Source organism: Cyrtonyx montezumae, unplaced genomic scaffold (genome assembly GCF_038088225.1).
Source record: "Cyrtonyx montezumae isolate F1298 unplaced genomic scaffold, pur_monq_1.0 scaffold_23, whole genome shotgun sequence".
NCBI lineage: Eukaryota > Metazoa > Chordata > Aves > Galliformes > Odontophoridae > Cyrtonyx > Cyrtonyx montezumae.
The window spans coordinates 8,983,246-9,127,424 of NW_027071970.1; the positions used below are offsets into that span (position 1 = coordinate 8,983,246).

Sequence of the window (144,179 nt, forward strand, 5' to 3'; positions counted from 1 at the left end):
TTACAAACCCCATTTTCCCTCAGTTATGCTGCACATCCTACTCTTCACTAAAGTTAATGCATGTTACCACCATGAACAGAGACGAGCTCTCATCAAAGGACAATGGCCAGACTGGCCCCAGAGTGATCTGTACTTCAGCCTGTGAATGCCTCTTCCCATCCTGGAAGACTGTAATGGTGTACAAGACATGCATTCCTGCTTTCTTCACTTTCATGCTCCTCCTGCACCCCCCTGAACATATTTGATAATGAAGTGCAGCAGTTTAACTAAAGCAAACAAAACACAAAGATTAGAACCTGATCTGGAACATCACTTAAGATGATTTTAACCATGATGAAATAATTCACTCAGCTCTGTGCACATCCATTCACCTTCACAGTCAGTGCTCAGCTCTAACAAAGGCTGGGTCATTCGCAACCCAGGTTCCTTTGAATTAGTCACCTATGAGCTGACTGCTCTAATGCCCTTGAACCATCCGCTCCTTTTCTGAAAGGTCTGATCAGCAAATGGAGGACCATTGCTTAATATCAGTTCCTTTCAGCAGGTCTTTAATAAAAGCTGTTGCAAATGTAATCCCTTTGCAAAACTGTAGAAAACGTAGTAAATAAAGAAGAATGCAAACTACTCTAGGCAAAACAAAGTCTTAATTTTTCATTTGCAATATTGCCTGAGCTTTCATCCCTAAACCATTAAAACTAGCAGAGGAGAAAGAAAAGGATGATCTGTTTTGGGTATTAACAGACAGGGAGGACAGTATTTCATGGAAAACTGCCACATTAAAAGTATGGTGAAGCTCTTCAAAGGAAAATATCTGAAGTCTAACTTAGCAAACTCTTGAGCAATGAAACAAAACATACATGCAAATATTTAAACAGATGATAAAAAGCTGGACTTGATTTCTTCATACAGTCCAGATAAGAGCTGGATTAGTTAATAAGGTTTCTTAGCTTTCTTGTCATAAACTGTGACATGAAACAGCTTTTTGATTAAGGGATTGGTCTGAAACGGGAAATCTCATTTCATTTCCCAGTTCTTCCTCAGGATTCTTTAATGACCTCAGGCAAGACACAAAGATACAGATCCTTAAAGCCAAAATAAAATCAATAGGAATTAGGCCTCACAGAGCTTTAAAGAAAAAAAAAGGTGCCTGTCTGCACTTCAGGTACCTAAGTATAATGCCTTTATAACTTTGATACTGAGCCCCATGATCTCAGCTCAGTTCAAGCCCTCACCATGTAGGACAGAAGCAGAAGACCACTTGTGAGTTTCAATTGCTGCACTATGCTGAGAGCTCTGCATAACAGTGAAATTCCTAGCTGCTGAAACACGGCTAAGTCATGTTGTTAATCAGAGAACAGAGAGGAAGAAATTCCCCTCTCCTGGCCAAGCAGAAAGCTGAATGAGACAGTCCCGGGAGAATGAAGACCTGACCTGATCACAGTAACTCACCAATTTCTTCCTTCTAAGCAGAGCATTTTTTTAGAGTCACTAATCACTAATATATACTGCCATCAAGACTGCAGTCTCATTAGTCTTCTCTCATACTACATCACATCCAGTCACAAAGTACATGAGATTGATTTTCCCTTTCCCCAAAGGGGTGTGACCCTCCACCTACGGCTTCTGCCATCATATAACGGCTACATGCAAATATCCCAGGACTAAAATATCATCTCCCGCTTCTATTTCACTTTCTGTTTTATTTCCACAAGGTATTAGTCTGCTAATGTCTCCATTGTAATTTTGGAAAACAAAATATGTAGGCAGATTGCTCAAGAAATAAGCTTTGTCCGTGATGCACCATCTCTTCCTGCCTTCAAAAAGGACGTTTCCTATATAGTATTTACTCAGCTCTGAAATCTCTTCGGAACTCCCGTAAGCAAACAGGATTTTCCTCTTTTAGAGATGGCAGTGTTAAAGTGCTGAAATTCTTCCAGAGGACATCAATGGAAAGGAGACCCTGAACATAAATTTTCAGAGAGATTCACTGCAAACCCAGTACCTTCAAATGGAAGTCAGAATCCTTCTGATCATCAGCATTACGTTACATGGCTCTTTCAGCCTTCTAAAAGCATCAGGATGAGATCAAATACACAAAAGCACATTTTACCATTGAATTCTAATTGCTTAGTTTAGTAGTTTGGGAACAGCCAGAGTAAAGGATTTTCTTCTAACAAATGGCTTGTGTGTATGTGTTTTAATCCATTTATATGGGACAGTGCTGATGCAATTGATATAGAACAGGATACTCCAATACTAAATCCATGTATGAGTTAGATGGACTCTGCCCCCTCCTTTCAGTCCCTGCTTTTGTCCATCACTCATGCTAAGCCCTATTAGCAGACACCTCAATGCAGAATGACTCAGAAACAGAGCACCAGCTTCTTGGGTACGGACTTCTAAATGCTAAAGACTCTGGAGGGAGTTAAAAAAAATCAAAGTACCCACAACTAGAGAGGAATTTTTGAAAATCTGATCCAAATGGCAAAGAGATGTAGAGGGATCTGGATACTGGAGTAGCCCCTAAAAGGCTATCCTGTCCAATGAAGTTGTGCCAGTTGTTGACATTAGCAGTTGCTTTCTTTATCAACTAGTTACTAATGCTGAACCATGAGGAAGACGTGTGGTCTGTAATGCCCTCAAATGACACCTTAATCAAAGAAAGCAGTGTAGCTGAAATGCTGATTGCTGTGCAAAATAAATATGCCTCCAGGTACTGCTTGTGTAGATGTAAGCGTATTAGGCATTTACATCTGCTTTATAGATGTAAGTGCACTATGAATCAGGTTGCAACACAAATCACATTTATTTATAAGTAACAGCAAAGGTAAATCAGATGTTTGATTTGCACATCTAACTTAGAAGTCAGATGTTTGCAGATACCAGTCCTGTGGGATTTTTGTTCTGCTCTGTTAGCATACCTGCTGTTGGGCTATGCTTGAAACACAAAAAATATTTGGGCATACAGATCCCCATTCCTTTTCAACTACACATCGGCACATGCCTCTTGGTAAAAAAACACCAAGTTAACAGTCCATCAGACAGGTAAAGTTGATAAAAATATATACATTTTTTTAGATGTAAAGGGTGTAAAGAGATGTAAAGTAAGCAAGCATTTAATGGCATAATAAGAAGGAAAACAATAAATAATTGTCAAATATCATGGTAAAACAATGAAGAAAATACCCAGAAGGTAAACTAAATTAATTTCCAAACTTGACAGGCACAGGGGGCAATGAAAAGCCCCAGGTTTGCAAGTGATTGCTACATGTTCCTTCCCTGCACTCTATTTGGGCATGACTGCAGCTTTTCTAATTCAAGTGCATGAAAAAGGTAAGGGATTTTTCAGCTCAGAAGCAATGATCAACAACTGTTTGGTGGCAGCTATTCAGAGAGACCTCCAATTTAGCTGAAGAGCTTTTCCAGGTGCCTGTGAAGCTGCCTGAACAGAGTAAAAGATCTTGAAATGAACCACATCCTCTGAGAAATAAGCTCAACAGATGCAATTTCATCACAGAGCAAACTCAGTTTGTGTAGAGTCCCTCAGACTAGAAGCTGCAGGGAATTGAATAACACTGTGTACAATCTACAGCTAGAGAATATCACCTGGATAGGTGGAGAAGTAGTTTTATTTCTTGAAAGTCAATATATTTTTGTAAGCTTCACTAAGGAGGAGTCTGCAGGAGAAATATACTCCTTTTCCTCAGTCTTAGGTCATATCTCATGTGTCAGAGCATATTGTTCCCCTTATTAGTATTTGTAGAATATACAGTGAGCTATTTCAATCCTACTTTTATGTTGTAAATCCTCTTCAGTGTTGTATGCTGTTCATGCATTCTCTATCGTGCTAAGGTAAAATAAAATTACCAGAAATCCAAACTAGTCTAAGAAAAAGCCTGAACACTGATAGGAAGATAAATATTGAACTAAGCTATAATAGCATTTATCAGGTGAAGCACCACATACATTGAAGGAATGACATAGGTGAAAACTGACAGAGTGGGAGAGCCAGGCAGTGTGGCCTAATTCAGTCCTATTAATTATTTGTAGGCATGCTTACCATTGAGAGCACTGCCCTGGGTAACAGCAAAGACTGGTCCACTCTGTGTCTGAAAGTTATCAAGATGAGTAATAGTATGATGCTCTCTTACAGACTGTGTAGATTGCAGTTATGCAGTATGACCTTGCAAGGTCAAACTTGCAAAGAAACATTTATACCATCTCTTGGAATAGCTATGTTGCAGTGCATTGAGAGTTTATAGTAGAAAACTGCGACAAGGAGTGTAAAACCAAGAGTGTGCATGGGAAAGTGTGAAGGACAAGAGGGCAGTTTTGAAAGTGTTGTACACATTAAGCCTCCAAACCCCAATTCATGATGTTGGCATCATCAAGCTGGTCTGTGCATGGTGATTATTTTTAAAACTTCAGAAATCAAGGCAGAATATGTGCTTAATACCCCTCAACGCACATTATGAGTGCAATTACCCAAACTTGTCCTGACACTAGTAAAGATCCCATGGAAACTGGACAGAAATTTGATCAATTTATAGTTATAAATCAGCTCTTATTCAGATTTACAACAGTCACGGACCCTAGCTAGGGCTTCCAGCACCTGTGGCTCTGGAAATCTGATGGACAAACCTTTATTTTACAGTTCATAAAGCAAAGCTCAACAATGCCTTCCTAACCATCCACAGCTCTGATTCACTGTAAATGTAAAAGGAAGCTTATTAAAAGCTAAACCAACATCAATATTGGAGGTAGATCCATTAGATTTCATGATACTGTTATTTGGTGGCTAACTATAGTAGTTCATTTCTCTTGTTCAAGGATAATAAAAAGAAAAATGTCCCCATGACATTCAGTGGCAAAAATGTCATTGCTTTAATGTCTGTGATGTGCAATTAACATTTTTAAGGAGTCATTTCAAAGGATACTGTCAGGGCTGATAGATTTGAGATTACACTAACTAGCTATGTTTGGATATCTGCATTACTCAGCATCACCCCAGCAAGTTCATCCTTTAACTTCTGGATATTAATGTTTCTTTCTCCTCATGTCCACACTACTGAGGGTACTAAATATATTCATCATTGACTTATCCCCCACCACAACATTATAATGTCACACTAAAACAGTGATCATCAGTTTCTATCAAAAAAGCATTGCTTTGTTTTTTGTTTTTTTAATATTCTACTTTCCACAAAGAAGTTGAAATTTTCTTCACAGAACATGAGAAGAAAATTGTTTTGTAGAAAGAAAACTAAGTCTAGGGCAAAAGTAGCTTGATGTCAGTGTGAAGTTCAAATTAAATAAGCAAAGTTAAGTCATTCTTTACTACTAACAAAGATGTCACCAGAAGGATGGAGTCTTCAGGTCTCGGCTCAGCATGTTTGCATGGAGAAAAAAGTCCTGGATCTTTGATTTTTGGCAGTCCCATCTGATACTTCCGCTTAATAGAATGCAAAGGAAGGAAAATACAGAAAATATTTGCTATTGTAGCAGAACTGTCTTTAAGCAAAATGTTCTCTGAAGTTTCTTGAGGATGCCAGCTAGCTTTTAATTTTTTCATTGGACAACTGAATATTTGTATTTGTAGCTAAAAGAGCTGATAGGGGACATCAGTTTTCAGGCAGAGTGCAGACATTCCTGTCTGACTGTCAGGCACATGAAGAGCAATGTGTCCTCAATATTTCAAGAAGACAAATGAAGGAGACACAATCCTAATGTTAAATGGCCTGTGAGAAAAGCAAGTGCCTACTCGATTGACAAAACACTTACAGATAAACTCCAAGAGCAACTTTGAAGTGATGACTGTGACATCTCTGGTTCTTTTCAAATCTGTTTTTTCCCTACTGAACCTCAATTAGAAAACAGCTATGTCCAATTTGTTGGGAAGTCTCAGTTTCAAATTTTCTAAATTAGGCTCTGATTAAAAGCAAAATACCACTTCTTTTCCTCAGTGGATTTGGATACGGCCTTTGAGAAATGTTGTGCTTTATAAAGGTGACTTTCCATTGCTAGGAAAAAAAATTCATTTTAACTTGGTCCTTATGAAGGGTGCGGGAGTTCTTGGAGGAACTGTGTGCAGCATGGTACCAGAACACTCCCATCAACAGTGAGTTTTTCATAATGGAAAGTAATAAACAAGAGTCTAGCACAGAACCTCTCTATGCACCATATAGTTATGTATTTGTCTCACAGCCTAAGGTGAAGATTTTTAAATCTACCGTGAGTTTTTCTAAGCAACAATTACTGCTTTTAATACATTCTTTTTTCCACGCCTTGCTGCACCAGGTGAATCAAAATAGCTTTATCTGTAATTATACAAACAAGATTCAGAGGACACTGTCAAGAAGGAAAAAAAATTCTAAAGAACAAACCTTCCCTTTGTTATTGAAATCTGCAGCAACATTAGTCACCACTCCTGTTCTTTGCTGACTTTTGACACTTCCCTTGATCAGTGAGGTAGAATTAGACTGAAAAAGACCAGTTTCCAAGGCTCTGATGTAATGCAAAGCCAACAGCAGAAGCTGAACACATAGTGCATGCATGGGGGATTAGTGTGCAAAACCCACATGAGATGAGGAGCACAAAGAAGCACGAGTTCACAAGAAACATTTCTGCTTAAGGTAATGTCACTGTGACAACACAGAATCAAAACCTGTTTTCAAAGGACTGATGGCAACACAGGTCTGAAATAGGACTTTTTGGGATGCATGGGAAGAAGCAGTGGTTATTAATTATTTGCAGTCATGTGGGATGAAATACACCACTGTGTGACTTTGTCCTACTGAAATCTAAATACCAGAGTTGAATGCAAACAGTCAGACTGGAAAGTGGAGAACTGACTCATCTCTGAATCACGGATAGGCTTCCTTCTGCTGCTGCATCTCACCAGTAGATAAGTCCAACCAGCTTCATTTTATAACTATATTTAAGAGTTCTTTCTAAGTGAAAAAGAAACAGGAGAAGAGTAGAAGTTTAGTCCTACAGGGAAATCCTCACAAGGACTTCCATTATCAGATGTTCACAATGTTCTCCTGAAAAGTATTTGCTGGAGGAGATTAAACCTGATGAGATTTGCAGGAATAAGAGTGCCACATGCTCAGGCTGTTCGACAGTTTCTAAGGGCAAAGTTTGTTAGCAAAGAAGTACCCACATCCCACTATGTGCATTACACTACTGATAGTCTGAGTCAGTGTTAATTTCATGTCTAAAAACTTGTTTCATTCTATAAACAGGTTGGAATTTGGATCAGTAATAACTACTAGCTAACAGTGTTTCAACAAAATCTCTAGATCTCAAATCCTACTAGTTTGTCAGCAATAAATCTTGTCCCCATTTGCTCCCTTATAACTCTGCCTCAAACAATTTTGCAGGAAGCAAATGCTTGATGCCAGCAGACACTTAGAGAATCACAGATGTCATTAACAATTCCTGCCATAACCTCATGTCAGAGGGCACGAAGAGCCTTGGTGCAAAAGTACAGCTTCCCAGCTGAGCCGCAGCATTTCATGTTAAATTGTGATAATTCAATTGCATTTACGCCTTTGTATGCATGCTAGGGGAAACCTTCTTATGCTTGTTAATTGTTCCTCTATAAGAACACCAGCAGAACTGACTCCACAACTGCATGAGTGTCAAATAAGAGACATCACTTCAAGACAAGCATTAGGCTTCTGTCAGCCCAATCCATGCCACGCTCTAATCTGAACTGTCAATGGGAAAACACAGTTATGGTCATATGTAAATAAAATCCAAGAACATTGGCATGAAGCATTACTTTGTACGGCAGGCCTGCAGGAGCAATGCTGAAACTGTTAAAAACTGGGAAGGATGACAGCCAACTAGATGGAGTGGCCTTGGAAATTACCAGCACAAATATAAAAGACTTTGCACCTTCCAGCCTCTTCCCAGCTACAGATCCTTAATCTAGTTTGATTTTCCTGTGGTAGCAATCTGTCAGTTGCATCCTCTTCAGTACAAGATTATAAAAGGAGTGAATCATGGACACATTATTATTCCCCTCAGCATGCAGTACTTTTTCTTTAAGTACAGAAACCACAGTGTGCAGGAAATGATCCATCCTTTAAAACTTGTGTCAACATCTCCGAAAACTCACGGAGCTGTACAGTGACTACTGGTAACCATTCTCCTGTGTCTGAAAAATCAGAATGATGGCAACACCGAAATATGTTACATGCAACACTTTGGTCCTGACCTTCCTTTCAGTCAAGTCGATTGACGTTCTGCTTCTGATTTTGATGGCAGTAGGACTGCTGTTTCATTGTCACCTTTCTCATACCCTCAGGCATGCTCTCTAGCAGCAGTGTCAGCTTAGAGAAGCCAGAGCAAGTTCAAAGTATTTTCTGATGCCCAAGGCAAACCAAGTGATGACCTTTTCCACCAGCAGAGAGCTATTATTGAATATTCCACCAACTGTAATGCTCTGATCCTGGAGCTGACCTGGCTGCACTGCATATGAGATGGGTTTTACTTTTGTTCCCCCCGTCCTCCCCCTAATTCAATAACTTATGGTCATGGTCTGATTCTTCTCTGCTCCACACATTTGTCTGTACATTCATTTGTGACAAGGCATGTGCTTAGAAGTGTCACTTGACCAAGTATTCAATGTCAGACTGCAAAGGACTGGACAATAATATTCCTTGCTTTGCATTGGGATTATCTCAACAGAGTTTTCAAGAAGGTGTATGGCTGAATAATTGGTCATAGTCAGCCGCAGAAAGTAAAAATGTTTGTGTCCAAATTTTTTGGTCACAAGACAATAAAAGAGCTGTAGCTTCCTCCAGGTCACCTACAGCGCCGTGCTCAACATGGTGCCTCGTTATCACAGACAAAATACTGGGGCTGCTGTTAAACTTACTGAATAAAATCTTTGAATTTTAGATATAAGAAATTCAGGCTAATGCAGAGACAAAATCTCTGTAGAGTAATTTGACATTAAGAGTGGAATTTCCAGGGGTGTTCAGCTGTGCTGCTCTGGTGAGGGAGCAGCACTTAGTCCATATGGTGCATACAGAACTGTCAAGTGTGGGTTATAAATTGCTGCAAATATTTTACTGTTGTTGACTGTAGAATACACAGTTTGTACCAAAAGAAAGAGGTTAGCATATTCCAGATGGGATGGCCTGAGTCTGTTACACCATTCACTTTAAATGACTTTTGAAAATAGACAAATATTTTCTTAAAAACTTTCAGCAGCGTTGCCAGCTCTTCCAAAAATCACATTTTGTTGGAAAGTTAGTTTGTAATTATATAGATAGGCTGCTTCTATTATATCTATAAAGAGAATTGGCCTTTATGGATAATTTAAAGTGTTTCCTAAAGCAGATGGAGCTTTTTGAATAGAGAAAAAGGGAGTTACAGGAATACTGAGCTTCGGATATACAAAAATGAAGACAAAATCTTGTCTAAGGCAATACTGGGAAGAGGTGCTCCTGTCTATCAGAGGTCATCTCTTCATTGTCGGCAAATGTCACACAGGGCAAATTGACATTGTTTTCTTACATCAATGGATTCTGATTCAATTCTTCTTGCTGATGGTCTGATGCACAAAATGAGAATGTCTTGATGAAATAAAGAACGCGAAGAGGCAAAGCAGAATATTTTAGCTGTCTATATTAAATTGACATACACTACTTCCATGTTCTTGCTATGCCAACAGAATTATTGATGCAATTTACTGGCAAGCACAAACGCATCTGTGACATGCCAAAGAAATAAGAATATTGAACTTGTGGATGAAATGCTGTGTGTGTCTATGGTATACCTACAGTGGGAAATAATAGAGATGCAAAAAACCAGTTGGTCAGGCTGAGTTTGTCAAGCTCAAATTACATTTGCTTCCTTTCCTCATGCATTAGACTTATGTTATCCTCAGCTAGCCAAGATCTACCATCAAACTGCTATGAATATTAAGCACACAGTATTGGCCCTTTTCATGCAGGAGAATATTGCTGGAGGGGATTCAGATCAGATGGTCTATTTACAGATAATTTCACTTTGCTTACCTGCTGTTCCCTTCTCTCTCCCTCCTTCAAGGCCCTGGGTTAAACACCAAGTGTGCTAGCTAGCTGTGCTGCTTCCTTACATTAGCACCATGTGCTCTAATGTTAAGATTCTGTGTCAAAGCCCTTTCCGGGGCCATGGGCTAACTGTATGATCTCACACCAATCATTTGTCTTGCCTGTCCTATTAAACCTCTTAAGAGAAATGGTTCAACAGAAGAAAAACAGGAGCTCCTTGAAGGCACACTGGACACCTGAGATGAACATTTTTGGGTGAAGAAGCTATAAAAAAGACTCTGCAGTGAACTTTGAAATATCAACTTGTTAAAAAGGCTGCTCTTCCCAAGCAATGCTTTTTGTGGTGTGAAGCCTTGCAAAGGGAAAATGGTATATTTAGAAACATTCTGAAAAAGTATTTAGGAAGGATTGCATGATGAGAAATGTTTCAAAATTCATTAAGGCTACAGAAATATGTGTTGTTTAACAAGTCAAAGTTACGGTTTTAAATCCCAGCAATATATTTATCAAATTTTTCATTTCCAGTTGCATTTCCTGACATTTATGCCAAAACAAAATCCTGTAGAAGGTCATAACAGGATTCAAGTATTATTAAGTGTATGATCGAACAAAACAAAACAAATGACCTTTGTTCATGCCTGCCTGATCATCCTGTGAACTCACAAACAATATATCCTGTCCACTATCTCAGACTCAAAGAAATATCTATCCATCTTGGGTGAAATCAGCCATACGCAGAGAGTCAGCAGAAACTTTAAATGCCTTTAAAGTACTTCAAAGCAGGACTGAATTATGGCTTCAATTCTTTGAAACTATTCTGCTCACTTTCCTTCCACAGTATTCCATGGAATACTGGCACACTGTTGTGCTAAGTGGTGCATTGGGTAGCAAAGGATGGCTCCACACACAGGAGGCCTCGTGGCCTCACACAGACAAAACAAATAAAAAAAATAAGGAAATGAGGTTTATTAGTTTTATTTAGAAATGGAAAAATAAGGTGCAGAGAAAATGGAATGATTTTTACCATATCTCACTGAGTATCCATAGGCAGTTAGAAACCAGACCTAGTTCTCACTTCAGAGCCCAGACCTCAAGGAGAACCCTTTCCTTCCATGCTCTCAAACAACATTTGCAAAGGTAAGAGGGCAAATCTATGAGCTGAACTGAAACTTTATCTTCTAAATTCATCTTCAGTGGTTTTGTTTCAAGACTGTCTTTCTGTTTCCTTCGCCATGCATTCATTTCATCTCATTTCTCCCACATGACTACTCAGACTTCTGGGGACTTTCATAATATCACACCAAAAGCTCCCAGTAGCAGCCAGAATTGCTTTTACTGCTATTTAACACAGTACTGAATTTAAATGTCGAATGTATATGCCTTTCTCACAAACTGCTACATAGGAAAACTTTAATTTATCAAATTAAAATGCACTATAGCACAGATTTATTGTATCACTGCTCATGAATGTTTTTATGTGTTTGATTGTGGGTGATTTTTTTTTTTTTTTTGTCTTTTATGGTTTTGATGGTAGCTGGAAAGCAATCAAGGTTCCATCTGAAGCAGCCGTGTAAGCAATTCTCATTTAACAGAAGACAATGAAAAATTAATCTAAACTGAGTGTAACTAAGTTTTCATAGAAACAACAAAACCACTCAGACATTATCATCTCCAACATCTGTTTACTGTCTTCATTTACAAAATTACCCATCAAATTTTACTGTGTCTTCCGGGGAAAAAAAAAATAAAGCCAACTCCAACTGTCTTTCTGAGTTAATAAAATGCTGCACATGTAACAGGGATATTAAGGATTCCTTTCCTGTAATCATAATACTTTGCACAGATGATTGAGGTGAAGCAATGTTCAACACTCTCTCCCGCAGATTTCAATTCTACACCTTTAACTTCAGAGGAGTTCAAACATAGCTGACTGGTGGAAGCCTGGCTATTTTCTTCTCTCCCTCCCTCTCTGGTACATTTGTCTCCTCTGTTGGATGGGCAAAGTAACACTTACCATTCCTGGGAGGTTGCTTACTGTGAAACAAACAAAACTTCCTTTAATATGAAATGAAAACATTTGAGAAACTGCAAAAAGGAATCATAGAATATTTTCCATTGGAAAATTATCATCTGGGAATGAGTCTCCTAGTATCAGTTTGTTTCAGAACTTGGGCTGTGTAATTTATTAGTTAGAGGAAGATATACAGGTGATTAGTGCTACACAATGTGCATGGAATCAGAGAATCACAGACTCAGTTGAGTTGGAAAGGACCCTTAGTGATCATCTAGTCCAGCTGCCCTGCAATAAATAGGGACATCTACAGCTAGATCAGCACAATGAGAAGGATAGACACCAGAATGAAACAGAAGGATTCAGGAAACACGTGATTAGCACTCTGATCCCCTGGCACAGAACTGCCGACCTTCTGATAACAGCAGGAGTGGTTCCTTACCCAGCAACAGCCAAGTCAGCAGCTTAGTACCTCAGGAATGAGAGGAAGATGAGAATAAGCACAAAACAACTCATTAATTGTCCCTCATGTACATATTCCCACAATGAACACTCTAGAAGTTTATCATAAATATTGTTGCTGTGCCTGACCCTAGATTTAGGAAATGGGAAGGAGTTAATTACTGAAGGGCAACTACAGTGAGTGAAATGCACAGTTCCCATCGACTTCTTTAGTGGTGGTAAAATGGGCAAATCCTGTGCACTCGTAGCTGAATTTAAATTACAATGATTACAAAATGTAAAGCCTAAAAAAGAGGATTTATACATGAGCAGATTTAGCTGAGACAGACTCCCTTGAGACCTACACTGTGTTTACATGCAAAGTAGACTATGTTTCCTGAATGATCTTAAATCCTGATGACAATTATTTATATATTTATTCCCTCACACACGCCCAGTGTAGCTCTGGACCATAGTTCCTGCTGTTAGATGCCTTGGGGAATATCTACTACTTATAGGCTCATCCCTGTTCCCTGGACATTGTCCAGAAAAGCACTTTCATTGTGTTAACAGTCCCACTATCCTCAGTGGGTCTACTCATAGGATGCATAAGACCATAAGAACATATTGCTTAAATAAATACATGACGACAACAATAGCAATACTAATATCTCCCTCTTACTGCTTCTGGACAGATATTTATATCCATGGCTCTTGGGAGTAAAGTACCATTATCCTATTTTATGATATGCAAGCTGGGGAACAGAAAAATGAAGTGACTTGCCCCAGGTCATACAGGAGGTCCATCAGAGAAATGAGGACACACACTGTAAGTGCATGGTTAAATTACGTTCTGAAGATTCAACAGAGCTCTGCCTACTGTGCAAGTAAGGCTTTGAGTATTCTGACATTCCTTAAAAGGCAAACAGTGAGCTTACGTAATGGGAATGAAGCCTTTCAAAAAAGATTTACACATTGCATCGCGTAGGCCAACCTAGCTCCACATTCTCCAGGAAGAATAACTAACATTTAACTCACATTATGCATCAGAAATCCCAAAATGGAGGGGTTTGTACACTTCTGATCCAGCTACAGTATTAAGCACATTCCACTGTTCTAAATTCCTTAACAATCAATACTCCATTAACTATAAGAGATTAAAAAAACCCACACAGTATCAGCCTTAGACAAAAACCATTATCTTCATAGGTTTGAAATTCTGAAAAAGGGAAGTACTTATAGAGGAACAGAGACACATCCAAATGAGCCCTCACAGCCTCCCTCAAACAATTTTCTACCACAGCCATATCCATATGGATTTTACATTCTCTAACAATGCATATCTACCAAAAACTTTCTGTGGGCAGGCTGACTGGTGTGGAGAATGAGGAAAAACTGCTACAATCTGTATGCAGTAAAACGACCTGGTGGCAGGCTCAGGTTATCATTCTGTCTGGCTTACTGGCACGGTACTGTAATAAACCTTGGCAACTGGTATCCATGTCATCTGGATCCAGGGGTGTGACAGAGCTAGTGCTGGCTGAAATCTGCCAACTGTATTTTATTTTATTTCTTTTGGTCATCAAAACATTACATCTAGCATTATGAGATCAGGAAAATAATATAATGCTCAAAATTATATGGACTTCTCCTAGCTTTTATTGTCCTTTTGGTCAAGGAGGGGAGGACCTGCTGCTGTTTGTTCATCTTTGAGTGATGAACTCTCTGCAGTTTCTGAAGCTGTCAAAACAGCCACTCAGCAGCATCAAATTCGCTGTCAATCTGAAAAGGAAGAAAGGTGACATAATCCTGGAATGTTCTGGAGATTCTGACTATCCCAAATTAAATTGGGTTTTGAAGCATTATCATGATGTGTTAGCACACTGTGAGCTCTCATTCTGAGCCTCCCCTGATGTTAAATGGCCCAGAGTCTGAAGGAAGACACCTTCAAACTGTGTTCTGCGCTGTTTCCCTAGACTAGCTATTTCCTTCAAGGTACAAAATTAAAGCAGTGATAGATGAACTGCTCTGCTGTTTATTGGGCTCAGTTTAACAATGTGGCAGCAAGGAACTGTTGTACTCCAGCTGAAACAAAGGAGGTGGAGTAAAAAGCTTCTACAAACATCCCTATCGAGCCTAAAGGAAAAGTTTATTATTGTGAGGTCACACAGCATGGAATGAAAGGTGGGAATGAGGAGAGCGTCATCTGCTTACAGTACTAAGGAACAAGAACAAACATGATTACTGATTTAACGTAACTGCTATTTTCAGCTGTCCCCCTGGTTGCTGTTTCCCCTCCTGCCTCGGCCAAGTGCAGACAGCAGGCAGGGCCCTGTGGGCAGTCAGCACGGGATGCCCACTGCTCCTGGCACACATTTGGCACAGCCCCACCTCTGCCTGCAGCCCCACATCATGCTACCATGTGTCCTCTTGAGAGGGACTGCAAAGTGCTTCCCAGATCATGCTTCTTATCCCTCCAATGCCAGGGCCCTGCTCAAAAGCTGGTGTTCTTTCTATGATGGGCTCCAGCAACACATGCCCCTCCTTGTCCATGTTCAGTCTGAGCTGCTAACAGAAGTAGTTTCCCCAAATGCCCAAGTTTTCACTCTCAACCATGTCCTGCACGCATTGTTCTCAGAATCTATAGACCAATTTGCAACAAGAGGTTTCTATTACATATGCTACATTTTTCCACCTCACTTTTCTACCCTATTTTGAGAAATAATCTCCATTGCCAGGTTCTATTGTCAGACAACTGGTTGGGCTGGGAGGTGAAATTTCTGGATGTACCTTAGTTCCATTTTCAAAACGGATGGGGTAGCTCTGGGGTTTTCAAAAGCACAAGATCCTTTCAAATCAGAGCTACTTTCAAACACATCGGTATTCTCGCAGGCAGTGGGAATTCCGAGGGCTCAGAGCTTCTGAATACTCCAATAGGTGTCAAACTGTTAAAATAACTGCTTTTTAAAACTTAGGTACTACAAACTACAGTCATCAAAGTATTTATGCATTGCCTCACTTGGCACTGCAGAGCCTAAGTGAAACAGATGGCCAACTCAGGTTTCCAAAAGTGACTCAGATACTCAGGAGCACAGCTCACACAGGAAGTCAATACCAGTTAATCTTCTAAATGTCAAATGGCACTTTGAAAATAGAACATTCCATTACCAATAAGGACCTAAAACTTTGTGCTTTTTAAATGCTTGCTTTGTACTAAGTCATACCCCAGGCCTCACCTGTCTGTCATTTCATGTTCAAAGGACATGTGAATACTTGGGTAATGCAGTCCTCACGGGCAGGTCATGAGCAAATCAGCCAGCTCTGCAGCACTGCAGATTTCTTTATTGTTAAGAGCATTTTCAGGCAACAAGCTGAAGGCTTTGTGAGGGAGAGAAAGCTAAAGAACATAGATACTTCAAGTTAGCAGCACAGTCTTCCCTTGCTTGCAATGATTTTAGCAGTAAAGTAGCAGAGACTGTGACCACTCTATATTTGAACAAAGTCCCCATGGTTTTACCAGTGTTTAAAAGAAATTTGACTGAATGAAGGAGAGCTGTGTTTGACAAGCTTGGGCAGCCTTAAAGACAATGGGAGATTAATACATGGGTAATGCTGAGGTCTCTTCTGGATCCCCCTGATGTGCAGCCAAACTCTTCAACTGAGTGACACTCTCAGAGCAGGGATGGATTTCTGGCCATGGCCATATGTCATCAGAGGACATGACTCAGACAGAAGGCGTTGAAATGTAATATAAGAAATTACTGAATCCTAACCCCAAATGCCACTCTTACGAGAAAGGGCACTGGTTCTAAAGTGAATGTTGGGGATACAAACTAGCAGCCATTTCACCCTCCTGACACCATGGCCTCTGGGACTGGCACAGGCCAAAGCCCCATTTGTGGCACAGAGTTCCTACGTGTCATCCATTAGGTGCTGTAGAGGTCATCCAAGCAACTTCCAGTATATTTGTACTCAAACGGGTAATTAATCAAATCAATGCTCTGCTCAGAAATCGACTGAAGCAGGAGGGACGACTGAGTTGAGTGCATTTGGTATTTTTAACCCGAACATCCAGCAGATGAATAATGGTCATTATCTCCAGTACATATGTTAGAAGAGGGAGAAGTTATAAAGGTGATTTCTATCCACATCAGGAAGTCTAATATAGAGTAAAAAGAAAAATGAATGTGGAAACTGCTCTACAGGAGAGACTAGAGGGAAGTCAGACCTACAAAGAGTCTTAAGGTTAATTCTACAGACTTTACGACACTCTGAAAAGGACAGAATTTTAGGACACTGAAAAGTCTGCAGATTCAGTACTTGCAAAACTAAGTTTTCCAGTACCATTGCAATTTACTTCAATTTAAGTGGGAACAGATTTGGGTTTTCATATATATATATCCATTGTACAAGTGTCAATATGTTGTCACTAACTGATAGCAACATGGAAATGCTCAGGTTGTTTTTCATGGCCTAGTAGGTAGTAATGCACAAAAGGGAGCCAACATAAATGGTGTACAGCAAACTATACAGTTATACGTTCAAACTATATATTTCCCTCCAGCAACTTAGCTCCCTACTTACTCTTTACTTAGCACTATTCCATTTTTGCCACAAAGGACTTTACCATATTAGCTCCAGGGAGAAGGGTGGCTTCCTTTACAAAAAAACAGCTATTACAGTTTTGGATTATCTTCCAAGTGTAGAAATTTCAATACCCACTTTTAAAATTTAAATTACATCTAGTTAGTGAAGTGAGAACGACTTCTGGCATATTTTTCCCCGCATCTAATAATCACTTAAACTCTCTTTTTCCCTATAGAGCATTATTGTCATTAAGCTACTCAGAGTGACAGTAATAGAAAGATTTTGGCTATTGGAGTCAGAAACATCAAGATCTGAGAAAGAGTAATACAGAGACAAGGAATACAGAAGTTGAAATGCTCACATAATCTGTACTTGATGTCAATTAGAGACAGAAAACTTGTAGAGCCTCAGGAGTGATCTGGTCTGGACAAGCACCTCCTTGTTTCTGTCCTGCTCACACATCGTGCTTCTGCTCCCCACACTCCTACCAGCCTGCCCACTTGGTGACCCAGCTCATTAGCCCCTCTGAATCCTTTTCTTCAAAGCCACACTGCAGGGATCAGGTACACAAGGTCAGGTGACGTAGTGCACAGGTCAGTGCTAATCTGTAGAGCATCTGAGGCTTCTGAACTGTGGAGAAACCTTGGGAGAGCCCATCTTTTCCTTGCTGAAGATGAAAAAGGAACTACAAAATTAAAGGGTCCATGTACTTCACTGAGTCTGTCTGCAGGAACATCTGGAATAGTTCTAATAGGCTAAAGGGGGAATTAGATCTCAACAACTACATTACTGCCTGCTTATAAGTATCAGGGTTTAAACAGAAGCATTTCTAAATCTTGTGGGGTGCATAATGTAAAATCTTCATATAAAGAATTTGCCTAGAAAAGAGCCTCCAAAAACCTCTATCACATTTTCATTGGAACAGAGGATCTTTCTGTACATTTTTGACATTACTCAGGAATTAGCAAATTATCAAATTCAATTGTAAGATAGCACACAGAAATTTAATAAATAGATGCCTATGTGAGAAGATTTATCATACGATAAAATATTAAATATAGAGTAAAATAAGAAACAGAGGAAATTAAATATAAGAATACATAAGAAAAAAAGAAATTAAGATGAAAAAGAAAAGATATTCCTAAATAAGAAAAATTTCTTATGCAGAGCTGAGCTATTCAGTATCGATTAACATTACAAAGGGATGAAGTCTCCAGAAATCTAAGCAATCTGTGCAGTACATCACCCACCACAGCCCACCAACACACAGCCTCAGAGTAGTCAGGATTAATGGTCTTTCTTCCTGGCAAAATGAACTCATGCTTATATATACAGGAATAATTTTGCAGAATGCAGGAACAGCTATAACAGTGCCTGACAAATGCTCTAGTCAACTGTTTAGTCCAAATAAAATAGCACTATTTATTTTTTTTTATCTTGAGAGAGTGTCACTGAAACTAAATCTTCTCTCTCTGTCTAAGATACATGGGGAATTTAGAATGGGAAGCAGAGAAAATATGATATCTCTGAATTACAAATGATTTGCTACGCTTCAGTATTTAAAGCACTTATCCAACCAACACATGGGTCACGGCCAAGCTGCAGGATCTGGACGCACTCCTGTGCTCATGTGCTTGCACTTTTCCAGGCTGCATCCTTGCTTTGTGTCAGCATGTGACTCAAGTGCAAACATACCCTTCCTCTTCCAAGTTTTATGTGGAGAGAGTCGAGCCACAGGTCATAATGTGCTCCAGACAGACACCTTATTGCTCATGAGACCCTGACAAGAGATGAATGTGCTTTCTTAAAAGGAGAATTATGTGGGTGCAGGTGATATCAAGAAGAATGAAATAGACCTGGTCGGTAACAAACTGAGTCCCAAGCCTTCACTTCGTAAGGAGGGCAAAACCAGAGTATCATGAAGTGGTAAAGGTACTTATAAAAGCAGACAGAAGGAATAGGGATGTTTGAGCCTTTGATTGAACAGATTGAAAAGAAGGATGCTAAAATGATTTAGGAAAACGTGAAGAAAACAACTGAGAGTTGTTAAAAGGGAAGCATTTTTTTTTTGCATCCTCTGTTTTCTAAGCAGCGATTAATTTCTGCTCAGCACTGTGCATACTTAGCAGTTGTGCTCTTAAATGGATTGAGATGTACAAGCTATACTGAAGCTGTTTATCAATAGCTAATGGACAATCTTCTCCAGCCTTCACCGAAAACTGAATAAGGCTCCAAATTCAAAACCTGATTAGTTTTATTTTTTAATAGTTAGATATTAGTTTGCATTAAAAAAGCATAACGATTTCTATTGCCAACTGCAGATATATCATTTCAAAAGCAGCTGTTGAGGTGTAGCACTTCAGCCAGTGAAATCAGCATTCCTCTGAGAGCACATAGTGGTGAAGAGAGTTTACACTTCTTAAACATTTATAATTTCAGAGCCTACTTATTTATGTTTAACGTGGCTGGTCAGGTCTGTGGAAACCACTGTCCTTGAACGCCCTAAGTTCTACCCTAAATGAAAGTCTGTTTTGTGTCTCTGGATATCTCCTTAGGTGTTTTTGTTTGATTGTTTGATTGATTGATTGTTTGATAGTGCATTGTTTGGTGGCTTTGTGTGTGTGTGTGTATGCATGTTTATCTATTTATTTACCATAATATGTATGAAGTAACAGAGTGGTTCAGAGCCAGAATAAATCTGTACTGATTTGCATCACTGAAGGATGTGGCAATTCTGTGTGGTGACCATGTGTTTCATCTCACCTCACCAATGCCATGAGCCCCAGGAATAGTGAAAAGAACAGGACGGGCTGTCTGTCAAAATAATTTGTACAGCTTTAATTAACAGAACATGGCAACAATCTCCTTCTTGAATGGCTCTGGGAGAAAGGGTAGTAGAAGCTGAGTTAACAGATGTGATCAAGTCCCCTGCAGTTACCATTACACTTCTAGGTTAACTTTTCTAAATAAGAATGCTGTTAGAAACTGCTTATATTTACTACTGTTTATCTTTAAATACTGTTGATCTCAATGAATAAGAGCTTACTGGTTCACCATGATCACAGCAGGTAGAAGCAAAGTGTGGAACTAAAAAAGTACAGGTAGACAAACAATAAGAGGTAATGAATAAGATCAACCTGTAAATGTCCCTTCCCAGTCAGTCTCATTCAATTTCTGTGCATTTCTCAAAACAAAAATTGAGAAACAGCATCTCCAAGTGGAAAGCCTTTGCCATCCTACCACAGTTTTACACAGATAATAAAAATGCCATAAGAAATGATAATCAGATACAATTAAAGCCTCTAAATCTAGCTGAACAATTGCTAAACTAACCAGAGAGTATATTCCTTTGGGAATTGTAAGTAGCACTTGCTGAGCTCTGATTTGGCTGAAATCTAATAGTTAGAGCAGAATATTTCTTGCAAATTGTATACATCAGGAATGTCCTTTGCTTTGGGTATTACAATGAACATTGCCACGTAGAAGCTGTAAACCACTTAGAGTAAGAGCACAGATACAGACATTTAAACTCTTGTTTGTTGCTAAATATTGCTAAATATGCCAGTCTCATTAACAGTAGTTGAAATCAGAATGAATTCAGTGGTTGAGGTCACTCAAATACTCTGGCTGAGCCATTATTGAATTTCTACTAGTGTGATTACAAAGAGTGCATGCTCAGTCCATTAATTTACAGCATGGAAACCAAAAATCAATGAGGTGCTACTTAAAACTGCTTTTGTAATAATTATGATCATGTATGAGGGTATACGTGTGTCAGGGGAGTGTGTAAGCTGTTGTTCACAGTCTTGAACAGGAAAGAGATTATCTAGTTGCCCAAGCTGTATGTCAGAGTCAAGGAGAGACAAAACAATAAAATTTTTACCTGAACTTTGGGGGACATTCAAACTGCAAAGGAAATGTTGCTATTTGCTTCAGTGAAACTAAGATTTCTTCCCTGGAAATTTAACTGGAACTGAAATTCCCAGCAAGCAATCTGGAATTCAGTATTGATCTATACAAAAGCAGTGGTAGAACAAGCATCTCAGTTTTTCCTAGATCAAATTGCCTTCCAGTGAAATTGCTGTTGTGTTAATAAAGTAATAACGGGAACGTTCTCTGTGAATGACAGTGGAATAAACTGATACACATCCTTTCAGTGGACTACACTGATTTGTTCCAGCTGGGCACACTCTACACTTGGACCTTTCAAAGTAACAAGGAAGCACCATGGATTTTCTCAGGAAAACATACTGAATTTCTTCACCTAAGAAAAAGGCGTATTCAAAGAAAATTGGCAATTTTGTATGATGCTGTTAGTCCAATTTCATTTTGCATTCTATATTTTGAAAGTGTTATGAAGGAATATGCTTGCTCATCTTAATTATCCACTATCATTTACTGAAAGAAACAGAACCCAGAGGTCTTACTTAGTCAGAATTTGACTGATCACAACTCAGTTTTTGAGATCTTACAGCCATCTAAAACACACAGCTTTCTAAAATAGCAGCCTACTTCTCCATTGCTCAATTGCCAGGAAATGTGCAGTGCCCCCTCAATGCTTCTTATGTCCCTTCCACTCAAAGCAGGTGATTTGTATGAATTTAGTGAATTTAGCACAGCAAGATAAATTCTATACTGATCTACACTTAAGAGACTGTGGCTAAACAGATCAGGGAAAAAAAAGCTGCCATTTAAAATGTCAGTGTTTGCTGATGATCACCATGAAGTGATAGTGAAGAAAAAAAAGATCTTCCTTCATATATAGATTATGAAATATCAGAGGTCTCCCTGCAGCTTGAATTGCAGCCAAATTATGATGTGCCTATGATGACCTCTAGAAGCCAACAGAGCAAGCACACTCCTCGTGCAAGACACTTATCCATGGAGAACTGCTGCAATTTCTGACACAAACTTTCTTCAAACAGCAAGCGTAGTTTTGTTTGTAACAGGAAAAGAACTTTGCTTTCTAAGCCTGTCAAAGCGTGTGTTATCTCTACCTACTATGTAAAAAGTGCAGGGAGGATTAAATGAAATCCATCATAATAGAATGTAAGAAATCCTTCATTTTGCTGAGTTGTGCTAGTCTAGTTTGAAAGACACAACATGTTATGTTCGCTAGCAGAGCTCATGAACAGTAAAGGGTTTGCAGAACAATAACAGTACTGCATTTGGTCTGAAGCACTGATGTTGCGGTTGGTTACTAGTTACAATATTGCCCCCAAATCACCCTGAAAAAGTTTAAAATATGATTTACACCAGAAAATGGATCCATTCAACTATTTTTAGGCAGAGACAAAGAATTAATTAATGAGAATATTTATTACTCTAGTAAGATTCTTGGATGTTGCTGTGCTGTATATGAACAAATAGCACAGCATCTGCTTCAGAAAGCCTACTAGTAGAAACAGAAAAATAAGAGACAGCAGGTGGCTAGAGATAGGCCAGAGTGCATGGAAATACTGAAGAAATAATAGACAGCTGTAGGAAGAGCACTGCACTCACTGGGAACCTAGCTATTGCTATAACTTTTCAAAGAGAACTGCAGGAGAGTAAGATTTTCCAAGCACTGATGTAACGTTGCTGATGCACTGCGCATGGGAACAGCATGAGGGAAAGTCCAACTGAAAGTTGGAGTGTGGATTTGAACTGATGCTTCTGTTGAGGGCAGTAAGGAAGGTAGGCTGAGGCTGGAACCAAACACGTGTGGACCGATGCACTAATCACAGGTGTCAGATGAGGTCTTCAGACTTTTCCAGTCCAGGACCACAAGATGGTCTGGTATTCAAACTGATTCATTTGCAATCACAGAACTGGATACTGCAAATGAATTTAAACAAACATCTTATGACTGCGTAGGTATTGATCCTGTTTCAAATTACAGAAGTGGGAATCAGTAGCTTAATTCCATTCAACTCAGTGGAGCTAAACTAATATAAAATTGGCGTTAATGAGACAACAGTCAGGTCTGCCAAGTGTTTATGAAGACTAAACATCCTCTATAAGCCCCATATCAATCATACAAGTGATTTTAAGTGATAATTTTAATGTGCTTAAAATCATTTTTTCATTACAACTATCTCCAATTGGAAGATGTGCAATGGCTGTAATAGCAGAGCCTAATAAAATATAGTTTAATTCATTCTGAATTTATACATGGGGGGAGGGGAGGGGGATGCAGTGTGGAGCAAGCTATAGAAATTCTTTCTTTAGGCCTTGTGAGAGGTACGATAATGAAAAACAGATGATGAACAAAGAGGGAGTAGAGCAGGAGTAGTGTTTGACCACTCCTTGCAGCAGGTACTCAAGTAACATCACTTACTTAATTACACACTCTGGCAGCTGGGAGCAGAGGTCAGTGATCAGAACCAAAGTGACAGCCAGGAGTGGTGCCTGGGGGGCCAGCACCACACAGCACCAATACACACTAAAATCCTCCCAGTCAGCAGATACCATCGTCTCCTGGTTTCCTACCAACATTGCTTAACTCATAAGACTCACAACTAAGACATCTATATGAAAATTCTCTGTCTCAGACAGCAGTCTCCATTATTACATAACAGCAAAGTAAGGAAGCAGAAAATAAATTTCTGTGTTTTAAATAGTTGATAGCTCACAGAATTGAAGAGTCCTTGTGCAGAAAAGTAAATTTCAGACAGCCTGTGCAGAAGTAAGTAGCTCACCTGTCTAACATAGCGCTCTTTGTCCCAAAGAAATGGAAAGGTCTCAGGTAATCAGTGACACTTGACCCCTGCCAGTGGGTTAGCTGCTACGGATCTGACAGAGGCACAAGATAGGGAAAACATTCAAAATCATCCAGTTCTCTTCTATGTGATTATATCATATTTTCCAGAGGCCTTTATTCATCAGTTTTAAGCATCTTGAAAACAAGATGCCCATCAACTTCTTGGGCAAGATGAACACAGTGCTTGCGTGCTTAGGATCACTGCATACTGTCCCTACAATAAAACTGGAATCAGTTCAGAGGAGTTTCATTTTCACAAAATTCCTCAAGAAGCAATGGCATAGAGGGCATACATGTGTATGAAATATTTCAATTTGCTCAGCTGAATACTAACAAAGATCTTATTCACTATATTCTAGAAAGGTTTGGCTTTTGGCGCATTTTCCTAAATTTTCTTCATTCTTTTTTGCCTGACTGATTTATTTCCTCTGCTGTGAAAGTTACAGAGAAAAGCAGAGTTGCTTGGCAGCATGATGTGGGATTGCTGAACTCAGCTGTTTATGGCTTTCAGCAGATGTTTCTGCTTCAAAGAGAGTGTGAGAAAAAATACACATGCACAAATTCCTCCCCCTCCCAGTTCTGCATCTTTTGTCTCTTATCTTCCTCTGTCTCCAGATCACAAGGACGGCTGTGTTACAATAGCAGCTAAAACATCCTAGGCATGGCAGCTCTCACAGACAAATAAGAGCTGACCTCGCTGAAAATTAAAGCTCGTGATTTAAAATGCAAAGTGAAAAAATTAAGAGAAGTGTCAGTCCATGAACACGCTGCACCAGAAAGGCTTTCACAGCCAACCTAGCCATGAATTGCATCTCATTAAAATGAAAAGCAATGAGGATTGCTGTGTGTGAGAGGCAAGAATACAGCAGCTTTCTGCAGAGGATGCGAGTGGGACAGGCTGTCTTCCCTACCACATATTGCAAGTGCTCTGCAGAACACATGCGCAGACATAACCCAGAGGCTGAAAAGTAGAAAGTATGTTCTCCAGTCAATCTCTGAGAAACGATTATTTTGTCAGAAATCAAAAAATAATCTCACCCTGGATATCAGAAATGATAGTTATTATTGAATCTGTCTATCAGTTTGGAATGGATATAAAACTGTCCCATTACTCCATGACCGCACACCCTGTTCAATTTAATATGTGTGGGGCTCTGCTCTATTTACATAATAATGAAATAAAACAATACTTCCAACCTGACTGTCAGAGAGGGAAGGAATTGGCAGCCTATGAGACAGTTTTCTCAGCAAGGCTGGGTTATTGCAACGCACTGGCTAAACGGCCAGAATTTGGTTTTGATAAGTATTGTGAAAAGCTTTTCCAAACTATCCAGATTTGCTGAGCAAACAAGCTTGATGCTTTCATTTGTGCAAGAAAAATGTGAAGAATGACCTTCCTCTTTGTGCTTCAATCCTTCTGCTTCCCAGCAGACCCAGAAACTCCAAAGCAGACAAAATTTAAGAATTAAAAACTAAAATTATTGGAATCAGGCTGGAATGTCTGTGGAGATCAGGGATGGACCTAATTTCGTGCATCTCATTGTCTCATCTCTATTAACCAATTCCTAAGATGTACATAAATTTAAATGGTATGTAACAACAGGCTTTCAAACAACTCAAATTATAGTGCCTTTCTTTTTCAAGCAGATGAGAGTATCATGACCTCTGTTGAGACAGAAAATACTTTCTGTTTAGCATCTCCCATAGCACTTGTGCAGATCCTGTAGGTTTTCTGGCTTGGCCTTTTTCTATCATAAAAGCAGGAATTTATGCTGATATAGGTTAAGCAGAGATTTCATAGCAAAACTATTGACCAATAGCAGTGTTGCTGTTCATTTTGACTGTGGCAGGGCCAAAACACACCAGGTATGGAGCTGGGCCTTGCATGGAGGTGCTAGATGAACACTGAACAGACACACTGCTGCCTTGTAATCTTTCTAAGCTCACACTACTGAACAGGTTGAATCAAAAGGATGCATCAGCCTCTCAGTAAGGGTGCTTGCTCCTGTATGCTCTCAGGAAATTTACTTTCCCTTAATGCAGCTGAGGGCAGCCAGTTAAGTTAAAACCACTCAGGATTCATATGGTTCAACAAGTTGCTCTGCTCCCCACAAGTACCTGCTAAAACAGTGAGGCATAAGAAAAAAATATCCCCCCCTGAAGACAGCTCATGCAGACACTGCAGCAGACAGACGGAGTGAGGCAACGGAAACGGACTGTCTGCCTGCTTCCTGCAGACAGCTCACTCTTGAAAGAGATCCGAAAGGCATTCTTCATCCTTCCTCCGTCCCCAGCTCAGTGCTTTGATAAACACTCCTGACTTTCAAAGCAGCAAAAGAGGAGCCGTATGAAGGGCTCCTTTGGGAAACAACCTTCTAACCCCACTCTTCTGCGCCCTAGAAAAGATACTATTACGAAGCACAGCTGGCTGATCCTCTGCCATATGTGCAGATGTCCAGTGAATCTTTGGCACCTACGTTGTATGCTGGAGACATCTGTGCCCTAATTTGACCTGAAGCAGGCATCCTAACATAAAGAGAAATCTTAAAATGCAAAGACAGCCAGTAAAGATAAATCACTGGGTAAATCAGATGAGAAAGCATGGAAGGAAAGGACTTTTAAAGTTGTAGGTAAAAGCTTAGCTGTATTATTCCTGAAATTGTTATTGAAAGCTGTATGCATAAATTCCTGTGTGCCATCTTAAGCAGACAGATGCACGTCACATCGTGACTGGCATTGGAAGCTCTGAGGGTTGCACTGGTAACCTGCCAGCAGCCTAAGAGACTGCATCAAAATATGCAAAATGTTTAAAATGCAGTACTCAGAAGGCCATAACGCTTGCTCACGTGTGGCTTTCATATAAACGAATGGAAATTGATTCTCTCCTGGGCTTCAATAGTAAAAGATATACACTGAAGATGTCTTCCTCATAAAGCATCTCTCTGGCTTGTACATACCAGCTTCCCAAGCATCTACTACAACAATAGCAGCGATATAAGCAATGTCAGCTCCAATCCTGCCCCAATCTACAGACAGAAGGACAAACAACTGTAATGAAAAATCCCAATTCATGAGCACCAAACCTTTGAGTTCTTGTGAAAAGTGGTGTCCTCTGCTCAGACAGCAGGGTGTTGCCATCAGCAGGCACTGCTGTCTGTCTGCTGAGCTTTGCTAATCACACTGACCCCAAACTGTGCCAAGGGAAGGTGACCCACATTCCAAATAATTAAAATTTCCACCCTCTGTGTAAGGTCTGGATGGTCTTCTGTGTATCCACACATTGGGCATAGACTGTTTGTCTTCAGGTATAGCCAGCCACACACACTGCATGGCTTGCAGTTTTCCAGGTTTCAGGAGTGCTGTACACATATGCTTTACTTTTATTTTTTCCATCACAAGATAATTTCACTTTGCTGAAATCCCCACATGGTGCTTCCAGACAGAGGAAGGGCCTGCACACAACTGTGAAGGCTTTGTTGCTTTCCTCCATGCCCTGACGATATGAAACATGAACTGGTAACATCATTAGCTTTTTCCATGTGATACTCAGCTAGTGTTAAAAAAAAAAAAAAAATGTGTGTGCTTATGGCAAGGGAAGTAAGTGATTGTGACACAGTCTGAAACATAAACATAACATCTGGAAGCACTCTTCCTGAGTCTGCCTCTTTATCAGACAGATGGCTGGAGAGCTGTAAGCCCACAGGCCTCTCAAAAGGTTCAAGGCCAAGAGGATAAAGTGCTACATCACAGCAGTTTTCCATTATGTCAGTTTTTCTAAATGTCTCTCCATTCTCCCACACTCTGTTTCTCTACCCAGTTAAGGAGACAGGCACTGCTGCGCTGGCAGAAAGCACTGGGTGACTCCACTCCTGTGCAAAGTAACAGAGTACAACATCCACAGGCAGGGGCACCGTCCCAAGAACAGATTTAACCAGCTTGTATCAGTCCAGTTCTATGTTTGAAGGAGTAGGAAGAAGAGTCAGGTCTAGATCAGGCCCTGCTGCTGCTACGTAGTGCTTGACAGCGCAGGTGTAGGATGCTCTGGTTTTGGCAGAGAAGCCAGCTTAAGAAATTCCCCAACCTTTCATGATCCTACCCTTAATCCACTGTTTTCATCCCCACATCTGACAGCACACCAGCTGCTGGAGGCAACACTACAAAAACAAACCTATAAACATAACTGAGGTTAAAAACAACCTTTGGTCTATCTCAGAACAGCTCTTATATGCTGTGATGGCAACCCAGAATGAGCTACACAGCAATTCTATGAGATCTTTCACTGTGCCTGCTCTCAGGGTATATGTGGCACACCATAAACCAACCACACTTGCCCTAGACTGGAACCAAACGGATGCAAGGCTAAGACATGCAACTGGTAGTAATAGCAAACAGAAATCTCTCCTCATCTGTCCTGAGGACACATTTTAAACCCATCAGCTGTCCTCCAGATGCAAGAAACAACAAGGGAAAACAACTGACCAATCAACACACTATTGCTATCTTCATCAATAGTTACTTGAATCTCAGCACAAATTGCATTACGAGGCAAACAAACATTGCTGATTTGGGGCTCTTTTCTGCTACTTGCTGTAGTGGCAAAGTCTTTCTGAATAAATCAAATTTAAGCTATGGCTATTGGCTCAGTGGGACAAATTTAAAGGTAACAAATATTTATTAAAAAACTAAAAACTCATGTCCTACATATCCTCAAAATCTAGTCATAAGTCATAAACAATTACTGATATGATTTATCTGAAAGATGTCCCTTGATTTTTATTACTTACATAATGTGAAAGCTGTTAGTTGCTGAGTGGTGCTGCATCAGGATACAAACTGCTTGCTTCACAATGCTTACATCGTACTTATATCCATACATGAACAATACCAGACTGATGCAAGGAAAGGGAAGCAACATGGCAAGAAAAATAAGTAGCTTTATGGAGTTCAGGTATTTGTTTCTGTGGATATGAAGGGGAAAGAGTGTGATGGCTCTCCACAGTGTCCAAGGAGAGTCCCCAGCAAAAGACAGCACGCAGAGAAATGCCAGAAGTTCCAGTATATGCACTTAACTACATCACACTCCTCATTATGATCAGAATAAATCCCAGGACAGAGATTTATCTAGTTTCCACAAGTTTGTAGAAGGAAGCATGCCAAGGCACTAAGAATTCACTATGTATTTAAGAAATATTCTGACTGACATCTCAACCAGCATGACATATGCAAAAATACAAGGGGAGAACCAAATTACACCTGTTGGTTGCAACTGCAGAAGACCCTTCGTTCTTCTTTTCTGCTAGCTCAGTTCTCTGAGCTGTGACTGAAACAGCTGGTCATGCCAAGAAAAAAAACGTGCTGTTATCCTCATGACAAACTGTGTGGATGTTCATGAGGCACTCAAGAAGTGCAAATGTTTATTTACTTGCTTTTCAGAAAATCTTTGGCAAATGCTATGGAAAATACCTTTCTCTGGTTAAATTAACCACAATTTATAAATTTGCTGCAGGAAAAGATTACTCTGTGTTGATGCTGGAGCTCCAGAATGGTATCTCATATCTACGCTGACCATGACACAGAATGTTGCCTTAACTCAGCCGGAAAAAGCTGGTGGCAGCACAGAAAGAGCCCAGAAAGGGCTTGCAGTTCTCAACCACGTTTGATCACCTAACTAGAATACTTGTACTCTGCACAGTAGGCTTCAAGTGACAATGCAACATCCTATGCTATGCCTTTGGGATCCCAGCACACACACTAGGTTTCTCCATCCAGCTCTTCCTCATGCACTGACATTTCATTCACAGCTAGGCTTGTCATGCTTTCAGAAGACAGGGACTATTTACATACACAAATATAGAGAGGAATTAATTAAAACATTGACTTTTATTTGCATAATGAACACAAAAAATATTTTTATAGGTTAATTAGACTTCATGCAAATTATATTAAGAAGATTTAATTTGGGATTTGATAACCCAACTGTTATAGTTCTGCAGTTGTAAACACATGCAGAATTACATGCTGCTCTAAAGCCACGTTTTCCCTTTCAAGACTTTTTCTTATTTCTGGCAAAATGTAGTGATTTATTTTTCCTTTTCATTTTCCTTCCCATCCAAATTCTCCACTGGAAGCCTCACTAACTGCAATGATACCAAGAGTAAGCGCACTGAATCAGTGAGCTGCTCATGACAAAAGAAATTTCCACACTTTATGGAAATCTAATGCTTCCCATGCACTCTGACCGGGCACAGAATGAAAATGTTCAGACCTGCTCAGTTTTCTGTCCCTGAAGATGGTACAAACCCACTGCGTGGGAAATCAGTGACTAACCTAACATCCAGTGAAGATTTTATGCAGCACTTCAATGAACCCAGGCTTGAGGTAAGTAGTATGTGCAGAGCTAGGGAAACATAGTTCAAATCTGTACAGAAAAAAAATGCTCTGCGTCGACTAACTACAGCAGTTGTGTGAGAATTCATTAAAATGATACCCAGCAATTGCCAAATGATTTCCACTGAAACCAGCAGTAAGTGACTACACTGTGTGTCATGAAAAACAGCCAAACTGACTGAAAAAGCACCACTTTTATGCCTATGGAACAGCTAGACCGTGTCTCAGCACAAACCCATCATGTAAGAAAGCAAACACTGGCAATCCAGTTCATACCAGTGCTCACTGGAATGCATGGCTCTGTCTCAGAGTTATCACACCAAATGCTGAGTACCAGCACCATTGTTACTGGTGGATGGCCTACCAGTTCTAGAAGAAGTAATGCTTTGCAAAAGGGGATTTGCCATATTACATACAAGACACAATATACTGAAATCTTTAAATTATCTTGTACAATGCCTGAAAGTTACAGAGGCTCATAGTGGAAGAATTAATTGTTTGCTTGCTGAACCATCTACAGAGGCTGTGAAACGTTCAGAGAAACAAGCCCAAAAATTATGTTCAGTAAAAACCTTTGAAATTAAGGAATTTATATTCATGTCAAAATGATCCCATCTCCCAAGCCCAAGGCCTAATCTATTCTTCATCTTTTTTTTTTTTTTTTAATTTAATTTAATTTAAACTGATTAATTTTATTACCAGGAAATTGAGATGCCCCGTTATAGATCAGCAGATGGTACTGTAGTTAACATAAGTGTCTCCAGATTTCCAGGCTACAGTTTTAATAGATATGAATAGTGGTAATATGAGACCTATGTCTTCCAACCAGTGAATGGCATTATGGATACAAATGAGCTTAATATGCCAAGAATATGAGGTTTCATACCTGTTCCTTGAACTTGGTGCTATCCTCTGACAAATAACTGATGTGGTCGAATGCTTTCCACCATTCCCCACCTCCTGTTTCACGTCCCATTGCTGGGGGTCACTTGTCTTTGCATTGAGAATATTTACACCTTTCTTCACTTTTGCCCTGTTCAAAACAGAAATTGTAATAAAGTTTATAAGGCAGTCATTCAGGACAGTGATTTTCCTACTGTAGCCGAGGCACAGAAATCCCAAAATATCAACAGTAAATTGAAAAGTACACATGTTTCTAATCCATCAGTAAATTATCAAAGTGATATCATGATCTAAGGGAACCTATTGCTTTTTTCAGACAGAACCAACTAACTCTGTGCCTTGCGATGTTCTGTCAACAGTAGGCTGGAGATATGACAAAAGCTCAACTTGCAGGAAAACCTGCCCTTGAGGTTCATTTCTCCATTCCAGTAACAATTTCTTTCAAAGATAAATGTGTCCCAGCATAACAGACTTGGTAAGGCTCCATTTATCAGTATCAGTACAAGTTTGTAGGTCATCGTTGCACAGATGAACATTGCACGAGAGATTTTTTAAACCACCCATTGATATTTTGTATGGCATTCTTGTAGATACTAGTGGACAGACTGTTGCTCTTCTGCCTGACAATCCCATCTCTGTGACAGATTTCCAAAGGAATTTCTGTTTCTGTTCGAAATCTCCAGCCCAGAGAGACTATTGGTTAATACGAGACTTTAATTTAGTGACATTCTTCTAGGATACAAATTTCTGACACTGTTAGTTGTTATGGCCTCTGAAAAGTTAACTGTATTTATGCAGTGAAGCTAGTGTCATCAGCAGTAACTGCACAGAGGGTTAATTAAAGGGCATTTGCTTAATTAAGGAACATTTGTATGAACACCCAGTAAAGATGCTATTTGTGTGCAGAACACTTAATTGCTGACCTTCAGTTCTGTTACAAAGCACCAAGAATAAGCAACATAGATACTTAGCAGCCTTTCCTTTAAGAGACGGAAGGACAAAATTCCATCAGACCAGAGGACTGAGGTAAGACAACGTGAATGCGTCTTTTAGACACTAAACACTTCAAAAACACAGTCATGAATAATTTGAGACAGAGTACTTGTCTTCCTGCAGGCTTTTTTTAACACTGAGACAAGACATAATTTAAGGCATTGAAAAAGAAAACATTATTTTTCCTCAGTATAAAAGCAGAGTGATTTTCTCTCATTTGCAACATGGAACAGGATGGACCATCACAAATTACTGTGTTGTTCTAGCAAAACTAGTACAAGCCTGATGCGACTCTAGTGACTTCTATTGAACTACTCAGAAACAGAGCCAGAAAAAGTAAGGAGATAATCAATTCGGTTACTGAAAGTTCATTAAAGCATTAAGCCCCATTAAGCTTTTCAGCGTGTAGTTCAAATAAATGAACAATATACAAATAAACATTTCATGAGTAAGAAAACATTACCACCAGTCTTGACATCTGTGCAAATTCATCCAAATGCTTTGGAAAGTGTGTGTTTAAGGAGACATTTGGACATATTTTAGGAGACTACTGTTATTCAGCAAATGAAGAGAAGTAAAAACTGATCATTTAAAGACTTGGTTCAGCTGCTCCTCGAGGTGGGCTTTGAAATGGCATAATGTCAGTTAAAATGAAGTTCTTCATGTTTGGATTTTCAACAGAATTACAACTTTCTCAGCAGCTGTAAATTGCTCTTTCCACCATGTAGCTTGACATAGTCAATACCTGGGCTCCTATTAATTAGGATGGTCAAGGTTAGCAGTAAAATACACTGCCAGAGGACAAAAGACCACAGCTACAACGCCATTTTGTTAATTAACTACAATATGGGGCATTAAGTTGAGTGGTTTTCACATATGCCATTATATAAAGCCCATTAAAAAAAAAAAATTCCATAGCCGAGTAAAGTAGGTTATGTTTAGTGAGAAAAATCAATGTTGTGATTGCACTTAGCACTGGAATTAGGGTATGAACACCCAGAAGATTGAACATCCCAAATAAATATGCAGAAGCGCAATTTGCAACTCTCCCTCTAAAAAGGACATTAAGTTTTATGTAACAAGGTCAGTGGATGAATCAGAATTAAGTCAGACAGTACTGAGCCCCATGCATTTTTAAATGCAATCCGCACCCATATGCTACAAATGTTTTCACTTAATTTTTTATTTACTTAGGGTTTGAGTGCTAGCAAGGAAAAGTCTATTTAATTCCTTAACAAAAATCCATTGACCTTGTTGTATGCTTGTGATTAAATATTAATTTTTTAAAATCAATAGTGCCAACTTTGTATATAAAAATTTATAAGTTATGGTACCTCAATAAACCCCGAGACCGAGGATCTGAAGGCCAAACTGTTTGACAGACTCCTGTATTTACCCACCTAATCTATGCAGTATATATACTCCAACTCTTAAGTGAAGCAGGCACAGCGACAATAAACGGAGACGACAAACAACTGAAGTACTCCAGGTTCCCTTAGGGTTCCCCACTCCAACTGGAAAATCTCCCCTTTGCCATGTCTGCTTATATCCCCAGAGAAGCATTTGTGCAGCTCTACAATCCACATGCCGGCACAGCCAGAGGCTGTCACTGGGACTTCCATCCAAGTAGAGTTAGAATCTCCCACTCCAACTTTATTCTTGATAAACACTCTATTTTCTGTGGGTGTTGCAAAGTTCTTCTCTACAGCAGAAGTACTGACTAACACAAGGTGCAAAGTCTGCTGACCAGTAACCAAAGTCCCCCTGTCCTTCCTCTGGATCCAAACCCAGAAGCTGCTAAGCAAGCCACCTACACATGCACAAAACTTCAAGGGCAGCAGCTCACTTATTTGGATTTGATGAAAAGTTAAGCACAGTTTTTGATCTCCTGATGAAATCGGACCTTGCAATAGAAAGATAAAAGAAAGACCATCATTAAGAACAGAACAGAACAGAGCACCAGAGGTCAGCTTCAATCCCACACTGTAGAGGGCTCCATATGAATGGGATTTTGAAGCTTTATGAACACATGGTAGCCAGAGCGGTAAAAGACTTTCTTGCTTCAACTTCTAAGGTTGTTAATTCACAGCACAGGAAACCTCTTCTTCAACTTTGTCTCAAAATAACTGGGTAACTTAAATTTCTCCCTTTACTTCTCTTAAAGGGAAATTGATAACATTCCACTAGTGTGCAGAACAAGCTGGATCTTAAAGACATCGGAAGAAGAGTCTCCAGCAGCTCACTTAGATAGCATTACATAGTTTTTATCAAGAGCAAATAAAAATACTTATATAATCTCACAACAAACACATTTGTGTAAATTTGCAATTTCCAAGCAAATATTTAGTTTCCAATTCAAAGCTTTTAGTTGTATACAAAAACTTTCATTTAGCACCTTATCTTCCTAAAGTGTCAAACCTTGAAGCAACGCTTCTAATTAATGCATGCTGATCAGCTGCAGATGAAAACCTTACCGTTCCATTTCACTGTCCTCAAATTACAAGATATCTCAGCAGTCTTTGGACATAATAGTACATAACTGATAAAAACAGTAACAGAAAAGCAATTGAATCAGCAACAGCCAGAGCTGAAGATGTGACTTGCAATTGCAAGAGCTCAAATTACAGTTCCCTATTTAAATTTAAATTTCAATCTTGCATAAGTGCTTGTGGCCATGGAAGGGTTCTACCACCTGCAGCTAGTGCTATAGACAGGGCAGATTGCTGAGCACGGCACACATTTCTTCTCGTGCTGTATGATTTCGCTGACATTTGCTAATTCTGATGAGCATCCCAGTCCTGGTGGATGAAAAACTGAACATGATCCAGCAGTGTGCTCTTGAAGCTTGGAAGGCCAATGGTATCCTGGCTCCATCAGAAGAGGGGCAGTCAGCAGGGACAGGGAGGTGATTGTCCCTCTCTACTCTGCCCTCGTGAGTACTGTATCCAGGTCTGGGGCCTCCCAGAACAGGAAAGATGTGGAGCTGTTGGAGAGGGTACAGAAGAGGGCCACAAAGATGATCACAAAGATGATCAGAGAGCTGGAGCATCTGCCCTATGAAGACATGCTGAAGGAGCTGAGCTTGTTCAGCCTGGAGAAGAGAAGGCTGCAAGGAGACCTCATTGCAGCCTTCCAGTATTTAAAAGAGGATTATATATAAACATATAAACAGAAGGGGAATAAACTTTTTAGAAGGGTAGACAGTGACAAGGGGAATGGTTTTAAGCTCCAGGAGGAGGGTTTAGTCTGGATGTCAGAGGGTTTCTTTACAGAGTGGTGAGGCACTGCAACAGGCTGCCCAGAGAGGCTGTGGATGCTCTGTCCATGGAGGCTTTTCAAGACCAGGTGGGTTGGGGCCGTAAGCAACCTGGGCTAGTACCAGATCTGGGAGTTTGGTGGCCCTGCCTGTGGCAGGGGGAGTGGAACCTGATGATCCTCAGGGTCCCTTCCAGCGCAAGCCATTCCACGCTTCTGTGATCACCTCTTATTGCAAAGGAAGCCTTCCTCAAAGCACAGATGTGAGTAAGGCTGTGCTGTCTGGGTGTACTGTGATATAGATAAGAGATCTATCAGCAAAATAGAGTCTCTTCTTCATGCTTCTGCACTTCCCTGGCACAGCCATTGCTGCTTATCTGATCTCGCAGTGAGCCAAGCAGGGAGCTAAATCTTCTGCAGGTTGATGCTAGCACCTTAGTCAGGCAAAGGGGGAGCAGGCCTGTACCCTCAGCAGCAGCAGCAGCAGGATCCTACACTGGGTTAGCAGCACTGGCAAACCGTACTCCAAGAGAAAGTTTACAGAGCAGCCTGAGCAGATGAGGCTGCCCTAGAGAATAAAAAGCAAAATCAACACGAAATTCCTAAGATCAGTAAGATCCATAGTATCTGGAGTAGTTTTCCAGAAACTAAACCTTCTGGTCCTGTTAGACTGTTTCTTTTCAGAGGGTTTCTTAGGTCTACATCTCCTCATAAATGCCACACTATTCTCAGCATGCTGTACTTTGATCTGAGCGCAGCCTCAGTTTTAGATCAGTGGCCACTACATTGCACAGGCAGTCTCTTCAGTCACATCTGCTGTCCAAGCTGCTGCGCCGGAAGACTTTTCTTTAGGAAGCATTCACAATGTAAATACTGAAGACAGATGCAGGTTTGGGTCTAACTGGGTGCTGGGGGATAAGGTCATCTGTGAGGCAGTCCTGGGGTTATGAGAGCTGAGCACGGGCATGCCACTCTACACCATGCTGGACAAGGGGGAGAAAGGATGCTAGTGCAAAATCCTCTGCATTTCCACATGAAAATCCCCATCTATTTATATTTTTCAGATTGGTGTTTCAACTTAACAAATACTGACCCCTTTTGGTCAGTCTGCTCTGGAGCCTCAATGTTTCTTGCAATTCTGTCCTTTGCTGCCCAGGCAGGGAGAAGCCCTTGACACTGGTGGTTGCATTGTAAGAAATGCTTTTACTGTATCTCCTGAAATGCAAGGAGCCTGTCCTGGTAGCTGGTTTCTGGGCTGTGCTTTACAGTAAGTCCCTAACTTTCCTGGGTTTTGCCAAGAAAAATTTCAGCTTCTTCCTACCATGATTTAACTTCACTCTTTCTTTCTTTGTTCCCAGTGTAAATAAGGAGATTAAAGCCAGCTGCAGGAACCCATAAAACCAGGCAGGAGACTAACCACAGCAATTAAGCAAGATTTGTTATATTAAGTAAGTCTTTTTCCTTTCATCTTTCTATGTGAAATGATTTGCTACATCTCATCACAGCTCTGAATGGACTGGACAGACATGTGTCTTGCGAAATAATATTCATTAAAAGCCTTGCCTAGTTGAGAAGCCACAAGCAGACAGAAGACTATGACCTAGTTAGCTGTGTTGACCTTTCAAATATGCTCCCTTAATTTGCAAAGTACATGGGCAGAGTAAGTGTGATTAAGTGGCTACAGCCCTGCTTAGGGAATAAGGGGGATCAGATGTCAGCTCCAGACTTCCTGCACGACTCTGTACAAGCCTCAGGAGCCCTAACTGCCTCCATCCTATCCTAGCAAGAGGATTTCCACCTGTGTTTCACGTGGCCACCTCTTTGCTTTAGAGGTTTTCATTTACAAGCCAAGTACATGGGTAATCAGCAAAAGAGAGCCTCATCTCAACTGGGGAATTTAGGTACTAAATTTAGTAGGTGATACATTGCTGCTAACAGTGGTATTTCAGGCTTGGTCCCACTAAGTAGGCTACTCTGAAGGGCCATCCATTCAACAATTGAATGCTTTGATTGTTAGTTGTACAATATGGGATAATTATTAGTATAATCAAAGATCTTGTTCTGATCTTGTTGATCAGAGTATCTATTTTAATTCAGGCATTTTATTTCTCAGATATCCAGATAAAGCCTTCAGGAAATATCTATGAAAAAAGGGTTTAAATTTAAAATTGTCAAAATTTTAGGAATAGAATACTCAATTCAGGTCCCTTCACATTTTCTTTTCACTTTTTATAATGTTGGCCTATTTGAGAAAACTTGGAACGGATAGTCATGTCAAAACAAACAAACAAAAGAAATATTTCACTATTAAAATGCAGTAATCAAATCCTTAAGAACCTCTAAACCAGAATGCCTAAGCTTCTTGAATATAGCTTTAATTCCGTGAGCAGCTGAGGCAGATTTCAGTATTTCTGAAACTTCCTCTGTCAGCTGAATTGCACTAAATTCATCTCCCCCCAAAACTGCATATTTTGGTACTTCACTGTCCATCAAAATTATATAAATTCCTTCCACTGCCAGTGAGGAATCCTGGGATTTGAAATTGCTCAGAGGCTGTTCTTTTGTAAGTGTTTCTTACGTAACTGAAATTCCCTGAGACACTAGGAAAATCAGCTATCTTTTATTTCAGTGGAAATAGGTGCTTCAAATCCCTTAGGAAGCTTTGAAGAGCTCAGCTGCAAGGCATGATGTGGATGCTGTCATTTGTATTTTATTTTTTTCCCAAACAACAAATTAAATGTGCTTTGGGATATTCAAGTAACAGAGTTTTTTGGTTCGGGTCAATTTCTGTGGTTAACTCTTCATTATCATTTCTAGTCTTCTTGAAGGCTCAGGTACTCCATTGTTTATGTAAAAAGAAAGGGAAAAAAAAAGCATTATTTGTGAAGCTTAGAGACTACCAGTGAAGTGTAAGAGTTAGTCATTTATTGTACTAATAAATCTTGTGGCACGCTGCTTTCTTCAGCTCTGGATGTTGATGGACAAGCTAAAGAAAGACAAGAGCAAAATGCATATAAATAAAAGCAAGAGAACTACACAACACATAGAATCTGGATTTGTCTTCCAAGCTGAGAGGAAGCCCAGCATGGATTTACAGCCTGTTAACATTCTGCCTTTCAGCAAAGATAAATGCTGTAGTCTCCTAATGCTCACAGAAGCTACAACGGGACTGCTACGGTGTTTAACTTGCACACTCGAGCTCATCCCGCTTCGTAGAAACAGCCGCATCTCAAATGAGGAATCTCTGAGTTGTTCTCAAATCCACCAGCTGAGCATTTAAACTTGAGGCAGCTCACAGGAGCTCTAAGCATAAGGGACCTTTTGGCTACATGAAGCTATATTTGTCCCCCTGCTTTGGATAACTTATATTTTTTAATATTTTTGCTATGTTTGACATTGGCATCCCAAAATGTAAAAATCTTTTTTCATTACAAAGGATAGAGATCCAGTTGTAACGTTAAGCACAATTCAAGGATGGAGCAGAAAGATCTTTTTCTCTCAAGAGTTTACAATAACTATTATTCAGCAGAAGAGAAGGTACAAGTTGGGAGAACAGAGATAGAGAGACAAGACTGCTCTTCGAACATCTTTTACATTACACTTCATCTGTTACTCGTAGAATTAGCAGCAAAACTAGGCTAATGAGAAATGCAATCGGAGCTCTTAACTGAGACTGCTTAAGTCTTGCAGCAGAGTTACAGTAACTGCTGTACTCCATGTGGAAGGCTTTTCAGACTCTTAACCTTAAATGAAGAGGGGACAGTCTGAGTTTGCAGTTTTCTTGTGACTCATTCACCCTTTATGTTTAAGGAGTGAGTGAGTGGAAAGGCTCTTTTATGGATACAAATCAAAGATCCATTTCACGGCCCCCACGGGGAACTGAAGGAAGTTATGCATAACCACATCGACGTAACGCTCCGGAAAAGTTCATTAAAGTTGAACACTCATTTATAATGAATTATTACCCCTTATATAAGCAAACATCGGAAACTACGCTTCTCTGCTGTGCTGAAAAGTGAGTTGGAATAAGCAGCTCTCACGCCAAAACACGCTTGCAGAGAGAGACAGAGATGGGTGTTAAGTAAACAAAAAGCTACTATGGTGAATCCAGAGTGCAAATTCAGCTGCACGTGCTTAAATACAAGCTCATTGCCATCACAGATCTAGTTCAGAAATTAGAACCACTTTTTGGATAAACAAATGCATTGAGATTTCATTCGTATCTCCATGCAGTTTCCCTTATTATAAAAAGATCTCTAAGCTGTGTGTTTGTGACATTCCCCCACCTGAGAGAGCAATAGCAGTGCTGAGGAAAATACTTATGTTTGCAGTCATTATTAGGATTATTACTCAGACTCCAAGTGACTTTTTGAAGTAATCCTCCTCTACAGTCCCTTTGTGTTTCTAATCCCATCCGCAGTCCCCCTTCAGCAGCTGTTATGGATGCAGTTTTGCCATCAGCCATTAGGGTTGTGTTTTCTTTTCTCTTCGAGAAATATAACATTTCTGAGATCAACTGCTAGAAAGAGGAAGGGGCAGATGACCTTAAAACATCAAGAGAGGAGTTATTCAGCCAAAAACTTGTTATGAATGATATGTACTATACTATGTACAGTGATTAAAGCAATCATATAAGTGATTTAAAAAAAAGGCTGGTTAGCAGGTGGTACACCCCAGGATGCAGCACTCTTTTGTACTCAGATCAGTCTAGCTTAATTTGACTCAAGGATGGAAGATTTTAACATTGTCCTGGAGAAGGTAACGGCTCTGATGCCCTGCACAGCAGGATTTCACTGACTCTGCAGGTGCTATCATAACTTGTGCTTCCATCCATTTAGTTCTGCCTCCTCCCCATCTCTTTGAAGTAGTGACCAATACCAACCAGCCAGAAACAGCCTTTTGGCACAGCTGAGTGCCAAAGCTACAATCAACAAAGGGGAAAGATTGCTAAGAAAGATATGAGTAGATTAAAATGAAAGCAACAGGTTTCCTTCTTATCCTTTATACTATGACTCTAATATTTGATGTGTTCATCGCAGTCCTCATACTTGCAAAGTAAGGCTATATATGCACTGCTGCTATTCTTGCATACCTTGTGTTCTAATCTGCATGCCAGGTGTGTGGTAGTAATGCTACAAACACGATCTAGGGGATACAGCAGACAGAACTGCTCCCTTTTATGTCTGAATTGAGTCTTAGTAAAAGCTGCCAATGATCTATAGCCTCCAAACCAGGTTTTTTCATGCTTTAAGTTTACCCAGTAATAGCTCAGAATCTTGCTTCCTGAGCTAGCTGCAGGTAGTTTGTGTATTTAGGTACAGGTCTGAAGCCCTTGAGAGCAGCAAATCCTTACAGAAGCAAGCACAGATACCACTAGCTCAGCTCAGATTCCCACAGCATACATGGGTTTGCACAGGGCCACCAGCAGGTGCCAGAACCAGTGGGCACTGTCAGCAGGAAGGGCACGCAGTGAAGACTCAGGGCTCTGGAGTGAGAAAACAATGCTAGTAAATTACGAATGAGATGTGGCTCAGGGAGTTCAACTAAGGTAGAAAACCACTCTTCTCTTCCTGCAGATTCCTGGGTGGTAAAAGCCCATATTTCTCATTTTTTTCAGAGTAACTTAGTGGAGAGGCTGACATTTTTTTCTAATCATAAAGAGATGCTTCAATACCTGGTGCGTTTTACCCTCTATGTGGGTGTGTATGCTTGTATATATGCACACATGCATATACAGTATTTCACACACAAAGATTTCTTGCTTCTCTCCACTATATCCTTTCCTTCTCATGCATTCATATTTACTTCTTCCTGGCTTTGTACACCTCAGCAGCTCCCCTTGTAACACTCCTTTTCCACATCTCTCACTTATGTTCATCTTGCTCTGTCATTTCTAGGTTTGTCCAACCAGCCCACTGTGTTACAGTTAACTTCCACCCTGCCCATCTCTGCTTCTCTTTAGCTGCACTGACAGGTAACCCCAAATCCAGCCCTAGAGCTTCAGCTCATATGTTTGGATTCAGTTTGCAGGTGTGTCATTTAGTAGTGTAGAGGTGTTATTTTATTTATTCTCCAGAAGTACAGTCATTTTCATGGACTTAAGGCCCATTTTCTGAGGCTGCCGGATTCACTTGGAAGTCTTTTTCCATTTCCCTTTCAGATGTGTTGGGTTTATTTTATTTCAGGCTCAAGTACCCAAAAGCAACAGCTATTACTGCTGCAGAGCATCTCAGCCAATTCTGCGTTCTGTGATCACAGAGGGCTGTACACAAAGTCATCTTTTCATACTAATTACGTATCATTCAAGAAAGGATTTCTCCTGTAGGAACTCACCAGCAAGAAATAAAAGGTATGAATACTACAGTCAAAATAAAAGCATGACTTGATACTTTTTTAAACAAGGCACTGTTTGCCCTTTTCAAAAGGCTGAGAAGGTTTCAGTGGAGATAGGATTGCCTTAGGAGTGAGCAGGCAGAGGTCTGTGTGCTAGCAACCATGAGCCTTTTGTTTATTGCTGCTCCACTACAAGAGCAGAGGTTTTACACCTTTGATTCTCCAGGCCCATTGAGGTCATCAATATCATCCCAACAAATGTTGTTCGACATGCCCAAGGGCAACAGTTCCCTTGGGCTGCCATCAGCCATTTTAAAGTCCTATTTTTGTTTTGAGGGTGAACCTGCATCATTTGAGGACAACTGTGGACTTCTGAAGCCATAATAAACAGAGTAAAGACTGAGAGGTCAACAGACTGCTGATCTCCTCTGATGAATTATAGGAATCAATGGGAAGATCCTGGGATGTATCAAAAGAAAACTTGCTCTTGGAGGCAGATATTAAGGTCACGATACATTAAAAAAAAAAGAAAAAAAGAAAAAGGAAATACCCACAAGATGAAATAGACCAATATATTTATAACACTTTCTGTGTTTATTCCTTTTTTGTGTAAGGATTACAAATCAGCATAAATTGCATTCCCTTTCTCATCTCCAGGGGAGTCTTTTTTCCCCCTCCATGACTCTTCCCAAAAGTCATTTCAATTTATCCAACTGCAGCCAGCTACTAACTGCAGGGATGAAAATCATTTTGTTTCAGCTTGATGCAGCAGAAAAGCACTAGACCTAAATAGCATATGACAGGGCAGAACACAGGCACCTGATTTAGGGTTGCACAGGCTCCAGCAGCAACAAAGGATTTGCTTTCTGAAAATGCTGAAGTAGCTACTCCCAATAGTGTCTTATCAGACTAATAACATCCCAAATGAAACTTTCAGTAAATAAGAGAATGCATGCACACATCAATACACGTATGTGGCATCCTCGTGCAATCATACATGAACTGCTGCTACAGAACCTCATTTCATGCCCTTTAAGTTCTGCAGCCTTCTATGCAATCTCAGTTTATAGCTAAAGCCACCTCTAGACATAAGTCTTGGTCGTAGAAAAAAGGTTGGAAATGTCAGAAGTGCATTCCAATGGCTCAGACAGTAACTGGTGAACAAAAAGAACATATATATATATATAGCATTATACATCCTTCCTCCACTTCCCCCTAATTTGGAGGTGCCTGATTCATACCTTTCAGATACATAGGACTAGTGAAGCTCGTGCACGTTCTTTTTTGAGGGGTCAAAATCTGCAGAAAATGGGTTTGTAGCAATTCACCACTCCTTGTCTTATTTTACGAAGTACTTTTAGAAATAGATGAGAAAACCTTGGTCTATAGGTTCCATTACAGATGGAAGCAAAGCAACTGGATTACCTGTGCCAGACACCCTGCTGAGAGCCAAGATCACCAGGAAGATTCTCAAAGAATGAGAGCAGGGTCCTTCCTCCTCCAGGTAAATCAATGCTTCTTGCTTTGCAAAGGTTTGCACCCTCTGTCTTGGCTGGGAAGTGCTTACCCATATTCCAAATGCTGGCTGGTATGGGCCTGATTCTGCAGTCCTTGCTATCAGCAAGCTTTGCGCTGACCCAGATGAATTCTGCCTGAATGAGGACTGGAGGACTGTTTTCTCCACCAGCCAGCTGGAGTAGAGCTGCTACACAGTGCTTTTAGTTGCCACCTAATTTTATCTGTCACCATCGGTGTGTTCTCTGAATCTGATTTTACTAATTTTTAAGAATCATTTCCCTTCTAATCCTCTTAAACTGTTGTTTCTTAAAAAGATTTTGCTGCAACTGACCCAGAGACAAAAACCAGTACCCCTGGCACCATTTTTACCCCTTGGTCCCCCCCAAAATAGTAGCTTTCTACACTGTTCTCTGGCAACTCTTCATCACTTTGGAGTTTCTTGGAAAATAGATGCTTATTTTTATCTTTTTGTGAAGTCCCTCAGGCTGGAATTTCCCAGCCCCGTTTGCAAGGGTGGCATTTGGAAGACCAGTGACCTATTTCTTTTATTTTTTATTTATACCTCTGCTATTCACAAAGCTTAAGGCCCCGGGATGAATACATTTTCCACAGTGCATGCTGGATTCGCTATCAGCTAATGCCATTTTGTCTAAAGCTTCTGGTAAAAATAAGGACTGCGAGCTGTGCTGCAGTAATACCAAGGGTAATGCGATGTTCACAAAGGCAATAAATCCATCGGGTGAATGGTAGGGGGAGATTTATTTTCTACTGATAAGGCAGACAGCTGAGAACTGGGAGGTTAGGAAATCATTACGTTGTGGGAGAAGGGTTTAAAAGAACAAAATCGCTGTACTACACATTTGTATTTGAACTTTTACAAATGAAGTTTAATGAGGGGAGAAAAGCAGGGAAGCGGTGTTTTTGTTCCCACTGCAGAATATTCATAGTATGTTCTCATTATTAAAATGTTGATTGCCCTCTATATACGAACAGGGCTTCACTGCAGCAGTAAATACTGTGAACTTTACCTAAAATAATTAGTCACCTTACAGAATTGGACTGAAACGTATGTGCTGATCTCTGCCCTCTTGTGATTTCCATACGAGAACAAAAACGCTGCTTTCACAGCCAAGGCTGAGGCCTACGGGCACACAGCTTGAAAATAACACCACCTTTTCATTTGTGAGCCAAACAAATTTAATGTAGACACTATTGACGGAAAATGAACTTAAAACTTTACGTTTCTGTTTTTTTCCAGGGTAGAACTGCACTTTCAGTCACAGGCTTTATTAATGGAATAAGTGCATGTGTCTCTCACAGGCCTGAAAAAAAACAGTCTCATACATTAAATCACTCTGAACTGCAGCACTCACTAGCATCTCCTATCTCAGCTCCTCGGTCACAAACAGTGATCTACAGACCCTACATAGTACCTCTGTTTCCTCCCTCTCCAAGCCTGCCAAAAATTAGGAAGAGTTAAAATATATACTTTTCCAGCTTTGATTTTCACTGCACAATAACTATGATATGAAACAAAGATAAGTGGAGATATTTCTTCCAAGTCAAATAGCTAATTATTCATATTTTGGATAATGAGATGGAGTAGAAAGAGTAGAAACTAATATCTGAAGAGAGCAAGCAAGGGAAGAAGCTCAGAGCATTGGTTGCATGTGTTGGTGGAAATGCATTTCACATAGTGCATTACTGTCTTGCAGCCAAACTGTACCAGCAGTGCACAGACAAGCTCTGGACACACAGCACAACTCCAGTAAGTGGTAGCACAGCCCCAAGCAGTGCCTGAGTTATGTAAGAATTGCAGTGGATGTGCACAGATTTGCCCTACCACTCAGGACAGTGAGTTATTTCTGGGTACAGCATTGCAATGATACAACTATTCAGTCTTCAAGGTCTGAAAGCCTGCACAAAGGTGTACTGAGCAGAGACAACCAGAGCTGCAAAAATCCTTTGCTGCGAGATAAGCAGAAAGGACAGGGGGCTTGGCACCCCAGGAAATCAGGAGGCATTGCATGAAGCACCTGGCGTACTCTGCTGTCATTTATGACAGTTAAGAAAGTCCCATCTAGCACCAGTAGAGCCCACGAGTTACCTAACACCCCATGCAGAACCTATAACAGATCAACTTCATCAACTAATCAGAAGACCTGGAGGGGAGGTTTCAATCCTCAAAACCTCAAAGGTCCTGGCTTGAATAAAATACAGAGAAGGGATTTTTTTTGCCTTCTTTTCAGTGTCTGCATGAGATTCCTTGAGTAATATCTAGCAAGGAACTGATTTGATGATGCCCATGTACCACTAAGCAGTTAAACAAAACATGCCTAGTAAAGTATTAAGAATACATAAATGAAACTAACAAACAAACAAACAAAAACAAAAAAAACAGCAACTCCCTAAATGATTTTTCAGCACAGAAATGGTTTGCATAAACCCCTGTTACCATCATATATATCACTGTGTTAAAGGACACATGTGGCTGTTCGAAATCTGAAGTAGAAATACAATTTATTAAATGGAGGAGACAATGAACAACAAAATTTAATAAGCCAAGCTTGTGATTAATGTCCTGCTCCCTCTTGAGAATTTAGGTAATGAATCTGATTTTACACTTCAGGTTTTCAACAATGTCTGCAGAGACAGAGTAATAGAATGTCCATTACCCTGGTGTAAGATTGCCATATTCTCATAAAATGCTTTGTGATTGTATAAGTGGCACCGAACAAAGAAAAATCAAGACCATATAGCGCATAAAATGTCCATAGACATCTCATTTTTCTTCTATTCAGCAGAATGGAGCAAATGAAAGCAGAGAACTGGAATGTATCTTAAGAGGCATTTGTGCACTTCAGCATTTCTCTCTGTCTTACCTGAAGGTGCTTGATAAATCCAGTGCATATAAATAAAAAGGAGAGAGAATGGCGTATGTGTGGTCCTTGGTGCTAATGCTGGCTTCTCATTCCTACTGTTCTACTTCAAATACGGTCCACATTAATATTATTTATAGATGATTATCAAAGGTGTAGCACTTGCAGGCAGAAAAAGCATTTTTATTTACAACCCTCCCCACACCAGCACCATTTTGCAGAGGGCAGGCAGCTCAGGAGGGCTGAAGGACTTCCCCAGGGTCATAGACTGCATGGGAAATAAAGGAACAGAAGGCATAAGACTTTAAACATTCTGCCTTGGGCACCATACAACCTAATGTTATCAGTGGCTGGTTTGTATTATTTGAGTCAAGATTCTGTCCATTCAAAACAGGAAGTATCTACTGTATATTGGACCCTCCAAGCGAAGGTCTAAGAGCAAATAAATGACAGATAAAGCAAGACCACTCTGCTTCACATATTAAATGCCTGGATGAGGTATTACTGATGAAACCTAACAGTTTCCCTCTTCATACTCCACAGCCATCTAAGAAGATAAAGGATTCCAGGTCAGAGGCACTTCCCAAGCCAACTGTGCAATCCCAGACAAACAAATAGTGAAAGTTGAGCTTTCTGGCATCTCTATCAGGAAGGATGTTTGTTTGGTTTTTTTTCCCCTGTCGTTACAATTGATACTGACATGGTCATTTTCTCTCATATTCTCCGTTATTCAATTTATGATACCGTCAGTCCTTCATGACACCCAAAGCAACTTTTACGAGGTAGAAATCCAATGTTTTTAGCATGTCAAAATGAAATATTTTATAAACATAGCTGAATGATGTGATGTTTTCAAAAAAAGACATAGAAGTTTTGCAGGCGTTTCCACTCCCCATTTCAAGATGGGATAAGCTTAATGAATGGTACAGACTTACCTTAAAATAAGCCTTGTCTCCTTGTGATGAGCCTTCACCTCACCTGGAGTGAAATTCACTCCCTTACAGACCCCAGCTTGAAGCCTATTCACATTTAAGTCTTCAAAATAGGATTAGGGGATTTAAGAAGCACAGAAGCTTTGTATTTTCCAACTCATTTCTTAATGAATTTTTGCATTAATGGGAGGAAGTATTACAACTGAGCATACAGCACAGGGAATGCATGATCTCTGCAATATTGAGCAACAAAACATTGCTCGCTTTTGTGCTGAAACAGGATTGTAACTCAAATGCACAGAAGTGAAAACTAAGCAACACATTTTTCCTACCTTTTCATTATTATAATGGATTTTTCAGCTTGCTTTTTCTATTTTATACTCAAAGCCAGACTTGCACAACACTGGGCTTCCTGCTTATTGCTCTTTAGATTGAACTAACTTAGAAGCAGTTCCTAGCAGTGTCAGTGACCCAGAGAACCCACGAACGAGAGAGGAGAGAAATTATCTGCCCACTTTAATTAGCAGCCATTTACTCCTTTTTCATTAACAAAGGCATATAAAACTGGGAGTCACCCCATCATCACAAGCTGTGTTAATCTCAAGATAACCTGCTGCACAAGCAAGTTTACTGACTGTATTTCTCAGCACTTTATACAAGCGTGCAGACTGACTTTTATCTAAGGATCTGAACACAGAGTACAAGCATTAGCTAATTAGATTTCTTGCAACTGCTTTAATATCAGAAGCACTTAGGAGAGAAATAACAGTAGGGTTAAACCGCAGAACCAGCTCTCATGAGACTTGTATATCAAACAGAGCTCTACCACAGGCTGCTCGTGTAACCACAGCACTTGTCTGTGTATCAGCTCCATCACTGTGGTTTGCAGGTCTCACAGGTGGGGATTTTCTTCTGTAGCTTTAAGTGCCCAGAGGCACCAGTCGTAGCCAAAACACCAGACGAAGTAGTAGGAGGAGAAATGTGTACCTGGATGTCAAGGTGACAAATCCACAAGACAGGCAGTACTGCAGCGTGCCCAGAGATGAATTGCTCTGTCTAACTTGCCCACATCTGCTGGAGAACTGCAAATTGAACTACCCCTTCCTATGATCTTTTACCTGCCAACAGTGTCAGAACTGAAATCCAAGTCCAGAACGCCTTGGATTTGCTACGTGTACACACATCACCTGCACAGTACATCCTAAGTCTAATACAGACACATCTGTCTCTGTGTATGCATGAAATAAAACCTGCACACAATGGGATGCACGAAAAATAATAAAGAATGAACTCTTAGCACTAATACAATTAAATCTGCTGCTCTCTCGAGCCGCTCAGTGCCTGAGTGTGAGTAGAATAGCAAAGAAAGTAGTAATACAGAAACCTGTAAAAACAGCAACCTTCTCCTCCCAGCTAGAAGAGATGAAATATATGTTTAATCCCCTAATTGGAGTATGGGCTTCTTGTCATTATTTGAGATTTGTGGAGTGTTAAGAGACATCTTTAGGATCAAAAATCCAAGTATAAACTAGGCTCACTAATTTGTAACTCACTGAAGATGTCAAGAAAAGATGTGATTTTCGCTGTGAAGGAAGAAGACAGCTATGGATGGAATGAGGCTGTCCAAGTTCTCTTCTTTAACCCCATGTACTATTTCAAAAGAAAAAAAAATGCAATATGAGTGTAAGGAGGTCTTGACTTCAAACAAGACAAATGTCTGCCTCTCATTAGAGTTCCTGGGAGATGTAAGTAAGCATCTGTCAAGAGAACCAGACCCTAAGTATGGGTATAAAATCCCAGATCACTTCAGAGAGGCAATAAAAACAATATGGAAAATTTATAACAATCCAGAGTAATCATTCAAAGGCAACTGCTTCAAGGACTCTTACGAGCTGTATAAAGTTTCTTCAACTGAGGAAAAAGGGAAACCATTTTTAAGATGGTGTAATTTAGAGCACTGTTCAGTTCAGCTTTGTAGAAAAATAGGATACTGATGAGTTTTGTGTTGGTTGCTGAATAAACTTAGAGAGAGAAACCAACCTTGCTAGCAATACATATTTATTTTTACCCGAAACATTTTTAAACAGAAAAACTGCCTGCAATGCCTTTAACATTTGCGAATTAAACACTAAAAAAATAAGTCCTAGTCTGACAACTTTATCTAGGTGCAAGAAGACATCTACTGTCTCGATCTGTGACATTTTCAGAGCTTTCTGCAAGAAAGGTAGGACATTCATACAAACAGGTCTGAGTACTGAAGTGAAAACAGAGCTTGGCATGTTTATAGTTCAAGAGTGCTTATCTCTGATGAAACAGGTCAGGAAAGTCATACATTTGGTAGTTGGAGTCAGGGACTACGAATGATGTAGTCTAGCCCTTTCTTTTCTATTTGCTTACCATGCAACCAAGACTTTTAACCTTCTAATACATTGGTTTGCTGTCCAAGTAAAACTGGCATGAACATAGTTTTAATACCATATAGGTGCCCTGCTACATCTTACAGGAATAACTGCACTGTTTAAATGAAAGTCACTATAAAGTTTTCTGGCAAAAAAATGGAAAATATTCATCACTGCTTGCGAAGCTGTCCAGCCTGAACTGAATTATACTGTATTCTTGGAAACTATTATCACCTGAAAAGTAGTTCTACAGGCCTTTTTTAATAGCTTACATATAAAATAATTCCTAGCTTCAGGAGATTTAAGATATTATTTTTACATTGAAAGTGTGAATTTCTTTCTGAATATCTTCTTAGGCATCAAAGTTTTTCCTCTGTTATTAACAATGCATTATTTAGCCTCATCTTGTTTTAATCATAACAGAATCAGGGCAGGTTTTCTACGCCTTTATCTGATAAACATCTTGCCTCAATATGTGAATTTATAAACAGGAGCAGAAACCAGAACAACAAATATTTACATTAAAAAATAGCAGCAAACATTGTGCAATAAAACTTCCCTTACTGGGAAGGAACACCAATACTGTGGGAATAAAAAACATATATTAAATGGGTCTTTTACAGCACATTTATTTGCTATAATACAGTTGTCGCATTTGCTTGTTTATGCCTACTTTGAATTTTCTGAAATTACTGCAGGAAAATGTTAAAGCCAAAAAGATAATTAGAATTGCCAAACCTTGTAATCAATGTTTCAGAGAAATGAATCAAATGTGTAAATTATAACAGCTTAAATCAAACTTAGGTCATAAAGAGTAACATAAAGTACAATTACATTCTTAGGCTCAACCAAAGTCATAGTGAAGTAAGACAGTTTTCTCTGCAAAATAGTCAGTGTGCTGCAAATTAGGTGTCAAGGTGTACACATACTTTTATGAGACTTCAATGACATCCTTTGCTGACTAGTGAGCAGGGACAAAGAATCATCTACAGGAAGCATTGTGTAGACACCATTGCCAGCTTAAGGAATATGCATGAATATAAAACTGATGCAGGTGCAGACTCACCAAGGAAGCTTTGTCTCTCCTCTAGAACAAGCTGTTGATGTGGTCATGGCTCTGCAATTAGCTCTTCACCAGTGATGCAGTCTAAATTCATGGGCTGTGTGAAGGACTGTTCTGGATATCTCAGGACCACTACCCCAGTGGGCTTCACAGGGGGACAAGTCTGCCACTTTTTGTGACAGAGGCTTTTTGTGTGCTGGAAACGTCAACTTTTAGATGGAACTACTTCAAGTCAGAAACATCCAAAACCAGAGAAAAAATACTGAGATCATTAAATCTTTATTTAATGATCTTACCTTAAAATTCTACAGACAAGGGGTAACAGAAAAAAAATACACGAGATTGAAATGTGGTAGTCAGCAGTTACTGCAACACAGTAAAAAAATAAGTAATAAAATTGGGGGAATAAGAGGGTATCAGAATTATTTGCAATAGTCACTGGTAATTCTGATCGTGACTTAACTGGGTGGGAGTTTTTGTTGTCGTTTGTTTGTTTTGTTGTTTTTAAACTTTTTTACACTGATCAGGGAAACAGAAAGTACAGTGCATCAAGATAGATGGTACCACAGTAATCCATACTCTGTTATAGTTAGCTTGACTCTCTCTTATTGATTTTGTACATCTATACTCACATTCCCCTGCAACCTTCACCAGACCTCCTTTCTTATTATTCTTACTCCTTCTGTACTATCACAGAACCATGCGGGTCAATGGACCCTGGGATACATTAAGTCCAGACCCACATTCAATGCAGTGTCAGTACTTTCCAGTTCTGAAAACCTCCAAGAACTGAAACAGCCTCTCTGTTTCTTTTTCCTCTTCCCCAGGCCAAACACTATGCTCCAGAATTAATTTTACTTCGTCGTTCCTCCTGGTCTCTTGTTTTAATTCCTACAGAAAGTATGAAGACGGCAAAGTAGATGAATCAGAAAACCTTGGTGACACATATATATGAATTCCTGATGAGGACTCAGCCTGCCAACATTTGTTTGAAATACTGTGCCATACAGGTTTGAAAAACTTGAAAAACTACAGAAGTAGCACTGTATATAATAAATGCCTTACTAATACACAAGACATCTGATCACAGACTATGTTCAAAAAGCGAGCACTGAGGTTGAGATCAGCTTTTTGACTCTGTCTAGATGAATCATGGTGTTGTCCATTTCTGAAATGAAATCAACCAGTAGCACATCAACGCTGTCTTCCAAACATGAACTGAAATATTTGAGTATCGCTGGAAAGGTAATTTTTTTTCTTGACTCAACACTTTGCCATCTAACCTTGAAATGCTAGGTGTTGTAAATATGATATACTGCTGGTATAAAAGTGGGGGAAGGAGTCTGAAATTCAAAATGAGAAGGCAGTGAGAGAAAGATGTTCCCCCACTTCACTGCTGCATCATGCTGATACTTAAAAAATTAATAATCCTAAGACACGATCTTGCACTATAGGAGTAGTAGTCATTCTTTGTATTTCAAAATTCCTAAATGATTATGAAATGCTCTTCTCTCAATCACAGTTCATTTCTCACCCACTTGGCCCAGGTGTACTCGCTGCAATCAATGGACAGTTGACTGTGGCAGATTTGGAGCAAGAGGGGAATTTTGCAGGGCAAAAAATCCACTGGATACACTTGAAAGAAAAAGAAATTCAGTTCTTTGGGATTCTTCTTTTATGTTTCATATCAACAGGGTATTATAGCATAATCGATAGTCCTGGTGCTGACTTCTTTTGTTACCAGCTCATCACTCAGAACAATAAGAAATCTGTGTAGTTTCTATATTGAGCCTTTCTCCCTTCTCAAAAATTTCAGTGTTTTAACAAGATATGATATGTATAAAATAAGAAAACTGTTAATGGTTCTGGGCTTGCACTCTCATCATTTCAAATCTATGAGACAAACATTAGCAAGAATTGCTATGCAAAAGGCAGGGTGGGTTTTTTGCTGTCTACAAGAAGAATCTTTGAAACAAATCATGGTTAGAACTTTTTCTCTTGAAAGCCTGAACTTGCTTAAAGTAAGTACTTAAAAGTATGAGGACAAAAAGGAAATGTAAGAGCACAAACTCCCTTTACTATCTGAACAACTCAGGTTTCTAATCTTCTTAAACTCCTTTTCCCTATTTGTCCATATATCATTCTTTACTGTCAGGACAGGGCATAAATTACAGCAGGTTCTTTGGGATTAAGTCCATCTTTCAGTATGCAAAGCCTTTCGAGGACCCAAGGCTCTGTGAAGATACAAGTAATGTTTTTCACGTAATGGAAGACATTAAGATAGCGATAAACATTTGTTAATTATTTTCTAAGGGATGTCTAAATGATGTTATTGAAGAAAAACAAAAAAAAACCATGCAACACCAGGCAACTTGTAACATTTTTATGCCTACCTTCAGTGTAAGTTATTTGTGGTTGTGGAAGTACAAAGTCACCAAGGACAAAACATTTTCAGTGCTGCTCCAGATGTCATATACAAAACACTCCCAGTGCTGCAGCCCTGTCTGTGACCTTAGTTCTGCTCTTGCTCATCACCTGACACACCAAAGTTCTGGCTCTAGAGTCCCATAAGAACTACAGAACTCCACTCTTACACAGAGTATAACTTGTGTTCCAGTGCTAAGAGCAACAGGCAGACAGAACAGTGTGCTTATGCTGTGTTCTCCAACCCTTCAAGGGGGAATTTCTGGTACTGGATCCAAAATTAAAGTAAAACTGATTAACCTCTGCTTTGCTATCTGACCTTCAAAGCTGATAAAAGCATATTTTTTTCCCTTAAAAAGAAATAAAAGCCTTAGGAAGCCAGGAAATGCTTTATCTTCATCTCATGACTCTCATCCAAAAGCTGGCATTACATTTTTCATTTGTGCCAGTTTGGTAATATGATTAGGGAAGAGTATTACTGGCTCAAGCACTGCCAGTCAAGACAACGGAAACTTGCTCCACATTCAACCATAAGAAAATCCATGAGAATGGTAAAATATAAAAATATAAAAATGCACTGTACCGAAGAGTCAAAGAGAAAGCTTTGTAGAGGTTTCCCATCAGCATGGGCCACCATCACAGTGCCAAACTAACACATCATTTAGTTTTCTTTTATGCATAAAGCATCCAGTAGCTTATATAAGTTCAGGCCAGTTCAGCTACATACCTAACTGCATGATGCCATCCTTAACACACACAATAGCAATTTCTCCAATCAGAAGTTGTATTTTGCATACTTAAAAGTTAAAGAAGTGAATATTAGAATCCTAAACAGCAGCACCTTCCACTTAACATGGCAGGAAACAGAATGGTATGGATTTCCCAGATGTTTGTGGTTAATAGAAAAAAAATCATGCGCTTTCAAAGGGGAGAGCATAATTCTCTGCAGAACAACCATCTCCTGCCATTCCAGAGGTGTCCCCTTATTTTACTGCCCACCAGGGGCCGTTAAAAAGAAATTAACTGGGTAGGAAAAAAAAATACCAGACTTGCAGAAGAGTTTAGGTAAGTTGAGAGGACATAATAGAGATTGTTTATTTAATCTCTAATTAAAGGAAACAGCCACTCATCAGGAAGATGAACAGAAACCTGAAAATACTCTCTGAATGGGACTGCAGTACATTATGCAACATGTACACTGTGAGTTCTGTAATGTCTGGTCCCTAAGATCCACAGCTTACTGTTTTTGATTTCTAAAGCTTTACCTTTTGCACAGGAGAAGTTAATCAGTCCTGTGCAGTGGTCAAGTAAATGAAGTCTGCAAGACTGCAACTTACCATTGTTATTACACCAGAAGTCTAAGCTTTGCTAAAAGCAGTATTTTAATTCTAGCTGATGAATTTCTCTGTTGAACATCCTAATCTCACATCTGCAGAAGGTCTTGAGACAGTGTTCCACGTCACATTTCTATACCTTGCCTTATCATAATGAGTTCACGTTCATTCATTTTTGGGATACTTTCTCTTGTTAGAAAGAGAACATTTGAACCAGTATATAACACTGCATCTACTGAAGTTTCTACCTAATTCTTTTTGTTCTTGCAAATATTAATCGACCCCTGTTTTTAGGAGATTTTGTGCCACCTAAGATATAAATTTTGATTTGCTGTTTTGCTGGTGGAGGCTACGAAGATGCAGGTTTTATCACTTGACTTTTTCCATCTCTTCTATGTTTAGATTATCTGTGCTGTTATGATCTCAAATGCTGAATGCTCTCTGCAGCTGCATAATGCATCACAGATGCACAGTAAGCTCCACTCTATATAGCAGCATTGTGTCACAGCATGGTGCAGTGGAGGGGAAGCTATTCCTAGATCCAGTACCAACTTCTTGTGTGACATTGGATGAGGCCTCTTAACCTCTGTTCTTCATCCTCTGAAACGCTGACGATAACATAAAACCACTTGATTGCAAAGAACTTCAAAATCAAAGGAGGAAATTTCAAAAGAAATGCTATTTATTTCTCAACCAAAACATGCACATCTGTGATGAATGAGGATTCTGCTCTCAGTATCTTTCTCTCCATCCAGAAGAAGCTGTTTTTTTCCACCTCAATTTTCTTGCCAGCTCTCTCACTCCCTCAGTCCCTCCCAGCCTTGCAACAGACTGAAATTTGGCCCTTATATTTTTAAAGGGCTCTATAAACATCTGGTCTAAATGTTGTGCTTTGGTAATCACTGGAGTCCAATTATAACTTCTCTAGTCAGACTAATCTCTTAATATAATCCAGATACCCTGCTCTATTTACCTGCATTCATTGCTAATGCATTCCCTTCATTAAAGCCTCACTCAAAGCTCTTTGAAGCCTGTTACACCTCAGCTCACACAATGAAGGCAGAATCTGTCCTTTAGCACTCTTGAGAAGGAACTTTGACTTGGCTGCACTGCAGTTAGGTTGGAAGGTGATGAGACAGATACACTTCTACCTTCTGTGAGGCTTCCACAGAACCGTGCATGATTTTTCTTTACTAATTCTAGCCTCACAAACAGTAACGTAACACTCAAAGCACACTTAAACCAAGGAATCCTGAGAATGTGAATGAATCCCCAGGTTTTAAACAGAGTCCTTGACAAAAGAGGAGCACAACTATTTACCACTCCCCCTCTGTTCACAGAACTTATTGCCTGGATTTTGACAAACCAGTATTCCAAATGACATAACTCACGTACTCAAAATAATAATGAAGCTTTACATGGATCATTACTAAGAGACTGAGGCATAATTTCTCCTTTGAAGATGTAAGAATTTTCTCTACTTTGGCAAGCACTTTTGTCAAGAACATGAATGCCTGTGAAAGGACCAAAGAATTTCACTTAATCTCACAAAAAAAAAAAGTGTGAGGACACCACAGGATTCATCTGAGTCTGGTACAAGTCATGATAACATAAGGCAGTATCCACATCAGGAGAAAACTCTGTTTGCCAGCTCCAGAATGGAAAGTCAAACGAGCTCTACATCTTGTACAACTTGTTCTATCACTTCAATTATTTGACGACTAATAGCTTCATCTGAAAACAGTCTTATTATTTTTGGAAAGGTCACAAATTGAATGTCAAGCCCCAAAATGGAACTGAAGCCGAAAGTGACTTCTGCCCTGCATTGCCACCAGGCATTCCAGCTATCACAGGGTACAGGAGGGAAGAGCAGTGTGGTTACAGCTAGATCCCTGCTAAGCTAAGCAAAGTGTGCATTTGAGAGGAAAAAGCCAATGGAGGATGTTATAATGGCCATGCAAATAGAAATATGGGAGCAAGAATCATCCACAACTGTTTATGCAACCTGTCAAAATTTACACAAGTGTCTCTTCAAAACAGGAAGTAACATTGGGCTAGAATGAATCTATTGAATATGTGAATGCTACAGATAAATCTTTTATTTTATTGCAAGAAACTGTGAGAAGCAGGGAAAGAGAAGGCAGACTTTTTCTCCTCAAAACATTTTCAAATCTTTTGGAGAAGCTAAGTGAAACTAACTTTTTTATGTTCATATTCATCTTTACTGCACATTACTAAACCACCATGCATAATGCAGAGCATTTGACAGTCTGCATATTAAACATGGTGTAAAGTTTAAGCCAGTTTGAAAGAGATACTGCCAAAAACAGAATGAAAAATAAATACAGAAATTATCCATCCTTCCATGTGCCATTATTTGACCTGTGTTGCTTTCTAAAGGTGGACTTGGCAGAGGATTTTGAGGATAGGCTTAGAGAGACAGGAAGATGAGCATGGAACTGGATTCATAGCCCATAGCCTTCTGGGGATGTCCCATGAGAACCTGTGCAAGTCATTGAAGTCCTTCTTACACATCTAAACAAATGTCAGGGGAGCACGGAATAACGACAGAGCCAGCTTCAGAGGTTGCAAGCTACCATGTGACCAAGAGTACTGCTGTCCTTCCAAAGAGCACCCACTTCATCCTACTTGTATTTATTATCTGAAGATGCTTTTATCTGCTTGGCCAACCAGTAGGAGGCATATTTGAAATACGAGTTATGTGTATGAAAATGCATTAGCTTTATTTCTAATCCGCAACCTCATACAACTGTATCGTCCTGTATAAGACGATTAAAAGTGACGAGGCTTATTTTTCAGAGCATGCACTCTTGTCAGTATCTAGTCAGTGAAACTGTCTGCACAGGTAATAAATGAGCAATCCTCCATCTATCTAACTGGCTGCCTCCGCATACGAATGTCAGATAATAGAATTAGGCAGGTAAAACCTAATAATTGATTGATTCGCCACTCCATCTGTGTTTAATAAGTGTGTTAAAACAATTCTTTTAAAGTATTGGGATTTGGAAGTGAGTGCAAGGAAAAATTTCAAAAAAATCACATGCTAAGTAATGATGAAGGAAAACAGAAATAATTTTCAGACATTATCAAGAAATGAGCATAGTCAGTGATTTCTAGCCTGAATTATGTCTGTATATCATTCCTGAAAAGATATCACTCATACTTCTTTCTATTTCAATACAAGGAATGGAGGAGCACTGTTGATTCTCTCCAAGATTTTGTCAATGTGACCTTCCTATTCAAGGGCATTTGGTTTCTGCTATACTTGGAAAAATCAGTTGCTATGATTTTTGTAGTCTGGGAACATCAGGAGTACTACTGCAAAAGCAGAAGTTGCCTCAGAGTGATACTTCAGATTTAGAAAAGAAACTCACTGTATTTTTAAAGTATGTAAAAATAAATAAGAGATCACAAATAGTTTCATGGATAACTGATTCAAGTTTTGCTGGTCAGGTCAAAGCATTAAAACTTAAAGTGATTACAGTCAGGATAGGTTTGGGGTTGTTGCTCACCAGAAAGTAGGAAAAATGCTATTAGATGAAGTGAAAATATATACACACACACAAATAAACTGAAAGTTCTCTTCTATTCTCATATTGTTCAGCTCTTGCTTAAATTAAAATTTGACATATTAACATCTTTGTTTGCTCTGAAGATGTTCTCTTCACTAAAAACACCATTTTGCCAAGAATTTCAGCCATACTTAGCTCCTAATGATCTTTAGCTATAAATGCAACAATGAGGTTTTTCCTCCTATTGGAAAGAGGGAGCTATATAACATTTCACATGAACAGCTCTTCTTTATATTGATGGGAATTCACAACACAGAGCAAGTTCAGACTTTTCTAAATTTTCTGTTCCTATTTAAAATGCTAGAGTCCATTTTTTGCTTCAATGGCAGACCATGAACTGTCCTAGGAATGGTATTGCAAAATGATAAATACTCAGATCTTGCATTATGTATCATCTTTTACTACAAACCAAATTGTTTCCTGTGATTGGGAAATACATTGCTTTCAATCTACCAGACTTGGTCATTTGTTCTGTTCAAAGCTGTTAATAGAATATTCATATCCTTTATGCTTATGCTGTATGAACTAATCACACTTCCATTTTATGTGTGCCATATGAAACAAAACTAATCTTCAGGTACAGTAATTGTCAGCCAACATTTTTCCAACCTGAAAACATCACATTCAGAGGCCAAATACTTTGTCATTATGTTGTCATAAATTGAGGTTCTGATTTGTAATTTTAACCATGTTAAAAACCGTCCTTAGATAGCACTTTTATATTGGTCTCCTGAAAACAACACGTCATCCTGCTGAGTCCATTTAAAGGAAAGCATCACATTATTCCTAGTGCTTCTGCCCCATGTGAATGAGATTGCTGCCTTGAAAATTGAAGTATTTTTGCTTATATTTTAATGGCACGACTAATCACACTGATTGTCATAGGGTGAATGATGGCAAAATCCACCTCAGCATTTCCTTTCACTGCTCTATCTTACAAGAACTTGCGGCAAGGTTCAGGCTGGTCACTTGCACATCTGTCATCCTCTCTGAATTTTTACCTGGTTCTGTACTGCTTGTTTTTACAGCATTATTTCAGAACATTTTCCGACTTGAAGGAAAATGGGGCCTTCTCAAATGACTCTGAAACGAGCAATGGAAAAATTGGTTCTACCCGGAGGAGTGACACTAACCTCTTGGGGCACAGTACAAAATTCCATTTGCTCACAGAAAGGTAATTTTTTGCAATGAGAGAGAAAAAGACAGATTTGTGTTACTTTTCTATCACCATCCTATTAAAGATATAGAAGCAAGTTTCATTTCTGAGCTCACATATTTGAGTAATGATTTTGTAAGGTAGACTTGACAACTATTATATGATAATTTAAGAGAAGACCATGGTTATCTCTAGTGACTATTAACCTGGGACACCTAATCTGAGCAACTTTTTAAGGGTCACAATGCACACCCTGTAGGAGGGCTTTGATTTAACCATGAAATGACAGACCTTCCTAGTAATCCCTCCCCAGATCTTAGTGTATTCACATCCTAGAAAAGGATGTAGTGTAGGATTCAGTCCTAAGAGTCTGATACTCGTTCTGTGTTGGGTATTTTACTCTCTTCAGAAATATAACCTTATGAAAAGGTGATTCAAGGTCAGCTTTAATGAAAAGAAACTGCATTTGAGTTTCCCAGTACTGCATTCTTCTCAGGGAATAAATGTGTTTTCACCAAGACTTAATAAAAAATAGATGTTGGAGAAAAGAGCTTATGGTATCCTCATGTAGCAGTCTAAAACCTTCCTGTTTAGGATCATGCAAAAGTTCCTACATATTGTAGTGTGAGAAAATGTGAGAGGCTTTACATTGCTGGATTACCTTCAAGCAGGTCTGATGTTTTAAACACCACTAAATGAGCCTAAACAATGCTTGGAGAGCATCACTATCACTCCTTTGCAATTTCTCCCACATTAACAATCACAAAACTCTGGCAAGGAGTTCACTACTCTGACCCTGTCCCTTGACAGCAAGTCATGTTGAAATAGAAGGACACATTTGGAGGATAGCACTACTTGCCCTTCTCTCTCATTTTGCTATTTGTACTGCAGATTTTAAAGGCTGCTTTTACTCTTTGAAAAGAAGTAGATAGTGGACAGCAATGTAATTTTATGTGGTGCCCAGCCTGAGTGGCATGAGCATTTGTCTTTTGTTACTATGGAAAACCCTGCACAGAAAAACTGTGCGTGGGCAGCCAATTAAATTGTCAATAAAAGTAAACACATTTTAAGAGGTCATGCCTATGCATTATGCAATGAGGAAAAAAAAAGCTTATATTTGTATCACGCTAATTAAATTGACATGGTTATTGCAAATCATTTTGTTTCACCTGGAGCTGTAATTAAGTGACCCCACTTAACGAGAAGGAACCAGCACTGACTGAACATACTTCTGTATTAATGTTCCCCTGACAATGAGGGATGTTTCTGTTTACATCTCACATCGTTTTATGTTCCTCAATGCCAATGCCTTCAGAATGAGGTAAAAAAAAATCTAAATAAACAATTATAAGCATTGGTACAGACTTTAACCTAGCTTTTAGCTAGATAAACACAACAAAAAAGACCTTTGAAATAATCTACTCCTGAAGATAATTTCTAAAAAGCAAGATCGTAGAAGAATCAACACCAAAATTGAAGTTTTAATTGCCTTTCTACTGTGATCAGTTAAATATGGATATAACTAAGCTGAATTTTGCTTCATGATGATTTAACTGGGATTAGTCTACATTTAGAGCAGATCTAAAAAACAGTTTGATTCCACAGCTTCCAAAGGAAATTAGGAGAGTTAGATTTAGAACTATTTGTATTCCCTGCTTATATAGTAGAAAGAGATGAGAGAGCTGCACTGACAGAGCTCATTGTTACTGTTTCTCTACGCTCTGCTTTCTTTGTTTAAAGCTAGTTTTCACCTGAATGCAGAGCACACACCAAGTTTATTTTAAGGTGCAGCAACAGCTTCTGCTGATGTCTCCTGCCACTATGTGGAAGTGTGATGGATGGCAGTAAGATGACACAAGCAAGACTTCAAAGGATTTTGCCAACATCAGCCACACCAACCATATGTCCCTAATTTGCATAGCAAACTTGGCAGAACTCATTACGGTTCGTTTTGCGGTCTCTGAAGATCCCATAAATATTTTTCTACATAAAGGAGCTTTACCACATTAATTATGATAGGATTGCACTGAATGGGAGCCCTGCCAGGATCCGATAATTTGGCATCTTAGTCCTTAATATTTAGAATAACTGAAATACACGATGCATCTGGAATGCCTACTAGATCTTTCATCTCAGCCATCAGATTTGGATCTTCAGAGATTATTTTTTTTAATGCTTTTAAACTTGAAAGTAAATTCAGTGCCTTAAGAAAAGAAAGATAAATAGAAACGCTCTGAGCCAGGAACACTGTTGGCAGCATCTGTGAAAACTCTTTCACCCGTTTCTGTGAGAAAAATACTATTTTTATCCTGGGTAGTTCTTAAAAAAAGACCATCCTTCAGGTTTACTGTGTAATGCAATCAGAACAAGACTGGGCAGCGAGTCTGACAGCATTTTAAATTATTATGGAAATCATATTTCCTAAACAAAATCTGAGCATGTCTGGAGAGAACTCTCTCTTGGAAAAGCTCATTATAATACTTCATCCTTTTCTCTACAGCTAGGAGAGGTAGTTCAGAACCTTCTCGTAGTTTTACATTAGTGGGCATAATATTTTTATTTAGTCAAAGGGCTGAAAAATAATGCTGAGACCAGATAAAACAAATTTTTACTATTAGACAAGAATATAGGCTACTCATCTGAACTGAAGAAAAGATTCAAGCTCCAAGGAACTATAAAAGTGAATCTAATCAAGAGGAAAGCTTATTTCCAGAACTCAAAGTAATAAAATCCCAAACACAGCTGACAGTTCTGCCATTTTTGACTCCAAAATTCCAGGAGATGTCAAGATCTGTGAAGCCAAAGTCCATCGCTCACCCAGGTCAGTGCAGAACACCAAACTTTCTTTACATCAGTTCTGCATAGATCTATCACCTGCATGGCAGACTACTGAACCTTTCAGCTCCAGTTTAGCACAAGTTGTGAAAAAATATTTAAAGAATGTAAATGCTTTCATGGAGGGGTAAAGAAGCCCAGAAGTAGTGGGAATTTTTTTATCTCATTCAGTTAAAAAATATATATAAATAACACAAAACTGTGTGTCTTTTCTCAGTCACCCCAAATCATAGATTTAGTCCCATGAAAATTAAGGCAAAATGAGATTTTAGGACATACTGTTCACCGAGATCCGCAGAGTGACGCCTAACTTGTTTAGTTTGATTAGGAGTCAGTTAAGATCAACTCAGAATAAGGCACAGTTGGAAGTCAGAACAGCAGTTCTGCCACATCATTACTGAAGGTGGGTAACCAGAGTTCATACAAGACAGACAGATAGCTGTCTTGAGATCTGTCCTTGGCACAATATTCTAATCAGTGTTTGCAACCACCCATCTTCACAGACAGATCTGTCTTCTGTCTTCAAATCACTAAGCAAAGTGGCAAATAGCCAAAGCCTCTGCTCTATCTTTCCCTCTGTTTTTTGGGGAGCCAGGGGGAGAAAGGAAACAATGCCAAAACAATCTTGGCAATTTTCCCTCAGTCTGTCACGACTATCCCATTTCAGCCATTAGAAGTATTGTGAAATATATATAAAGACAAGAAGGACATCGACACAGAGGGAAAGGCAAAATGTTCTTTGTGTTCTTTGCACAGCCTGAAGCTAGTCCCAGTAGACACTAGAGAGGAACTTGTTAGGGATGCTGATCTGAGGAACAGTGAAGCAATTCATCAGCCCTTTATATGCATAAACAAAGAATATTTCAAAGCCATTTCTATGTATATTATACACACATGCACTTATGCACTTATTTACAAATATACATGTATATATTTTCCTCAGAAAACACCATGGTAAGAATAATATAGAATAATATAAGAATAATAACAAGATACTAGTTATTGCCTTGCAGGTAAGAGGCTACAAAAACGCCCATGGTTTTGCACCAAGGCTTTTAAGGGCTTGTATCAATTTTGTTGACTCTAGGCTCTTGATGACACTCCAAATCAGTGTTTTAAATGCACTTAACTTGATTAGGTCGCAATGGATTGTTTGCTTTTCCAACTATCATATGCTTAGGAAGAGGGGAATAAGCCTGGCCTGCTTTCAGCCACTCTTTTATTGATCCAGCTCTCTCAGTATCAAAGGTGGTAAAGCTCCCACTGACATCAGTGAGAGCTCTTTTTGTGTGTGAGAGAGAACAGTTCCACATGTTTAAAAATAAACAGAGTGAATGGAATCAAATGAAGTGTGGCACATACAAAGTCACTGTTTTGAAAAATAAATAATAAAATATATAATTGCGCATAATATTATATAATTATATTATAAATAGTACAAATGAAAGAAAGTTTTTACTGCAGCCCAGGAAAAGGCACTAGAGCCAGAATGGTTCAGCAAATACAGCCTGATTTCACTTTATCCTGTCCCACCTTCAATTTCAACTTTGCTAATGAGCATTTTGGAAAAGCACAGCCAGAGTAAATTCCTTAGTTACTGTTACCCAAATGTTTTCTGTAAGTGCCAACCAGTTTCAGTAACAGTGTTCAATAGCTACAAACCTCAAAGTGGTTTCAGACCCATGCAGTCTATTTCCAGTTCTTAGGGAATCTCCTGTCGCTAGCTGTCCCTAGTCCTGAAGACCTTCACACAGATGGCAGAACCACAGAGAAGTTTTTCTTTTAATCACTCTGTCCTTCTCTCTATCAAAATAAATAAACAGTCCCATTTTAAATATAAAATACAGTCAATTGGAGAATAACAAAGGCAGGAATGAAAAAAAAATTAAACATCACATTGCTGAAACTAATAGAGACCACGTTTACAGAAGTATGTGTATTTAAGTGTTTCAGGTTTAGGATAAGAACGCTTTGCCAAAAATGTGGCAGCTCTATTTGCGAGTCTCCATGGGAAATGTTATAAAGAATCAAAAGCAAACAAGTTTCCCTTTCAAATAAACTTGACCCATATGTTTCATGCATATGTTTCCCTTTGAATCCTTGTCCCTTTTTAATGGCACTACACAGTTCCCCCCTCCTCCCCCCTCACATTTAAAAGAGCAAATACTTTGTTGTTATAACAAAACTTTCCCACAATCCAGGGGGCCTCCTTGGTTTGTGAAGCTAGGGCACACAATTCCTCTCCACTACTCCTGCACAGCTTCTGCAGGGGGTGTGCCAAGCACTTCCTATCATCCCACATGCAAACTTCAGCCGTTGCACTGCCATCATAACAGATAGCAAAAAACCCTCAGTGGCACATAACCCAGCACAGAGTGAAACAGCTTCACTTCTCATTTATCTGAGTGCTTTTGTACTCTACAGAGAAGCTGTGCCTCTTTCTGGTCCTGCCTCCGTTTGAAAACCTGTCTTCAAGTGTTATCAACCATGAGAACAAGAGGCTGGAGTTTGTTGTTACAGGCTGCTAGTTCTTAGCAGAAGTTGATCTGATCATGTCCTCACTGAGGTCAGTGGAAGATTTGACATGGATTTAAATTGTCACAGGATCAGATTTTGGATCAATTGAGATCTATGCCATTAACAGCAACCTATACACAGCGTTTACATGGACCACTAACTGAGTTTTATGGCATTAACACGAAACACCAAAAAAATACTCAGACTGTGAGGCCACTACCATGAACAAACTCCTAATAATACCTGTAGCAAGAAATAATCACTGACTGCAGTAAGATTAAGGCAGAGGATGCAAAGAATGTCATTTTTACTCAGAACCAAGATGATTATATCAAATAGAAAGTGGGATTTTTCATCTGTCTTCATCACTTTATCTATATAGTTCAGTCAGTGAAAAAAGTTCACATTTGGGAATAGCATTGTTTCTGAAATGAAAATGTGAAAAATTTCTGGATGAAACCCTTTGTTATACAAACTGCATTTCAACAAACTGTAGAAAAATATGCTTCAAAGAGGGGAAGAAGAATATTGCAGAATACAAACATATTGTGAAAGTGTAGGATTGTTTTTATTAATAAAAATGTTGTAGCAGGGCAAAAGAGATCTCAGTCAGAATTCAAGTTCCATTGTATCTGATGCTGTACAAACATATCCCCAGATATTTTTCTCCTAGACTGTGTGCTGGAAAAAAAGAGATACTAGTTCATATGCTTTGCAGGCTGAAACTCTCAGGAGAGCTTCACCTTGCAAAATAAATAAGCATAGATATCTAAAATCAGTTACATGCCTCATCTAAAAGTTCAGTTATTTTAATTTCTTTTACAAGGCAGAGGCTGCAAGGAAAATCTACTTTGTTTTATTGCTGCTCATTTCTTCTCCCTTTCCCATCTTTCTAAATTTGTGAAGCTAGATTGTGACTGACCTATGTAGACACATGGAAGTATATAGGAATACACTCACAAGTAGCAGAAACAAGATAAATTTCTCTCATTTACCCTTTGCACCGGGACTCAGCAATCACCTCTCTGACTGGTGAATGCAGAAGCAGTACCTAGAAAACCACAATGAAAAAAACAACATACACTCTGGCCTCGCTTCCCTACTGTCTGTTCTGACCCCAGTAATCACTCAGAGCAGCAGAAACCAACAGCACAACCTGGATGCAGAGTGGCAAGCTCAAATGTAATGGAAAATAAAAGAGTGAGAGCATTTCTTGGGGGAGACACTGACATCTGCACACAGGACAGTCAGGCTGTCCTGAAGATGAAAGGTTTAACATATGGCACTCTGGTTCTAGGGGTAAAAAACATCAACCCTACTAGATCTGTTCTCTGCTGGTCCACTTTCACTTCATACTCAAACACTTCATGTTTAAGCTATATGAAATACACACATATATATCTATATCTAAATATTATATGTACATGTGAGATAGAAAAATCAAGTTGCACTATGATGGAATACAGTAAACACATTAAACTGTATTCATTCATATTAAATACGGAATGCATTTTATGTATATATATTGTAAATTATATATGTATATAGATAATTTATATAGACAGTATATACAAAACATTAGGTTTACTGGTGAACCATGCATTCTTTGGCCCTAATGAATTTTCTGTCAGTAAGAAAATAAAAATAATAAAAAACAATAAATTCTCACTAATAAATGCATTCGTTCACAAGACTTTCATTAGCTGAGTTCAGAATGACAAATAAAAGACTTCAGATCAATAATCTCATTTATCAGTGTCATGAATAGTCATCTTTTTGGCATGGCTCCAAATCAAACAAGAAAACATCAGTCCACTTGGCACTGCAAAAGGAGAATGCATTGGATTTGATATGCTGAAACACACAATGAAGTAAAAAACAAGTTTTGCTGCGACTCTGCTCAAAGGGAAATAAAATTCCCCCTAAGACAAGAGCAATTTTTAGTATGCTAGAAAAATAATGCTGGGCAATAGCTACCAACTGACCACTGGCATCAGTGTGTCATACCTTTACATCACAGAAGTGTGAAGGCAGAGAAGCTGCTGGTTTGCAGCTGCTGATGGCATCTCAGTCCATGACCTACTGCTTTAGTCATTTTACCACTTGCTGATCAGCATGTAACAATATTTTATTGAACTGGGTATGTATGAGAAAAGCTTGTCTAGAAGGCTAACATTTTAGAAAAGTCAGAATCATTCTCACATTATTATTTCAAAGCCTGACCACATAGATATTAAATATACGATCACTGGAACTGTGATAACATTCTGTCCCCTCTCATCACATGCTGGAATGACATTTTTTCTCTTGTATAAGGAACTCAAGCAGTATCAGATCAAAACGTAAACCTTGCTTCGTATGTAATCAGACAAGAGAAATTTCAGCTCCAACCTCCTTATTTCTCTCTCCAGTGAGAAGAAAAGGAGCAGAAAGTGCACATAAAGCAAAAGAACTGAACAAGTAGCTTAAAGAGACAGAAAAGAATTTAGGCAAACATACATTGAATATCAAGTTTCAGTGTAATCAACAGTTAATCACTTATGGAAATTTGCTTATACTTGAATTTAAAGCTTAAATGAAATGATCCCATCAGGATCACACAAGGAACGTACTAACTAGAAGTAAAACACAAGAATTAAGGTTCAGCATGTGAGAGGCTGGAAAGCATCATCCTGACTCTAGAATGTAGAAAAAGTGAGCATACTTCTACAGCTGCTGTTTCACAATCTCTGTTCCACATGCCCACATCTGACAGTTACACTTCTACAGTGACATCATACTCGTGCTTCTAAGAAAATCTGTTCTAAATATATTTCACAGCAGGGTAGGGGTCCATTTTTCAGGGACTTGTGGTAAGTCTATCTCAGGCACGAACAACAGGTGGTCAGTGAAACCACTTGCGAGGTTTATAAGCCATTGGGAGGCAGTGCTGCATGCTCTGCTGGGGCAGCAGCACACAGGCAACCATCTGCATGCATAGCCACAGACACAAGCAGAGGATGAGCTATCTCTCACCCAATCTGTTAATTACAGGAGTATTGTGGATAGGCTGTGATAGCATAGTGGAATGTAATGTGGGAACAAGTCTAAGAACAGTTCTGCCCCAACACTGTTACCACTGTCCAAAGGAGCCTACCCTCGATGACACGAGAGTTTCAAGACTCAAACATTGCCAAATCACATTTAATCACAGGTAACAATCCAAATGCTTAGAATGGAAAGCAATCCAAGTTTCATTATTAATCACAATTGGCTTTACCTGTCACTAAATTTGGAATCTTAGAAGCAGCACTTTTCTATGAGTGTTCAAAGCCATAGGGAATCATACAAGAAAAGATGGTCAGGTTTAAAAGTCTCCTACCAAAAGATAAATCCAGCAGTGTTCCAATTTTGTCCAAGATTATCTACCCAGAATGAATTCCTTTTCTGTTCTGAAAGACAAAGCTCTAAAATTGAACTGAGAAAAGATGAACAAACAAGTCTGCAAATTCACTGTTATTTCTCCTCCTAAAGACAGGAGAAATAACATATTCACAAGAATATGGTCAGACTGAGTTAAACCCAGTTTGTGTTTCTTATTTTTCTATCCTTCTTGTTTGAAAAATTTTTATTTTTATTTCAAAACTAGAAGTAGAAAGTTATTTATTGAAAAACAGCTTTAGTACATACAGATTTTGGAGTGACAATTGTGATTTTTATTATTATTATTTTTAATGTGACTGATTCACTTTATTTTTAATGTGACTGATTCACTACAAAGCCTCGCTCACTGCCATCCTCCTGTCCTCCTGCATTTTTTTCCCCACTCTTTCATGTTTCTGACACAGAATCGATGGAGTGTTTGGCAGAAAGAGGCAAATCATGGAGACAATGTAAGCAGCCCAGGGGGCCCCTTAAGCACCGTTTAAACAATTATCAAAGTAACATTTCTTATCTGTTGAAGCTCTTTTCGAGCAGAGAACAACGTGCTCGCTTTCACTTGCTCTTGACATGAATCCGTTAAATTCCGTCTTTGAATTTAAATAGCCAGCATTTAAATAAAAAGGCATAATAGAAGTGAATAACAGTGAGATGCGTGGAGGCGGGATGTAATTATGCCACGTAAGAGGACAATCAGAGCTTCCCAGAACAAGGAGTCCCCGAGCAGCTCCCTTCCGAGGTGGCCCCAGCAGTGCCTCACCTGGTGCTGCAGAGCAGCGCAGCTCTAAGTGCTCTTACCTGTGTACTGCCATACACAGTGCTAGGCAAGGCATTCCCCAGAACAGCACCTTTTGTATTAGCTTTATGCTTCTATTCATTATTGTATTCCCATAGCAAGGAATACAGACTAGAATAGCCAGTATTGTTTTAAACTTAGCTCGCTGTAGGATTGTGTTACCTTAAAGTAACTCCCCACAAGAAGAGAAGAGTCAGGCAATTCACATCAAGTGGGAAAGCACTTAGATCCTTTCCAAAAATATTAACTGCAGTACATAGCACATTTCCACCTGAAGGACTACAAATATGAAGTGTGATCTTGACTGTAAAGTGACCGCACATATTTGGCCACAGCACATAAAGCTAAGAGCAGGAGCAGCTTTTTGCAGAACTGGGGTTTATAGCTAAAATCCAGCAAGCACTTCAGCCCATGCATGGCATTTTTAACGTGATCATTCCCAGTACAATGGTCTATCAGACTAAATTGCATTTGATTTTAGTGCAAGGAGGTACAGTCAATCACCCATAGGGAATCCCTGTAACAGTTAATAGAAATGAATCTAAAAGAGCTGTGAAGACGTTTAATGAGGTTCCACCCAAAACACTGTAAGCATATAGAATATAATCCAGAACATGCAAGCACCTCCTTGTAGAGTTAAATCTAATTGTTTGTTTGTTTTAAATAAAAAAAAAAAAAGCAACATTTACCAGATAATTGTGATGGAAGGCAGAGAATCTGAGAAAATGCAGAAATGATTTTTCCACCCTGTGAGAGGGATCAAACCTAACAGCTCCCCCTGCATGGGGGTGGCCCATGAATCTGTTGGGTGTCAGGGCTCAAAGCAGACCAGCTCCTCTGCTGCAAGGCAGGAAATGGAGCACCGTGCTTTGCATTTGCATCAGTCCATGTAGCTTTCGAGCCACAGAAACCTAAAGGGAACTGCGTAGCAGAGTGTTTTGGAGAGCTCTGGGGCTACCAGAGTTTCAGATATCTTGTCAAGACATTTGATTTTTATTTTATTCTTTTTAAGCAACAAAAGTGTAGCACTAGCACAGGAAAAGAACTGCTACTCCAATCACTGGTGTTCAGAAAAAGCATATGTGGGAATTTGAACAACTGCCAAAAGTTCATGGGATCAATTCAGCTTCAAAGGCACAGAAAGTTAGCATGCCTCATCTGTTATGAGGTCCCAGTTCCCTTAAATGCTCATCAACACACAGCCAGGGATTGTGTGTCCCCTGAAGTATTTGAAATCTAATTGAACACAGGTAACAGTGAAAACAGTTGAAGTAGCTGACAAAATTATGCATGAGTTGAAAGGCAAACCCCGTTATAAACCAGGTCACCAGACTTAGAGTTTATTGCTCCCTATCCACTACAATCATGACATATTTGCACAGCTACGGCATCCATTAGGTATACATGATGAATAAAAAGAACGTTAGAGAGGGTTTTATGTCAGTGTTTACTTTGAGTAAGAAAAACACTGTTGTTACCATAGCAATAGGCAAAGCACCCATTACCTGAGATGCTAGGAAAATTAAAGAATGCAAACCATAAATGACAGCACTTCAGTTGTACTTGAACATCATAAAGAGAGGCAAGGCATATTAATTTCTGAACAACTCTTCAGAATTTCTTTACAGATCTTCCAGGGAATTAATATTAAAATTAGCCAGCTGTCACTGTCTATAGCCAGCAGATAAAGTCTTCTCTCCACTATGTCAATATTTTCACCCAGTGTTAACTACAATAGTTTTGTCTGAGACAGATAAAAAACCTTCAAGCAGTACCCTGGAGTCTTAGTAAATGAAGCTTAAATGTCCACTTTATGCACTTATACCCAGGGCAGACTGCTGTTTGCAGTGTCCTTCCCAGGGTTTTGTACAGCTTGATTTAAGATACAGAAGGTCACTGGGGAATTACTTTGAAACAGACTAAGACCAGACCTTAATGGACTATGCTGGAAGGTTGCTGTTACCTTTGTGAAGTCAAGCTCATTAAGATTGGAATTACAGCTTTCACGTCATCACGAGCACAGCAGTATTCATCAGGAAATCAAAATCCACTGACAAGGATGCATGTAATGCACTTGAATGCCACTACCACATTGCCTACAAGGGTGCATGACCCTCCTGACACTACGGCTGACTGGTGTAATTCTACCACCTACTTTCCATTTCTGTATTTGTTCTGAGCCTGTCTATTCGGACCAGCTCTGTTCTCTTCACAATGCACTGAGTAGACGAATGAATTCAAACAAACAATATTTCTTTTATCATATGCTGTCTCAGAAAATGTGCACTTACACACAAACAAATGTATGTGGTCCACTGTCATTGACAACAACTGACAACCAACACCAGCCAAGTAAACACAAAAAAAGTTTAGTTCATCCCCTTCTCTCCTGCAAAGCTGTAATCAGACTGCTATGGAAGAGAAAAGAAGCTGGTACTAATGCAAGCTCATGGACGTCTTGTATCTAGAGATAAAAAGCAGCCTGTGAATATTCTCATTATTTTTGACAGGACTAAATTTGGGAACATTCCTAAGCGACAGCTTCCCACTGTGGATTGGTGTTTCCTTTCCAGAGGAAAGACTCTCTACACAGTTGGGGATTTTTCTAAGCTAGACATAACCTCAAGCAGAAAAACACTTGTGGTAGTATTTCTACAACCTGCTGAGACCAGGCACATCACATGACTGACTTCAGCAATTAACATCACAGCATTTAAATGTTTAAAAGCTACAGCAAAGCTCAAAGACCTAAGCAGCCATACATTCTACATGAAAATTTAGTTTCTTAACATGGGATTCACAGATGTCCAGTGTGCCAAATGAGGAACCCCTTCTGGGCTGGTCAGCAACATCTGTGCCTTAGTGACCAGCTGGAGGGCTGAGCTGCCTTCTCCAGCACTCCTGGGCTGAGAGAAAGACAATGTATGACTTAAAAATGCCTGACATACAGGATCATAATCTTTAAAATGAAGTTGTGTTTCATGATCCACAGCTATTTATGTTGTCTGTTTAATGACTAATCAGAGAGGCTGAGGAACTGAGCTTTGGACTTTGGTGTTTAAATGCCACATATTCCCTTTTTAATGGGGAAATCAAGGATTACATCTTAATTTGTAAGAAAAAGCAAGTCTTCTTAAGCAGTCTGATAGCTGATAAGGCAGAGGGCTATGTCTGAAACACTTCTCCAATTTTTCTTCCCCGACACTCCCCAAGATATGAGCTATCTTCTGTTCTCCAGTCTTGCTGATTTAAGCAGCAAAATGAAAACCTAAAACAATGTTGCTGGAGATGATTAGACCGTTACTGCAAATTAACCCCCAGCAGCTTTGCTAATAGAAACATTTTGTAACCCACCAGGAATCAGACAAACAAACAAAACACACTTAATTTCTTTTTAACCCAGTCTAATATAAAGCACAAATTAATCAGCTTCTCTGTGCAGTGAAAGCTTATAAAAACGCAACTTTCTTCTCAAGAGAATATTACACATCCCAAAATATCTCTGCAGATAAACACACAGGGAAGCACAGAGCACCCTATTGGGCTCCCAAAGGAAATAGTGACAAAAATGAGGTCAGATGCCCTGTACCTTTATAAGAACCCTCAGTATTCTGCAGAAATTAACTCCAGGAGCAGAGCAGCAGTTCCCACTATCCTCACACCTTTTGCGGAAGCTTCAACTGTAAAATGTCGTAAGAACATAAAAACAATTCAAGTTCCTTCAGTATGTGCTGCCATGAGTGAGGAGTGATAGTCAGACAAAAATAACTGCAATCAATCCGACAATTTCCATCTTAAATAATGAGACCCACAAGCACCAATAAAACAATACAGATGAAAACAATGATTTTTATGGTTCTACTGGGCCAAGTACCTGGGATTATACCCCCAATATCTCCCTCCTCACCCCAATATTACCACAAAACCCTGGGCAATGACTAGATATCCATTCCGTATCGCTCCAGCAAGTTGCTACTGCTTTTTCAGCTTTAACAAATGCACTGGCTTTTAAAGCTTTTCATAGTATTTCACTCAGGAATACTCGTTTCCATTCAGAACTTCAGACTCGCTCACTTTCTTGCTTACAGTGGCCTTGGACCCCAACAGCTTGTCAGATAATCACACTGGGGATTCCCAGGAGGTTCCCTAATGCATCAGATCACAGCCTTTTTTCAAACAGCCAGAAAACATTATCTTTGTTCAAGTAAAATCCACTCTCCGTAATATGAAATTTCCCTTCCTACTGTTGTTTTGGGAGGACTTTGGTTTACATAGTATGATCTTTTAATGAGCCACCATTGTTTCTAATCAGGCAAATAATCAAGGATTTAATTAACTTTTGTAACTTGAGTAACACAAGCAGCAGATAGTCTAAACAAAAATTAAGTAAAGGTGCCTTATCTGATCTGTAAGCAGCATTGCACATGCATAGTTTTTTTGTGGAGCCACCCCATGCCCCACAACCAGGGCATTCAGCAACAAGCAGAGCATCATTTTTGGAGAAGAAAACAGAAATGACTTCGCTAGTTTGCTGAGACTGAAGGGAGTAGGGAAAGCAAAGTATTTCCATGAGGGGGTTTTAGCAAGATGTTTCAATGTGACAGTTCTGAAATTCATTTACCCACAAACATCCTCAAAATATTAACCAAAAACTTCAGCTCCAGCGCTTTCACTGTGGAATCTATAGCTAGCCATTCTCTGCCAGACTGCTTATGTCCTCATGCCAGGATTTTACTTTCTTCCTTTTATGGACTCCACTGAAATCAGCATGTATTTTATGCTGGGGTCATGTAGTATTTTGAGTTTGTCTACACTCGGTTGCCTCTAGAAGCATGCAGGTATCACGTGTCACGTAACCGCTCACATGGAGATTGCCCTGAATTTGGCCACAGGAACCCAGACTTCCACTGTACTGTGGAAACACTTTTATGATACTAAGAAAACCCCTGCTATCTCGAGGATATCTGCTTCTGGACAGGTCACAATCCAGCCTCTGATCTCTCGAGAGCCACATGCAAGCAGCACACCAATGTTATGGTCAAACTATTCTAGTTAGGGCCATTTTCTAGTGTACTGTTTATGTGCATCCCCCTCTAGGTTTTAACAGTTCTCAGTGCCACCTAACACTGCCTGCTGTCAGGGTTTATTAGGAAAGGACATACAAAGCTGCCTCCACTGATCAGTTTAATAGCTTTTCTTGCTGCATTTATCCTCTATCCTTCATCCAATCTGTAGATTATCACTACTAATTGTCCATTGTCTCAGGCTGATCTAATTGCTGGACAAACGTAATTCAGTAACTGTCTGTAACCTACAGCCCATCTTGTGCAGCTTGCTGCATTGCAAGTCTCTAACAATAATCCTAAGAAGGGGGAAGAGTATCAGTTTTTCAACTCTTTTCTCTAATTGGAAAAGATAACTTCATCCCCTTTCCCTTATCTTCCTCAGTATCACCAGTAAATCATCTTGTGTGGTAGCTCAGCACCTTCCACGATTCGTTAGAGCTTAGCTGCTGCCTGGAGTTACACAAAACATTCAGCACACCCAAACCTTTTGTTTTGGCCCTACACTGAACAGTACTATCCCAGATCAAACATGGTATATCATGCCATGGAAAAACAGATGGAAAGAACCTTTAATGTCTGGAAAAGTATTCAGAACCATAGAACAAAACCAGCAATGCACACAGGCCAAAATTTTCAAAGCTGCCTAATGCATTCAGCTCACTGTCTCCCCAGCACGATAAATAGAAGTTGAGTGGCCAGCTTCCCAGTAACCTTCAAATATCTCAGCTTACACATGCATTTCTTTCTGAAAGTTAACCTCACAAGAATTACTTATTTTCAGTACATTATGATCTTTCCATTATTTGTAGCCTGCTGGGTGTGAGGGATGCTCACAGAAGCATTCAGTAACAAGGTCTTGCCCTGAGGATTTCGCTTTCTAATCCTTACATACAGTATACACAAGTGATGACTCAGATTAGAAACGCCTGAATACAAAGCAATTGGTGAAGTGACCATCAATCAATGTGGCCCTATGGAAGCCACCAGTGGTAACTTATAGCATCTCCAGGAAGTGCACAGAAAACTGAAGTGATCTGTATTTTAAGAATTTGCAGTTTTTGGTTTTTCTGTCCTGTGCTATTTTACAATCTACAGAAGTTCTAATAATGTTACCTTACTTCTGTTCAAAATCTATCCAACTGCTAGAAGAAACATGAATTTTCCTTAATGAGCAGTCAACATTCAGTGCAATTCATCTCTCCTTTGGGTGCCCAGAAGTCCTTCACACTGCTAGGAATACAGCGTAATGATATTTCCACTCTTCTCTATTTCTTCAATTCTATTAAGATTTTCCCATTCACTCTACCACTGTTAATATACACAGCAAATCCAAACCCCCTTTTATCAGAGGAAGCAAAGCCTTATAGGAATAGGACTGAAATGGGCTTCGCACTTCCGAGCATAACAGTGACCAACCTGCTCACATTTTGTGATCAGACATAGAAAACACTTTTGAAGACTTACCAAAGGTCACCCAGCAGGAAAGGGCTGTGGGAAGAACTCACATCTTGTAACTTATCAGCATTGTTTGAACTGCTTTCACAACAGCTTGCACTGACTAGATCCAAGGGAGGAAGATCTGTTTATGCAGACAGTGCTCCTACTGCGTTAATGTGCTACCATGCATAATTCACTTCATTCCCTGTCATATTAGTCATTCTCTTTGACTTCACTGGTGTTACTGGGATATGGATACAGAAACAGGATTCTGAATTAAGATAGAATTTAAGAACAGTTTCAATTCCACCGATTTGAGGATATGAGGTCACTTAGACTAGTCTTTTTACTTGTGCCAGAGAAGATTTGTAGCTGTTCTTTTCCTAAAGCCATGATCACATGTTGTTTACTTCAGCACTGGATGTTGCAGTACCTCAATGAATACTATACAAGAAGCAGAAAATAAACAAACCCACAAAGCCTGAGGATAGTGTGTGGTGCGTTTTTCTTTAGGATGATTAAATGTGAATGCGTGTCACAGGATGTAGGGATTGCCCTGCTGGGAACTCATGAATACAGGAGGATACAGCCCTGTATCTAACCAGGCAAATGGCCACAGAGAAGGTTAAAGCAGCCCCTAGGCAGAACCAGCATATGCACTCACTTCTCCCTGGTTGCTGCGGTCCGTCAGCTCTTTCCTGGGAGGTATAAGCACCTCATGGATTGCTGGGTCACATCCCACATTACTCATTCAGAAAGTTTTACTGAAAACAGATTTCCACCACAGAACCAGGAAACTGAACTGAGTTTCTCAGACCTGCTACCAGTAGCAACGAGCATCCCCAGTGGGCTCCAGCTGTCCTTTCCTACAGCAGGGTCACATAAACAGAACAGTTTCCAGTGCCAAAAATCACCATTACACAAAACCACAGAAATACCCTTTTGTGCCTAAACAAATCTTCCACCAGATGCCTTAACTGCACAGATCACCATCAGTAGATATGAAGTTATAACACACCTGTAAGAAAAAATTTTCAAGTTTTCAAAACTGACAGCTGTTTAGGAATGCTGCACATTCTGAGATGTAGTGCAGGACTGACTTGCTTTCTAAAAATCAGTGTCATTTGGTGCACTTAATTCCTTCTCTTCCACCAACGAAAAACAAACACCGCCTCCCCACCTCCACTGGAAGCAAACAAACACTTTTAAAATCTTCATCTCTTCCACCTCTTGTGTCTTTGTGTCTGGTTCAAAATGAATTTTAAGCAAAAGAATGCAAATCTCGTTTTGACCAAAAGAGTTTTTCAACAAGAAAACATGGCCCGAGCTCTGCATTAGTGATAACACAGAACAATCAATATACCAACAAATGTCACATTACCAACTTCAAATAAATCAGTTATCTATTCTCAAAACCAAAAATAATGCATTTTGTCTATAACAGCAAGTCACACAGGCAACTACTGGTATCCCATATAGCATTTCTATCTATCATACCTCTCAGCATGCTAATGCAATCCTTGCCTAGGCAGAGTCATTTCAGAGCAAAGAAATACATCATCAGATTGCAACAAGCTCGTTTCATCTTCAGCTCACTTTTCAGGAAGATAAAAACTGAAACAGACCTTCAAACGGTGATCCCCTCCTCTCCCATCCACCCAGCAAATATCCAGTTCATTGCCTTTGGATTTCTTCTTTCACCACAGCTATGCTTGTTATGTGGAATAGTATTCTGTTTCTAGTATTTCATGAAAAAGGATTTTCAATTAAAGATAAGCAGCACAGTCAGAAAAGACTTCTGTAACGGAGGTTTCACTCAGTAAACAGGTGTCTGAGAGATTATCTCACCAACTTAACCAAAGCTGCAAACATCAGAATGATTCTGGGATAACCAAAATCCCCTTTTTTAAAATAAAAGCCTTTTATCTGCCAAGCGATGCTTCCTGTTCTAAAGGCTGTTCTCCTCAGTAGTTGTCAACTATGTATTAATCTAATTCATATAAGCCTTAGAAATAAGTACTTTCATGTGTAGAATCTTTCAGGAAACTCTGATTCCCTGAGGCTTTAAAGAGCAATTGTTACTTATCACCGTGGAGATTTCCCTTGAATTCAAAGCCTAGTAACAAAAAAAAAAAAAAAAAAAAAGAAAACCAGCATAAAATATTTCAGTGATTAACAAGTTTTCTAGCCTGTCATCCTCAAAGGATTTTCATCTCATTGTTAGGGAAACTGCTAAAGAAGGATATGAAAGAAAAGTTGTGACTCAGGAGGGGGTTTCTTACGTTCACAGGTACTGCTTTCACCATACCTGCCCAAAATAATTGCAGTTACTTCTGACAACCCCTTACAATCAGTGGCAATATCAAGCACATCACGATTTATTTTAAAGGGTATATATGTTGGCAATGACAAATGATGCTTAACCAAAAGGAGACAGTTAAAACCTTCTCTAGAGTTCTCATAACAAAACCCACTCTGTGTGGGAGAGGCACAGTCAGAGCACTTAGCAAAATTTAAATTACTTGCTTTCCTCGATGTTTAAACTATGCCTATGCAACAAAAGGCAAGTTTTAAAAGCTCTGTAAAAGAGAGAAGTTTTCTGGTGCTTTACTGTCTGTTATCCTTCAGAAATGGCCCCACTAAGGCAGCACATTGCAACGTTCCGTATTTTGCTGTGTAATATTGGCATGTGTTAAATGGCATGGCATACATGTTAAAAGCCTCCTATTGACAGAGGATTTCAAGTCTTCTTCATTGTGTTCAAGAAGGAAGACAAAGGATTTCAATGATTATGTGCAGTACTCACTCACCTAAACAAAAACAAAAAAGCAATGTGGGTAAACACTAAATAGATTTAGATTTGCCCACTATCTCCAAGTGTGTTATCACGTTAGAAACAGGAAAAAAAAATCTACCATACCTGAGTATGAACTGATCCACTGTAGAATTGTTGGCAATTGTCACATAGACATTCACAGTCTCTCCCTGCTTGACGGGCTTTGAGGGCAGCCAGATGACAATGTTACTGTCCAGCCGTAGCTCTGTTAGCTGAGAAGTCTCCTGGCCTCGATAGAGGCTGACTGATCCAATCCGCTGTAAGTGGGACATGGTTTCATCCATGCCATCTTTTCCTGGCCGGATAGCATTTCCCTTCCTTACATCCTCAGCAGTACACTCTCCCTTCTCATCTCCTGGTTGGACAGTGTAGTAAAGCTCTACAGGGCTCCCTTCAGAAAGATCGAGAGGCTTTTTACGACCTGTGACAACAGTGGGGGGGTTAAACCAGCCTGGCAGCAGTTCCAGCTCTGCCACACACAGCCCCAGGTCCCCCTTCAGCCTGCAGCTGCCTCTGACTTCCCGTGTCTCTCGGAAGGCAAACACCCGCAGGCAGGGCAGCCTCTCTGTCGTGCTATAGTCATCCCAATCTCTGCCCACAATGTAGAACAGGACCTGGACTTTGGGCTTGCTGGGGTAGATTTTGTCACTCATTATGAAGGCCTTAAGTTTCCAGTTATAAGTGAACTTGTTAGCGGATCCAAAGAAGCTGGAAGTTATCATTAGGTCCTGGGGCACGACTTGTTCAATGGAAAAAGGTCCATAGCTGGCATTTAGCACAGGAGGTCTCTTGGCTTTGTATGGAAAGAATGATTCCACCCTGGACTGCAAACTGGAATTTCTCATGAAGTCCTGGTTGGCTTCTTTGAGGAAGAAAGATGTCTCTGCACTGAAGATGCGGTAGCTCACAGGTAGGTAAGTTGGTGAAGAAGAAAATCTCTGGTTATTGTCCAAGACCCCTCGACTCTCTGCCACTAATAAAAGAAAAGGTAATGTTGATTAGATCAAATCTGCTTATAGACTCAAATGTTTATTACAAAGTTTCATGGAGTTATGTGAGGCAAAAGGGACTGTCATTAGGTGTAGCTAGATGTTTAGATATGGCTAATTCTTTTTTGCATTATGTATACAAAAGAAAAACAATTCACACTTCAACGCTCTCTTGCATTGATCAGATTTAGTTTTGTTAAATATCCACATACACATGTGATCGTTTCTTCCAACATCCAGACAGCAGAACTGAAGCAGTGGACTTCATCCTTTTAACTGCTGCTATATAGTATGACTCAGCCCTACATAGCAAGACTCAGTCCTATACTATACATGTATACTATACATGTCCTTTGACTGAAGGCAACAAAATCTTGTGCCCATCTGAGTTTGGGCTGACCTTCAGTATTTTCCCCACCACCTGAAAAAAGCAGGAGGAAGAAGGTTCACACAGCAGAATCAATGGCTGTTCCAATAGCCATTTCACACGGCCAAACTGCAGCAAAAAAACACATGGAGGAATTGGCTTCACTGCAGAAACTCTTTGAACACTCACAGTCATCTGGATGAGAAACCAACAGATTACTTTTCACTCCCACGCAGCACCTCATCTCCCTAACAATAGAGCAAACAAACATGCAAGTTTGCACACATAGACTCACCACAAATAGGAGCCAAAGCTTCCCAAAAGCTGCTCATGAACACACAGTGTATTAAACTACCAGAAGGGTCACTTTCCCCACTTCTTTTAGCCATACCCACCCCTCTTTTAAACTTTCCACGCAGTTAAACTTCACAACTTGACTTTTCAATCCTTCAGTCCATCTACAGCACACTTACGGTATGCAGCACATTGGTAAGGTCCATGAAACCCCAGCTCCCATAAGTCTGCTTATCACTATCCCTGTAAGGAACACTGCCACGTAATCAAAGACAGTTTCTGTTCTACAGCCAACGGCAGAAATTGCTTTTCTAAGAACTGACACATCCCATTTCATCCTCTTCCACCATCAAGAAAGCTTGCCCTTACACTACTATTTCTAGCACTAAAATCTACTCCTTTGCAGTTTCATTCTGTCAGTAAGTCAGCTCTCTAAGTTGTTTGATCAGACACACGTCACAGGTTAGGAATATCTGAACAAGTGCTTTACATATATAAAGGGTTTATGCATATTACATACAAAAATTATGTGTTTCATAATGGTGCACACATTATAGACTCATATTTGTATATTATATGTAATGCCTAATTTTATATATGTCAGTTTTATAATACACACACATCAGTATTACAGCACAAGCTGGCCCAATTGAAGATTCAGCTAAGTATTTGACCAAAATGATGTTTTCTTATTATGAAGAACAACAACATATACTGATGTTAAACAAGATGAACAAGAAAGTTATGTAGGTAGATAAGAATTGAGGACAGCCTTATATACAACATGTGGATTACTTAATACAGTCCCTCTTCCTAGCTCATTATGAAGAGACTAATTATATGGTACAGAAGGTAATTGAATGAAAGTGCGTCTAGTGCTAGACTGCCTTTAGTACTTAAAAATAGACCCTGCCCTCAGACATATGTCAGTTGCTATGTCCTGGGGGAACCCCATCAGAATGAGGATTTAATGCTCTGCATTTGTTCACCTCTTTAAAGAAAAGCAACAGTAAAGACACTGCATCCTGCTCAGACTCCACTGAAAATCAGGAACACCTAAAGATCTCTTAAAAGCCCATTTTGTCGGCTTTCTCACATAGATCAGTGGGATTTTTTGCAAATAATAGATTCGCTGCCCTTCTAGCGTGTCTAGCTGCAAGCATGGTAATTATCCAGTCAAACTTAATTAAATGTTTGCAAGTAATAAATAATCAATATCTGTCATTACACCAAATGGCAACTGCTGACAGAGAACCTCACTGCAACTTCATTGAGCATGCACACAGCAGCCAGTACGCTGGCAATACTCAGTGCCGAGGAACTGAACAGCTTTGGAAGGCGGTTGTGAGGCAATTAAGGAAAAGGAAGCAAACGTGGAGGAGAAGGAGAATCAGAACTCTCAATGGATGGCAGCTCTTAAGAGCTCAAATTTAATTAACTTACATCAAGGAATTTTTATTTCCTCGATTAGCTAGAGTGTGTAAATATGTCCTGAGAAAGTCATGGGTGCTCATCTGAGGGTCCTGATCATTAGAGCAAGATGCTCATTGACTGTCCAGATTAGGTTCTAATATGGGCAAGAAAGGAAATGCAGAAATACCATTTCTGTGCTGTAGACCAATTCATCACAACAGGCCTCGCTCACAAACAAGCAGTAAGAGCTTTACCTTTCTGTCCTTAACAAGGCTCACAAATTGTCCTGAGAAGTCCAGCACTGAAGAGATAGAGAACCATCAAACAAAGCTTCTATTAGACAAGAACAAAGCGTTAAGACTTACAGGTAATCACTCCGTTGTAACAGCCTTGTGACTTTCTAATCTTCCTTCTGGCATTGTATGATTCTGCAGCACTTCATCCCAACCCAACAAGGCATCTGCTGAGCACATCACTGGCTCCAGCGTAACAAGCCAGCTCAAATTCCTGTAACCTAACAGGTCCATTTCTGGAGATAGGTATGAAATGGTGAATTTTGATCTGTAATATTCTTTCTTGGATTCCAACATCAGAGGAATTATTGGGGGAATTTCACATGGAGCTGAAGCCCTGGGTGCTGGATTCACTGAAACAGTGATAAAGGCTTAATACATTTAAGCCATCCTTTTACATCGTTGGTTTGAAACAAATTTCTTTTGAATTGAGAAATAGGAATATAGAATGCAGGTGGTTGATTATCAGTATCATCACTTACTGATGTCTTACGAGCCACTGAGCCTTCAAGGAAACTATCTGCCCATTGTGCAGCCAGAAGGCTCCTAGCCAGAGAAAGCTGGAGAGAAATAGAAGACATTTCTCTACGCAAAGGAAGACTAACATGAGGATCAATCTCTCCCCTTGTATAGCCCTCAAAAAGGCACACTTGCAAATATTCTTTCCAGGAAACAAGCCATAGGAAAACTGATTGACAAGTTTCCATGTGTTCTTTCAGCCACATCAGTACAGCTGAAACTAAAACTAAGAATTCTGTATCTTCCAAGGCAGGATCCTCACCTCCCTTTTTATTACTCCTCTACCCACTGAATTGTCCCTCCACTCCTAAGCATATCTGTAACCAAACTCTGCAGCATACTGATTTTATTGTTTTGCCCAGATTTCATGCCACTAGATATTTCAACAAAAACTAGTATTCTTTATTTACAGCACCACCACAGATGTGTAAAAACTTAAAGGCTCCTTCTTACACAGATTCCTGTTTTTGTGTTACACCTACACACAGACATGCTACACTTAATATAAGGTTATTACACCAACTATCCACTCATACCTGTGACTTTACACTAGTCCAAACCTGGCCTGCTGTTGCATGGACAAACATATTTCAACTTAGAAGTGCAAAATGGGAAAAGAATATGACTAGAAAAGATACACTTAAACCAGTATGCTTGCTTTACTACCAAACATGAACAGCTACGTTTGCTTGTTCATTTTCCCCTAATTTTCTATACTGGCACCACATGCAGTAGTTGTAGCCAGTAACTTTCTTAGAACTACCACTCAGCAAATACTACAAGATATAAATACCCATGAACATTCATTTAGATTTCAGGATGACCTTAGTTGTACCCTCATATCCTTTGAGCTCCCTTAACTTCTAGAAAACTATATTTCCCTATTAGAAAGATAGACTAGAACTTGAAATAGTGATACTAATTATTATAATTATAAAATAAATATGAAACAAACTCAAATTAAAAATTTGGAACGCATTTTTAACTGTGAGGTTTGATTAACCATTGCATGAGCAATGTTTATAGGCAGGAATATCATCTTGTCTGTTCTTTCCTACCAAGACTGGATTCATTTCTGAAATATACATTTTTTCCCTCAGCTCCGTTAGTGTTTCAGTGCAGGGACAGCTAAAATCTAACACTCCTTCCTGGCTTAAAATATATAGATCTATTACCATTAAAAAAAAAATCAGTTGGAAAACTGACATGACAGGGTAATTGCAGAAGCCATGTTTTCTATCTCTCATTCTTGCCCATCAGATATGCTTTCCCATCCAGTGAGAGAACAGAGAGGCTCTTTTGACTAATTGTACACCAGTAATGTCAAGTGTCAAATCCTTATAGTGAATGCTTGAGACCAATTTGTGAAGTTAAAAATAAACTGTGGAAACAATTCTGTCAAAGGAATCCATACAGTGAACATGTTTGAGGAAAATTACAGTCTAGTCACAAATATTCTGTGAGCACCCAAAGAGGGCAAATTCATCAAATAAATGATTGCTAACAATTTCCTCAGGTTTTTTAGAATCTAGGTTTCATTAAACTGAGACCTGAAGTCCAAGAATAAGTATATAATTGCAGTGCTTTTTTGATTGACCTGGAACAGCATATTCCCTATTCACATATATGGGAACAGACAGCTTTGGTAACCAACCAGATATATTTTAAGCCCAGGCAGAGATGAAATTTAGCCTAGCCTAGATTACAGAACTCAATTATGCTACATCAGATAAGGATTGCCAGGAGACAATATAATCAGATTTTCTGTACAAATTTCCTATTTTATTTCAGTATGACAGAACACCTGATTTCACTTGGTTTACTGTTAAATGAAAGTGGCAATAATATTCCATTAAATAGGTTTATCTCATGTACCAATAGCATACCCTTAATGAATCTCTCTCTCGTATCTCACAGTAGCCAAAATCTTCAGTAAATTTCAGACCTTCAAAGATTAGTACAAATAAACACACTTGGTGCATTTTTCTCCAGCAGAAGCAGAACGCAGTCATCTCAGAACTAAGGAATATGACAAAAGTACCTAAAATAATGAATGAACAAAGATACTCCAAGAACTTTTGCACTTCTTTAACATCAAAAAGCCAAGGAGACAATCAATGAAATAAAGTGGCAGAAATCCAGAGTAGATAGAAAAAGAATATTTCATACATCATGTGATTGGATGAAGGAATTTGTGGCCAGGGAGGAAGGTACAGAAGCCAAGAACTCACCTGCAGACTGTCCAGGGGCCTAACATTAACTATGAGTAAAATTCCTTGTTTTGGTGTTTATCTGTTAGAAACCAGGATTAGATCTCTGCAGTACAAGGCATTATCCAACATCTGTTAGGTTGCTCCATTTTCCTCGGGATTACTGAGGCTACACGCACATGTGTACAAACCACAAATATCTGTTTTGTGATGCAAAACCCTTTCACAAACAAAAAATTAAAGTCTAACTAGGAAGCACAAAATGAAAACTTTCAGGAAATTGTACATTAGGAATGTATTTCCAGTCTTTCAGTTACAGCCTGAAGGCTTCAATTTTTGATAGTCATAATTCTATATATAACCATTTGAAAAAAATCCAAAATATCCACTTCTTGCAAAGCAGTCTTCTGTATCACCCTCAATTCACGTAACTGAGGCATGTTAGTCAAAGACTGTCAGCCATTCAAGATCGAAATCTATATATTGTTTCCTCAGAACGGCTGATGACCTTAGAAGTCTGTAAAACAGCGGTATAGATACAAAGGTCAGTGAAGGCTTCAGAAATAACTCTTACTGCCAGAGCTGATGTTACCAAATGCCTGTACTGGTTAGGTCTTCTGAGTGTTTAAGCTACTTTATTGTTTAGAATAGGCTATAAAAATCTGGAACCAAAAATCTGCTAATGACAGCTTTTGTTGAGAGATAAGGTACTAAAACCTTCCATACAGACACCATTCACACACCCAGCTCTTCCTCCTCTTACCAGTAACTGCAAATGTCAGTGCCTTGAGAGCAACAGACAGTAGGCAAAATGTCATACGATGGCCTTTCCTTACAATGCTGTTTGTCTCATTGTGGTACACTCCACGTTCATTCATTGTGTCAGCACTACAAACCCAAAGTAAATAACACTTAAGCTGATTTTATGTGATAGCTGTAGGAAAGAGAAAAATTCAGGACACCAGAGTTTATACCCAATTTTCTCAAAAACACACAACTGTCATAGGACAGCCCTGCAACCTGTATTTTCTAGCTGTGAAAGAAGAGGAGCTACCACTAAGTTAGACTAATTTTTGATCAAAATTAACACTGAATTTCTCAGAAGACCAATCAGACCAAGAATTGACTAAAAACCAAAACAACAACAACAAAAAACCTAACAACAACACAGGAGAAATGACCTGGGGGTAGCCATGAAGTCAGGAGCAGTAGACAATATGGTCAGGTTTTTCTAACATAACCAGCAAATTTTCAGAGATCTGGGTTCTGTTTTTACATTGAAGACTCTGCTACAGAGGTATAATTTTTGAGAGAGTACAACTGTACGAAAGATAAATCTCTGTAGGATGTCTCAAATGTAGCTCAACAAGACGGTGCACAAAATCCCCCAAGAAATTTTGGAACCATGGTCAGAGTATCACGATGATCAGTTTCATTAATATCTCATTAAAATAAGTTATTAAAGCGTTGCAACAATGGGGATACAAACATCGAGCAAATCGCTTTGGCCTTGGCATTGTGCCAACCCCTTGTCTTGTGTCTTTCTCTTGTTTAACAGCACTGTGCTTTCTCTGCTGCTTAAGTCTTTGTTAGATGCTGATAGGCATCACTCCTCTGTTTAGACATTAAATTGCTTTACACAGGCTCCTTGTTTAAAAAGAGATTAGAGTCCTAGAGTCTGAATGGTGTAATTTGCTCAGCACTTTCCACGGCCACAAGAAAAAAATAAAATAAAAAAAAAAATCAACAAGTAAAGGCTCAGCATGAGTAGTGCGCAGATCTGTGCAGGATGGAGCTGTCAGCTGTACTGGTGTGAAAGAGGACAGAGGATTCCATGAACAAATTACAATGCTTTTTCCCCTGCCGTTCAGTAAGGAAAAGGAAAATAGCTTTTCTTGTTACATAGGTAACATCAGGTTACATCCTGAGAAGCAACAGACAAGATTCTGCAGTGCATTAGTGCCAAAAAGCATGCACTGAGATTTAGTCTCTGTTGTGCTCTGCATTACACAAATGTAAGGGATATTAGCTATGTGTAATCTGATAGAGAATAATTGTTTGATTAAAATGAATGAAAAAAAAAACCAACAAACAAACAAACCCACAATATATGCAAGAATCTTTCCCTCTATACAGAAAATATAACTAAATATAACTGAAGCACAGAGTGACTAAATTGAGTTTTCCAGAAGTTCTTATCAAAGTGGAGCACAGCAGTTAGACATCTTTAGATTCACATATTCGTAAAAAAAAGCCAGCCCTTCTCTGTTTTCAGACCTAAAGGCTGGGTTCATAACAAACATGAAATATGCCTCCAAAAGTTTTGGATGTAGCTTCATTTCTTTGATCTTTCTTTGGACGCGATCATAAACACAAGAGCACTGATAACTGGCTAACGGGAAGTGACTTGGATTAGCAGTAGTTCTAAACTGCCTTCAATAAATCATTCAGCTTCTCATCTTATAGTCTTGAGGGGCTTTCTTCTCAGAGAAAAAAAGATGTTATTAGCAAAAACATTCTCCCATCATCCTACCCAGTACTTGTTGTACAGCTACTTGTTTTGCTTGTCTTAAACTAGGTCCTAAATCTGCAAAGCTCAAGCTTTCCAATTTTTTGTTTCAGTTTTCAAGATCCACGAGCAGGGTCACATGGAAAAAATCTGATGGCGGCCTAAAGTGGTGTCACATCATAAGGCAGTTAAACAGCTTCCACATTCCAGGGAGATACACCTTGGCAGACACAGAAACCCAAACAGCCACACTTGGCAAAGGATGCAGGAGAGAAAGTGTAGCACTACACTACAAGAGTATCAGGTTAAACTATCAAAGTCTGAGAAGGTAATACAAAGCCCGAGTCACCGTGAATGCCTGAAACCTGGCAAGACAGTAACAAATGCTTGCAAATTAGACTGCAGACTGTCAAGTTTTAGTGGAGATTTATGCACAGTCACCACTTCTACGTGGAGCCTACTGACATCTATGTAAATTTGAAGTAAAATACCTAATTTGTGGTATAAAAGTCCACAGAGGGACAAACTTAGATTAACTGCTGCAGAATTTTACCCACAAGTTATCTCTACTGGCATAACAAACACAGTTCTGTTTAAAGTCAGAAAAAAAAAACCAAACCAAACAAACAAAAAATAGTGTATGGTACACTAGCTGCAAATCCAGCTCCCTGATATATATATATATATACACACATATACACACAGATATATATATATATATATATATACATATACACACAGATATATATATATATATATATATACATATACACACAGATATAATATTTATATTGTATACACACATATACACACATGTATATAATATTTTTTTTTGTGGTTTCCCAAAAGGAAAGTGTAGTATTTGTAAGAGAACTTCATTTGAGATTGAAAGACAACACTTGTCCCCGATCACTGATACAAAGAAACTTGGAACAGTAACAGATAGAACACGTATATTTTTAATGCTTACATGTATCACTGTGACTTAACACTACCTTGGCTACAACTCTGCTAATCGTCTCCATTTCAAAAATGCAATAAGGATTTATGAGGAGATTAACTGAGAAATGTGACTGGGTTTGGGGGGACAGCCTTGCCCATTCAGGAAATGATCTCAGTGTCACCTCTAACCCTTAAGTAATTCTTTGTCACTGAGCACAAAGAAAGCTCACCATACCAGAACAGCAGTGGGACAGAAACCAAGCGGAAATTTATCTGGTTAAACACTGTCTGAGGGATTAATTAAAAGGGATGGCTAAAACACTGGTTTTATTGTGGTCACAGCACCTCTCAGAGCTCCTTTTAAGATGATATCACCTAAAAAGATGACCTTTATGCAGTGCCTATTCCTCGGAATTGCACTGCCTTGCCTCCCCATTTCCAAAGGTCCTCAGCAAAAGGAAAAGCAGCAAAGGGACAGGGAGGAACTGTTACTGGAAACTGCACTAAGCCTGAGGAAAACTGGGTGGACAAAACAGCACTAAAAATAGCTCCAAGTGCAACCTGTTTTGCAGCACTGTTTCAGAGGCAAACCAATAACCTTTTCTCTATGGGTAAGCATAAGAAATCTGTGGCATCCATCCTGACAGTAACCTTGGATGTCAGCATGTCAGGTGCTAGTGACACTGATAATGCTTCTAGGAACAGCACCAGCTTCTCTGTGCCATAGGAACTCTGTCCAAAAAACTCCATCTTTCTACAGGAAATGTTCCCAAGACGATTACCTCCAAAAGTGATGCTGGGATTCAAACACCAACATTACCATTCCTACCTTGCTCTTGTTTCTTCAGTGTCCTTAAAGTCATTGGCAAAGAGAAATGACCGTGATGGATGGGAGGTTGTTATGCCAAGTGCCACAAGATTACACAGACTCCTGCACTGCCTTTCTAAGAGGTCGAATGTGTCATGCTCCTGAAGTATTGTTGCTCAAGAATTGACAAAACCTCCCTGCAAATCAATGAAATAGAGCCTTGCTATACATTTTTTTCCAAGTACTATTTGTGCCCTTTCCTAATGGAACTTCCAAACCTCTCTCCTCCTGCACGTCCCTGCCACAGATCCCTTAAAGCACAAGTGTCTCCTACTATTTTTTCCTAACAGGTACAGTCCTAAAAGTTTTGTTGTTTGTTCGTTTTTCCTTTTGCTAGTTCTGACTTACATCAAAAGAAATTAAATACATTTATATAGTAAAAATAGTATATAGTTCTGGAGAAACATATACATAGTTCTGTAGAAGCATACACACAATGTGTATTTGTGCATATACAAATAAATACTGTTATCTCTGTATGAGCAAGGAAAAAGCTTGACACCTTCCCCTAGTTTAACTTTACTGAAAGCAGAGGTCTTGCTTCAATTAAGGCGATGTTCTAACACATCCATTGGTATCAACACAGTACAGTTTCAGTAATAATTAAAGATACTTGTTGCTTCTGGCCAGGCAGAAACAAAGAAAACCCTTCCATTGGATAAGTGTTAACACATTCACTGCTGCTTCCCGCATTTGCAGTTTTGTTTCCTTCACTGCTTAACATGACAATAGAGTAAGCACTTTGCCACTCACTAGTCAAATACCAACCAGTTTACAAAGCCCATTTGCAGTCCCCTTCTGACACCACGTTCCCCCAAGGTAAGGCATGTCAGCTGAAGCTGAGGGGTACAAAAGAATTTCGTCTTGCACAACAAACGACAAAACTTAAAGGGGAATCGTCTTTCCTTTCAATAAAGGAACGTAAAGCCAATGCCACCCTGAAGTCTCAGAGTGACCATATTAACACTGTGTATATATACTTTTTGTAAGTCCATTTAAACCTGTCTAAATATAAGTTTGCTAAAATTGTTTAGCCATGTGTGGACTGCATTCATGGTTAGCTGTAATAAACATCACATGCTGTCACCCAAGCAGGCAATTGTTGCTAGCTTGCTGGAGATCCTCATTCTAAACAGAAAGGAGCCAGTAGTTCAGAAATGCTGTAAATACTGAGCTGCTTACTGTGAAAACTAATGCATGGTACTTGTTCTCCATGGAAAGACAAGGTCTGCAAAGGGCAGGAGGGGAGCTTGTTTATAACAGGCTTCTCTACTTATTTGTGATGCTTTATTCAGAGTCAATGGCATGTGTTTGGTTTAAAAGATGGACATAACCATCTTACATCCTTGATGGATAAGGCTCTTACAAGAACAGACAGTGGTTAAGAGCAGAACAAGCTTCTTTTCCTGGTACCTACATTAAGGGAGCACCTACAACATGGAGTAATCTTCAAAGGTCAGTCAGGTTTCCAGTCCAACAACCCTGCCAAGCCTTCCTTTAATCCTTTATTTACCAGTAAATCTGCCACTCCGTTCAGCAGGCTTTCACTGGTGTTTGGTTTCATCTTGAAACCCAAAAGCTGTAAGCATATGCTGTGCAGTTCTAATGAGAAACTTAATCTATTAATGGGCAGACCTTCTCCACAGGACCAGGTCTTGGCAACATGAGTCAGTTCCTGATCTTTCACCTCCCGCTTGGCAGCATACCAGACTAACTCCACATCTCTCAGCTGGCTTACATTATCAGCTCATTATTAACATACATCATAGCCAGATCTCTTTTACATGCACCCAGCAAACAGGAAACTACACAAGGGGAGGGCTCCTCATTTTTGTCTGACTCTGGAGCTCATAAAAATGACTAATTAGAACCAGCTATAGTGGAGGCACTGTGGAGATTTGCTCTCATGTTCTCTGCTTTAGTCCTGACTTGAGCTAAATACTATGAAATGCTACAGCAGCCTGCCTGTGGCAGTCTGCAGCAATCAGGTATCCCTTCCCTCTGACGCAGTATCTCACAGTTCTCATCTCCAAGAGGTTGCGTGAGGCAGAGGAGTTCTACTGTTCTTATTTTAAAGTAAAAGAATAATTAAACAGTCAGAATAAATAACTGGATTAACATCATACCGAGCCTACAGTAAAGGAATATGTTTATTGAGAACAGTTCCTGTGCATGAACTCCACTCTGTGATAAAGGAGGCTATGGGACTCTTAACAGTCATTCTCAAAAGATATTAGTGTATACTTAACATCTACACACTTGCATGGATTCAGAAACTAGGCTTCGAGGCCACTAGCAACGTACGTGCCACATTTTGGGAAAATGATCCCATTATGCATAGAGGATAATTCTCTTACACAACAAGCACTATCCGTAATGACATGCTAGCATTTTTTTCCTCCTCACACAACTCCTCTTCATTTGACCTCAAGTATGAACCCTCCTCCCCCACCTCAGCAGTCATATTTATGTTCAGAAGATTTGGCTAAATGAAAAAGCATCTCTCCTCCAGGTCACTGGTTCGAATCCAGTCCAGCCATGCAATAACCAGAAGCTGCATCCACCTGACAGCCATTTCCATATCATCTGAGCATAGATGCCTATGGAAGAACCAGTGCCCACACAGGAGAATGCAAATGGAGTCACAAGAGAGCAAAACAGGTCAGAAAAGTCTCCTCAGGTCAGACGGGGGGGAAAGGATTATTAATAAAGTGGATTAAACTAAACACAACATGCTGTACCTGCAGTCATCATCTTAGGTTAAGAACACACCCTCTTAATGCATAGAGCTCTCACCTGTTCTGAACAAACACTCAAGGAAATTAGTCTTAATGTGGAACAATATGAAATATGGCAAAATATAAGAACCTACGCATCTCTGAATTTCTTTGGCTGCTCAAAAGGTATTAACTTACATTCATTTAAGATTAGTTTTGATTAGTATTATTGTTCAGAGTTTATCTCATTTCATGTCTTGCCTCCTGTTCAGAGCAGATTTATGCAGAGATGCTCAGAGCCAAAATCCTGTTTTCATTTAATCCACAGCAGAAAATATAAGTACTAAGTATATTCCACACAAGTTCTTGTCGTGCTTCTTCAACTTCCATATCACTACAGCAGGAATAACAAACTTACTACCTGCTAAATGACCTGCAGTCCCAAGACTCTTCTGTCATCTCTGTTCTGAGAGCTTTCCTGTTGATTACTAGAGAAGAATTAACACAAAATATTCTTATAGGACCAATAACTTTCAAATGTAAACGTTTTGGAAACAAATTTTAAAAGTATTTCAAGTGTACTAAAATCACACTTCAGAAACTTGCAGTGATCAAAGCGAAGTGACGCTTTGTAAAAGCGATAACGATCAGTGACAGAATGTTTCAATTAATTGGTCAAGAATAAACAATACAATTCTTTGCAATCACACTAAGAGGGTAAACTCCGAATTTAGATGGAGGTATTATGTTGCAGTAATAACTCACAGGTAATCCTATAGTAAAAGCTATACCTGCAATTCAGAATTACTGAATTACCATAGGCCATCTATTTATAGGCAGATAGAGGCTCCAAGTACACTAAGTAAGAATTATTTTACAGAAGGAACTCCGTGGCCTTAGCTAGGGCTCAAAAAGTGGCTCAGAATCTTTGAAAGAGAGACAACGATGATATTATTTGTACAAAGCTGTAACACATTACAGTGTATCAATACATCATAGTCAAATAAAACTTCATAAAGAAAATGTATATTTAAACATTTGTCATAAAACCTTACTTTTTTTTTTTCCCCTCATGATAAGATGCCAATATCAATAAAGTTGCAAGAAGAGAAGATAATAAAACTATTTTTATGCTAGATACTAAATAGCACTCACTATTAAAAGCAGGGAGACTTCATTCTCCATAGAGTTTTACAGCAGGCAAAGTCTGATTCCTGCTAAGATTAAGATTATGGTATGAATCCAGTGAATTTGATGAAAATATTCCTAAATTCCTTGGTATTTGGTTCACTGACATGAACATCTAGGCAAGATAAACTGAAAACTTTTCCAAGTGAAAAAACAAAACAAAAAAAATCAGTACTCCAGTAACATTTTAAACCATTTCTCCATGACTAGGAAGCAAACAACACATGCACCACAGAAGGCGCTTGGGATCGGGACCACTCTCTTGACTTTGTTTTAAACATAAACACACAACCTGATTTCAGAGATGCTAAATTCAAGACTCTGCAAAATTAGCCCCATTAAGAAACAAATTAGTCTGGTGCGTACATATAGATTTAATGATTTCACTTTAGGTTAGGAAAACGCTGTCTCTTTTCCTCTTAGAAGTCTTCAAATTAATGAAATATCCACATACTAAGGGCTGAACAACCATCAGTACTGGAGGAAATCTGCATATAAATCTGCTGAGATTCTATTTTAAAATGGAAGCAGAACTTAAGCACAATGTTTACTGCTCAGTTTTTCAAAACCCTTCAACCAACCTTATTTACATTTAAGATACTAGAAGTAATGGATACTATTTTTCACCAGTGTATATGGCGGTTTCACTCTGAAATCTACAGACACCACACATCATTAGTAAATCTGTCTGCCCTAACACCAAAGCCAACATACAGTAAAGGAGATGCCGACTCACAGCCATACTACTCTTATCTCTTCAGTCTTAGACCATCCCACTGCACATTCAATTCTAACACCAACATAACATGCAGACAGCTGGTTTTGCAGCCAAGAATCCATCCTGGCCTGGCTATCAGCCAGCAGAGAAGCTCTCTGAGAAACCCAATCCTATGTTTTTTTCATAAGAACTGTGAGTGCAGAATATCCTTATGGCAACCAAAACCCTTCTACCCATCTGGTCAAGTCTCTAGCAAAGAAAGTATACTTGGTAACAGGTACAGTATTAAATGACTGTTTTATTCTGTTAACTGGCATAAGGCAGTTACTGCAGTGTTCTAGAAAGCAATTCTATTTCACAGGATTTTTGGTAGTCCTTGATCACTTTCAAGTCAGAAGGAAATTTCCAAGTCTAATCAGGGAATGTGAAAATAAAAATTACTCTGTTTCCCATGCAACAAACTTTTTTCATGGTCAGAAATCTAATGGAATAACCTATATGTGAGTGTAAAGAGTACATTAACTTTACTCACTAAGTCCACGCTGACTAATTACATATGCTATTGGCTTCTTAATACCAACAGCAATTGTCAGAGATACCTGCAAACTTCTACAACTTGTAGCCAATCTGGAGTTATTCTTTCTGAACATTTCAACCAGGCTCAACCACACACAGCATAGATGACTCATCTTCCTTGGTTATTTTGTCCATCTGGATTGCAGAAAGAAACATGGTTCCTGTGAATGTTGGATCAAATGATGCATGCGCTTGCAGTGACAGGAACAGACTTGAATATCCTTTAGCAAACATCTTTGTTCCATAGCTGCAATTACAGAATCAGCTCCTAGACATCACATAAACCGGTATCTGAATCTGACGTGGACTAAGAACACTTCCTAGGATGTGAAAGTTTTAGCTTCATCTTTTAACAGAAAGAACTCTCCCAGCTTTCCTTCAGTTCATATGCTTGACTTACTGTATGTCCCTAGGCAGCAATAAGCCCTAATTGCAACAGTTGTATGAAATATTAGTGGCACTACTAATGTAAACTGCTTTTTAATCACATTTTTTGACATTATTAATGCAATAGCACAAATAAGCCCCCTTGTTACAATATTAGTAGCATATGTTGAGCAGGAATCTGTAGTTAAGTAAGTAACTTCTTGGGTGTACTTAACTTCTGTAAATAGCAAATTACAGCACAAACAACTTTGTCTTGTTCAGTCTCCTTCTGTTCTGCATTTTCTTTTCATTTCCTCCCAGCCACAGCACTATCACCAACTCAAAGAACTTCTACCAAACCACAAGAAGCCCCATAATAATAATGATAATAATAATAATAAAAACCAACAAAAACAAAAAGTCACCACCTCAGTGTCTGAAGAAAAACGTCCCTCTTTGGCTTCTTGAATTTCTGCATCTCTCATTAGGAATGCCAATTGAAACAACACTTTGCAAGAGAAACACACAGGGTAATTAACTGTGAATCAGCATACCTGGATTTTATTCCTGCATCACTAGCTTGTTCACTAGAATACTAAACACTGACCCTTTTTAATCTTGTCCAAGTAGTAACTACTTGCAGTCAGGATCCTACCTTTTGCATGAAGCAGGACAAAACTGGCCATGACTGACATGCAAGCTGAAGTTTTCCTGCCAACTTGAGGCAATACCCTTCTCCTAGCCATAGTTCAGTTCATGCTTTCAGTAAGCTGCAGAAAAGGAAACTAGAAAAATACATAACATTAATATATTTTCCATCCTTCAGATTACAGACTTGAAAAGGTTGTGTGCAACAACCTTTCCAATTGAAAATGCATTCTCAGCAGTAAATCATCTGTAAAGGTTCTGTCCTGTTAATCTTCGCTTCTGAGCTCCCTTAGATCTCATATTTCACAAACAAATTCTTATTCCCATCTTCTAGAATTCCCTAGCACCTACTATGAAAGCATCCTGAAAGTCAGTGGCTGGGGGAAGCAACTCAAAACACCTGATCAAAGCCAGTTTCTAAGTACAGAAATGAAGTGATGTGCCCAATGCTCAGACCTTACAGTAACTGGCAATCAACAGCAAAGGATTAGAGACCAAAAAGCAAAAAGAATTTCTTCAGGAAAAAAAAAAAGTGAAAGCCAATCTCACGAGCAAACAGAAGGAACTTGCAGGCTCTCTCTTCTCTGTCAGTGCACCAGTGAGACTGGAGGAGGAACTTTAATCAGTAATAAAATTTAGTTTCTGCTACAGTACGTCTGTCACGAAAGTTTTGAGAAACCTGCTTTAAGTATTTCCTAACTGGTCTCTGAAATCTAAGCAAAACTAGAAACTTGCCACTATAAAATTACTGAAGATGTGACTGCTGGACCACCAAAGTTTAATCTGACACAGTAGCTCAACAAAGCTGAAGCAAAAATTTTTCACATCACTCTGCTAACTAGAGAGATTAACAGCATGAGCTGCTTTCCAGAATCAGTTCCTTATTTAATACACAGGGGGGAGAAAAGTAGGTTCACCCTAAAAGACAGAAGATAATACAGAGACTTGTTTTTCAGTGGGTTTTTCATTATCTCTGTTATCCACCCAAGCTTTCCATAAAGCCACTACTGCTGTAAATGTTTTGGAATGTGTGCACTGCTACAAAAAGGAGCGACATGAATGTGCCATTTGTTAATCTAAAAAATATTTTTCATCATACTGTGTAGTAAAATGTGATTGACTGAAATCAATTAGATACCTCAGCTATACTTACAAAATGCAAACTCTTGTTCTACTCCAGGACCACGTTCTTTCCCAGGGGAAGCTTTCCTTCAGAGACATCTGAAATTATTTCTGCTCTGTTCTTACCCCCACCAGATACCTAGACAGTCTTCTGGGTATATAATCATTGTATATTAATGTGCCAGGAAAACAGAAGGCTGTTCTGGTGTTAAATTCCCCAGTTACCCAGATAACTGTTTTCTCTGTTCTCTTGCTAGTTGCTAGGAACCTGATGGTTCAGCAATAATTGCAGTGGTTAAGACTTCAGTGTTACTGGAAATTAACCAAAGTCTCTGAAGAGCAGTGGGAGGTGTAGACTGTCCCTGTATATTCACTGCCTGTGATGATAGCTTCCTCCCATCAATAACGCTCGTAAAGGAGGAAGTGGGAATTTGAAGTTTTCAAGTGATCCTAAAAAACACAATGGCCTCTTGCTTCAATAAGGCATGCTCAGGAAATCTAGTGAAAGTGTGTTATGCAGACTCAATAGCTCCTTTATTTTATTTTTAGAAGTGCCCCTGTCTTCCCTGCTCTCTCCTATACACTTTTTTTGCCTTGACCCTTTCAGAGCCACGGGCTTTGCACATTATTTCCATCAGTAAAACCATGAAGATGTCAACTGCCATGACTGTCCAAGGGTTTGGGCAAACAGGAATTTCAATGAAATTAGAGACAAGCAGATGACTATTTACAAATGTAAGCTATGGTAGTTCTTTCCACTATGAAGTAGCTACAACAAAACAACAAAAAATTAAGGTGATTTTTCTTAATCCCTAAATCAAGCACATTTTCCATTGTTTTAGGCACTTAGAGAATGCACCAAGTTGGATAACCACAGATGTGCAAATGCTGCTGTTGCCTAGTGTTAGCTTCTGCAAGCTGCACTCAATGACAATTATTTGCAGCTTTGGGTAGAACTTTAATACATCTATCCATAGCTAAATCCACTTGGCTACATTCATTCATTCACTTTTAGTTTTGCCCCTAAGCATCTCTAGATGCCTGAAAAGAAAGAGATAAAGCAATTACTTGATTTCATCCTCAGGATTTTAGCTCTCAGCCTCAGCATGGTGCCTCTTTAGCACTTGATTAGTGTCTAAATTCTCCACAGATTAAAGACGGTTGTCTTCTTTCTCAGTGCATTATACACATGAAGAAAAGAAAAATCAAAGCAGTCCAACCTTCAGTGGGTATAAATTGCCTCAGATCCTTTCAGCTCTGGAGAAGCTGTGTCAATTTATACCTGACAAAGATCTGTCTCAAAATATTTTCAACCAGATATACGCGTTTAAGTAGGCTATAAAATCTAAGCTATGAATTTAGAGTTTGAATTAATTCAATAATAAATAGCCTTTTAAAGAGATGAATATGCTCTCATCAAGTCAGCTTCTAGAATAAACTCTGCAGGATGTTTTCAATCTATGCCCCAGAGATTATTGACTACAAATAGGAAGATGAGAAATGGTCTGCTCGATACATGAAGTAGGGCTGAGCACAGAAAAATAATTAGAGAAAGCTACTGTTATAGTTCTCTGGCTTATTTCTGTCTGAAAGTGCTTGAATAATGATCCAAAACACACCACTGGTGATTACTGTTTCCCAGTGATTAATCAGTTGCAAAATCATCATTTTATTTTTCCTTCGTCTCTCCCAGAACAGAGAAGGAAACCATGCGGTAACTTTTTAAAGAATTTTTTTTTTCAGCTGCTCTGTATGAATTCCACGTAGGCCCATACATTTCAGCGTTGAGCCTCTCTTATTTGTCCAAAATCCTTAATCTGTAAATTATTTGTACAAAAAAGAGATTAAAGGGAACTTGCACTCTTCCCCTCAATCTCTTCAGAGTCTGTGTTCTAAAGCCAGCTCTCAGAAGCACTCTTTTTCTGCTCGGTAGAGTTTATACAGTTGCTACAAATCTCAGGTGTGGGAGGAATATCACAGATAAGAACTCTCCTAAACAAATTCCATTCTCACAAGAGAGACCAGAACCACCCCCTCCAGCTATTTTCAGATCTTTCTACATCAGAGGACTATGGTGTAAGGATCTATATGAAAGAGCTTACTCAAAAATAACAATAATGACTTCAGATATTCTTTTTCTATGACTCTTAACAACTCACTTATTCTGCTACAGTTCTTATCAACATTTTGACCTAGTACCAAGGAATCATATCTATGCTCGACTGTAGGTATAGAAATAGTAAAAGATGATCCACTCGTAGGTTTGTAATGATCTATGCTGTCAGTTCTCAGTTTGCTTTCCTCTTCTTCCCCCACCCATTTTTTGCTGTAAAGTAGTAGCTTCATGTCTGTTTTGAAAAACCCACAGAAGAAACAAATAAAACTGTGTGTGAAGTTATGGTAATGCAGCAATAAGATATGGTTGAGCAATAAGATATTGAAATGTTCAACCCTACTTTGATAAGAGAGGGATAGGCACATTATGAAATAAAGTACCACCAAGTTATCCTAAAATTAATCACTGGGGAAAAAAACCAAAACACCAACACTGGCACTTAGTTCTCAAATCACAAGTAGGCCATAAGTTAAACAAAGCAAAATATACAGAGCTAAACCTTATGAGAAAAGAGATAAGATACAGATTTTAAGAACGAGAGCACTAAGAGAATCCTGACAAGCATTTCCAGCTCCACAGTATAACATTACCTCACATAATGGTTACAGTTAACACATTCCAGCTGGGAATTAGTGGTGTTCATAATTAGCATGATGTTCAGAAACTCAGCCTTGATGCTCTCCTGAAACAGACGTTGAATTCCACCCCATCATAGTTTGCTGCAGACCAAACTAACTTAACAGAGCAGACTGCCATGTACTGTCCTTTAGGTCACTCTCAGCTGGAAAGTTATGTGACCTTAGGATACTTTCTCTCCGTATGCGTGGAAACATAAAAACAGTTAAAGAAATATAATTTATATATGAGGAAAGACCAAAAATAAAAATAAAAAAAATAAAGGTTTTTAAAAGGCATTCATAAAGCAGTAACCAAACTTCTAGCTAAACAGCTCTGTCATCAAAACATAGTCTACCACTTCATGGGAAGGAAAAAAATTCATACTTCATGACTTCCACAAGGACTGCCTTGAAAATATTCACAGGCATGGTATATTTGTGATTTGAAAGGCCGATTTCAGCTTGCTACTTCTGTCCCTGAAACTGCTATTCACAAAAAAACTAAATGCATAACAAAACTCTTGTAGTCAGCTGTTGACAGGATTTTGTTTTATTTAGACACACATAAGTCAGTGAACCTTTGTGCTTCTCTCCCTTCCTAACATAACTTGACCAGAGAATTCAGAGGGGTCAGACCACACAAATACATGAATCAAGTTTGATCCCAGTTTACATAAATCAGTGGAATTACGCCACAAATGACTCTTAAACCTGCTCTGACCTGAAGAGCAGATCAAATATACTGGTTAAAGTACTCCCGATTATTTTTTTTTCTTTTTGCCACTGTCACCACAGTACTTTAATCTGGAATGTGAACTAGTTTCAAAACGCTTCAGAGACCAGTACTAGCCCTCCTTGTATCAGAACACAGGCACGGCTTGCCCAAGGTTACACAGATGAGTTGTAGTGATGGAGCAGGGGAATTACTTACATCATCTAATTTCACATTTACAAATCTAATACCAGTAGATAAGGTAGGTAAGATGTAAAGTTTTTCTTATTCACAATAGTGAACCTTTTGAATCATTACTCAGGTGTTATTCACTGGTACACTGTGACTGAGAATCATGACCAACAGTGTATAGGTGCATTCAAAAACAGATTATTTTAATGTCCTTATTAATAAATTCTTACAGCCTCTTGTATGGTTTTGATTTAATATAGGCATAGGAAGGACTGCTCCAAATCAATTTAGAACACATTCTAATCTTAATCACTTATTTTAGGATAAAGTAAACACAAGAAGCATTAATGAGGTAAAAAGTTATTCCTCCATAAAACTCAGCCAAATTGAACACTAACCTAAAATAGATCAGATAAAGAATACCATCTTTATTCAAACCCACAAACCAAAATGAGATGCTCTTATACTTTAATGAGACTACTTTAAGTCCAAAGTCAGGGATAAAAGTCAAATGCATTGCTACCAACACTGTCAAGAAAAAAAAAAGAAGACAAACTATTGCTTATTTTAAATAGAAGTAACACTGTAATTGTAGAGCTGCATCAGCATCTATCCTTCCAGAAAGGAAAGTCCATGCAGTAGCTGCTAAAGGGAAGACATAACTAAGAGAGAATGGAGGAAATCCAGTGAAAGAAAATAAATCTCATTACAGAACAAAACAGTTCCCTCCCACCCTTCAGTTTTAAGGATAAGGGCAGATCTATCAGATTTCAACAGAAGCTAGATTTTATCTTGGCTCGTTCCCTTGGAAAAATTCATTTCCATCTTTGCTACAGGTTCATCTACTCCAGCTCCATATTAGTTACATCAAAGATTTTTGCTTTCTCTAAACATCTACCCAAGTGAGCATATTCTTGAACTGCCCTCACCTCATTTTCTATTTCACCAGAAATAAAGAAAAAAGGTTTCCTTTTAATTTTCTCTTCTTTTAAAATCCACATATTTCCTCCCTGCTCTCAGCAATGGGAAACAGATTCAGACAGCCTTAAAACACTGTCTCAGCAACAAAGCATGCAATGTGCTCTATCTCATCTCTCCACCCCAACTGAGTTTACAGCAGTGGGTGGCTTTCAAACCTAACATTTGATCAAAATGAAAACTGGGCATTCCTTTCACCCTATGACAGGCAAGCTGATATAAATCACAGCCTTCCCAGCAAGGTTTCTTCCACAGACAATGAATTGTTGCAGAGTTTCAAAGCTCAGCCCTGGCCATTGTAAGAGAAACTTTTGGGCTTTAAAAGCTGGTGTGGGATTTTTACAACAGCACTAAAACTACAAGAGGGAAAAAATTTATGGTACGGTTGTTTGCGTTTCCCTGAAAAGTTTTATTTTCAATGCTTTGCTCTTGGTAGGTTTGTCCCAGTTTATACTTTTATTATTTATAGTTCAGTAGCACCAAAAGTTCCAAATGAGTACATCCTTTGAGCATACACAGACATAAACACATGCATAATGAATACACCCACAAGTCACAGCTTATACACTGTTCCTTCATCGTTTCATCATTAAACAGAACTGTTTCATTACTCACTACCTCCAGAAAAGGTTCTGAACTGTTCTTGCAAGGACTGCATTGTGTGCACCCTCTGATGCTGATTTAGCAATGTGGACAGCATAGGTAAGCAGTAATAGCTGTTGAATCTGTGTATACCCAAGCATGCACGCAACCCTATAATGCCTGATCAAAGCAAAGCTGATACCATACACAGTACCAGTGTTTTCCTTGCTAACCCAGTAACCTATTAGAAATGCCCTCCAGTCTCAACAATTTTAAGCCTTAACTTCAAAAGATCAGCTTATCCTTCAGGGCTAAGCTGACTGACTGTTGGGGGTCAGGAAGAAAACCAGTTCACCCCCTCCAGCTCTACCATATAGAGTTGCACAACTGGCTAGGCACGTTAGGGGGTTTCTTCTGCATTCCTCTGAGACATTTGAAAATGGCCACATCCAGAGTTTGGACACCGCGTTTGATGGACTCCTCATCCATTCCTCTGTCCCAGCTTTGTGTAACAATAGCTATGTTTACACGAAGGCTGTAGCACGAGGAAAGCAAGAAGTTGGTGCTCTTATAGAGACCAGCTATCACACTACTCAAGGGGGCTGCAGCAGTCTATTCGAAATTACAGAGCTATGTACCTACCCGAGGCAGAGGGGATACTAGTTTGAGCAATACTGTACACATCAGCTGATCCCTCTCAAATAGATGCTTGATCCCTGAAGATTTTTAGAATGCAATCATTTGTAATTAAGTCCTGAAATCTACTGTGCTACAAAACAGCAAGCATTAAGAATACAATGAATATAATGATTGCGGATAAAAGGGCAGACCAAGAAAAGACAGAGAGACTAAAAACTTTTACAGAGAAAAGAGAAAGCAAGAAGGTGCATGTAATTGGGAAAGGTGAGGTGCACATGTTCGCAGCGCAGAGTTTTTTAAAGACCTATTCACTGAGAAGCACATGGAGAGGCACTCAAAGATCATCCCTTGGGGTATATATATCTGTGATCAAAAGGTCAAGAACTGCTGCAACAGACACTACAGTTCAGCTGCCTATCGGGCTCACCCCTAGAAGAGGAGTCACAAGCTTTACACTCCACAACTTTGTAATGCAAATGACAGAAGCCACACCTGGTCAGCATCTTATTTTATAAGCAGAAAAATGCCCTCTATCCTCACAGAGGCTCCAGCTGAAACCCCATCCCCAAAAGGAAAGGATATTAGAGCACAGCAAGAATCCCCTGGAGTTGGAGACTTTCATGCATCATAGCTGACTAAGTAAAATCCAGCAACAAGTGAGATTTCCATCAGCTGAGAGACTTCCTCACCAGATTTAGTGAATGTCATGCAAGTCATGTTTTTCTATTGAAAACAGGAGTAGCACTGAATGCTAAATTTCTCTTCATAAGCCTTAGGTCTTAAGCCATGCAAACAAGGGCAATAATTAGCTAAAGAATGCAGAACGTTGTTTCTCCATGAGATGAGAATCTGCTGTACATAGATCTATGACCATATTTCTACTACAAAACAGAGGAACACAAAAGAAAACCGAATAGTAATAGTTTTCTCAAAATACAGATTTTATCAGGGAAAATCCAACATTTTAGAAGAAAATGTCGTGCCCATCTTTACAAATTGCTGCATACAAAGCTTGTAGGCTATTTCAATAACCCACTGTCAGAGCTTTGGAAAAAAGTGTCACAGTATTCACTAACAAAGGAAAAGAAGAGCAAGTTTTGGACCAGTGGCTCTGTGGTCTGTAGTTAGAGATAGCTGTGCTAGAGTTATTCCATACAGGTCCACAGTACAAATCTCATGTTATTGCACCATACACATCTAATAAATGACATTTTTTAATGTGAAAAAATATGAGCGTGACAAACCACAGGAGGAGAGCAAGAAAATAACAGTCATATGGCAAAGAGCTGATCAGGTTAGGTTTGGGATCATCAGCATTTTAAAACTCAAGAAACAAATATACCAGGCTCCCCCAAAATTCATGAGATAACATAATCTTGATAGAGACAATTTCTTATGTTTAAAAATCTTTCATTTCCCATATCAGCATGATGTCAATGCAATGCAATGTGTAAACTGATGGTAATGCACAGGCCAGATCTTCAGCTGATTTACATCACTAGCTTTAAATAAGAATGCATGAATGGACAAAGTGCCTGTTTTATAGCATCCTCCCTTTCAGCATTTCCCTTGTCTCAGTTCATTTCCCCATGGTATGCTTTGTTCTTAAAGCAGTCTTAACCACTCATACATCAAAATATTTAATCAATTTTTCTTAGTCAGAAAATAATCCTGCTTTAGACTAATTCAGTGGGAGACTGCAGTGGATTCAACAGGAAAAAAAAGGTCAGAATGCATTTCCGAGGGTGCTTTAGAAAAATCAATGCTGACATGTTTTTAATGAAAATCAATAAGTGACATTAGATAATGAAACAAACATCCAGCACCAATGCTGACAGACCATTTAGGCAATCCGTTTAGAAAGCAGCCTGTGAGTGAGGTTAATGCTGGAACGTACAAGTATCCTGTGTATGAGTACACTACTTTCTCCCCCATCTCTTAAACGAGAATTTCAAAATCTGCTTCCTGTGAACAGCGACCCAAAAGCTTACAATTTCCCTTCCCCCTGTTCCCTCACTCCCCCCCAGCTCCAAGTAAATCAGCCTTAGGAACCAGTGTCACGGTTCCTCTAGCAGTGTCCCTCCATTGGGAAGCACTGACCCGTGCAGCCGCCGCGAATGCTTTGACAAGCTGCGCTGCAGCCTCAGCAGGGGACGGAGATCCATTAAAAGCTGAAGTTGTGAAACTCTTTAGAAGAGGCCCGTCCCTTCTCAGAGTAATTAATTCTTTGACTGCCACACTGAGACGCAATGAATGAACGCATACTTTCAGGAGTAACAACTATGCTGATGGAGATAAGCTGTGCAGACAAAGAATAATAGTACGCACTTGAATTAGGTTAGACTCCATAGGTAAACCTACAGTGCTACTACACACTTGCCCACAAATCAATACAACTGAGAAGAAATCCATCTCATAGGCCAGTAGTTACAGTGAACACTAGTTTGCACTCACATTATTTATGTACATCCAGTGGGAGCTAGTAATTGCACTTCTGCACAGCTCATACCGTCTTTGCATCAGCATGCAGCCTACAGAGCACACTACCAAGGCTTGGGATTTGGGCACTCTCCATATCTCCCTCAGCAATGTTCATCTTAGTGGGACTGCAGCGCAGCCACCACCCCATGAACACACAGCACGCAGACCTGCTGATGGCAGCAGCTTGAAGAACACATTTCATGCAGGGAAGGAAGGACCCTATTTACTCTGGCTGTGCACATCTGATGAGGATTGCAATGCCATTTCCAATACTGGACTGTTTATGAACCCGTTCAGTATCTTCCTGGATCTAACTACTCACCCTGTAAACATGGGAAACTAAATGTGTTCTGTTTGCAGGTTTGAAAATTAAATAAATAAATCTATATGGTAGTAGAAAAATCTGAGGAAAAAAAGGCATATGAAAGAGTTACTGATCAGAATACACAAACAAACATTCTCATTAAGTGGCCCACCAAGGAACAAGTGATTGGACAAATAATCCTTTCCATCTAGAGACACACAGCAAACCTTCACCTTTCTGCTAGTTCTGTTCAACTCCCATCTTCAAAAAACCCCATAAAACTATACATACAAAAAAAACCTGAACTGCAAAATATGAGCAGCTCTAGTTGGTTCCACTGTTCTGCATTGTTTGAAAACTAACAAGGAAACACTCTCGAGGGTATGTAGCACTCACACCTCCCAGGAAAGTCAGTAAATTGAGTAAAGCCAAGCACAAATGTAGGATGTATTGTAAGTTTCAGAGAAAACAAGCAATATTTGAGGACAAATTTGGAACAAAAGCTTACCCACAGAGTCAACAAGATGACTGCAAGATTCATTACAAAGTCAGACATGGTGTTTTGGCTTCTGGCTGGACAGAAGGCTGTAGCATTAACACATGGTTCATTACAGCAGAATTAAAGCCTGGTTATTCAGTACTGCAGAAATTAGGGATGGTACACATCAAACGGATTTTCCCATGAAAATACAGGGCCTCCAGTTCAGCACTAGCAATGTCACTAATTACAGCACAGAACCTATTTACATTCACAGAATACGACTTCTGTTCAGCAGTTCTTTGTCTGCTTTTCAAAATCCTCTGCAGTCGAGAAAGTCTATCTTCATGAAAAGAAGTCGAGATTGAATTTTTAATATTGCAGCAAAAATTTAAACACAATTAAGATATAAGATTGTACAGTAACAAGAATGTTTTTAACATTTTTTTCTTAACAACTGTACAATGATATTTTATTGACAGAATAAATTACTCTTTTCATAGGCAACAACTGCTACAATGCAAAGAGTTATTTGTAATCAAAGAAGATTATAGGCCACTGCTACTTACTGGCTAATTCATCAAAATATGGAACATGTGAGCTCATGCCATTAGTTTCCTACTGAACAAAAGTAATGATAATATCTCAGAATAAATATACTTTTGGATATCAAGTAACCTGAAAGTCCTGGAGGAAAAAGGGAACTTCTTGGTATTAATAGAAGTTCCAGAAGTTCTCAGAAGTTCCAACTTGTGCATTATTCTACACCAATTTCTACTGAAACACTCATGGTGAAAGATACCAGTGTGTATAATGAGGAACGCTACAACTCAATTAGGTCTGTTAGGATGCGTGTGAACAGGTTACTGAAAACAGGCTCAAATCAGCAAGAAAACAACTGAGGCATTCATACAACTTTCCTAAACACTATTTACAGCTGATCGCAATATTTAAAAACCAGTAATAAAAAGCGCTTTTTCCACTACAATAAAAAAAATCATTAAGATACATAATTACATTCCATATTAACAGCTTTTCATATAACCTCAGATTCTATTGGTATAAATCAAAGGGCTCCCTCAATATTAAGAGTTATTTTTTATTCCAGCTGTACCCTCTCAGCATTTTAATTGTACGTGACTTCTTACAAACAATACAGATAAATGAGGTAGTTGTTCAATAGCTTACATCTCTGGTTCTCCATTTCCTCCTTATCCAAAAAGGTAATGTTTTTGATGATTTTAGGAAAACAGTTTCTGCAATTCAGTTTCTTCTGAGCTCATAAGCCCATTTCTGTCACTCTCCTTAGGTTGCAAATTCCTGACCATCTCTCCTGCTTGGAGGATAAAAAAGTGACAAGGAGCTCACTACAACTCTTTTCATAATTTACACATGAAAGTATTAAGAGTTTCCCTAAAGCACATAGGCCTGAGGGGAAAATGGGGTAATTTGTGTACTGTACAGAAAAAAAAAACCAACTATGGTAGAAAACAACATGGGAAGAGCTAGGAAGAAGTGAACTGAAAACTCACGTGTATCAACCACTTCAAAAATGATCTGTGTGAAGGTATTGACATGAAAGTCTAACAGTACTGGATTAAGGAAATATGCATCTAAATGCTTATTATTTGAACTGTCTTCTGTGTGAAAAAGTACTAGTTATTATACCTGTTATCACTAGCCATTTCTCCCTTACACAGGTTACTTTTTCCTGTGACCACGTGGTCAGTTCTCTTCTTGAACCTTGTTAAACTAATCTGATTAACAAAATTAATCCCCAAAAGCAGCTAGCACATTTTCCAAATGGCTGGCTGGCAGGTTTCTCCTGCCTTATTACTCTAGCTGACTCAGCTGGACGGATGGCTGACTCTCCCCAGAGGATAGCCAAATGAATGGCTTTATAGCTCTCGTTCCCCTGGCAATCTGTCACTGAGTTCAAAAGCAACCTTCCAATTCCTCATTCCTTCTGGCTGTAAACCAGTGCATCACTAAGCAAACAAACCTGAAGTAACATCCCTGCCACCCTTCATCATAAGAACAGATTCTCACATAAATTGTGCATGCCAAATACAAGTCAGGCATAAAGGCAGTTCACCAAAATATTTCCTACATTATACATACATATTTATATACCATACACACATTTTTGTAGAAAGTGAAGGAGCTTGGGGAAAAGTCAGGAATGCAATTTCAGCATGATAGTATTTAAGCTGAAAATACAAAGTGATCGGCTAAATTAATGTACTTTTTTTCCCTGACATATCATGGTACAATAAAAGAAAATGAAGATTTTTTCTGTTACAAAAGGAAGAAAGTTTTGATTTCTAGAGCAAGCTGACCCATTGCAATGCCACACTAAAGCGTTCTCAGTCAGCCATCAGCTTAGTTATTGCTAAGTGCCAATCTCTAAGACCAGCCAAACCTATTATCATACACCTTAGTTTAAAGCATGACTCGAATGCCTATCATCCATAGCCCCAAGTACTCATTTGACCCTCTCTGGTGCTGGGATTCTTGATGTCAGACCTTCCCAGAGTTCACTACCTTTCAGCACTACATACTCGTTAGCAGTTTCACAAACACCATCATTTTCCAAGCGATTTTATTAAGAAGCAGCAAATGTTTAATTGTATAAGAATGATACAAAGCTAACTAGGGTCAAGTGGAGAGAGCAGCTGGAAAACTTTTTCCTTTTCCTCTTCCTGAGTAGCATGATTCAATTTCATAAAAGATCGAGAGGGAACTGATGTGTCAGTCAGTAAGGATGAAGAAAAGTATAATGAAGAAGTCAGTTGCTTCCTCAGTTGCTGCAATGAAACAAATGAATTCCACAAAGGAACAAATGAAAGCAATCAAATTCACTTTCTGCACAGCTGGAAGGAAAGCAACACTGTTAAGCTGAAAGGATTTATTTATTCATCTTTAAATTTGCTTCCTTCAGAGCCATCAATCTGTTTAAATAAAGAGAACCCACCTTGAAACTACAAGTTGGCAGAAGTAGTGAATCATCAAACAAATGCTGTGCCCTTCAAGGCTGCTATAAAAGTCCTCTATGATTTTCAGAGGCAGAATTCCTTCCACATCTTCAATAATCAGCACACCATACCTCCATCTATGGTGGGACAGAAGTCATAACAAAACACATTGCAAACGAGATGCTCAGCTGATATCTCATCTTAGAACAGCAATTAGATCAATTTTCTGGCAAGTAACATACAAGATAATCCTTCTAGACAACATCCTGCATCGTGTATCTATCCAAATCACACTGCACATCACTCCAACAGTTGAGGGCAACCGAACAGCCAAAGGTCAACAAGAACACCTCAGTACTAACCAGAGTATGCTCAAAGAGCCCTTCTAAAAAATTCCAGGAAGGCTCTTTTAAAGGTTTTTTTTTTGGACCTGGCAATTCGGTGGTACACAAATACTCAGCATTTATCTAGTCTAAATCAAATCACTCAACGTTCTCACCGTTCTGAGCCATCACTGCACATAAATAAGAAAAAAATACACCCGCTGATCAATTAAACAATTTTCACTGACAAGGACTGAGAGCTGTCTATGCATACAGAATTTGCCAACTCTTAGCCAATCCAACCATGCCTACATTCCATAATACCTTCACACCTTAAAGATATTAACACCAAGGGATATAGACTTTCCTTAAAATTCCATCAAACACACACCTTGACACACAAACTTTTGAAAGAAGACTTAAAAGTCAGGGGAATAACTGGAATACACTTAGCATAGGTGAAACTCAGTATAGCTGAACATGTAATGGTGAAAAGTACACATTAATGCAATGGAATGGAGAAGAGCAAGATCTCTCCACACTGAATTCAGACTACCCTTGGGAATATAAAATCAATTCCAGGCTGAATGAGCTTTTCACCTTGACTGAGCAGTTCCCAGTTGCACTGTTTTCACAGATGGCAACATTATTCATCACTGGGAGAAGCATCGCTGTACATAAGGTCATGGTTTTCCATAGCTATTCCATATCATGACATCATGCATGCTCTGACAGAATTGGGATGGTGCTATAAAACTAGGTTCCTTTCCACTTCTCTGCTGGCTTTCCACAGGGGAAGGGTGGGGGAGGGCCTAGTCCCCCAGTTGCAGAAAAAAGGCCCTCAACTCACAGTGCATAAGTGCTCTCTCAGTAAAGAAGGTCACAATTATTATTGCAGGTATCCCCAGGACAAAAAAATACATATATAAAGGGATTTAAACAGCATAACATACAGAGAGATGGAAAAGGACTGAACACATTCTACTGGAAGAGAATAGAAGAGTAGGGGGAGGTAAGATTACAATTTCCAGTAGAGGTGATAACATGATTAAGTGGAGGAACAGAGTATCCAAACTCCAATTTTCAACTGCTAAAGGTGAACAGATCTGTCTATTTCAGGGGTATCAGTAAGTACACCAGTGGTGAACAATGTGCTGTGTGCAATTTGGATTCACTCCTCCCCCTTCTACACACTGCCTTCCCCTATTCCCACGTAACTGGCAGCGTTCCCTAGATGCTCATCAACTGTTGGAGAAGAGAATACCAACCCTGTGAAATCTGAGTGGGGGAAGAATACAGAAAAGGAGGGAGAGAGATACAGAATTAATTCTTCATTCAAATTTGAAAATCCACAGAGATGCATGAGTACAAGTAAGGGCAGAATAGAGCCTTAAATATTAAGTCTTCTCTGAACCTCTCACACTAATCATTTAAGCCAAGCCAACATCTTAAAAATCTGAGGAATTATCCAAAGCTTTTCTGTTAAACTAGTTCCAAGGATACAATCAGTTTCTCTCCTGCCCTCTAACAGCAAGTAAAGCAACTCATGCAGCAGTTAATCAACCTAAGTCCCTGCTATGAAAAAAAAATAAAAATAAAAAATAAAAAGGAATCAGAGGAAAATCTATCCACTGATCAGAGGAATCAGAGGAGCCATAGTACTCAATTCAGCTGGCAAACAGCATCCTGGAAAAGGACTCATTGAGACTGCTTCCGAGTGTACTGTCACAGCTTTGTCTAGTGTTACACCAAGTAACTGAGTCCAAAGGGCAGCATGTTCTTCTGTGCATCCATCCAGCACTAATAGCCAGACCTTCTAGACACAGTTTTTCTATTCATGCAGTCGCACTGTTCTTTGAAAATCCAAACTAACTCTGAAATTCAATTCTCAATATCAAAAATGTGAGAAATGACCCTCAGCTCATCTCTAATTTGTATACCATTGTTTCAAAACAAAAACAGTCTCAAGATGAAAGACTGTCACTTTTCTGCACTGATCTTTCTGCAACAATTCACAGTAAATCCTCACTTAAATTTAAGAGCAACAGAACGAAGAAACTTTTCCCCTATACAGAGAGTTGCTGAAGAATAGATGGGGTTAAAATCTGCAGAGAATGAAAAAGAAAGCTGAAAAGCACTATTTCAGTTAAGATTAAAACACCAATATCAGTCCTTTTGTGCTTCAGAGATATTCTACTTTTAATTTTTTCACTGAAATCACGTCAGTACTAACCATCAGAATACACTTTTCACAGCATTATCAGCCTGTCCAGGACACTAGTTTACAGCATATATGGAGGCTGAAATGTGTCTAAAGTAACGATGGCATTGAAGAGATAAAGCAGGTAAATGCACTTGTTGATTTCTCTTCTGAGCTTTCTGTGCTGAAACTGGGATGGGGATGGAAGAGGATAACAGCATTTATGAATCCTGAGCAGTGCCAGTGTATGAGCAGAACAGGATAACAGTGTATATATCTGAGAGGCAAAGTCTTCACAGATAATTATTATCTAGTTACTGTCATTGCACATAATCAAATCGAAGTTATAATACTGAGACAGCATATTACAGAGACAGCTGTAACAATTAGAGCTGTAACACAAAAATTAGAGCTCTAACACAAAACACGATGATACAGCAGTGTCATGCTCATGTTCACTCTCAAGCTGTCTAACTGAGAAGGGAGGCTGTGTATATTAGCTTATATTAGCACACCACTTATCAAGTTCCTAAAAGCAGAATTAAAACCTTCTGCCATGTGCTGACACCTGGCTGCTGTCCAACTGATACTTCATTTAGTATTATCACTGAGAAATGGAAGGCTTAATCTAAACCAGAGGGAGATGAGAAAGACAGTCTGACATTACTGTCAGTTCACTCCATGTAACTACTTCTACAGCCTTCAGGAGACAGGAATTCTCTAGAAATCATTTGTCAACATGGTCAACTTCACCAGTTTAGGCTACTGGTCCCCTCATTTTGTTCACCAAGGCTTATCACAATGAGAGCTTTACGCAAGCAGCCTGGATGTAAATTTTATCTCAATGCTAAATATTTTTGCTCTGTAACGTATACATGGTGCATAACCAGTATTCCTATAATACATTTTAATGCATAAGGTTTCTGACATGATTTCCCACCAATTGACTCCTGCTATTTGTAGAATAAAAACAAGTAATTTAGCCTTTTCCCAATGAGACAATGAAAGCAATCATTCACTTCAGGCTAGGCTGAATGCTCTCACTCAGTAATGGATTCCAGCTCCAACTGGAGTGATGCTGTTGGTTTTGGTTTTTGCTTAGATCCTTCTCCTTATTTTAAGCAACAGCGTTCGATGTCTGCTTCACTGTTAAATCACATTACCAGAAATGTGGAAAATGAAGTGGTAAAAGACCTACAGTTTGTCTACAAGGGTTGCTCTGAAAGAAATGCCTCCTATGTTTTTACACTGGTCTATAATGTCAGAGATGGGCATTGGAGGTATGGCAGTAGAGGTTGAAACTTCCTGCCAATATTCCATTACATTTTGCTGCCATGTGACAGATGGCAGCAGAGAGGCAGTCTGACAAAACAGTATCTGATGTGGAAATATATATGAAGCAAATGTATGGCGGTGACTATGCTGAAAATAGCATTTCGCAGCTGAGAATTTGTCTATCAAACAGTGTTATTTAGCTCTATGTATCTGTTGTAGTTTTGATGGAAATAAATAGGAGGTATTACTCTCAAATGACCTGCATAGTTCGTAAGCCTCCAGCATCCCTATTTTCTGCATTCTAGACGTTTCCAGTAGTCTTGCACGTGCTAAGTCTATCCAAGTTACATAAACATGAATACAGATATCCACTGACCAATGTGAATACATATCCAGTAAGGTTAATATAAGAGAAGTACTGAGTAAAGAACACGGCACTCTGTAACACAAAATGCATGAACAATACAGTGAGTGGGATAATGTATGTCAGCAGCATACCCTCTCTGTTTATGATTAAAAGGGACTGTTTCAGAAACTTTATAGTAACAGAGGTTCTCATCTATTTAATGTGAGTGCAATTTAACTATTACAGACCTCCTCCTGAAAGTATTTTTAATGCAAAAAATAAAAATTAAGTATAAATCACATGTTTCCCCACAAATTCTTCTCATTCTTGGGAAGAAATGAGGTTAAGAAAAGTAATATCTTAGTCCATCATAAAAAAAAAAAAAAGTCCTACTAAAGCACCTAAAAGGAGAAGATTTATACAGCTATTCTTTGCTATTTGACCTGTTGGATAACTTATTCCATGAAGTTATGACTTTCCACATGCCTAGAAATTCATAAGAAAGCAGGTACTGCAAAATATACACATATCAACATATCTTCTCCTGAAGAGCAAACACTAAGAAAATATAATAACTTCCTCTTTATGCATTCTCAGCCTTTCACTCATTGAGTCTTTAGCATATGGGTGTAAAGCTTTACTTGTTGCTTGTCTAGTGCATCATGAGCTACAAGGATATTAAAAAGCATGCATGTTCCTGAAGAAACAGACATGCAAAATATTCAGTCACCTATATCAGCTTTCTTTAAAAATAAATAAATAAGGAAATGGACTTCACACAGTTGTTCCCTCCCTTCACTGATTTTTATACTAAAAAAAAAATCAAATCTCATCTTGAGCAAACAAAGATAAGACCATAAACGTTCTTATTTTCCTCTAAATATTCGATGTGCTAACACATTTCAGCTAAAATTCCTGCTTAGTCACGCCTGACACAATCTAGTCTTTTAGGCAGACATTCCCTTCATTCTATGTGCTATGGCTGCCAGCCAGTTTGCAGTTGATGTATTCAGTGTTTCTGCTTGTGTCCAGGCACAGTGAGATCTCATAAACCTGCTCTCATGCATCATTTTTATCCTTGCATATGCTCTTCATTTATAATGAAAGCATATGCATATTTATGCATAGAGAGATATAAATATGCTGACATTAATTTTGAAGATATCAACTAGGAAAATGTTACATCTTATAGCTAAGGCCACAAACAGGAAATGTATCTATATCCTGAAATAAATGAATCTTTCCAGAAAAGATGACACTCTTCATCCTGGAATTAAAGTTTTTATTGCATTTTAAATAAACAGCTTTGTGCGCATTACATAGTGAATATAAAATACCCATTTCCAAAAGCAACTTTCAAGTCTTCTACAAAAGGAAAATGAGACAGAAACAAATCCAAACCTGCTTGCGTGTCAGCCTCAGAAATGGTCATTAAAAATATTATTCAGAAGTACATAATCAAATAACTCTTAAAATGTAGTTCTGCTTAAGACCAGACAAGATTTTGTTGAGCAAAAGAAGAAAATATAGCACATTAGCCATCTCACTAACTGATCATCATTTTCACTTCTAGATCCTACCTAGTTTAACTAGCTACTTGGTCTTGTTATCAGTGGTAGGAGCAGGGAAATAATTTCAGACAGAAGGAAAAGAAGAAACAAAATGATTTCCTGACACTTGCAAGAGTGCTCTCTGGATGGTGGATGGCAAAGCAGCCTCCAGAAAACTCCTGCCACATCCACATTGGCAGATGCACCTTGGAAAGCACGGAGAGGAAGTTCAAGGAGCCCAAGACATAACACACACTCACTGATGCTGAGGTGAAACCCTTGGCAGCCAGCTGGTCATTCCACTGGAGTCAAGAAAAGCTGGGAAAACATCTCAGCTCTTCAGGTCACCAGTAGTCTCTTGTGTTACTGGTACAATACAGTCACGTTATGCCCCTGTGAACACTCAGGAAAATTACAGGATTTCAGTTCTCCTCCTGTGCTATTCTCAGGTCTCTTATGCCTTAAGCTACAAGGATATCAAGTTTCTTTAGGTTGAAAGAGCATTCTGAATACCTCTGAACATTGAATTCTTTCTCTTCTATGAGCAGCAAGCGCTTTCTTCAGTTGTGCCTGCACAAGGTTTTTCCAGAAATGCAGTAGAACAGTTTCTGCTCTGGAAACTTGATTGTTCCCCAAAATGTGATTAATTTTGTAGTGATTATTTTAATATAGTTGGTCTGTTGCCTCAGCTCTAATTATATTTCTCTTGTCAATTAATTAAAACCATGCTAAATGAAATACCAGTTTTTCTTTAAAGTTTAAGAGGGGAGGGGGGATGGAGAATCATGGGATACAATTAGATGTTACCAGACGTAATCCCAGCAGGTTTTCAATTATTTTATGTATAATAGGTCCCTAATTCAATACCAAGCTGTAATTAAGAATGTAATTAACTTGTGGCATTCTACTGATGTCATACACCACAATAATGCATAACGAGCTACAGTTTTTAGTGCAGAATCCTTAATGGATTGGTGTGTTTCATTCAGAATGAATTTGGTACATAAAGATAATATATTATGGATACATGGCCAACATAACAGCCACATTTAAAAAACAAGGGAAGTATAAAACAAGAGGTAATAAACTTTGTTCTGCCAAAGCCAAAATCTACACCTGGTACATATGATATGGAAATGATGGACTTGCTGTCACAGGTAACAGAGTTCACTGCCTGTGTCTATACAGCTCTTGAGGACAAGTTCAGGTATTGTCAAGAAGAGGGGATAACTGCAGATGTGTCTACATATAATCTGTATGTGAGCAGCCTGTCTGAGTAGGAATAGCAGCAAATTAAACTTCCTGATGTTGTTTCAGTGATACACTGAGTTGTTCTGTGTATAGGGCAAACAGTCCTATGTGTTTCATTCATGTCTAGACTTGAATGCACCAGAGCTTCTGGATTCATGACCTGTATTAAAACTCTTTATTTCAGTCTAGGTTTCAAAACAGACCACGATGCATCCTACCTCACTAAACTTATGAGAAACCCTCCAGGTCAAAGCTGCTTATTAAAGAAAAGCTTGTGGTTCTGTAACACAGACAGCATTGCTGCACTGTCTAAATTAAAGATTTCTGTTCTCAGTTACAATTATTTGGACGTCATGCTTCCTCTGAGATTATTATTTATTTTTTTTTAACAGATGACATATAAGGAAAAAGCAAAAGTGAAAAAATAAGCTTGAGGAAACTGAACAGGTTCCAGAAACTATTGACCTGAACTACTGTAACAGGTCTATGGTAACAGTGAGGGGGAAAAAAAAAAAAAAAAAGGAGAATACAAAGTATTTCACAATTAAGAAAACCCTATTACAAGAAGTATACTAAGATACAATTCTGACTTACCAGCTGAGGAATCGTCTGCACTGAATTTTTTTGGTAGAGAGCAAATAAAGAGATTCAAATATAATAATGCAGGGCAAAGACAGGCACTTTAGAAAGTATCCAGGAACTCTATAAACATCAAATGAACTTCTGATTCTTTAAAAAGACACTTCCAATTTCCTCTCAAAATATTTAATACTTCCACCTTTTGGGAAATCAATGAATTAATGGAGTGTCTTAATAATACCTATCTGCCACCTTCTGAAAGATATCACCCTCAAAGACCAAAGTCCCTTATAATCATTTTACTGAAGCCCTTCCTACAGTAGCAAAACAGAAAAAGCCATTCTCAAAATATAAACTATTACACCAAAAAACTGCAAACATGTTGTCTCTACTCTACTCTTAATATCTTTTGCTTCCTCACAATATCATTCTCTGCAATGTACTATCAGCTAGTGAAATGTAAACATTTACCCATCCTAAAATCAACTCATTTGAAGGTCACTAATACAAAAGCATTCTTGAATTCATCTACCTCTCTGGAGAACTTTTTCCTCTAAGTAGATTTCACATACTGACATATTGAAAAGTTACCTGAGAAACATCTAGTTCTCTAAAATATTCCAATAAACCAGATCCAAACACTCTTTACACTCTTTGCTAACTAATGCTATGAGTATTTATCAAAATAGAACTGACTGAGTTAATGGCCTTACTTAACAGCTACAGTTCTCTGAATCACAAGATGCCTCTTTCAGATCAAAGTGGCACTGAAAGGGTCCGAGTTCAAATCCATTCCCATGTATTTAGCATCTTTAAGATTCTTACTCTTTTTCCACAGTTCAAGATGTTGGCACTTCATGAATCAATCTCAAAGGATATTAAAAAGCAGCAGGAAAAGACTACAATGAGCCAGGTTTCTTAAAAAAAAAAAAAAAAAAAGGAATGTTACGTTTGCCAAGTAAAGCACTAAAAAAAGTAATAAGGAAACCCAGACTTCAACTTAATTCATGCCCATGTACATATGCATTCAGATACAGCCTTTAATGACATCTGTGCTTCCAAATAACTTCTTCCTAAGGCTGAAAGAATATCCAGCTGCTCACCATTTCTTTTTATCACTATGTATAACACTATGTGCTAATCCAAGGCAACATTGAAGTGTTGCACTGAACTGTTGCTATTCCAGTGTGATTTTATGTTGCTTTTCATGGCATCACGCAGAGCACTTCAAAAATATATTAATACACTCACTTGCTCAACACTTTCCTAGGACAGCATTTTCTGTAATTTTAACTGCATTACAGCTAATTTAGTAACTAAACTCAGAAGCATCTGCTAATACAAGCTCCTTATTTAGAAAACCTACCGCCTCATTTCCTGAGGAATACAGTATTAGCCTTAACTCAGAGCAAATCACTTGCTTACTTTAAGGACAGCTCTAAAAAATGTGAAAGCACAACATAAAAATCTGCTTTCTTTAAAGTATCACACTAACTCTGAGGCAGGACCAAGAACAGAAAATAATTCCCCAGTGTTACCAAACTCTTTTGACCAACTTTATCTTTCTTAGGTCTTAGCTGCTTCCATGAGTTACAAGCTAACCTGCACATCTATCCAGCAGGTCTGGCTACAGTAAGTAAAATAAAGGAGGGATTCAGAAAGTGGAGTCCTGGATGTCCATGGAATCATAAATGTGCTACCTATCTTCCTTCTGCAGTCTGCATTTGGCTCACAAGGACAATCACGTGGCCTTCAATGGGCTACTGAAAATACGTTCCAGGATGCTGTCACCAGCACCAATATGAAAAATAGTGACAGCCACAGACTATTCACGCTCAAATGTGATGAAAATTCTCTATATAGATTCAGAAGTGAAACTCATGCTGAGCCTGCTACATCCACACACCTAACGGATTTTGTAACAAATGGAGCAGAAGTCCACAGACAATAACCTCCTTCAAAACAACAACAAAAGAGTGATGTTTTTCCCCCTAGAAAACTATCCAGCCTGCGTGTGAAATGAGACAGCAGAGCCACAAACAACCACCTGTTCCTTAACCCCTTTCATCCCCAGGGACTTCTTCCTCCCCTGTTCTGCATAAAAATGAATAAAGGAATGAGGCATTCTGAAAGCATGAAAGGTGGCTTCTGCAGCATCAGTTTTTGCCCTAAAAATTTGTCCCATAATGGCTTATGACAGTTAAAGGGAAATATCCCCCTTGTCTGAGACGCACCATGCTCCACAAACACTAGATTATCATAGTAATGTAGCTGCCATCCTCTCTTGATTTTACATTAAAAATAAACTAAAATCAATTTTCAGCCTCAGAATGCTGGCTACTTTGTACAATTTTCATGGAAGTTGCCCAAAAGTTATATGGTTTCAAAAACATTTTTATCCCAGTTTTATGTGCTTTTCTAATGCAGGGACATGCTTGCAGGTGTTATCTGCAGTCATGAATCTTACTTTCATATGAATACTAGCATTCATTTTTATTCATCGTCACTTCAGAAAGAGATTAAGGAAAACACCATTTATCTTTGCTTCTAACAGTGCAAATCACAGGATTTAACCCAAACAGTGCTACTCAGGGAAATGATTCTTGTTGGCTAGAACTCAACTTCTAGCTGGCTTTGTTCTTGGAAACAACTGAACCATTTCACAGAAACTTCCTCAAATCAGTCTGAAAATATGCAGCTTGGAAAACTTCAGCTGAGAGTGCTACAGCACGAGGAGACCCAACTTAGAAAGGGTGTTATAGTGTACAGTGCTGACCAACTAATCTAGATGTGATGTTCTGAAATGCAGATATGTGCCACTCAAATAAAATCCTGAATAAACTTGTTTTGTTTTTTTTAATACCAACTCAGGCCCCCACAAAAATTTTACTTCCCTGACTTTTTTTTTATATAACACTGATTCATTAGGAATTATCACACATGCAATGAATTATACCACAGACCTTTCATCTCAAACTGCTTTGAAATATTGCTCAATAAACCCACTAGAGTTAGTTTTTCCAATGAAGAAAGACTTCTTAAACTAAGTCTTCACATTCTGAGTATTCCATGTGGTTTGCATTTACTGTTTCTTCAAAATAGTCTATTTAAAACGTACACAGTTTGATTTCATTTTCAGTTGAAAGTTGTAATTGTTGCAGGGGGGGCAGGAAACAGAAAAGCAGTCTCACAATAAACTCATATACAATGTTAATTACATTTATATCATGCCAGCATAGAATTTCAATCTCAATAAAAACCCAAAGATATGTCATCAAAGGCTGTTAGAAACACAGCCAGAGAACAGCAACACACAACTCAGTTTTAAGAGGGAAGAAGTTTGGATGGTATATGCTGAATTTATGTTTTAAGTAACCAAATCCACAATAAATAGAGGAAAGGTAACAGAAAAGTGAGTTTTCCAGCTAGGACCTCTAACACTTAATGCAAATAAATACTAATGGTTGCTTTGGTTGCATTTTGGAGTCAAAATGCTGTATAAATTTCCATAACCCTCTGGAAAAAGTTCTTACTCACCTGTGATTATAGGAGCAGAGTACTCCCATAGCCTGTAAATCTAAGTTAGAGCTCAAACAAAATCAGTTTCTAAGGAGCATGACAGAGGTTCCAGGTGTGCCTACCTACTCACTGAAGTCTCTACAATCAGTTAATCTCACTTACACTTACAGTGCTATAACATCAGCATTCATGTATAGATGAGTTGGTGATCCTACTGGAGGAGAAGGTACAGACAACACCTTCAACTGAAGCTCACAAAACAAATCACTTGAAAGCAGACATCCACATTTGATTAGATGAATCACTCATCTGAGCAGCACACAGTATTATCTAGATCACTTCTACCAGTAATTGGCACACTGATATTGACACTCCTAACTGAAGTGAGTTTTAACCCTCACCAACATGAAAAACAAAGATGTCCAAAATATTGTCCTACCTTACTACCATCTCTCTACACTCAGCTATAATAGGTTGAAAAGAACACTAACATCTAGGTGTTCCAAGAGGGAGATGAAGACTGAAAGGACTATATGATCTTTTGGGGGAGAAAGTCAGAGATGTACAATCTCTGCATTGCCAGAACATCCACCAAAATGTCAGAGCTTCTCACTGGGCCTCCTGAAACTCCATGCAGAGCTATAGCAAGATGAGGGATGGAATAATACAGCTCTAGTTGTATTCTATTATGCTACTTTTCACTCCAAAGAAGTACAAAAGCGTAAGTATATTTAAACTCCTTTTACTTGTAAAAGTCATGTTATTTTGATTAAACGTATTCTGAAAAATTTGACTCCAAGGAATCCTCGTGCTCCATTCTCCTATAAAGGATGTCAAAATAGTATTTTTCAAACAGCATCTACCACTTATAAACAGCCTAATTAACATAAAGAGAAGTCCAAAGTCAGTTCAGTTCTGACAGTGTCTAACAGTGCCAAATTAGATCTGGCATCTCGAACTTGCTCCTCTCTTCCAACAAATGAATACATGCAAATTTTGTAAAGTATTCACGCAAAACTGCTTTTTGACCATGAACAGTACTGAAAGTGTCCTCTTCATCCAATTTGCTTCTTGTCATAAGAAGAGAAATCACATGGTAAAATTAGGTAGAACAAAGACACTTTACCAAGCAGCCATGAATTGTTTTGTATATACTGATTAACATGTACACGGGCTGAAACCTTGAATGACAAGGTTTCAATACTGAAATAAGTAGACATAATTTCACTTGACCAAGTGCCCAAGGTGTAGAATTTCCTTAATTATAAAGGAACCAGAATTTGATGAGCTAACAACTGATGCTGGTATATTTGTAGTTATTCATGTACAGATTCTGAAATCCAATTTTTAATTTTAGAAAAGTCCAGTCACAAAATAATTAATTAAAAAATAACGAATTACAAAAAGTCACGAGCGCACTGCAATCTGAGGTTCAATTTGACAATCTCATTAAATGATAAACAGAGACTATGCACATGAGACACAGCACAAAAATAAGACCATTCCTAAAATTTAAGTGTATTTGGACCACTAGTAGTTTGATTCAACGTACAAAGATGAGATCCTTTTCAGGGTCGGGTCAGGATCCAAAATCTTACAGACATTCTCAACTTCACATTCAACTCAGTTTATAGATCTCTGGCACTGACAAATATGGGTCCTCCTCCTGATTAACACAAAAATCAATCAGTAAAAGTAATCTTCAAATAAACTGTTTGCATTTTGTGACCCTCTTGAACAACACTGCCTGAAGGCATGATTTTTACCTCAAACCAGTTTTGACATTACAGCACTGCATGATCATGTTTAAATGTCATCTGATGATTCCTATTAAAGTGTCACAGTTTTGTCACTACAGCTAATTTAATTCTAAATGAATTTTCAAAACCAAGACTAAAGTTCAATGGAAGCCCGAAGCTTTGAGGAATTGTGAGGCTTTGAGACTGAAACAGAGTGATATCCAACTTCAGTCTGTTAAATAGCCACGGAAACATCATGAATCTGTGATTCTTTGAATAATGGCTTATAACGTAATGAAGTAAGACCTTCCAGATTAGCATTTGCCTTTCTAGGCCCAGACTCTATTTTCACCTACAGACTGTTCACAATGCTCCAGATGAGAACAACATAATAATGCCACAGTTCCACAGGGCTGAATAATTCACTCTACCATTTTTGCTGATGTTCCAAAGCATGATATATTAGCTTATGGACTCAATCTGAAAATAAAACTAATGAACACATCCAGTGAAATACTGAGCACATTCAGGTGATGCTGATCTCATATCAGGGAGAGCATTTCCGGTTTAAAAAAAAAAAGAAAGAAACAGTAATAATTCATATTGCTTTGTACAAGATCAGCTGCTGGTTACAAAGAACTTGCAATTTTACCCCCTCCAAATTTTTTTGTTTTATTTGTATTGTGATAACAGAAAGGTAATCAAGTGCTACAGTCACACCCATTATATCCATTTTACAGATGAGAAAATGAAATCAGAGAAGTTGACAAAACTGTTGAACACTCACAGCTGGAGGAAGAATTAAAGAAACCTGGGAACCCTGCTTACTATTTCTTGCTATTCCCACTAAAAAATACATACACCTTCATCCTCCCTTTGCAGATAGAAGAACAAGAGTATATATAGGAAGAGAGTACCTTAATTTCTGAATTCTTTTCATAGCTTTTTTCTGTAGTCATAGATGGAACTATTACAGACAACAGAATCATGAAGGCATTTATAAGCACTATAAATTCAGTAGTATTTCTCACAGAAGAGTCTTTTTTGAACACATAAAAGATGGAAACATCTATTTGAGTCACTCTGCTAAATAGAACACTTTGTTAAACAGTAAGGTTTGTAATTACTGTATATATTTGAATCTCTTTCAAGACACACCAGGACAGTCACAAGAGACTAGTCAAGAATAATCCAACTCATGTAATGTCACATCAGCTTTTACAAGAGGCACAGGCTTTACAATTACGTTAGGCATGTGTGCTGCCAAAGTGCCTCACGTAGAAATCCAGCAAGCACTCCATAGCACAGATGCTGTCTTCAGAAAATGTGCAGCCTTTTCCACTCATGCTTCTCATACTATGCATGATTCATTTGTAAATCACAAATTACAGTTGTACACGAAGAAAAGTATCTTCTCAGTCCAATCAGTCCACTATTGCACAGCAGGAGCAGTGGGATAAATTCAAGTATCAGAGTACCCATTAAAAGAGCAAAGCACGCATAAAAGAAATCCTATATTAAACTCATCATTGAAAATGCACAAGTGTAAGTATTGACAAGTTCAGTTCTTGCAAAAATAAGCAAGATTTAAAAGATATAAGATGAATAGTGCATAATTAGATTCTCCACCAGCACATATCCACCTCAACTGAGAAATCACTGAAGATGAGTGCATATAAGTTCTGTAACAGCCCAGTAAGAAAACAGGCAGTGTCCTTGACCTAATGCTCAGTGCATTTTCCAGAAATTGCCCCTGCAGCTAGGGAAGGGGATGGAGTATTTGAGAACACAACGATGGACAGTGTCCTCCCTACCCACACCTCTTTGCACAGGTCAAACTTCTGCAGTGAAGATCTGCAGTCACAAGGAAAGCAGGGCTCAACCCTGCCACGGCATATGCCTAGCGCATAGCAGTTTTCACAGCATTAACTGTAAGGATTCATCAAGTCCTTCCTTGTCATAAGCAAACATTGAAACATTTCTGACTTGACATCCCACCTAATCAACCACAGGCTTTCTTCATATCTCACAAGCCCCATTCTCGGCAAGTTCTTAAAGGGCATCAGCACTCCTCAAGTAAGTGGTCAGTAACTATTTTTGAACAAAGGAAAATCCATGTTTCCCCTTCCCCCCTCCCCCACATAGCTTTGTTCTTGTAAACCACTGAAATCTTGGCTGAAGTTTTGGAAAAAAAAAAAAAAGAAGAAATTACTCAATCTGAGGCAGATGCTTGGCATAGAGTATTTCACTTGAAACAGTTAAACTGAAACCTAACTCTTAATGTCGATTCTAACAAGCAGTGCTACTAGTCCTGTTTGTAATAGGAGCTCACAAAAGTTGTTCAGGTTCTTTAATTCATTGTTGGGTTTGGGTTTTTTTTGGTTAGCTTTAACTTTTTTTTTTAACTTAAATATATGGCACAACATTAATGTAAGCATCACTATTACTTGTACAAAACCAACAGTAAAACATCCAACACAAAAAATTAAAGCAGCATGGTTCACCATGTGCCTTTCATTCCCTAACCTCTTAGTGTTTAATATCCTGCATTGGATATATAATGTAAGCAATTCCCATAACAATCTCTTCCTTTACTATGGTGTCACATGTACAAATTAAAGCCATACTGCTCTAAGTGTTAGACTGCAGTACCATAATCATTTAAGTGGGCTCTCCCCAACTTGAGTCCATCATTTTTTGTTTTTGTTCTTTTTTGCTTATATATGCAGTCAGTTGATCCCAAGGTGATACAAACTTTCCTTATATATATTAAAAAAAAACTTTTTTATGTCTTATATATCCCTGAAGCAGCTCACATAGGAATCGGGCATGTCAGAGCTGGCAGAAAAAAAAAAATGGGTTGTTCAGTTTGGAAGAGGGCAGGAACAATTTACATTGGCTCAAGCCAATATGGAACTGCACCCTCAGGCAATACAACTGCTTGAGAAATGGAACTTCTCAAGGATAGAAACAAATGCTGAAGCTTTTCTTGCCATTGAGAATGAAAGCTAAATTGTTATGTAAAGTTAAAATGCTTTTCAACAGACATCTGTAATGATTAATCTTTTCATACAAGTCATACTGAGGAGATTCATTTTTGCAATATCAGAAAAATATTATAGAAAAATACTAATACGTGCTCTGTAGAGTATCTGCTGTTATCAGTTCATATTTGAATACAATTACAAGAAGTCAAAACGATTGTGTTGTGAAACAGTTTTCTTAATGAAAAAGTTACTGAATTTAGATGCAAGCACAATAAAAAAAAAGAAATGGCTTAAAACTCTCTCCCCATTTTATTTTGAAATTGTATCAGGTTTTAAAATATTTTTGAAGAAAGAGCAGTTATGTTGAAAAATAGTTATCAATTGGAAAAAGGCAGCAATTATGTAAAAAATGTGTTAGAAGTACTGTGGTAAATACATTTCAACGTCTGCCCTCTATGATTCCACATTGCAGCTGAAGAGCAGAATCTAGTGGATCAGCCCCTCTGTTGCATCAGTATCACAGGATACCAGCTTACCTTTTATTTAGGTAAGACTTGCTCTTCACATACAGAGAAGCTAACTTGGACATGTGCTCATGAGACCAATACGGATTTGTTTAAAAATCAGCAAGCTCTCCCCTGGCTTTCACATTCTTATTTCATGTCAAAGTTTCCCTATAAATGCCAAATTTCTAACCATTGTTTTGTGACTTAAAATTTGCTTTGAATTATTGAACAAGCCAATTCACTTAACAGTTCTGTCTTCTTGCAGCAAGTCTGTGTATCCCAGACTGAGAGAGGAACATAGAACGTAAAACACTGAAACACAAATTCCAGTAGCAACAGAAATCAATGGATGGAGTAGTACTCTTTGATGAATTTACGATACAAATATTATACTGTTACAAAATAATTATTGTTCTTCCACAAAATGGCATGTTTAATAAAAGTTGAGAAGAAAGTTGAAAACGTTATATGAGAAGAAACAACAGAATAAGTGCATGACCTTAAACACAACACTTGTAGCACACTAGCTGATGGTAAAATCCGATTAAACTCTTACTGCAGTATATAATAGAAGAAGCGTCCACTTAAGGAGACGTGTCTAGCTGTTTACATCTGTCAAGCTGCTGAAACTACTGTTGTAAAAGAATGCTTTTGATAATGACAGTGGAACTATGATTAGTATGATCTGTGTTATTCAAGCACAAGAAATGCCAGAAAAGGTTGTCTCCAAGCACGAAGTTACTGACCCAAGATGTCAGTGGTGCAATAGTACAACATTAGCACATTTCTTAAGTGTAGTGGCGAAGAACTACTTAGTCAAAATGTACTTCCCTAAAGAAAAGTTCAACTAATTGACCAGTGGTGCAAGAATGCCTGTAATTTTAGTGATGGGGCTGACACTTTGTTTATGGAATTCAAGCTCAACAGATTAATATGCGTTAGAACAGCAAAGAAAATAGAAGAGTAGATTCACTGGGTCATTTCAGTAGAGTTGAAAAGAAAAATGGTGACCTGAGGCTGTGTATTGACCCAAAAATATGTGAACAAATAGACAAAGAGAGAGTATTTCCATTTACTAACTAAAACAGACGCAGGCAGTACTTGAGTAAAATTATTTCCAAAGGTAGATACATCTGCAGGATTTTATCAGATACCTCTAAGCGAGGAGGCTGCAGAATCTATGAACTTTCAATGCCCCATTTGTCTGTCCCTATTTCAAAGGGGTCACATCTGTCACTAGAGCCTGAGCCAGTCCACAGAACACAAAACAGTACAACTGCTTGAAGAGCTGAACACTGTGAAACTGTTTTGCTAGGGTACTGAGTCTGTAAAGGAGACTGAATAAAATATAACGGACTCAGGCCTGCAAGAGCAAGCCAGGACAAGAGTTTGACCTAGACAAAGGCAAGTTTTCTGGCCAGTAAGTTGCTGCATACTGCTGTGAAGGACAGAGCACTCAAATTTCAGCAACACCTACAGATAACATCAAATTGTCCTACAGCATCATCAAACATTACCTGCATTTGTATTACTGTAGAATTTAGATACTAAAAAAAAAAAAAAACACCTAAAAAGAACTGAATGGCCAAGCAAGGATCGAAAGCTAGTGGACCAACCAACCAACCACAGTGAACAAGAGACAAGGGAAATAAGGACTTCACTGATGAGAACTCAGACAGCAAGACAGCGATGTTCCTGACAAGAGAGGCAGCATCTGGTTCCTACTACATAGCGGTCCTTCCACTAAATCCACTCATCTTTTCAGCATTAAACAAACCTTATACAAAGTATTGCCTTCAAACTGGTGGACAAGGTATCTTTGTAACTCACCCATACTGCGTTCACTTCCTGTCTCCTACCCTTGTTTGAGCTCTTTGGTATCCTTATGAGATGTTTTTCTAGCTGTCTTTGAGGCCCTCTCAGATTGTTACTAGATTTTTATTTACACCTATTACCATGATATGCTTTTCAACTCTCAGAGTAGCTAGGGCACATCTAAGTGTTGCCTGTCAGATGCAAACTACTGCCAAAATCTTCGTGTGGCAGCACAAACTGACATGCATCATGAATAAATCTAAGCATTTAATGATGATTTGAAAATAAGAACAGCATAAACGAGTCTGACACCTCTACTGTGGCATGGCCATATTCTGAAGACTTTAAACTTCAGTTTACTTATTTGTCTCTAGATTATTTATTTTTAAGGCAGCTAAATACATAAATAAATAAACAAACCCCACAGTTCTAGCCACAGTAATGAACAACGGCTCTGAGATTTACTGCAGACGGGCATTACCTTGATAGCACTACCAAGGGAAGTCTGTATGCCAATACTTCTAGCAAATATACCATTATTTACGGTTTCTAGCTGTTCATTAAAGAACAACTTCTCCTGCGGTGCCAACGTACTGTTTCACCAGAAGAGATGAAAAACGAAGAACTAAATCCCAACTCTCAATAAAATCTGTGTATTTAAAATCTCAGTGAGTATAACTTTCCCATGCTTACTCATATTTAGAAATTTATGAATGACTAACAAACAGCAGAAGCATTAACTGATTTCATACAAATGAAAGTTCCACTTATCATATCATTTTGGTTTAAAAAGAAAAAAAGGCAAAACAAAAACAGGTGCTCTGCCAGCCTCTGGATACACAACTGTGCTTGCATTTCTATACAAAGACTACCTGAAGTGCCCACAATCCTGGTAACACCACGCAAATTTAACACTTGTTTGCGTTCAGGACTTTCTTCCATACATCTTCACACACACTTCTCAGATGAACCAATCAATTCTCTAGCTGTACACCCTTAAACTCGTGTTTACAAGTTACTTTGGATTCATCCTGATTGCTATTATTCTATTTCAGTTCAGAGATGAGATGAAAGAATTCAGCAGTCTATGCATTATACGATGAAATAGATCTGTACACTTCATTTGTGCTCTGCTTCAAGAAAAGAATTAAAAGTTTCTAACCTCAAACTCATGAGTGCTTCCTATTGACTACAAAGAAGCTTAAGCATATGCATTAGCACTTTACTGAAAAGAGGTCATTTCCTGAAAGGAATATATACACACTCAAGATTTACTTATGTAAATACGGTTTCACACACATACTCTCCACCTAGGGAGCAGGCATCCAATAATTGGTATGTAAAGCATGTGCATGCACCTAAATGCAAGAGCACTTTTGTGCTCTCACTTTTTATACATCCTGGTCTAACTAGAGGCATGGCTTAAATTAAATGCCAAGCTTCTTTCTTGAGATTGAATGAATTAACATTATTAGCTTGATAATAACCACAGCATAATGGCACACTGAGGCCTAAGGCAACATTTCAGGAGAATTTTCTTAGAAATTCAGGCCGGTTAGCAAATGTTAATGAGTTCAGAGAAGTAAATATAGCTCTTTAAATAGCAAATGACAACTTGTCTATAATAGTAAGCTTCTCAGCACATTCACAAACGGTTTTGCTTACGAGCTATAAAGTGACTTTCATTTAGTTGGACTTTGGCTCTCAGGAATAATCACTATCCTAACACGCCAACAAAAAGAGTGCAAATACACAAGGGGAGCGCAAATGAAATGCTTTTTAGGGCCTCACAAGGAAACCACACAAACATCTTATTTAATAAGTTTAATTAACCAGCTCTTTTCTCAACAGTACTGCACCCAGCAATGCTGAAAGGCAAATTCTCTGCTCAGAAGCTCTGCTTTCCTTCCCTGAAGTAATATTTTCTCTTTTATTCTCAAAGAACACAGCCCAGCAGCTGCTGCCGGTAGCGGCTGGCTGTGGCACCACTTCTGACTTTTTTACAGCACGGCTGAGTCAATGCTGACCCAGACTCCAGCAAAGAGAAACAGCTTAATGAGGTTGGGTTGTTTAAAACCTCTCACTGTTGCACTTTCTGCCACCCTTATGAAGCAGCACCTACATATTTCTCTATCTGAAAATATTTTTTTACAAGAAAACGTCCATACATCAGTGCCCAATTCTATTAAATGCAAATGCTGATTGGAGAAGACACATTTGTAACTGTAAAAGCTGCATGGCAGAAGAGATATAGTGCCCTCAAAAGGTTCCAGACCCTCTATAAAATTCTTAATCTCCTGCAGATTCTGAAAGTGAGCGGAAGGCTAATACAACTCTCACCTCCAGATCACAGCATTCAAAACAAAATCCCATGATTTGCATGCTTCACATCAGCACTTTCATGGCACATTGAGTCACAAGGATGTCCATTAGTTTTAATGTACTATATTAATATGACTGGCAGTAAGAGGCCATGCAATCTCCTGCCAAGTACTTTATTTTCTGCACCAAACAGGATGGAAAAAAAAAATGCCACCAATTCAGCCCTTGCTTCATTCTTGAGATACTTCTGTACACATCCATGCTGCTTCTCCAACCAACTGCCCCCGATAAGAGGTCAGCAGGACTAGATCAACTAAACAACGAAAAGCCTTTTATTAGTAATCTTCTTATGTCAGTCAAACAGCATCACTAATATTAAGAGGATAAAAAGCAGAATGATTTTTTTTTCCTCTTGCTAGGGATGACTACAACAGCTGGAATTGCAAGGAGCTTAGCAAGTTTCCATCCCCAAAAAAGCAGAAGATGTCCACAAATAACAGGGTCAGTGCAAGATCACAAGATGTGCTGAGACACAGCAGACATTACGATTCTGCACAGGAGCCCCTGCTTGGATCACACACAGTTTGCACGCCTGGGTCACTTCAGAGATCTGCCTCTGTCAAAGCATCTCTGATCACACAAGTTCAGTGATAAGACGAAGCGTCAGACCATTCCAATGACCTCTCTGCTGGAACAAACCTGCACCTCAGCTGTGCCTGTAATCCAGATAACCATCGTCTCGTTCTCCCCAGGTAATGGTCTCTATCCGTTCTCTGGAGCTCTTACTGCACAACTCCAAACGCTAAAGGTGCCGTTCCGACACCTCAGCACCGCCGCTGTGCTCCCGGAGCTTTCACTGCGTTCCACAGCGGAACGCCCATAGCCACAGAGAAGATCCCTTTATTACCAAGCGATAATGAAGATGCATTTGTAAACACCGCGAGACGGAAGGAAACTTTCCGCTCTTCATTTCACTCGGATGCAAGCTCGCAAGGTTTACTCCCAATTCACACAAACACGAGAGCAGGATGGAAAAGAGAAAGGGAGTGGGGGGGGGAGGGAGGGAGGGAACGCGTCAGACAACAAATAGAGGATGTCAAGGGGGAGAAAAGACACACGGGGAGAAGGGAGAAAGGGTTAACGCCGCTGCGGGGAAAACAAGGGGCTCTCCCGAGGAGCCGCGAAGCAGCGCAGCCCGAGCAACTGGTGCTCCGCTCCCCGCTTACCTCCGCACAGCAGTGCCCCGAGCAGCAGCAGCAGCCCCACAGCCCGCGGGCAGCGCGGCACTCCGCCTCGGGCTGCCCACGCCATGCCGAGCAGACGGGGCCACGTCCCGGGCGCGGCTCCGGGAGCCTCCGCCGCCCGCTCAGCCGTCCCGGGGGGCCATCACCGAGCGCTCCTCGCTCCCGGCGCCCATACCGCTGCTCCCCGCGCCGGGGGAAGCCCGGGCTGATAAAACCCCTCCGCGATCTTCAGGCAAAACTTTTCCAGCAGAAAACGAGCTCAAGTCCCGGAGCAGCCGGGTCTCCCTCGGCCGCTCGCCGCGGTTGCGGTTCGCTCCGCTTTCCCGTGCCTTTATCTGGGGGCCGGCGGCGGACGCGCGCACACGGACTTTTCTCTCAAAGGAGGAGGGGAGAAAAGCCCCAGCGGGGAGCGGAGGCGGCGACCTGCGGGCGGGCGCCAATCAGGGGAATCACTCCGGGACCCACGCGCGGCCGGGCAGCCCTCAGCCCCCACCCCCACCCGCGCGGAGAACATCGGTCTCGCGAGGGGCACCACCTACGCCCCCCACCCCCAGACTCAATGCCCAGCCCGGGACCCTGCCGGGCAGAGCCGCGGGTTGAGGGGAGGCTGCCCCGCCCCGGGAGCATGCAGAGCGGGCAGCGGTTCCGTCACGCTGAGTGACCCGGGGGAAAAGTAGCGATGTGGACGCTCAGAATGGGAAGGGAGAAGGACTTGGGCAAGCCGACGTGGCTGGAGAGGGGCACGGCTGGGCCTGCATTGCTCAGCAAGCTCCCTGAGAAACGAGGGATGCTTCGGGCGGTTCCGTGCCTCGGCGGTACGGCAGTCCCACATGGTGAGCGGCTCACACCTGGATTTCATTAGTCTCCAGCCCAGCCCTTCCCGCCTCGCCCTCCTGTGCTTCCATGTCCGTCTGCACCTTGGAGCTCCAGCTTCTAACCGTAATCCTTTGACACTTTCAGTTGGGTGCTCTGAATCAGTCCAGCTCGTTTCTCCTCTAGTGATTTACCCATAGTAAGAAGTGCTGAGCACAGAAATCGTGAGGATACGTAACCGCCCCAGAACCCCGTTCTCTAAAACCTCTGGCAACCTGCTGCTTTTACCCTGAAAAACAAGGACCCCTAAGGGAGCAGGCACAACCCGACCCCTACGGCTGTCCCCCTGTGACATCAGTGCAGTTCTCTGCTCAGGTAATGAAACAGCACACAAAGCTGATACACATTTTGCTAAATAAAATGATCAAAGCATATCCATGGAGATTCAATCAGGCCTGTTGTTTATGCAAGGCATTATTCACGGTTTGATAACCCAAGTGAAAAAGAGGACTACTTTAAAATAGGGATTTATGATGAGGAACTGCAGAGAACTTTGTCAGGAGCACGCTTTGGACTGTTATGGTTTATACGATTTCATTGTAGCAGCTACTTCAAACAAGGGAAAAACAAGCAGGAAGGTTGCATATAGATACAATTCTATGGTAATTTTTTCACACACAAGAATGTAAAGAAACATTTCTCAATGAAAAAAAAATAGTATAACAGCTATAGTCTCTTATACTTGATCATGAATTCCACACTACAAATACTTGTTAGAGGGTCTAAATCTGAGAATCCAGCAGTCAGCAGTAAAACACTTCAGCTAACACACATGTATGTCCTATCCATGCTTAAATAGCTAGATGTTCATGTGTTTATACTGTTTATATTTGACTAGATGACCTTTAAAGGTTTCTTCCAACTCAAATCATTCTATGATTCTATATGTAAGGACATTACAGTCAGGATAAAAGTCCTTTCAAGGTAAATATTATCAAGAGACTTAAAAACAGTGTTAGCATCATTCATAAACTACCAGCTTGTCAGTAAATAGTAACCTAGAAGGAACATGAGAATATCCACAAATATTGACATGTAGGGTTAAGTCATATATCAAATTAAAACAGGAACACATTCCATTGTTTGAATAAAACACTCTGAAGAAAGCTTTGGAAGCTGCATATAGACTCCATTGGCAAATATTTTTGTGGATAAAAAGTCATAACAAGGTGGCACAAATGTAGATAAGTTTGAGTAGAACTGAATTTGCTGCAGCTATTCCTTTGAAATTTGATTTCTTGTTGTTGTAGATGCAACGTTTCCAGAATTGTCATCAGAAGCTATGCCTAAGACCATTTGTTAAGGCTGGTATTTCTGAGGCAAACCAAAGGAGTTAAATTCACAAATCAAAGTCAAACCTCCTACCTTAAATTATTTTGTTTCCCACATGAAAATAAGTGATGCTGTGAAGAATTTAAAGAACAATGCAATTAACAGCAAGCACAAAAACAGAGAAGGAGCATATGCGAAGCAAAAGGAGAATCTATAATGGATTCCTGAAAATGGGAGTTGTTATATTAAGTTAAAAATAATATATACAGGAATTTTATGCAATCCAAGTTATGCCACTAAACACATAAGCTAGCACTTTTGATATATGTTAAATTACATCTAATCTTAAATCTGGATTTTATTGTTTTCTATTGTTCCAGAATGATGTATTAAAAGTTAGATTCTGTCATTTCATTCTTGTTGATTATGATGCTACTCAGATTATCCTGTTGAAGTCAAGGAGGTTAGTCTGCAGAAACTATGTAAAATTAATGGATATAAGTGTAGTCCTAAGGGTTCAATGCTATTCTCAACAAAGTTCATGGAAATTTGATCCCTGAGCCCAGATCTTACTTTTTAATAAGTTACTCTTGTGAGTGAGGAGAAATAGTTAGGTAGTTTTGCTTCTGATAATGCTTGACATTAGGCTTACCCGATGATTCATGGGATCATAATATGATTTGTGAAGAAGTCACAGACACTTCTCAGGTGAGAACATACGTGTTGGTAACTGAATATTAACTGTAGTAGCATTACAGCTATTCAACTTGCTATTACTCTGTTGAAGAATAAAACAGTTTAACATTTATCTGAGCATGGAGATATATAACATTCATCATAAAAATGGAGACTAGTTGAAGAGCAAGAATTTGCACATTTTCTTATTGAGAAAACATTTTCATTTCAGGGCAGAAACGGTCATTTTTTGTGCTGTGTAGACTTCCAATGACAATAGTCTTTCAATATCACAATTGTGTCAACCAGCTGTTAAGACTGGACTGCAAGCAAAAGTGTGTCAGAAGGAATAATCTAATAGAATGTTAAAAAACAGATGTTGAGGTTGTGAAGTTGCCAGCAGTTTAGCATTTGTGACATAACAGGTACTACAGCCTGCAATCTTGATTTTAATCAGTTTCTAATGAAAACAAGTTTTTGACAACTACTTTGTGCTTCAGCCAAAGAACACAGGTTGTCCTCGATGTACGTGAGTGGTTTTGGATGTGATCATTTAGCACTATGTCTACTGCTCAAGCACTCATTTAACTTGTTCTCCATTTTATTTAGCTCCATATTGTTATCCTTGGCACTATATCATGCGTATGCCTCAGTGTGACCTTACACAAGTCACCCACTCTATTCATCAAAGTCTTTCACATATTCAACAGCATAATGATACAAAACTTATAAAGTGCATAGGCACATTGAATATAAAGCTACATACACATCCAAGCATTCCTTAAAACTAATAATGTTACCTAAAGATGTAGCTTTTGTAAGGTGTGAAGTTAACAGAATGAGTAACGCCAAGTGGTATCCTAAGCAAGACATTCCATAGATACCATAGCTTGACAATTTACAGTGATGGAAAAGAGACAATCAAAACAAAGGGAAAGAAAGCTCATTTATATCATAGGCTCACCATAAGAAACTCTAAAGAAGCAACCTCCAAAAAAAGATTTTTCCCCAGTGCTGGTCAACCCTTAAATGGGGTTTAGGAGAGGTGCAGTCAGACTCCACCCCTTCCAGGCACACAGGTGCATTGCCATCACCTGTGCTCCCATAGCTGACTCAGTGCTCACATCAGGTGATCAATCAGTGTTTCAGGCCATGATCCAACAGTTCCCATACAGTTTTCCAATTTAATATATGCCTCTCTGCTCAGTAATTGTTCAAAGTTATTCATAATTGTATTTTTCTTAACTCATTTTATTTAAATATAGGAATTCTTTTCAAATCCTTTAAATGTTGTTATGGCCAGTCCATACCAAAACTGTATTCTGTGTTGCATCATGTATATAGGACTTTAACAGGAAGTAAAGAAGTCTAATACACACATAATTGTGCCAAAGTCTTGAGGTCACATAAAGGAATAGCTTGAAAAGTTGTCCAGGGCTCAGTTTTATGTCATCCTTGTACCTGGGTGCGTTATCATCCCTCTTCTGCCTTCCATGCTTCATTTTGCACCTAGGAGTATTGCCACATAAAGTAATTTTATTGTACTTCGTTGTTACCATTTCTCTTTGAAATAGAGATATAATTTGAATCTCTTACACTTATTCATTTGTGTTGCATGCAGGTACCATGCCATAGGTTTCTATTCAGAACACCTGAAATGTATCTTTCTATCACAGTGGCTAGCATTGTTATCTTTTTGATGGACAGTACTTTTAACAAGTCCTTCAGAATATATGGTAGGAAAAAGGAATCACCTAGCCATTGAAATCTTTCCTAGTTATACTTGTGATTGTAAGGAATATACTCAATATATATCCATTTCATGAGTCAAGAACTGGGGGTACATGACACATCAGCTGGATGCAAATACTTTTTTCTGCACTTACAAAGAAAAAAAGCAGAAGATTTTCTGTTATTTTTTAATAGTTCAAGTTTTTGAAGAATCTGATTTCTTTTTCTTGAGTGTACTATGGATTTGGTGTATCGAGTCACGCCAGAAGTTCACCTAGCTTGTTTCATGTTGTGGCCAAAACCAGACTACTTGGGAAGAGAACAAGAGCACATAGTGTTAGTCCTTTCTCAGACTTAGTAGATTTGAGGCTCTAACAAAGCTAACAACTGAATTATTGTCTTTGATGGTTTTCACTCTAATTTTTTCTATGTATGTATTTTTAACCTGTTTACATCTAACATCCACAAATCTGGTATCTGTTCTAAGGTGAATAACAGTGCTTTTATACTATGTAATGATGTTGTGCTCCTTAGTTTTTGGATTCAAAAACTGTAAAAAATATGTAACTAGGCCTATAGTAATATATATAACATATATATTTTCAAGATGTTCATGTGTATAGTAAACATGCAAGTTAGCAGTAACATTTGGGTCTATTAGCTTCCAGAGCTGTAAAATACAAATACAACTTCATCATTTGTGGAAAGCAAACGTGAGCAGAATTCGAATAGAGCCAGGACTAAGTATTTTCATATAGCAAACACTTGCTGAATTCCATGGAAGTATTTTTTCCCATCTTCTCTTTATTTCTTTTTTTCACCCAAGTACTATAGCTCACCTTAACCTTAGACCACAAACTCTTGGGAGAAATCATTAGGAAATAATTATGATCTCTAGATTCTGTTGCAGTAGAAGCTTATAAAGCAGTGATGCCTGTGTCTTATATGGTGTTTATCATGTGTGCATATCATAACATTTCCATAAATAACTGCTAGAAAAATTCATCCACAAGTGTTTCTGATCCCTCTTGTTCTTAGTCCTTCTCTATTTTTTATACTTAATGATGGTATGCTGACAAACTTTAAACATATGAGAGCTGCTCTCCTTTCCTTTGCTGCCATGTGCTGTATGGCAACAGTATAATGGAATGTTGGTGGGAAACATCTACTGCCATACTGCCATCAATCACCTCCACTATGGTAGGTCAACATTAAAAAAAATAGGAAGCATTATTTTTGGAGCAGCATTGATATCTAATGAGTGACACATGCATTTTATGCATTCTTAATTATTTGGTTTTTTTTTCAGTTATATCTGACCAAATATTTATTTTAACATTGAAGTACTATTATATTTTAAAAATATTTGTAACTTAACTGCAAGCAGAAATTAAAATAAGCAGTAGTAAAGGCTTTGAAATGCTTAAGACACATCTGTTGCAGACCGTATTCTGGAAAAGGATGGCTACTTCAAAGTGCTGTGCCCAGGATAAATGAGTAATCCAGGTGAACCCCTTGACACTTAGCTTGAGTTCAGCCATTACTTTAAACACATGGCAACAATTATTAGACTCTAAAGCTGTATTATACATACTACTTCTGTTGTGGCTGTATGTGAAGATGGTCATATTAATGCCATATTTTCTGAAAATTTTAATGGAGGGGACAACATCTGAACAGGGGTTAAAAGAAATATTTTCTGAAAGCGGATTATTTTTAAGCTTCAGATTCTTCTGAGAGAGTTTTGTTCTAAGGTTTTTGACTGATGGGGAGTTTTCCAGCTTGGCATTTGCTTTGCTGAAGGTAAGTGATCACTTTTTCAGTGCGAGCAGTGCCCCCTCGTGCATCAGCTAGGGCTTTCTGCATCCTGCCAGAGGGAAAGCAGGAGCAGAAGGTAGGCTTGTTATTTTTTCCAGTGCATCTGGTATACACGAGCAATATGAAAGTGCCAAGTCTCGTTAATGTGGCTTACAGCTAAACAATATTCGGATCGTTCTCTGATCATGATGGATTATTTGGTCATAACAAGCATATTATCCTTGCTTAATGAATGGAACATGCCACTTCTTCCTAGCCATTGTCAGTCTTTGATGCAGTACAATTAGCAGACGTTCTCATTTAATTACCTAGTATAATAGGACCTGAAATGCTGAAATTTAATCTTTCATATAACTACTGCTTTTCAACAGTCCCCTAGGCTAATGAGGATAATGTTCTAACCTAATGCATATTATTTATAAAGAAAACATTGCAGAACATGTGCAATCTTACAGGAGTATAATGCTTTAAACTGCTTTAGGGAATGTTTCAATTACTGTGGCCAATAACTGTTGTAAACTGGTAAGGATACAATTAAATACATCTAGTTAAAAATTAATAATAACCTAGCTGGGAGTAGGAGTTTCTGCATGTTACTACTCTTGTCCCCAATCAAACAAAGGGAAATATTTATAATGACACTCCAAATACGGCCATCTTTTTAATAATAAGAATGCAGACTTTGCCTTTGTTAGGGAACTTGGTTTTAAGAAACAAAGAATTAGGGAAACAAATTGCAAACAACAATTCAAGTGTCTAAAAGATGAAAATTTGTCTAGATGCATTTTGAAGAACACATACACATTCTGTAGCTCCGTTGGAGCTCCTTAGCACTTCTGGAGGCCCACAGACTTTCCTTTATAATATGACTCATCTGTTTACTGCCAAAAACTTCTTACAACTGCCTAAAACATATCATAAAATGCTCGTAGAATGAAAACATTCTTTGCCTGTCTCCAGAAAACAAATCTCAAAATTCACTGTACTACATAGGTCTCTCTGAAAGTAACTCCTATTTATCTCCATGGAAGATACAACAGATACCAAGAGTATAATAACACTACTTAATAAAGTAAATTCTCAGCTATGAAATGCTGCTTTTCAGCATAGTTGTCACAACTGTTCACTGTGCATTTTCACCACTGATGGAAAAGAGCCTGCTTGTAAATATCTGCATGGCTGTTCATATGTGCCTTATCTTTTACGTGGCTGTTGCCACTGCTGAGATGCACCAACTGCTGCCTTCATGTGCTCCCATCCACTGTTTGGTCTCCATAAATGTTCAGCCAATGTCAACTGATGTCACTGGGTGCCATTTTTTTTCTGCGTGGAGGAATTCAATTAATCACCATTGCTTCCTACACGCTTCTATGGCAGATGTTGTTTTGTCAGGCTGCCCCTCTGCTGCTGTCTGTCTCACAGCAACAAAATTTAATGGAGTATTGGTGGAGAGGGTCAACCTCTATTGCTGTATTTCCCAAATCTGCCTCTGCTATTGTGAGCCAAAATAAGAAAACAGGAGGTATTACTTTTGAAGCAGCCCTCATGTTCACCATTCACCTTTTCTGTTAAACATTAATTGCTTAGTAGGCATGAAATAAACTTGAAGTGGATTTTTTCAGTGTTTCAGCTCTATGTGGAAACACTAAAAGCAATTCAGATTTGATACTCATGTTCTTGAGGCTTGTATTAGATGGCCTTCAGAGGTTGATCTTAATCTAATAATCTAAACTACTCTGATTTTTATCTCATGATTTATGTGAACCTGAAAAATCACAAAGTAACTTTAGAAGAACTTCTTTTTAATGAGAAGATAGAGTGCTTTCGGGTGACAGTTGTCTGTGCTGAGCTCTCAGTTCATCTCTGGTATCTTTGTGTGATCATTAGGGTAGAAACAGAAGGAACCTAGCTTTGCTTTGATTCCCAAGAGTCGCTGGTCCCTTGGGAATTGCAGGCACAGAGGATAGGATGTTAAAGCAAGGGAAGAATCTTTCCCAAGAAGCTTGAGAGGAGCAGCTCTTTGGATCTGTGAACTATAGTGAGTCCTGAATATTTATTGTGGAACTCACCACTGCTGGCATCAAAATGAGCTTTTTAAGGAAAATGTGATGCTACAAATGAGTCACAGACTATTTACTCTTTTCCCATTAAATATTTGTGGTCTGAAGGCTATGGTTTGGGTGTCTCTGACATCTGCAAAAGTAGGGTATACACCTCAAAACATCCACTGAAATCAGTAGGAACTCAAATCTATGTGCACTTCCCTCCTTAGTAACAAATACATCAGATCTTGTGGTTACATAGAACAGCTCAATGTTCCTGAAACAAAATCAACTGCGTCCTTCTATCCTGCCTATAAATAAGATGTCCATGTCTTTTGTATGGGCTTTTCCCCCTTCTGTTCTGTGGGATGTTTTTACTTGAAAGAGTAGGTGATAGTAATTCTTAACGTCCTTTTATTTCTCCTATGAGGGTGACAACAGTCTCAATTTTTCTCAAGAGTAATCTCTTGTTTTATAGACCGTAGTAGGTTTGAAGTTCTCACTGTTAGTGGATATTTGTAGTCTAATTCACAAAAGGTTACTTTGTTCTTTCCTACTAAATAGTGACTACGATTTGAACAGTGTGTTCACTGCCTGGATGGGCAAACCAAACCAGGTGTAGATTTCATGAGGTTATGGCTCTGCTCACACTTCTTACTACACAAGTTCTCTTGTTTTGAAAGGTTTGAGGAAAAAGAAATCTCTAGAAGAAATTATAGATCTCAGTTCCATTTGAGAACTGAATTAAAAGATCTGAACTTTAGTTTCACTGGGCAGTAATTTTTTACATGCTATCAAATACTGCAGATATTATAGCAGTATAGTTGGATGTTTCAAATGAAATAATGGGGAAAGTGATAAAGTTTTCTGTTTTGTTCTTCAGCTTTAGCAGTTCTCAAAACTAGACACTCAGTTCTATGTTTATGGGCCCCCCATTAAAATGATTTGAAGAATATATATTTAATAAAGGCAAATACTTTTCTGCTTGGTTGGCAACACCAGTCAGTTCTGTGAAGATTCCCAGAAAGCACTGCTGTCAGTGCAAGGGGGGACACTGCTGTGAGCAGGCAGTTGAGAAGACTCAGGCAGAGGAGGGGATAAGAAACAGATCTGTACCTTTCAGGTATGGAAAGATGTCAGGCAGCCTTAGGTGTACTGTGAAACAGTACCTTAGGGCCCAAGGAAAGGTCAAAACTGTCCTTTCTTTCCCAGTTATAATGGGATGGTAGTCAGTCATCATCAGTTCACAGATGCAGGGAGAGAAAAAAGCAAATTAGTTATGATGTTTTTTTAGTTCTTTTCTCAATTACAGAAATTGAGAGAAATGTTTTCATCTATCCTAATTGGTTTCAGAACAGTAGCTAAAAGGAGTTTTCTCTTAGGAGAGATCTTTTTACTGTGTATTCCGGGTGCCTGTTCGTTTCTCTTTTGATCAAGTGAATGCTTCACTTCAACTTTCATAAACAAACATTTGCCTTAGATAAAGAAACCTTCGAGTATTATGAAAACACATTCCAGCACTACAGAGTGCTGTGAATGGTCACATTTACAAGGTCAAGCATTCTTCCCAAAGACCAAAGAGATAAATTATTTAAACAGAGAAACAAAGGGTGAAAGGGCTTAGCCCACTGAAAAGGCTATTGTCTCTCTTTCAAGGGACTGTGGAGTTCAGTTTATGAAACAGAAATCAGATCAAACTGAGACTGAGTCAGATGGCTTTGCCACCTGACAAGGTTAGGTGATCTGTCTGACCTTGTTAGGAACCCAGAGTGAGTGGTAAATAATGCCCACTTGCTCCTAAAAGGGTTTTTAAACAACAGTGAAAACCAAATATGTAAATTGAGCAGCTTTTGCTACTAGAACTAATCGGAGGATAATTTTACTGACCTGCATGTTTATTTTGTTATTACTGTGAGCTGCACAGCAGAGGGCCCTGTAGTATAACTGCAGATAAAGAATGTTATTTTATGAAGCTCTGATGCTGGCTGAGATAGTTGTATTAAGCAACTGTAATCCTGCTTGCATTTGTTCATCTGCTTTTTTTCTGTTATGTCTGAAAAACAAAGCGTTATCAAAATGATGAGCAAACGTGGTTTTATTATACAAAATTCAGTACTTGGACAAATAACATTCTCTGGCTGAGGAAATTCAAAGTAGACAATGTTTCTCTAATAATTCATATAGTCTTTTACACCATTATATTTAGTGTGTCACAAAATCAGAATAGTGATAATTAAACTGCTCAGTTGGAAGGGACCTGCAGAGGTCATTGAGTCCAACTGCATGGCGACTTGAGAGTTAACCAGCATTTTATTAAGGGCATTATTCAAATGCCTCTTTAACACTGACAAGCATAAGGCATCGACTGCCTCTCTATGGAGCCTGTTCCAGTGTTTGACCTGTCTCATGCTGAATGACTTTTCCTAGTATCTAGACTGAACCTCCCATGGAGCAGCTTTGTGCTATTCCCACATATCGTATCATCTGTTACCAGGGTGAAGAGTCTGGCACCTCCCTTTCCATTTCCCCTCCTCAGGAAGCTGTAAAGAGTAATGAGTTTGCCTGTGAGCCTTTTCTCTGAACTAGACAAACCAAGTGTGCTTAGCATCTCCCTGTAGAACATGCCTTCCAGCCTTTTTTATAAGCTTTTGGCCCTCCTCTGGAGACATTCAAGTATATTAATAACCTTTTTATATTGTGAGGCCCATAACTGCATGTAATACCTTGAGGTGAGGCTACTTCATGTAGAGGTATATTTAACTCTTTTGACTGACTGGCTATGCTATATTCAATGCAACCCAGGATGCAGTTTGCTTTCTTGACAACCAGAGCACATTCCAGACTCATTTCAAGTCTGTTGTCAAAAAAGGGAAAAAGCCTAAGTAGATCTGCCAAATCTCTGAACCATAACCTGGAGAATTAAAATATATTCCAGGCCAGTAGCATTCCTATTTAGACTGTTACCTACAACCAAAGATGGGAGTCCAATGCAAACATTATCTGTATTTCTACAGAGGTTGGTAAAGAAAACTAGCTTTGAGCTATTGTGTTGTTTCTGTGGAGAAGCAAATAGAAGGAGGTGTACAGAACTAGATGAAAAGTCTTAATGATCTTCTCAGCAACCGTGGATAACAGTTTAGATTTACTCTTATCTAAACTGTCAGACAATTTCAGTTCTTCAGGTATCACTGTCATCTGTTATTCTGAGCAGATTTTTTTAGTTCACAGCATACGAAGAGCTCAAGCCAACAGCTCAGGCACATCACTGAAAGAATTAGCTTAAAGATCTCCCTTCCCTTCTGACTGCCTATCCTACAGCTCTCTGGACAAAGTGAGTGCTGGTAAATTGTGTGCAGAATACAGCGACTTCAGCTTACGCTTATATGGAAGGTAGTGTGTGAGCAAGGAAACGCTTCAACTTGTGCACTGTCTTGAAAAAGCATACCTTATTCATCAGGAAAAAGCCTTGTGATCCTCTGTACTCAGCATGCCTGATGATAAATCTCACATTTTAAGGATTGTACATTAAATATCTTATGGAAACTAGGGATAGTAAATCAGGGAGTGAAAAAAATATAGTAACAAATAACAATAGATATAACCATTTTACAAGTCATTAAACAAAATTCTAGTTATATTTTATGTGCTGTTGAATAAAGGGCTCATTGCTATTTATTAAAATACCATCACTAACTGATAAAGCATGTTAGGGGCTGGATTTATATTTCTTTCCATACAGCTGAAATATTAACACCCTTCTGACTGCAAAATAATTAATTTCAGCTAATTGGAGCATTTAGCATTTAATGAAGCTGTGGAAAATTGTCCTTGGTATTTAGAAATAGACTAATGCCATTTTCTAGGGTCAAATCCTAAAATCTTCAGACATAGGTATGAGATTTAAAGCTTTTCACAATTCATCTTGAATATTCTATTTGTTGTTAAATTAAAAGATCAAAGAAAATGTATGAGCTCAGATAGTTTCAAAAGATCTTTAAATGGGGTTGCAAACAGGGCAAGCTGAAAAACTGTTTGCTCCTGTATTTACTGCTGCTTTTCAAACTATTAAAACTAACAGAATGTGAGGTGCTGTGACAATGATGCACCTAGTAGTATAACTCTTTAAAGAATTACTCTGTATACCTTTTCATTATGGGAGCTCTAAAAATAATGCCTCCTATTTTATTTTGTTGGCCCACAATAGCAGAGGCAGATATTGGTAATGTGGCAATAGAGGTTGAATTTTCCCACCAGTATCTTGTAATTTTTTGTTGTTCTGTGACAGATGGCAGCAGAGGGGCAGTCTGGCAAATCATCTGCCATGGAAGTATATGTAGGAAGCAGTGGTCATAAATGAAATTCCTCCATGCAGAAAAATAACACCCATTGACATTCACTGATGCTTGCTGATCATTTAGAAACCAAACAGTGGCTGTTAGTGCAGAGAAAGTTGGACTACATGTGCAGTGCCTTCCTAGTGATGACGCCATCATAGCATCTGTGAAACACTGGATTACACCTTCTGGTGCAGATTTTTATGAGCACAGCATGCAGACTTTCATTCACAACTGTCAAAAATGTGCAGCTAAACAAAATTCATACTTGCTCCAAATCAGGGAGGAAGCACTGCAGAAATTGTTTCCAACTGTGACTTGCTAATCTCTATTGGGTTTCTGATCTCAGCACAAATTTGTGAAAATAACTCATGTTTCTTGTAACAAAATCATGTTACAATGTTGCTATAACTATAATAATGTAATTTCACTTAACGATAATATTGCTGATCACTGAAGTTGCTAAGAAATTTTGGATGATGATCCCAAAATAACTTAATATTGCCTTATATTTTCTTCCATGGGCATTCTGGAAGTCTTGTAGCTGATTTTAGATGGAGTGTAGCCTTGTGATGCTTAGGTCTTTCAAAACTCACATGTTGTCGTGGTCCTGCTGAAGTGACTAACTATTCTGTAGCTGTTCTGCTGTATGTCTTTTCTGTTTTGAATGGTTCCTGAGACAGGATTGTATGCAATCTTTACAGCTGAATCCGGGAAATGCTTAATTATAAATTCCTGTTTGGGATACAACTGAAATGCTAGGATTTTTGGTGGCAGTTTATTAATTGATGATTTGCAAATGGTATTGGCTTTGTGGAAATGGTACATGGTTTTAAGAGAGACCACAGAGTTTGACCATGAATATATTATACAGAGAAAAGAGAACAAACTCACCTTACATTGATTCAGCTCACATGCACGTATTTGATTCAGACCTAGTCAGATTTAATAGAAATCATTAAGCACTTCCATTTTCCTACTGATTTCATCATTTCAGAGGGAAGATGAAACAGGTGTTGGATAAAGGAATGTTTTTCTCATCAGGAGTACATTTTGCATGTTGAGCTGTTTCATCTCTCTTATGTTTCCTTTCAATTCAATATTGCTTCCTCCCTGCATGCAGAGAGTTAAATCAAAGTGGACTGTAAAGGGGTTGTTAAAGGACCAAACAGGAAACGTAAAACAATGAAGCAGATAAGAATAGCTTCAAAGTATTTAAGATAATAATGGCTGGGTCATCACTTAAAGAAAACTAATGAACTGGCTCCATCCTGGCTAGAATAGGTACTCTTCCCAAGTCTAAGTGGGGGATCAAAGAAGCCTGAAACCTCAAAGAACTAGAACAGGGAGGAAGCTTTGGGTGAGCCAAGAGATGTTTCCCAGAATGTGTCAATTACAGAGCTGACAGTCTGGGAAGACTCACAGACTGAAAGAATGTGCTGTAAGCAATGTAGGCTGTTCCTCCTGAGAAGGAGACTAATCTGGATTTATGTTAATTATAGTGTAGAACTCTAGCCAGGAAATGTGTAGTAGAAATCTTTTTTTTCCTTTATTTTCCCCCGTTGTTTAACAACTGGGCCTGCAGTTGTTTCTTTGAATTAGTGGACAAACAATATTTTGCTTTTAAATTAGTGTCTTTTTTCTTTCTAATTAGCCACTCTAGTAGTCACTGGAATCAAAGCTCCTTCAGTAACTAAACCCCAGCTGAACATATTGGAGTAATCCTAATGGATACTCAGGAACTGTTACCCAGTCACAAAAGGTAACGCTGCCAAATTTCTTTTTAGGAAAGTAAGCACCCTGGGCCTATCACACCAGCATTAGGACTTTCAAGGCAAGGCTGGATGTGGCTCTGGGCAGCCTGGTCTAGTGGTTGGTGGCCCTGCCCACTGCAAGGGGGTTGAAACTAGATGATGGTTGAAACTAGATGATCTTTGAGGTCCTTTTCAACCCAGGCCATTCTGTGATGGTTCTATGCCATAAGCTTGAAGTGATAACTTCCAGTAACACCTGCGCTTCCTGTGATGGATCAGAATATTCTATGAATTACTAAGCAGAT

The 144,179-nt window shown here is 39.0% G+C and overlaps 1 protein-coding gene across 1 annotated transcript; it reads right to left on the reverse strand.

Moving 5' to 3' along the window:
- Positions 1 to 26,241: 26,241 nt before the first annotated feature.
- Positions 26,242 to 79,651, reverse strand: LOC136050079 (transmembrane protein 132C-like). Its single transcript, XM_065738697.1, has 4 exons — positions 79,558 to 79,651; positions 77,991 to 78,879; positions 31,104 to 31,250; positions 26,242 to 26,356 (listed from the first exon to the last, which is right to left on the reverse strand). The coding sequence occupies exons 1-4, from the start codon at positions 79,649 to 79,651 to the stop codon at positions 26,242 to 26,244; spliced, it is 1,245 nt and encodes a 414-aa protein (XP_065594769.1).
- Positions 79,652 to 144,179: the final 64,528 nt, after the last annotated feature.

What these genes read in the sequence shown, in the direction of transcription:
- LOC136050079 (XM_065738697.1), bottom strand. Translation starts at nt 79,651, where the DNA reads ATGGCTAAAAGAAGTGGGGAAAGTGACCCTTCTGGTAGTTTAATACAC. An exon ending in AGCTTTGGCTCCTATTTGTG is followed by an intron (nt 78,880 to 79,557) that starts GTGAGTCTATGT and finishes TTCTTTTATTAG; the next exon opens with TGGCAGAGAGTCGAGGGGTC. An exon ending in GTGGATCAGTTCATACTCAG is followed by an intron (nt 31,251 to 77,990) that starts GTATGGTAGATT and finishes TGTTTTGAACAG; the next exon opens with GGCAAAAGTGAAGAAAGGTG.